This window comes from Rhinolophus sinicus, linkage group LG07 (genome assembly GCF_036562045.2).
Source record: "Rhinolophus sinicus isolate RSC01 linkage group LG07, ASM3656204v1, whole genome shotgun sequence".
Lineage (NCBI taxonomy): Eukaryota > Metazoa > Chordata > Mammalia > Chiroptera > Rhinolophidae > Rhinolophus > Rhinolophus sinicus.
The window spans coordinates 11233297-11355192 of record NC_133757.1 but is presented as its reverse complement, the minus strand read 5'-3'; the positions used below and the strand labels follow the sequence as shown (position 1 = coordinate 11355192).

The 121896-nt window shown below is 41.8% G+C and overlaps 2 protein-coding genes, 2 long non-coding RNA genes and 1 other non-coding gene across 5 annotated transcripts; 2 read left to right on the top strand and 3 right to left on the bottom strand.

Annotated features, from left to right (window-relative positions):
* Nucleotides 1-555: 555 nt before the first annotated feature.
* Nucleotides 556-10221, bottom strand: LOC141572889 (uncharacterized). The gene is made up of 3 exons (XR_012498394.1): nucleotides 10090-10221; nucleotides 8435-8527; nucleotides 556-690 (listed from the first exon to the last, which is right to left on the bottom strand). It is a non-coding gene; the product is annotated as an uncharacterized LOC141572889 (long non-coding RNA).
* On the top strand, nucleotides 10114-38262 carry SLC18A2 (solute carrier family 18 member A2). The gene is made up of 15 exons (XM_019725253.2): nucleotides 10114-10242; nucleotides 11696-12047; nucleotides 19476-19534; nucleotides 19819-19902; nucleotides 20166-20258; nucleotides 21007-21096; nucleotides 21183-21226; nucleotides 21296-21356; nucleotides 23961-24056; nucleotides 28978-29056; nucleotides 29233-29284; nucleotides 29952-30015; nucleotides 31702-31821; nucleotides 31965-32098; nucleotides 38077-38262. Exons 1-15 carry the CDS (start codon nucleotides 10122-10124, stop codon nucleotides 38176-38178), a joined length of 1551 nt encoding a protein of 516 aa, XP_019580812.2. The 5' UTR covers nucleotides 10114-10121; the 3' UTR covers nucleotides 38179-38262.
* Nucleotides 38263-41447: 3185 nt separating this feature from the next.
* PDZD8 (PDZ domain containing 8) lies at nucleotides 41448-105199 on the bottom strand. Its single transcript, XM_019725252.2, has 5 exons — nucleotides 104114-105199; nucleotides 84964-85089; nucleotides 76132-76234; nucleotides 50590-50752; nucleotides 41448-46136 (listed from the first exon to the last, which is right to left on the bottom strand). The coding sequence occupies exons 1-5, from the start codon at nucleotides 104983-104985 to the stop codon at nucleotides 43930-43932; spliced, it is 3471 nt and encodes a 1156-aa protein (XP_019580811.1). The 5' UTR covers nucleotides 104986-105199; the 3' UTR covers nucleotides 41448-43929.
* A 7-nt stretch (nucleotides 105200-105206) lies between these two features.
* On the top strand, nucleotides 105207-116494 carry LOC141572890 (uncharacterized). The gene is made up of 3 exons (XR_012498395.1): nucleotides 105207-105879; nucleotides 114017-114165; nucleotides 115476-116494. It is a non-coding gene; the product is annotated as an uncharacterized LOC141572890 (long non-coding RNA).
* On the bottom strand, nucleotides 114017-114173 carry LOC141572997 (U1 spliceosomal RNA). The gene has a single exon (XR_012498584.1). It is a non-coding gene; the product is annotated as a U1 spliceosomal RNA (small nuclear RNA).
* Nucleotides 116495-121896: the final 5402 nt, after the last annotated feature.

The window sequence follows — 121896 nt, the reverse complement described above, 5'->3', positions numbered from 1 at the left end:
ACTGAGCCATGAAAGCCCAGGAAGCAGAGTTCCAGTCCTCGTTGCCCTGCCTGTGTGACCTCAGGCAAGGCTCTGTCCCTCTCTGGGTCTGCTTTCTCCTGTGGAAAAGGCAGCCATTAAATAACCTACCTCCAAGGCCCATTCCAGCCTTGATGTTTTATCCCAGTGCTGGAATATCCCAGAAATGTAATGTGAGCCAGAAGTGCGGCCCACATAGGTAATTTTAAACTTTCTAGCAGCCGTATTTTTAGAAAAGTAAAAAGTAATGGGCATGATTAGTTGTAATAACATAGTTTATGTAGCCCAATGTATCTAAAATATTATCATTTCAGCATGCAAACAATGTGAAATTAATGAAATGTTTTTCCTTTGTTTTGTGCTAAGCCTTCAAAATTCAGTGTGCATTTCGTACATATAGCGCACCTCAATTCGGCCTACTTGCTTTTTAAGCTCTGCGTGGCCACATGTGGCCACTGGCTGCTGGATTGGACAGCGCAGCCCACCCGGCCCACCCACTGTCTGTACAGATGAGGAAACTGCGGCTCTGTGGCTGGGGCAGAATTGGCTGTGGGCCCAGGATCCTCACCGTGCATCTGAGGCTAGTCCGGTGAGAGAATTGTGCAGGATGCTCTTGGGGAGACAGGGGAGGAAGAAATCACTTCCTTTGCCATCAAGGAGTTGACGGTCCAGCTGGGAAAAAAAAAAAAGAATGAGTCCAGATGTACCTAGTGGGGAACAGTGCCAGCTGGCAAAGGCTTTGGTGGGGAGCAGGTTCTCGGGGCCTTCTGCGTTCTTGAAGGTAGAAACCCAGAAGGGTTGCCATGGTCATCCCAGGCTTGACGTCTGTGTGGAAAGAGTTGAGTTGGGCTCTGGAGCTAGGAATAGGATTTGGAAAGTTGGGGGGATGAGGAAAATATGAATAATGTCTGTTTCTGGGGCCTTAAGGGGGCCATCTGATTAGAGCAGGGATGGGAGCTGGGGGGCTGAGGTGGGGTGGAGTGTGGTGACCCTAAAAGCCAGGCAGAAGGGTTCGGACAGTAGCATTGGGAGCCACCTCAGGTCTTAAGCTGGGGAGGGGCTCCCTGAAAGCACTGGTTCGTGGAGACCCACTGAGCCACTGATGGATTGGAGGCAGCACCTGGAGCCAGGGAAGCGGGTTAGGAGACCGGTGGAGCAGGAGGGGGTGAGTGGACTTGGGGGCAGTGGATGAAGAGGGAAGAGGAGCCAATACTATGCTGTGCCTGGGCCTTCAGCTTTGATGATGTGAATGTGATGACATCCGGGCATTTTGCTTCAGGCTGGGCTCCCCTGCCCAAGGCCAGGAAGCACATTCTGGGTGGATGGATCTGCTAAGTAAAGACTTGGTGTCAGGAAGGCAAAGAGATTGGGCATGGGGTAGGAAATGGCTGTGGGTAACTGCTGTGAGGGAGGGGCCATGGGTGATTCCATTATTTGGGGCTTTAACAAGTGGAGACGGCAATCCCTTAAGGCATTATAAATCGAGTGGGGTTTTTGGTGAGTCAGTGGGATGGTGGGAAGAAGGTTTTCAAGCCAAACCAGGTGGGAGGAGGTGGGGGCTTGGATAGGTAGGAGAAAGAGGGTGGACACTGCAGGTGGAGGAAGTCACTTCTGCAAAGGCACGGAGGCTGGACTGGGCATAGCACACCACTGGACCCAGGAGGAGACAGCCTGGTGGGGCTGAAGCCAGTTCAGGGGGTTACCCTCAGATGACAGTCACTGCTTAACTGATCAGGGGTTGAGTCAACCACAGCATTTATTGAACACTTACTTTGTGCTGGGCAGCCTCAGGCTGGGGAGGATGGGGAGGATGTGGTGAGGGAGACACCAGAGGTCCTCCCCTGGCCTCAGATTTTGGGTGGGAGGGATTCAGGAGTCAGACATCAATCACAGTCCCATTAGTAAAATTGTGATTATACTGGGAAGCGCCAGGAAGGAAAGGTTTAGGGACATATGTATAGGGGTCAGGGAAGGCTTCCTTTCCATCCATTTACTTTCCAAAGCATTTCTTCCTTGAGAAGAAATACTTTTCCATTCATTTACTTGACCTGAGACCTGAAGGCTAAGGGGGGCCTAACTAGATGAAGGGGGGAAGAGGGAAGGACATTCTAGGCTTTTTTGTTTAGGTTTTTGGATCAGTTGTTGAGCAGGAATGGTCTGAGCTAAGGCCCTTCAGTGGGTTACCCTCAGGGTGTATGAACAGATGGAGGGCTCAGAATGAGAATGAGATAATCACACACAGAGGGAGAGGAAGAGCTTCCTTGGCAGAAGGAACAGAGAGTGCAAAGGACCTGAGGCAGAGAACCCGTGCTGAAAGGAACCCAGTGTGGCTGGAGGGGGAAGGCAGTGGCTGAGTGGTGTAAGAGGTGTGGAGGCTGCATGGTCCTCCCCCAACGGCACTGCTGAGACCCACGGGATACACAGAGGGTCTAAAGCCACGTGCGAGCCCCGATAATTATAAGGGAATCAGCTTTAAATCAGACTCAAAGGCGATGTGGCGAATGATGACGGAGACAGTGGTTGAGGCTGGACCAGGCATGTCCCACTGGGCCACTTTAAAGACATTTGCCATTATCCCAGTGCAAGCGCATTGAAGGGATTTAGACCGGGGAGTGGAATGAGCACACTGGTATGTTTTGGCTCTCTCCAGCTGGTGAGGAAGGTGGACTGTGGGGGCCTGAGTGGTCATCGGAGTAGCCACTGGGGACAATTGCAATGGTCCAGGTGAGAGTGGAGAATCAAGGCATAAAGCTAATGAAACACTGCTCTTCACAGCTGGCTGGCTCCTCTGCAGCCTTCAATTACAGCAAATGTCCTCAGACAGGTTAGTGATTCTATTAAAGTGGCCAAACCTGGAGACCTGCATTTTACAGATAATGCTGCATGAAGCCAGTTAATTCAGTGATTGAATTATTAAGTTAGAGCATCTATGACTTAATTTCATTGGCAGCCAGCAAGGCATCCTTCCAGGAAACTGACATTTGCTTTGACAGTCCCTCTGAAAACCAGTACAGTAGATTTGGTTCCATCTTGTACAGAAAATGTTCTTTTACAGTACGCAGGAGAACAAAGAAAAGAATGAAAATGAAATGCATATTTTTTTTAATTGCAGTTCATTATTTATATACTATATATGTTAAACTGATACGGCTGGCTTCAAGGAAAACAAAACCCTCTAACTGAATGAGACAGATCCTGGCTGAGACTTTCCATGAGTCCTTGAAAATAACGTGAAGTCTGTTCTTTTTCAGGGTAAATCAATATTAATGAGTCCAGCATGGTGGACGGTATTGTTTTGATCTTTTATGTCTGCTGATTTTTTATCGAGGTGTTTTGCCAGTTGTTGAGAAAGAGGTGTTAAATTCCCCAATTTGGATTGTGAAATTGTCTTTTTATACCTTTAATTCTTTCTGGTTCTGTTTCATATATTTGAAGCTCTTCTATTGGGTGCATATACATTATAGTTATTATGTCTTCCTATTGAATTGATCGCTCGGAACTTTGTTTTGAAATCTATTTTATCTGATATTAATATAGTCGTGTCCACCTTCTTATACTTACAGTCTGCATGTATGTTTTTTCCATCCATTTCCTTTCAACCTACTTGTGTCCTTACATTGAGAATGTCTCTTATTCAGACAGCATAGAGTTCAGACTATTTAGTAAAATTTATCCTGACAATCTCTTTGTAGTGCCCATTATGCTTAATGTATTTCATCTATCATTTTATTTTTTGTTTCCTACTTGATTCCTCTGATTTTTTTTATTTTTTGCTGATCTATTCCTCCTTTCCTGCTTTTTAAAATTGAATACTTTACAGAATTCCATTTAATTCTGATTTTCCTGTTAGCTGTTTAGCTATTTTTCCTTGTGTTATTTTCACAGTTGTTGACCGAGAGATTATAATATACATCCTTAACTTTTTACAGTCCATTCATAGTTAAAACTATACCACTTCACATAGAACATAGAAATCTGCCACTTCATAGTAACGTTGTTATAAGTATAATAATACATCTACACGTGTCACAAGTGCCTCAAGACTATACTTTTAAATAGTTAAAGCTTTATAAAGAAAATAAGGGGGGAAAGCCAAACAACAACAACAATATAAGATAAAGCAAGCCCTGAGTTTTTGCATTGAGCTAGATATTTACCTTTTCTGATGCTCCTCATTCTTTTCTGAGATTCTGGGTTTCCATCTGCTCTCATTTCCTTCATTCTGACTTAGACGGAGCACAGCCTGCCAGCCCCTGGGAGATGCGGGCCACGTGAGGCCTCTGTGCTCAGGACCAATTCTGTCCTGGAAGCCTTTGCTTGGGGCTGTGGGGGAGGCTTGTGTACGGAGGGCTGAACTGATCTTCTGCCTTGGTTCTGAGCATATTATGGTCGATGGTCCTGGCAAGGCCTGTTTCTTGGTTTATTTTCACTTTCTGGCCTTGTCCCACAGCCCCTTTCCTGGGTCCCAGCCCCCAAAAGGCATCCACTCAGTTGTGTGAATAGATACACTTGAATAAGAATGGAGCTCTGTGAGCTTCTAATGAATCGACGTGGAATCGTGGAATCGTGGAATCTTCAGCAGACCTGACTCTCCTCTCGCCTTTCCAACTCAAGACTTTGTCAAATCTATGCACAGACATGTGGGTAATCCAGTGTGTCCTTCTAATGGCTACGAGGTGCTCCTCCACATTTCACTTATTTATTCCCTAGTGATGGACACTGAGGTTGCCTGTAACACCCCTGTGATGCAGGCAACACCGTAATGAGTATCCTTAGCCTCGTCCCCTTAGGACCCGAGCAGGGATTTCCCTGAGACAGAGACAGGGGAGAGATTGCTGGATCAGAGGGTGCGGGCTGACATAATTCCACTGAGCACTCCTGATTGCGCTCCAGAAAGGCTGCACAGCCCCCACGCCACCCCCAAGGAAAGGGTCTCCATCGCCTCACATCTTCACCAACAAATGGCATTTACCCAACTGCCTAATGTTGCCGTAATGTAGTGCTGTATCTCACCAGTCATTTCAATTGCCTTCTCTGATTGCTAGCGAGTCTTTCTTCATAAGCTTGGTAGACATCTGGGCTTCCCCTTCTACAAACTGCACCCTGTGCCCAGCTCTCCACTGGGCATCCACCTTCTTTCCCTACCCATGTATTAACTAGTATATCCGGTTTTGCTAGCCTAGGAACCACTGTCTCTTCAAGATGCCTTTATTTTTGTTCATTTCTGCTCTGACCCATCATTTGCATTTCACAGTTTAATGCCCAGACACATTTATTTTCCTTATTTCCAAGTTCTCTGGTGGGCAGAGCACCCGAGGATTTTCCCCATGGATCACCTACACCTTCCATGTACTCAGCCCTTTCACTGTCCCAAAGCTAGGGGACACTAAATGAATATGAGCATCTGCTATGTGCCAGGCATTCTGCAAGTATCACCCCACCTCAATCCCCATTAAAAAACACTGTGAGGGGACCTCCTGCCATGCTTGAGTGACAGATGAGAAATCAAGGCATATAAAAGTTTAGTAACATGCCCAAAGTTACATACCTTGTAAAAGTGACCCAGCCACAATGCTACGTATCTATAGCTTAAATTCATGTTAGTTTATCTCAAATAATGTCTATTTCAAATAACTGCTATGTTCCGGGCATCTCCTTGCCTTATCATTCCTAAATATTGAAATTTAGTGAAAAAAGTCAACATTGGTGGTACTTTTGTACTTTCCCAGTACCTTGTGTTTGAAAAGGGCAGGAGCAGGTAGGGGCAGAGGGCAGGATGGCTGAGCTCAGCAGTCTGAGTTCCAGGCGAGAACAAATTAATGTGTTTACTAGGTTGCTTTCTCAAAGCCTTTTCTGGGAGGGGGGCTTCCAGTGGGGGGGGGAGAGAGAGAGAGAGAGAGAGAGAGAGAGAGAGAGAGAGAGAGAGAAACCTAACTTTCCTGTTTGAGCAAAGGTGCTTTTCTCTCTGGTTCCCACAGCTCTGCCTCAGAAGGAACCCCTACCTGCCCTGTGCACGTCCTCTTTGCAGGTGTTTAATGAAAACTGACTGTGTTCTGGAATCTCAGTGATGAGTGAAAAGAGTGTCTCCAGTCCTGATACCTTGGGAGACAGAGCTAACTGCTCACACTGAGTAGGGACTATGTTTCTCATGGACAGACATGTTCTGGAGGAAGTAACGGTTCCATGAGGATTTGTAAGAGAAGGGCCTGTCTGATACTGAGAGGAGGGGTCCATGAAAAGATGCTTTTCCCCAAGAAGTGACATTAATGCTAGTAATGAAGAATGAGAAGGAGATACCTAGGAGGAAAAGAGGAAGAACTTCCCAGGCAGAGGGAATAGAATGTGCAAAGACCCAGACGCAGAGAAACATTGAGAAGAACCCGTGTGGCTGGAGTAGGAAGGAGGGGTTGAGTGGGTTAAGAGGAAACTGTGGAGTCCCAAAGACTCAGACCAGCAGAGCCCCAGACTGGCGATTCAGCCTGGAACCCACTGGGTATATATGAAGACTTCCCACTGGGGACTCTCAACTTCCATATGTCCTCTCTTTTAAATGGGTCTGGCTGGGATGGACCTACGTACAGATATGAGGATGCTCCTTTATTACCTCCACTTTCAACAATCTCCTGTCTCCCACCGGAACAAAGGAAAGGTTCACCTCTCACCCGACCTGGCTTTTACCATCTTATCGTGTTACATTGTCCGGAGGCATAAAAGCATCCACAGACAATATTGGTGTCTCTTTTATCAAGGCTCTAAAAATCCTCTCCCCCCTCCCTCTCATTAACTAATATACTTCTAATTCAACTTTTCTTTTTGTATTAGATAATTATTTAACTATCTTTTGTATTTAACAATTATCAAAATTCATATTATATATATGATGCCTTTATCATTTATATACTACTAATAATTGTTATCACAACATAAACACAATCATAAAGGGAATTTTAAAACTTAGAGCCTTACGACCATGAGAAAAATTTTAAAAGCTGATGCATATTGATATATTTGTTGAAGTTCATACAAAAGACATGGTGATGAATAAAGAATTAAATGATGAAAACATTACAGTTGGATAAAGTTCTATTGGAAGTGGAATTCAAATATACTTTGAAGGCATAAAGGAAACTAATTTTTTTGACTGTTAAAGGGAAACTTGTTCACATTTTTAAGTACAATATAATGGTTTTGCATTTTTATCATATTGCTATTCTATCGGGTACTTTTAAAAGACAGTTATAATGGTTTTATATATGAAGGTCGATATATACAATATACCCCAAACTATTTAAATGTATGATTTAAAAAACCATTTTAGATGTCAACTTAAAAATGTGTGAGGCATACATATTCTTAAAAAATTCTTTTAGGAGATGTTTAAAGACGCTCTTGTAGACCATGGTGCTCACGGGGTCGTGACAGAATTCAGGAGGAGGGAGCACAGGAATTGGCATTTTCTCTGGCACCACCTCCCTCCTGCTGGCTGCGCTGGAGATAGTGTGGCTTTTGTGTTCACCATTATGGGGTCGCTATCAGAATGTGTAAGCACCTCAATGACAGGAATTTTGTCTGTTTGGGCCATGGCTGTCTCCCTAGAATCAACCGTAGTGCCTGGCACCCAGTAAGCACACAACAAATATTTGTTGGATGAATGAATGGCAGACATTGAGCTCTCTCTAAGGGATGCCTGTGCATTCCCACTTAATTCTTAAAACAACTCTGCAATAGATCCAATTATTAGACCCATTTCAGAGATGGGGAAACTAAGTCATGGAGAGGATACATAACCTGCTCAAGGTCACTGATCAAGGAAGTAGCAGACTGGGACCCAGGCATCCTGACCAGAGCCCTTAACCATGATGCCTCTCTGCACCAGGAAATGTGGGGCAGGGCCTGTGTGTTTGGGTTCTGAAACTCCAGGCACTTTGGGGCACTCCATAAACGTGATGCCCTTCACAGCCCCCTTAAACAGCTCCCACCATCCACTCTCTTCTAAGTGGTTTTTCTTCTTTCCTCCCTACTTAATATTTACGTTACATACATCCTGGGACATCCCGGAGTCCCCATGTTACTGACCTACTTACTTATCCAACCATCTTTCTCACACTTCAGGGCAGCAATGGGAAGCATGGTGGGGGGAGGGGCACTGGAAGGAAGTCAGGAGGTGGAAGAGTGTGGGAGAGGCACACACTAGGCAGTCTGCGGCTGACAAGAAGCCAACAGTAATAAAACAAGGCTAAACTCCACTGCTAAGAGACAGCAGTAGGATGACGTTTATTTTAAGTGGCTTTCCAAGAAAATAGCTCCTGTCCCTCCTACAAGGGCCTCCAGAGCTCCAGCTATGTCAGGGGGAGTCTGTCTGTTTCTCTCCTGTTTATAAAATGGAGGGACTTGGAAGTCAAAGGTGGACACTTACGTGTTCATAGTGCAGATTACAGCTCCAGCTCAGTCCCAAACAGGCACTCGGCCTGTCAGCCATCTTTCTCTCTTTCGCTCTTGCCCCTTTTTCCTTTTTCAAATTAAATTTATTGGGATAACATTGGTTAATAACATTATATAAGTTTCAGGTGTACAGCTTTATAACACATCATCTACATTTTCCATTATGTGCTCACCACCCAAAGTCTCGTCTCCTTCCCTCACCACATGTTTGACCCCCTTTGCCCTCCTTCTTCTCCTTCCACCCCTTCCCCTCTGTATCTATGAGTGTGTGTTTCTTCTCTGACTGCAGTCTGTTTTATAGCCCGCATATGAGTGAAATCATAGGGTTCTTGTCCTTTTCCATCTGACTGATTTCACCTTCAGGATACTCTCAAGACCCATCCACGTCGCAGAGGGCAGTATTTCACCTTATTTTGTAGCTGAGCAGTACTCCATGGTACATATACGCGCCACATCTTCTTTATCCAATCATCCAGTCCCCTTTTCCCTATGTTTCCACATCACTAGCTCAAGGGTAGCCAAGAACCTGAGGCTCAAACACTGCCAGTGGCACCTGCCTCAGGCTCCAGGAATGGGAAAAGGGACGGGTGGTGGGGTGCCGAGTGGCTTCCCCAGGAAAGATCACCTGCCCCTGGCTCCCAACAGCCTATGACCCCTTTCCTGGCAGTTACCCAGTAGCCTTCATGCCGTCAAGGCCAATTTCAGGGACCGTGAGGATCAAAGAGCAGCTCTAGAACCTTCTTGGGGCCAGATGCAAGCTCTAATCCCGGATCCTCACCTCGGCTCCGGAGCCTTCACGCAGGGACCCTTGACCCCTCTCCCCGGGGCTCCTGATTTCTTCCCTCTGCGCCCCAGCCGCTCCACCCGGGCCCAGGTTCTCGGAGCACTCGGCCACGTACAGGGGCAGACGAGGGTCTGGTGCTCCGGGCGGCTCAGGACCGGGAAAACTCGGGGTGGGGGCACAGAGCCGGAAAGGGCAGCGCGGGTCTGGGCGGAGGCGGAGGCGAGGCAGCGGTCCCTCCCGCCCCCCGCCCTCGCTCCGCGCCGGCCGTGACGTCAGAGCCGGACCCACTAAACCGAGCCGCGGCGGCGGCGGCGGCAGGTTGCTGGGCGGAGGTTGCGACGCTGAGCCGCCTGGACGGACGGAGCCCACAGCGGCCAGGACAGGCAGCCGCCTCCACCCCGAGGTAACGCCGATCCCGCTGGCTGCCCGCAGAGCTCGGCGCTGGGGCAGAGCACCGCCGGGACGAGGGGGAGGGCGGGGAAGAGCGGGCCGGACCCAGGGCAGGGGAAGCCCCCAGAGCGCCGCGCGCGGGGTTCGGGGCGGCGGGAGAGCCGGGGCGCAGGACGCAAAGTGCGCGGGGTCCCGCGGCGCTTTTCTGAGAGCGCAGTGGTAGAAGCGGGACCTTTGGGGGCAGCCGAGAGCGCGACAGCACCCCACGAGCCCCAGGTGTGGGCCGCGACGGCGCTCGCGGGCGTTATTGATGAGTACAGGTGCGGGTGAGAACGCGCTCGCTGCAGGTGAGACGAAGGTGGGACGCTGGGGACCCTCCCACACCGCCTCCTCTGCGGCCCGGGAAGTCTGAGCATTGGGGGTGGGGGAGCCCCGGATCCGCGACGGCCCCTCACCTCCCGCCGCGCCCGCAGCGGAGCCCCAAGCCATGGCCCTGCGCGAGTTGCCGCCGTTCCGCTGGCTGCTGGAGAGCCGTCACTCCCGGAAACTAATCCTGTTCATCGTGTTCCTTGCGCTGCTGCTGGACAACATGCTGCTCACCGTCGTGGGTACGTAAAGACTGTCTCTCCTCGGGGCACCGCTTCCCTGGGCGCCCCACGTACGCGAACGCGGTCCTGGAGCTCTGCGCGGCCTGGGGAAGTTGGAGAACGCGCTTTGCAAAAATATATCCCCGCTAAGACTGCCGCGCCGCGTCTGGGCTGGTAGGAGCGGCGTTTGTGGCTTCGTTTTCCTGGTGGTCAGGTCAAAAATGTGACATCCGATAAAACCCAGAACTTGTGTTTCCTCCTGATAATGTCCTGCTCTCCCCCACCCCCTACTTTCACCGCAATGAAAAAGATTTCTAGTCAGGACTAGCAATTCCCAGAATTCAAAGTAATGTTATAATAATTAGGCTACCTAAAAAGGAGGGTTAATAATTTGATGTAACATCTAAAGAAACAAGTTAACATCCCTCCCTCCAAAAAAGGAAGTGACATTTCAATATATTGTATCAGTGAATAACTCGAGATGGAAACATTTCAGGACCATTTCAAGAGCAGTTTGAACAGTGTTGGTCTTAGCCTTTTTCCTATAAAGGATATTTGAAAAGCTAAATACTTGAAACACAGGTCTCTTAATTAGTCCCATTAACAGCAAAGTATTTGGCATAATTTCCCTTAAAAATATCCAAATTTTTAAAGAATACAGAAGAAATTTTTTTATTTGGACTCTTAAGTGTTGGTTATTTCCCATCTCCATTTGTAGGTTCTCTGGAGACAGTTTTCAGAGCATCAGATAGTCCGGTTTTCACCTCGAGGATTATCAGAGTTTAGGCTCATCTGAGTTCAGTAACAGGGCCCTCACTTCTCATTTGTATTGAATGCTCTATTGTTACACATATGCCCAAAGCTTCTGTCACGTCAAACAGGTTTTCTTTTCCTTTATGAAAGTCTCAGACATTTTTGTATCTTCAGGCAGCATAAAGAATTGCAGATTCCCACTCAAGAAATAGATGAAGTGGGCCTGTTGCAGAATTTCCAGATTATTATTTCCTGCAGGTTTATTTATTTTTTCTAAGACACATAATGAACTTTAGGTTTGTATTTTCTTTTCAGGTTTCTATTTTCTTGACTCATTCATTTAAAGGTCTTTTGAGCCTCTTTCTAAGAAACCCTGGTTGACCCTAAGACGGCCCTGACTTAACTTCAGACCACTTTTCGCTTTCCTAAAAATAGTCCTGTGAAGGAACCCTGTCATGAGAGACCCCCCAAAGGACAGGATTCTCTGGGGCTAGTCAGCTCTGTGCATTAACTGGCCCTGAGAGCAGACAGACTCTCTCAGCCTCCTGGCCTGCGGCTTTGTTCTCTCTAGGGAGCTAAATAATGTGAAATTGTTCCAGTGTTGGTGCGGGGGTCCCATTCCTGAGGTAGACATGCCACCTCTCTCTGTGTCTCATTTGGCATTTGTCCCAGGGAGGGTTTCTGTGCAATCACCACTTTCCTGTTCTGCTCTTGGCCCCAGTCCCCATTATCCCAAGTTACTTGTACAGCATTGAGCATGAGAAAAATGCCACAGAAATCCCGACTGCCAAGCCAGCGCTCACAGTGTCCACCTCAGGCAGCTTCCAGAGCATCTTCTCCTATTATGATAACTCCACCATGGTCACCGGGAATGACACCAGAGACCTTCACGGGGGGCTGCTGCCGAAGGCCACCACACAGCATATGGTGACGAACACGTCCAGTGTCACTCCCAACTGTCCCAGTGAAGACAGAGACCTCCTGAATGAAAACGTGCAGGTTGGCCTGTTGTTTGCCTCCAAAGCCACCGTCCAGCTCCTCACCAACCCCTTCATAGGATTGTTGACCAACAGGTAGGCTATATTATTTTGTCCAGAGAATTTTATGTTATTCCAAACTCATTTCCCCCCTCATTCGGTTTCTCATTCATTCATCAGAATCCGGGAACCAGCGGGGGGTGAGCTGTGGAAATATCCGATCCCTTCCCCTTGTGTTTCTGTCCATAGTTAATCACGATTTCCCATCTGTTCCACCTTTTCATTGCTACCTCTGCTGCTTAAAAAGTAAGACACTATTAAAACAGAATAAAGAGGTCCTCCCTGAGTGGGAGAACTTTGATTCTGACTAATGCCCCCAAATAATGTCCAAATTAGCTTCATGTTAACCTGGATGTGCTGGATATTTTTGGGCCCACATTATTTTGAATAATTGTTCCATTGTTGCTGCCTTCTAGCAACTATTTGTCTTTCTACAGCTGAGGGAGTGCAGCTCTGCCTGGTACATGGGGGCTCAAAGCATAAGATGGGCCTTGCAGTAAGGGGAGGGGATGTTACCTGCAAGGAGGGGGAACAGGTATAATGTGAGTGATGGTGGTGGGCTGCCTTATAAACAGTGTAGCCCCAAAGGCAGAAATGCAAAAAACGGCAGAGAGGAGTGCCCAGAGACCTACCTGAGAAGCAGACCTAGAAACCTGAACACAGAGACTAGAGGTGGAAAAGCAAACACAGGAGAGGGGTGGGGTGAATGAAGGAGGGTAGGGCCGGGGGTGTGGATGGGCTAGTCTATAAAAGACCCCACATGCTAGGCTGAGAAAGGAGTGGGGTTTTGTTGGGAGGCTATTTGGCCTAAGGAAGTGAGGGCAGGACCAGCAGCGCCCTTTATTCAAATATTAAGCATTTCAGGGTGGCAACAGCAGCATTAAACCCAGCCTGGGGCCCTTCTAAGAGGGAGGCTAGCCCTGGGGAATGGGGTGATGGCAGGGGCTCAGAGGGTACGCAGATCTGCCTTTCCACAGCATGAACTGCCCTGGGACACACGGAGGTTGCTAGTAATGTGTCAATGGTGAGCCAGGCGGAAGTACATTGAAACTTTTGTCATTTGGTTTTCTGGACTGAGTAGTGCCACTGCGTCCATTTGAAATACCCTAATCCACGTCCAACTGTCCACTCTGTGTAGAGCAATGTTATGAAACTGCCACCTAAAATATGCTAAGCAAATTAACCCAGCGATGCCTCACTGTGAGCCCCCAAGATGTACCGTTTGTGAGGTGACATTCAGGGGCTCTGTTCTTGAGGAGGAAAACCAAACAGTCCTCAGTAGTTGCAGGGTGCTTTTATTACTTTTTTCAAGACAAAAAGTACTTCTTAAAATGCGTCTGGTATAATTGCAGAAAACGGCTCAACTGCTATGTGGGAAAATTGAGGACGTGATTATAATAACGCCTTGTCATGTTACTAGCTGTAGAGTGTAATACTTAGAGACTCAGCTGAAGTGCTGTGCGTATTCCAATCTTCCAAAGACAAATGGAAAATGAAAAGCTCTTTAAAAATCCATTCTTGTTTTTAATGCTCTGTTTATTCCTCTTGAAAGACGCGTGCTTACTACGAGTGAGACCTTTCCCCTGTAAAATACTCCTAATGCTTTCTGACATTGCAGGCACCCAAGGCTCCTGTTTGGGGCTTTGAAAAAAAAAATTGTCTTCCAAGAGAAACCTAGTTTTGTGACCTGTGAAATTTAGTCTATTCTGATGGTGAACTTATCTAGAGAAAAATGGTAAACTCTAACTGGTTCCCCCAGCTACCGAGCAAATTTCCAAATCATCATCTTTCAGCACTGCTTTGTAATGTGGAAATGCAAACAAATTTTAATATTGATATAGGCAGAACTATTGAGTGAACTCTGTTGTCTCTCGCAAAATAGTCATGATGTGTAATTTTTCTGGTATTTTCCAAGCCTGGTAGACATGAACCTGGGGACTTGCAGAATTTCTGGACACTCCATGGCACCGCTCAGGGAAGTGATAAATACATTACAGTTTCCTTTACAGAGTCTGCCCTTGTAAGCCATTGCAAATAGCCTTTGATGTAATTTGTGTCAATCACATCCTCAATTACCAACAAGATGTGTGATTCACTTTGTCAGTGTTGTAAACAAGTGTGTTTACAACAGCATTTTACAGCTGGTTAATATGTTTCTGATTAAAGAGTAGTTAAAAGCACGGAGCATCAGAGATGGGAGAGATTTTATTTAGCAACGGCCTTTGGGCCAGTCTTAGGATTTTATAGGCAAAAGAGTTTACCTTCATGGGGAGACAATATTTGCCCATGGCAGTGGTAGGACTCTGTCCTGGTGTCTTCCTCCCTGACCGTTCTTTCTGCCTGCTTATTGTTGTATATACAGTTTGTATGTTTGGCTTTTAAAAATCAATACTGCAGGTCAAAATCTGTCTTTCTTGCATCTACTAGGGCTCTCTCTGGTTGTACCAGGCGGAACTAGTAAAGGCCCAGACAGTGAGTTGTCGATTGCTATTTTTAATCAATGGGCAGGGAGTTTAGAAAAAAATCAGCCCCACCCTCCCCCCTTTTTTTTGGACATGGACCTTCCCTCAACTCCTTGGGCCTTAAAAAATATCTGTTTCCAGCCCCTGATGTGAGCTGGTCCAGCTTCCCAGTATCTCTGCAGCGCTTCTGACAGGGGGGAAAGGAAGGCTTCCTGCATCCCCAAAGACAAGCTACTTAGAGCCACTCCTTTCCAAAGCCTCTTGATGTAAGCGGGACCCACTCTGAAATGAGACACCCCGTGTCACGCGTGTTACAACCTGATCTCCCATAGTACAAGCTGGACCCCTAGATTCATTCATGGTCATGATGGTGCCGTGTGAGTAGCTTTTGTGGGTGGGTGATACAGGAGGCAGGCTCCCTGTCTGTTGTTTTAAATATTTGAGAAGATCGCATGCCAAACCCTGACAGTAAAAAAATTACAGTTCTTGGGAAGCATGTAAGTGTTCAGTTGGCCACTAATAGGATGCAAGTAATTTCTCTTTCACTTACCCTTCTGGTACTATATTTTTACTGAAATATATATGACCAGGTAGGGAGCAAAGGACCTTTGATTTTGGCAAGTGTAGTGATCACATATCCACTAACCCACTTTCCAATATGTGTGGGTGCCTTGGTTAACTTGGTTTCTGTCTTTGAGGCTCATGTGACTTATTTTATAATTCCAGTTTAACTGTTCATTTCTTGATTGCATTGTGGGTAAGAGGGTGTAGAAGGAATTATACTAGCAACACCTGTTACCATTTGGCTCAGCGAAATGAATTTTAGACATGCACACACATGAAAGGAATGTTCCAGGCAGGTACACAGTGTGAAGACACTTTTAGATGTCTCTGTCCACAAGTCGGGTTAAGGTGTGGTATTGTAGTTCTTCACTTGCTTAGCATAAAGCTTATGTTGTTGCATCTTTAAAACCAAATGATAATCCAGATGAACTGGGTGGCGAGGGAAAGGGTTAACTCTGGGTGCTGGAGCAGCTTCCTGGCCTTCCTCCTTAGCTTGTCATTGTCTCAGGGGTCTGCATTTTATCAAGCTAGCGACAGTGCCTTCATTTATTTCCATAGTTACCTAGTATATTTGAAAGCCAGTTATTTTTTCTCACAAATCGTAGCTAACATCCGAACGACAAAGAGGAAACCACACGGCATGAAATCTCTACGAAATCTACTGTGGTTATTTGTTTTTCCTCTGACTTCAGCCAGCTGGTCTGAAGTGGGCTTTGTAGGAATAAGCAGTGACCTTTTCAGCTTCCCTGTGGACAGGGAAACCAGCTGTTTGGGAAAGGGAGCCCCGTCTTAGATGTTGTTGGGATGGTGTGACGGAGCCTTCGTTTCTGAAATCAGAAGAAATTGGTAGTGGAATTGGGCATTTCTCTTGGGAGCAAAGCCCCCGCTTGAGCTGTGGAATGGGAAGCACCCAGAGGAGAGTAAGAAATCCATGACTCACGTAACTCCGTGCACACATCTAGTAGCTGAAAAAGACAGCTTCATGAGCTAAACCTGGTTTTATTGACAATAAACGTCCCAGTATACCCTACAAATTTAAAATACCATTCCAATTGACAGGTTTGCTTACTGTACCACTTTTTAGGAGTGTGTTGGAATAATTGAAAAGGGATCATTGAAAAAGATGTCACCTCTTGTCTCTTCTGGTGACAGTTCATATCCTTCTCTGTGTCTTTGCTATTGTCACTTATCCCAGCAGAGGGAACCGAGGTCTTAGCAAGCCTCACAATGGAGCGTGCATATTCTTCATGGCAAAGATAAACAGTTAGTAGCATTAGCGAAAAAGTATTATCAATGATGAGTTAGGGACATACGGGGTTTCTCCACTGATCTGTAGGTGTATATATGATGACCGTAACTTTCACTACTTTGCACTTTTTTTGTAGGGAGTCAGTATATGGCTTTAGTGTTATTCCAATTGGATTAACTGCTCCCTGATGCTCTGTGAAAGATGACTGTGGGCTGGGATGACTCAGCAGGGGATGATAAAGGGATATTTGGTTAAAGGTTTGCCGCATCAGGCCTAGCTCTACTTAGCAATACTTTAATTGAGATGGCATTGAATTGAGATGAGAGGCCGACTGAGACATTTATGACTAATGGCCGTGGAGGTTCTGTCCATTGAGGAGACATGGAAGGGAAGGAGAAAGGGCCCTGGAGATCTGCCCATCTCTCAGTGAGCAGCCCTGGGGCCTTGGATGACCCTCCTTCTGTGGTGTGTGCTCAGGGGGCCAGCAGAGGTTGAGTGTGGAGATCCAGGAGCTGTTGCCTTTGCATTTGGGCCGAGCTCTGGGGAAAGGTGCTGCCAGCACTTTCCACGGGGCAGGCCTGTCAGCGGCTCGGGCAGGGTTGAAAGTGTAGGGCACGTGTGTCCGGTAATGAGAAGGAAGCGGCGTGAGCCCAGGGGGTATCGGGGCGATTGGCTTGCTCTGCGACTGGGTGAGCCTCCGTCTCTGAACCGCGCTTTCTCAGCTAAGATGAGGGTGTGCACTGGCCGGCGTTTGAGCATCCTTCCAAATTTGCCATTCGGTTGTCCCATATGTGCTTTATTAAAATCCCAAAGGAATTTTAAAAAACAGTAGCTGTGGTGTTTTTAAAGAAACCCCAGCACCTGGGCTTGGTATAAAGAATCCTCTGTCAGTACCGAGTCCTGTGGGTACAGAGCCACCTGGTTTTAAATGAAACTGGGGACCTTCCATTCGCCCCATGTGAACCTGTGTTCCTGTGACCGGCATCCCACCAAAGTGTACGCTGGAAGCACCTAGCACACCTGAGACGCTGGGGACATGCTTGTTGCCCTGAATTTGGGGCATGTGACTTACTTTCCCTCAGCATCAATATGGCTATCTGAACATGGGAATGGAGCCAGCTACCTCACAGAATGGCCACAAGAATCACAGAGGATGGCAGGTGACACTGCCCGCTGGCTCCCAGTTGATGGTCTTGAGGAATGCTGGGGCCTCCGGGTAAGAAGGAGCCCATCCCAGCTGTGTCCTGCCAGGTGACCTGGTCCAGTGGCCAGGCTGCAGACTGGCCATAAGGGTCACTGGTATTCCAACAGCTTTGATACATGTATGGTTTTCTGAGTTGTTTTTTGGAAGGGGTGAAGAGTGTGAGTTTATTCCAGGGTAGTTACAAGTATTGTCATATGTCTGTTATTCCCCTAGATGTGCAATTGTTGTTCAGAAAAAAAAACCCCACAAAACTGTCTGTGCGTTGGACTCTCTGAGCCTCTAGAAGTTTTCTTATTTAGTATCCAACAGTGCCATGTAGGACCTGGCTTTGTAAATGAGTTTATTTTGCCTGCATGAATAAAGAGTACGGAGCAATCGGCTCCGGGCTAGTTGACACAAGAGAAGCTGCCATATGATGGCTGCCTGAATGACAGGTCAGAGCCCTGGTATCTCTCCTGCCTCACCTGGTTGGCCTTGACCCCTGCTTTGTGAATTACAAGCTCATCTCAGGTCACAGTAGGGGCATCTGCGTGGGTGTGTGGGAGGGGGACTACCGGGGAGTCTGTCATGATTTTGAGATGTTATTTGGCTTCCAGATGCACATGAAGCAGTAAAAAAAAAAAAAAAAGTATGACGAGGAGAACTGTTGAAAGGTTGTATTTAAAGCCACACGTGCCTTTTGGCTACCTGGGGAGGTGGTAGAGTTTGCAAGGAAAAGTCCTGGACTGGATGGAATGGCTCTTAGTGAAATTAGCTGTAGGATGTTTGACAAGGCACTTTTTCATGCCTCAGTTTCCTCATCTGTGAAATGGGGAGGTGCTCGTCTGCCTTTATCAAATTATTGAGCTGATGGGTGTAAGTGCTTAGAAAATTGAGTGTAACCATTAAATGAAGGTAGGTATTGTTATGATTTTTTATTCAAGCCTGGAATAGAAGAGCCTTTTCAGGCTGAGTGACTGGGATTCAGGACTTTTTGGTCCTCATTTTGGTTCCTCTCCAGGATCCAGAGAATCTAGGGCTAGAAGGAGATGAGGCCTAGAGATGCTCAGGGCTGGGCAGGGTTGACACAAACCTCCCAGAGAGCGATGGCTCAGCCACTGTTGGTCCCCCTTTCACGACAGGGAGCCCATCTATATGGCAGGCACCAAGTGGGCTGCTTAATCGGCAGAAACAGAGGAAAGAAGGAAGGGAATGAGGGAGGATACGACATTTCTGAAGCACCTGCTATGTTCCAGGTGCCCTGGTAGCAGGGTGACATCCACCTCTCGTTTATACTCACCCCACTTCTGGGAGAGGCAGCGGTGGGCTCTCTGAGGGGCAGTGGGGAGACTTGCTTGGGTTAAGTGGCAGTGCTGGGTGTCCAGCCAGGGGTGAGATACAGAAAGGCCAAGGTCTTCCCACCATCCTTGTCCCCTGGTCGCAGAGCCCTGTACGGACAGTGGTCTTCCAGAGCAATTAGGATATTGAATTTTTGCACAGAAATCAAGGCCTGTCTTTCTAGGCTGGCCCATTGGGGTCAACATGAAGACAGATTTGAAAACATTATTGCTTCTTAATGCCTCTTAGATTTAGTGCAATTGTCTCTGCTGCCAGGCAAATCATTTGGTGACCTTTTACTAGAATCATTTGATTGCAATTGTCCCTTTGGCAAAGCTTTAGCAAAGACTGTAATTAAAGAAATAACCATAAAATGACAGAAACAGGGGCCATATATTTTGGGTGTGTTCTGGGTTACTTGCCAATATTGTTTTAACATTTCTCCCAGAGAAATTTCTGTTCACAGAGGCAATCCATAAATATATTCACAGTCGAAGACCGTCAAACACAAAAAGGTCACGTAGGAAGAACCGACTATATGAATTTTTAACACAGTTGACCAGACACTTATCTGCCTGATCCCAAAGGGTAAGCAGGAGAGACTCAATATAAAACCTTAAAAAAATACAAAGCAGTCACCAGATTTTCCTCGTGGTTTTGTTTTGCAGAATCGGCTATCCAATTCCAATGTTTGCGGGATTCTGCATCATGTTTATCTCAACGATTAGTAAGTACCTGACGTTTGCCTTTTGAGTGTGGGTCATGGGGTGGGCTCTGATGGCCATGAACCTGGAATTGAGAACACACTGGGTGCGTAGGGGTGGGGCAGTGGCAAAAAACGGCAGAAAGGAGTCACTAGGGTTCTTCATGGGGACAGAAGCACAGTGTGGTTAATATGGAAATATACCATCAGGTTAAGGGAGGGCTGCAGAAATACCGCTGTTTGAGGTGGTTTGGTACCAGTGTCAGCCGCCCACACTGATGTGTGGGCCTGGCCCGTTCTCTCGGCAGTGTTCGCCTTTTCCAGCAGTTATGCCTTCCTGCTGATCGCCAGGTCGCTGCAGGGCATCGGGTCTTCCTGCTCCTCTGTAGCTGGTAGGTGTGGAAATTGCCCCTGCTGGCAGGCCCCTCACATAATTAGCTGGATAATTTAGGGAATCAAAGTATTGGTGGTGGTGGTGGCGGTGGGTTCTCGGAGAAGGTACTTGTCTCCTTCCTGGTTGGATTTTGTTTGGTCTTCTATTTTTGTTAATCTGACGGGTTAGGGAAGATTCCAGGCTGGGGAGGGAAGGCAAGTCACGGATTATTCTTTCGGTGCTCCCAGAGCTTGGCTGTTGACCATTTCTTTTCCTGTTTAGGGATGGGCATGCTTGCCAGTGTGTACACAGATGATGAAGAGAGAGGCAACGCCCTGGGGATTGCCCTGGGAGGCCTGGCCATGGGGGTCTTAGGTGGGTAAAGTCCACCAAGGAGGAGAACTGGGAGCCTGTCTGGCATTGGACAGTGACAGTCTTCTCTGAGTCCACATTCGTGCGGACAGACTCCCCAGCTGTCCCCTTTTTTATTCCCTACTTTCATGGAGCCTTTGAAAAATGGTGGGACCTCCCTGACCTGGGAGAACCTGGGTTTTCCCTGCCTCTACCCGCTAACTCGATGGGGGACCTCAGGCAAACCAACTCCAGGCCTCTCGGGCCCAGATGTAAAACAAAGGCCTGCCAAGATCCTTCCTCTAACACATCAGAGAGGACCTTCCCACCTTCTGAGTCTGCCTTCGCACCTGTCTGGCTGACCTCCCAGCACAGGAAGCGGTCCGAGTCTGTCCCTTTTCTGTTCCATTCCTGGCTTTCCTTTGGGAGCCTGCAGTCCCTGAGTGAGCTGGTTTTCTAAGGGGTGAAGTCCTCACTGACACGTTTTTCCTGTGCTCCTTCAGTAGGGCAGTTCTGCGGCCTGGATCTTGTTTCTCTCAGATCTTTACTTTGGGGTGACCCTTAGAGTCTCCTGCCCATGTGTCGGGTGTAAAACTGCTTGGAGGAAGCTGCTGGGGCAACCTAACACTGCCAAACAGACCGTAGGGTGGCCACCTCAAGTAGTTTTTACAACAAAGCAGAGAGAGACACGCAAGAAACAAGGGGATGGGCCTGGTGGGGTGGGGGCCATTGGTCCCAGGGCCTGGCATGACCCTCCTTCTCTTCCTTGCAGTGGGTCCCCCCTTTGGGAGTGTGTTCTACGAGTTTGTGGGGAAGACGGCTCCATTCCTGGTACTGGCCGCCCTGGTGCTCTTGGATGGAGGTGAGTCCACGTGGGTATCTTGGCCGTGACCTTGGCATCTGTGGTGGCAGGTGCTCGGGGCCATGCCTTTTGTTTTTCTCTCATAGCTATTCAGCTCCTTGTGCTCCAGCCATCCCGGGTGCAGCCAGAGGTAAGCAGCAGGGAGAGGAAGGCGCTGCAGTGGCCATGTCAACTCTTCTAACCCGTTTTCTCTCGACAGAGCCAGAAAGGGACGCCGCTAACCACCCTGCTGAAGGACCCCTACATCCTCATTGCTGCAGGTGGGGCTCCCCCCAGTCCTCCTGGTTCTTCTCAGCCCAGGGGTGCGTGGTGGGTGGCGAGGACGAGTATCCCTTTTGCTGCTGGAAACATTGGGTTGTAGAAAAGCATAAAAGGCACAAAGAGGTTTTACGTCACAAAAAATGGTTTTCTTCTGTCCTTAATTTCTGACACTCAGTCAAGTTCTGTGTTGTTTTTCATTCGGGGCAAAGATGTGTGGGTCACGGAGATGCCTGCCACAGAGGTTTGCTTTGGGCCAAGCTTGCCTTCTGTGTTTGTGTCAAAGGCCATCACTGTTTGGCCTTGAACTTCCAGAGGAGTCGTGGTCTCACTGCAGGCATCTCAGGTGAGGGTCTGATTCACCTTGGCATGTATAAATAGACATGGACAGCAGAGCCTGCAGGGCCGAGAGGGCTCTGCCTTCCTCCAGAGAGGCCTTCCTCTGCAGTAGCAGAGGCCAGGCTGGAAAACACCCGTGGGCTAAAGGTCATGCCTTTGGATTCTTGGCCTGGATGGGTCCAAAGGAAGCCCCGGGTTTTTTGGTGGCTGTGGTAATGGCTGCATTCATCCAAGGGACTGTCCCCCCAAGACCATGCCCGTGGCACAGGCCTGGGGCTGCCTAATGAGGGACCAGCCTTAGGCTGCCTGGGCCTGGATACTGTGACCCACAGAGACCATCAGGGTCAGGCCAGGGGAGGCCACCCAGAGGTGTGGCATCAGACCCAGCCAGGGTTCTCTCCAAGTAGGGTTAGGTTTGCCTAAGCAGGGGTCATAAACACTAGGGGAGCTGGGGGAGCTGCGTGAACTGGGCACATGCGCTTCCTGAGGACAAATTCAGCTTTTTGCAAAATCCCATGCGAGTTTTGTTTAAGTTTTCTGCTGCTGGGTTTGGTCAGGGTGGCACCTATGTAACCCTGGTCTGGGCCCTGTCTGTCATGCCTGCCGGCCACAGGGTTGTAATCCTGGTGTGGGACCTCTTCACGCAGGGGAACCTCCCTGTGCCCCTGGCGAGATGCAGGGAGCATTCCAGAGCCCAGATGCCCCTGGAGCTCTGGCCGTTCCAGGTGGGGGTGAGGAGATGTGTGGTGAGAGATGGGGGCCCAGAGGTGGGACTCCCCGCATGTTGGGGCAGATATAGGCATAGGCTGTGCAGCCGGGGCCCCTCCTGCCTCTACCTTTCTTTGACCCTCACTGTCTCACCCCAACTGATGGAGGGAGATCGCGATCCACCCAGCGCTGAATGTCAGGCTATCAGCAGGCCCAGGCAGCCCTCAGTGGGAAATTGGGGGCCAGGTCGTGTCTCATTTGTTCCGGTAGGATTTTAATTTATGGTGGTGACTCCATGATGACATGGAAAGGTCAATACCATTGAAAGAAGATTTCATTACTTGCGTTTCCCAAGTCAAGGGGGGCACTCCGTGTCAGTCAGGGCCATGTGGGGAAGCCCTGGGTTTGGTCAGGCGGCAGAAAGGGGCAGGGCAGAGGCCTAGGCCAGAGCCCTTACTGGAGTTTCCATGGGAAATGCAAGGCAGGGCAGGTTAAACATCTTAGTATTGGCTAGTTTAAATAATCCCAGCAGCCTTGGGGGCCGCGGGGCTGTCCTGGTTGCCTGTACTTGCCCTGAGCGGATTTAGGGCAGGGGAATATTGGTTTGGTGTGTCAGAGCTAGCTAAGGAGGGGTTCACACTGTGGGCTCTGGGTTGCAGGGGAGATGCAGGTAATGCTGGTAGTTTGGCCCCATGATTAATATCTGTGAAACAGACAAATACAGAATCTAAGAAGACACAGAATAGGTGAGCGAGGAGAGTCCAGTCATTTCGGCATCATTTCTGTGTGCTGCCTTTAAATGTCACCGAGAATTAAAAGATCTTTCTTCAATATGTGAACACCTTAATCATGATTGCACAATGTTCTTTGAATCGAAATTTTAGCAAATTAGAGCTTCCACAGGGCACAGCGCAGGAAAGCTGCCAGAAGGATGGGAACAGTTTTGTGTCTCTTTTTCCAGCTTATTCTACATTTACAAAGGGCTCTGGTTAACAGCGATAATGGATATTTGCAGAGATACCCTATATGCATAGCCGATTTAAATAAATAAATAAAAATCCCGCCACAGCACATCTGTACTGAATGCAATGGGAGCATCGATAGAAACATGTGTGTTCATTGCGCAGTAAAACTTAGATGACGGAGCCTCCGGTTGTTCCAGTCTGTGTGTCTGGATGTGGCCTGTGCTGCTGCTGGGTGGCCTCAAGCAAGTTACTTCATTAATAAATTGGAACTCCCTTTCTTCGTTCATAAATCAGGAAGGGTAAACCAAATGATCTCTAAGGCTCCCTCCAGTTCCAAACTTCATGACTCTGGGATTCTAGTTGTTTAAAATAACGATGATGATGATAATAACTCAACCAGCCAACCAACCAACGCTCCTCACTATCTCCTTGATCCGTTCCTTATGTTTTGCTTATAAAAGCAGGAGAAGTTTTGGGTTTCCAAACGGATTGCTTTGGCTCTGGGCATGTAGGGTTTTCCTGTATTTGGAAACAGTAGGGTGTCGACACTCGAGACCCCAGTAGAAGCACACTAACCCTCTTGCTCCCTTAAAGGGTCCATCTGCTTTGCAAACATGGGGATTGCCATGCTGGAGCCGGCCCTGCCCATCTGGATGATGGAGACCATGTGTTCCCGCAAATGGCAGCTGGGTAAGGACTGGCGTGGGCTCTTCTGATTCTAGAACTTTTGTCCCTAGGGCGGGTCTCGTCATTGTAGCCCAGCCGAGCTGCAGGTACCAGGATGATAAAGTGATTGTTTCTGTTTGACACTTAATGGGGTCGATGCTTAGGGCAGTAGTGAGCCTTGCGGTCGGTGTCAGCTCCAGTTTCTGTATCATCCTTGATGAATGTGGAATTTATATAGAGGCATCAGACCCGGGCAGAAAAGAGGAAGGAAAAATGCGTTCAGCATGTCCCCATGTCTCTGAACTGGACTAGTTATAGTAAATACCTTTTATCCTTTTAATTTCTTATCTTGCCTTTTCTTATTTCCGTTGTTTTCTTCATTTTCTACACTGTTAAATTTTTATAATTGGTGTCAACATATCTTAAATTTGAAGAGCCCTTTTATATTTCCTCTGAGTGGTTTTGTGCGTGTGTGTGTGTGTGTGTGTGTGTGTGTGTGTGTGTGTGTGTGGCTGGGGCGTGGGGGTTGTTGAAATAACATTCTCTTACCATTTAGTAGGATGACTTCCGTTCACTTTCCATTTCAGCCTCTTGTATTCTCCCTGGTCTCCGTGCTGCCTAGGGGCCCTGCGCCTTTTCAGTTCAGTTTTTCTAAAGGAACTGTCTCCTGCCTGGGGGAGCAATTGAGGGCTGGGGCACAGGGGCAACTGCTCTTAAAAGGGTCTTTCTACCTGCTTTCCTGTTGACAGCCTCAGCCTTCAGCCGTACACAGGACCTGGAGCCTTTAGTCCCTGAACTTTCTGTGTTCAGAGCACAAAAGGTCTTGCGTTTTGTTGGCTGTTCTGTGTGCAGGTGGAAGGTTCCAGTGTCCGTCACTGCACTACCGCTGCTAGCCCCTCCCTCTTACTGCTTTTTCTCGTCTCATTTTGTCTGTCCTTGGGCATAGAGAGTGGTGTCTATAGTTTTCTTTCATTCCTTGAATAACATTTGAATGGAATTTGGAGTGGGAATGGAGAAAAACCTGTAGACTTAATGTGCCCTGTTTAACTGGAAGCCCAGCGTTCATTTCAATGATAACATATGTTCTATTTTAAGATTATACCAAATTTTCAACCAGTCCCTATTGTTGGACATTTGGGTGAGTTCCAGCTTTTGTCCTTAGAAACCATACTGCAGTGAAATAGCCTTTACATGTATTCCTGTTCATGTTTGGAAGTATATCTGTAGGGAAAATGCCTAAAAGTTAAATGGGCATTTTGGTATTTGGTAGCATTGTGCCAACGTAGGTATGAGCCATCTTTCCCAATGGAGTGTGTGATTTAGTGTGTTGATTTATTTTTACAAGTTCTTTATGAGTGAAATTGAACATCTTTTCATGTTTATTAGCCGTATCTCTTTGCTGTGAATTTCTTCTTAATATACTTCGCCCATTTCTTTCCTATGGAGCTGTTTGTCCTTTTTTCTTTTTTTTTTTTATTGCTTTTAGGTGTTCTTTGTATATTAAGATATTAATCCTTTATCAGATGTTTCACTCCTGTTGACCTTGCTTTGTTGTATGTCTTTTGACTTTATAGGTGTTTTGTGTGTTTTTTTTTGCCGCTCAGAACATTTAAAAAACCACTAGTGAGATTTAGCAGTCTTCCTGTTTATGTCATTGTCATTTCAAGTGAAGCGCAGAAGGGCCGTTCTTGTTCCCACGCCACAGTTGTTTTTTCATCCAGGCTTTCCTCTAATAAATTTACGACGTGTTTTTTAAATCTTGGATTTACATGGATTAATTTTAATTATAAGGTGTGTGATGGGGCTCTGGTGTGGCTGTTTTCCCGATGTCCAGTCAGTTGTCCCAGGACCAGTACTGCTAATACTCCGTCTGATTTCTCCCACCTCTGTCATGCTCGAAATGACTGTGTGTTCTTGGGTCTCCTCCTGATTGTCTCTTCGAGTCCATTTATCGGCTTGTATTCCTGTGTCAATCACTTTCTGTAGCTTTAGAATATTGTTTACTGTCTGGAAGTCTCGTCTCTGCACACACACTCTTTTCTTTAAGAATTTATCAGTGATCTTTCCTAGAGATTTGTTTATTGTTTCGTAGTTCTTTCGACTTACTGATATCTTCAGATGGAGAGTCTTAGTTCTGAATTCAGTCGATACTTTTTTTAGTGCCCCCAACCTTCCTCCGGGGACCTTAATATTCGCTCAGGCATTTGGCCCTTTTGTGGGGGTGTCTTGCCGGATGCTGCTGGCTCCTGGTTCACGTTTGTCTCTGTCCTTCCTGTCCTTCCTGCCTCACTGCCGTTGGCTGGCCTGGGCACCAGTCCTCTGGGGTTGTACATTGAATTTCTGGGGTTCTTTCATGAAATAATCCTTCATTAAAACGCTCCCAATGGCTGGAATGGTGTGTGTGTGTGTGTGTGGGGGGGTGGATGGCGAATGGGGAGGAACTGCTAATGGGTGTGAGGTTTCTTTTTGGGGCGATGAAAGTATTTTGGAATTAAGTAGTGGTGATGGTTGCACAACCCGGTGAATACACTGAAAACCACTGAACTGTATGTACACGTTAAAAGGGTGAATTTTAGGTGGCGCCAATTATGTCACAAAACAGAAGCAAACACAAGCCCCAAATGACAGGAATCATTCAGTGGAGGAGGAAAAATTCTTGGAGCTAAATTAAGGCTGGTTCTTAGAAAATTTAGCTCTGAACTTCCTGCCAGTGAAGGCAACAGAGGAAACACAGACTCTCAAAGCTCCTAAGGAGAGGGCACCACTTGGCGGGTGGATGGACCTTTTCTTACCCTGAATTAGCAAATAGAGCTTTTGCCAAAAGTGAGGAGACACTCCTCACGTCTCGTTGCTAGTGATGTGAAAGCTGTTTTCCCAGACTTTCTTTCTCTCTCGTCCCTGTGGTGGTGTGGGCCTCCGGGTGTTTTCAGGAGATGCCCTGTATTTGCCGGCCTGGGGCTGGGAGTGGTTCTCCTGCTTGGCTTTGCAGCACTCTGGGGCTGAGATGCTTTGGTGACATTTCTGAAGGTTTCACTTAACTGACTTATTACGCTAATCCAATGTGTCCTGGCAGGGCACTTAAGCTGCTTTGTCCTCTTCCTCCCCAGACACAGCCTGAGGCTTCCTTTATAAATTTTGTGAAGTAAGTGAGAGGCCCGGGGCCACCTCAACCAGATGGCAGGCCACAGGCCACCTGGGTTTCTCCAGGAGAGCCTCTGGTGGGGCTTATCACACAAGCCAGATGTTCACTTTTCCAACAGGGAGACCATCCCTCCCCTGCCTCAGAAAAAGATGTACTTAGTTTCTTCAAGAGAACCCCTTTTCTGTCCCTGTTTGCAGTGTCTTTTCCAGTGTGAGAAGAAACACCTTCCCTCACATGGTCTCTCTACCTCTGACAAAGCCTCCCAGTCCCCTCTGAGCCTCAGTGAGAAGGGCACCCTGGGTGACACTTTGTGAGGACCATTCCCCTGAGGGAGGACCCAGTGCCTAGAGGGGACACAGCCCCGCCCCCATGGCCCTGGCAGCTCAGCCTCTTCCCGTCCAGCATCTTGTGCGAGCTCTTTCTAGTCCATTGTGAAAAGGGAAGCCAGTCTGCCCTGATGCTTCCCCGACCATTTCTGGAGAAAGACCGTCAATTAGATTTGAAGTCAAAGGGGAACAATCTCACGAGGTGACACCTGATTGCTCCTGCTGGATGCTCCGAGAACCAATCACTGTGCTGGAAGGCTCCACCTTCCTGGAGGTTTGATGGCTTGCATTAGCTTCCAGAGGCGCAGTGAGAGGCTACTGTATCCTGGAAGATGCAAGATGACACGCGTCCGTGTCTGTGAGTGCGCTGGTGAGCTGCCTGGACAAGAGTCCCTGGGACCTGTGCATTTTGAGTGCTGGGGACACCTGCTGACCATCCAGTATCTCCCATGCGTGTCTGATATCCAGTCATGTGGTTAACAAAGCAACTTTCACCATGTGTGGGCAAGACTAGAATCAAATATGTATTTCTGAATTCAAGAAAAAAACACTAGCGTTTTGAACACTACGAGTTTGAAAAGCCATCTTTTGGAAAGAGATTGTCCTATTGTCCTAATAATGGATGGGGACCAGAGAGAGCTGCTGGGGACGAATCCCCGGCATCCACGCCTGGTCTGACTTGAGGAGGTCTTTTGTCCACAGCAGAGGGTACAGTTAAGGGCAACCACTGCCACCACCGAGAGACCTGGGCTTGCATGTTCCCTCTCCTGGGAGAGCATTAAACCCTGGAGAGGAACATTTTAGTTGCGTTACGACTTGGCCACAGAAAATGATTACGGAGGCATTTATTTTTTTGACATGGAAAGATGTCAGTAAAGCTAATTGGCTAAAGCAGGATGTAAACAGCAGATATAATCCCATTTTTAAGGAAAAACAAAATCCTGTACACACCCATTTATTGCTGTACCTATAAACTTACAACGGAGGGTAACTTGGGTGGTCATCTGAGTGATGGGGCTTGGGATGATTTTAACTGTTTGCTTTGTCCTTATCTTAATGTTCCTTAATTTAGTCCATGTCTGTTGTCTTACTTCTGTCGTACAACTATAACCAAGGGGAGAGGCCAGGCGCCGATGCCACCCCCACTCACGGACGTGTGGGAGGGCAGGTGCCCTGCTCCAGCAGGCCGGAGCTGCCGGTGTTGGTCAGCGTGTAAAGCTCACCGCCAGGCAGAGATGAAACAGCTGATAGAGAAATGAATTTCATTTCTGGAGTGTCTCCCCAGCTTTGTGCGGACGGATAAGCCATGTGGGGTCCAGTCTGGATCCGGCAGGTGCCGGATATTAGCTGCTTGGGTGCAGGCCACAGGGCTTCATTTCATCTACTCTAATCACCATTGTGGTGTCTACAATTATTAGTTTCTCTAACATTTGACTGATAAGAGTGCTGATACGGTGTCCATTTCATAAATTTACAGGCATTGCTTTCTTGCCAGCCAGTATCTCTTATCTCATTGGAACCAATATTTTTGGGATCCTCGCACACAAAATGGGGAGGTAAGAGGAAATGAAAACAACACTCACTGTGTTATAATAATGCCATTCTTTAAAAAAAGTCTCTGTGTTTCTCCCTTAGCCATTACAAGTAATGGTTTTGATTTCCATTGAAAATTTGGACTGGGGAAGAAAAAGGAACAGTCATTCATCGATGGTGCTTTTTTGTTTTTTGATAGGTGGCTCTGTGCTCTTCTAGGAATGATAATTGTTGGAATCAGCATTTTATGTGTGAGTAAAAGACGGCATTTAACAAGTAGAGACAGTCTGCAAATGAAACTTTTGCTTTGGGCAAGAATCACCAAGAAATATTTTATAGCAGTTTGAAGTTTGTTGATACTGAATTCTATTATATCTTCCAGTGTCCTCTAATTTTTTATCATCGTAAAAATTATGGACAAGACTCTCCAAGGGAAATCTTCTCAGATTTTCGTCTTATGTCAGTTGGAAGTTATTTAGAATGTTTTATTACATAGTTTATATTTCACTCTTTACTCCCCCTCTTGTCATCTGAAACATTATAATGTCTTCAACACTTTAGGGTGACTACCTGAAACAATAGCAAGATCATTTTCTAGAATAGAACATCTTCTTCCAATGGCCAATATTTACTCCAAACAAGGCCCTTGGGTCCTTTCAGAAATGGAGTGTGCACTAGGCTGATTTTTCACATCTGGCAGTTGACCAGGTTTTCGTGGGGGTCCCAAAATCCATTTCAGCTTCAACTTTTAAAGATTTCGTGGGTCCAGTCCTCCCCAAACCCCATCTTCCTTCCTCCTGTTTCCTTCAGAAGGGAACATGCACACCCGGTTGGAGAAAACCTATTTTTAAGACTTCCCAAGATGATTTAGAGTTGGATATCATGTTATTATAGTATAATGTTTATTTCCTTTTACAGATTCCTTTTGCAAAAAACATTTATGGACTCATAGCTCCCAACTTCGGAGTTGGTTTTGCAATTGGTAAGTCATAGGAGCCTTGTGCCTAAATTTAAAACTTTGTTTTCCCCACTGCTGAGAGAGAATTCCTGTGACTTGGGAAGACCGTAGTTACTCAACCTAAAATTTCTAGAAGCTGGAGAGGAGGCTGTGGGCAGCCAAGCTCTATCCAGTAGATCGTCCACAGAAAAATACCTGCTTCCGTGTACTAGTCATTTGTTTCCTGAAAACCAGTATTTTTAAAAGCCTGATATTTACAGAAGCAAGCTGGTACCCCATTGCTGTGCTTGGGCAAACAAGAGAATCCCTCCCTCAGAGCACTTTGTTTGAGCTCAGATCTGTGAACAGACCTTCTCAGATGAGGCTGGAGGACAAAGGCTTCACGTGTATTTTCTATAAGAAAGTTTGGTACAGAGAAGGTGGGCTGAGGTCTTGGTGACCACCTGTGCTGCAGGAATTTTCACGGGCAAAGGAACATGTCTTTGTAATGTAAGGACCTATTGCAAATATGTTAGGAAAAGTCTTGTTAATATTTTGGATAAATAGTATACGTTTGTTTTTCATGTATAACATACAGATGGATCATGATAAAAGTAAATGCTGAGTCTAGCCAAGGGTAAAGGCAGGAATTTAATCTTTGCATGGTTCAATAAGAAGGAAAAAAAGAAGGGAGGGAGGGAGGGAGGGAAGATGGGAGGAAGGAAGGCAGGGCCTTTGCTGACCCCTGGGACCAGGGTACGTTCCCCTGGTGTGTACACATGACCTCTCACCGTACCTTCGTAGCATCAATCACAATTGTAATTCATTTTTCAACTCTTTGCTTAATGTCCAACTCCTGTGTTCATTGTGTTTCACCCTGTGTCATATTAGGTGATCAACAAATACTAGTAGAATGAAAGAAATGTCCCTCTTCCTCCTGCCCCTGGTGCTGGTAGATGTGAGGGAATGACCATTTGAGTGCTCACAGATGCTCTCATTGTAGCTGGTCACCACCATCCCTGTTGGACAGACAGGAAACCAGCGTTAGAGAGATAAGGCATGACCGTGCTCACCCAGCCGGGGATCTGAACCCAGAACTCGCAACATGTGTTCTTTCTTTACGCTTCCTGTCCCCAACTAGCCAAGAGACCAGAGATTCTAATATTGGTCCTGGGGGTGGTAGGGTTTTGTTTTGTTTTGCTTTTCCCCACAATGAGCAAACCCCTTTCGATTTCGGGTTCCTGAGTAGGGCCAGATGGTCCGTCAGTCTCCTTCATGTTCTGGTTCTTTCTGATCCTCCCTACTAGTGGGAAGCCCAGGGTGCATAGGAGACTGGGTGAGGCATGTGGGTGTGCCCACATGAAGGCAAGGGGCGAATGCCCCAAAAAGAGTGAGTCAGGAACGCACCAACAGGAAACAGGCGAGGGGGCCATGAAGCCAATAACCGGCTGGATCTAAAGAATGCAGGTGAGTGGCTGCCCTCCACCAGTGGCCAAAGTGAGGCAAGGCAGAGAAGAGGCCGATGGTGGCCTGGGCTCCGGTCCCAGCCTCAGCTACCTTCAGTCGATCCTGAGCGAACGGCATGCTGGAGAGGGTTGGCCTCAAGAATTGCAGGTGGTGAAGATGAAAGGGCACCAGGGCTGTGAGGTTAGGACATGCTCCTGCCATGCAGCCTCTTTTTGGTTTCCGTCAGTGTTCTATAGTCTGTGTGTGTTCCCTGACTGTCCACAGGCATGGTGGATTCATCAATGATGCCCGTCATGGGCTACCTTGTCGACCTGCGGCACGTGTCCGTCTATGGGAGTGTGTACGCCATCGCAGACGTGGCATTTTGTATGGGATATGCTATAGGTAAGGTCCCTGGCTTTTCCAAACCACCTTTGATTTCAGGGCACAATAGATAATGCCTACTGAAAACGATTTAAACCTTTGCACCGTTCTGTGTGCAAGACATTTTTACAGAGAACTTGATCTAATTCTCTGTTTCCTGCAAGGTCCTTCCGCTGGTGGGGCTATCGCAAAGGCAATTGGATTTCCGTGGCTCATGACAATTATTGGAATAATTGATATTCTTTTTGCTCCTCTCTGCTTTTTCCTTCGAAGTCCACCTGCCAAGGAAGAAAAAATGGTAAGAAAATTTGAAGATGCATGGAAGTGTTTCTTGATCCTTTAGCGTGGTCTACTGGATAGTTTCTTTATGACTTGTTCTAAAATACATTTCTACTCCTTTTGGGTAGAACTCGCCAAACAAAGTGGTAAGAGTTCCTTTTCAGTTTATGCCCCACAGGGCAGCAGTTTCTTTTACTGTATCAAGATTATGTTTATAAATTTGAAGAATGAAATTGCTTCTGGACATAGATTAGCAGCCAGTAAGCTCTTTTGTCAACCACATAGAAACATGGGATAGTTCAATGTGTTTTTCTATGGTTCTTGATATTCTTGAACATAATTTTTTGTGCCTCCTATGCTTACTCCTAAGATTAGCCATTTTTGGTGCTGTTTGCTTTTCTCCTAAACCCACAGCTTTCAGTAATAGTGTCCCAGTCCTTACTGTGGAAGGTTCTGGAGGTGGTTTCAGTGTAGGTTACAGACCCTTATGAAAAAATACCATATATGTACCTTTGGGCACACGTGAGCACGTTTAACCTTGAAATTCATAATTTCATTACCAAAGTCATAGCTACAGACAAGATACAGGGTTCCTCTTCTGAACAAGTTCAAGCCTATCAATTCTGAATTTGAATTTTGAAATGCATCAGTCACTTTAACCTTTCTGATAAGTGTTCATACCTGGTGGTGGTGATGGTGGTGTCGCTGATTTTGTAAACTTCAAATGGTGATAGGTACTCGTCCAACTAAAAGAAGAGTGTCTTCAATTACGAAAGAATGAGAGAAACAAGGCGAGAGGAGATGGCATTTTTGGTTTATGAATGGATATGAGGTTCACTTGTGGTGTTTTCCTGGGAGCACAGCAGTTCTTTCTGATGGTTAAACTGAAATTGGTCTTAATGCTTTCGCATTTCTTGAACTGCCCTTTTATGATTTCCCCCAAATAGTGGATTTAAAGACAGAACAGACCCTAAACTTAGGTTATACGCAGCCTTTAATTTGAGGGGCATTTGTTGCATTCATTAATTCATTCAGTATATTTAAAAATATATCCTGCACTGTGCCCTTTGTTATATAGGATTTAACTAGATGATTTTGAATTACTCATGACCCACTTCACTCAAAGAAGAGGCGTGGAAGGTGCTGTGGAAATATTCTGATAGCAGCCACCCCTTTCTTCCTGCCTCTTGCTTAGGTGCTTCTCCAGCTCTGAACATCTGTAACACTTTATTGTACATCTCTTAAGGGACTTATCTGTTTTCCAGCCTGGTTGTTTAAGTTTCCTTTCCATCTTTGACCCCAGCAGAGCCTTGCCCAAATCAGGGGCAGAAAAGTCTCAGTGCAACAACTGAAAACTGTCATTCTGTTGCGATCGTATCAATGTGATTAAGGCTAATCACTTACAAATGCTTCTGTCACCCAGGAGACTAAGACTCTGCGGAGACAGCAAAAGGCTAGCACGGGCTCTGGAGCAGGACTGACCCATGGGGAAATGATAGCAGCTACCTCATAGGGTTGTTGTGGGGATTACATGAATGAACCCCAACAGAGTGCTTAGCCCATGTCTGGCACACAGTAAATGCTCAGTAAATGTGTTACACTCTTCTTCCTTGCTCTTACTTAACTCTAACTCTGACTTTCTCTGTCAGCCTAGCAGTCCCCCAGAACCCTCCCTTTCTTCCCTCTGTGAGGTGAAAGCTTCCTTCTGCTTTTGCGAGTCAGTTCCCAGACCAACTGAATGGGTTTCCCTCGCCATGGCAGCAGACGTTAGTGGCTGTTGTGTTATCCGTTTGTCCGCAGCAGCACGATTACTTATCTGAGTTATTGGAGGAAATGAGTGAGATCAGAGGACAGGCGGGGGTGGGGTGAGGGGTTCGCTGCCCAGCTAGCTGCTGTTCTGTGATCCGCAAAGTGACGGCAGAGGCTGGGAGACTGGCCTCAGTACTGCTTCTCTTTCTACCTTTAAACCAAGTTTTGGTTCATCTAAAAAGAAAAATGCTGAAGGAAGTGGAAGAGACAATCCTGAAAGGCAAAGCAACAACAATTACAGGCTTCTAGAAAGCCACTTTCACTGTAAACTGTCAGAATCCTTTATACGTGCCGAGCAAGATAAATCATTAAAAACTGGAGAAAACATGCCATCTCACTGCTCGTGACTGATGCCCGCCGCCCGCCGTTACAGGCGACATTTGAGGGTGGTGGCCAATAGCTGCAGCCTACCCATTGTGCAAGCAGAGCAGGAAGAAACTGATGGCAGCCGATAGCACCTAATGATAAGGGGGATTGAGGGCAAGACACTGGTGTGCCATGGAGGGGAGAGAATTGATTACGGCCCATTTGAGGAAATCCAATACAGACGAGTGTCAGCGTTTGGGACCAGGGTTATCAAATGCAAGGGGATGTGAGAGCTGGAATAAGGCAGACAGACCTGAGCAAATAATTCTGTCATTAGGCGGCATCCAGATCATGTGGTGTGTGCACTTAAACTATATTGAAAGGTCTATTGCTATTTTCACCGATCCCAAGTCATAAACTAGATTGTGAGCTCTTGGAATTTTCTTGCATTTGGTTTACTGGATTTATGGTTTATTTATTTTTTATAATTAGTGTTGAATTATCAGTACAAGTGGAGAAAAAAACCCTTAAGTGTTACTCAAGTGTCTCAGCAAGTATAAGAAATAGCAACACTGTCATTTGAGGAAAACTGTGCTCCAGTTGTAAGAGAATTAACATGCGGCTTGGGGTGCTCAGAACACCCAGTTGAGGATAGCTGTGTTCTGCTATGGATTTTCTTTTCAGGGTGAAGAATTATTTTTAAAGATAGGGCATATTTCTTACCTCTTACCCTCGAAGTTTCTAATTGTTGCCCAGACAGGAGAGTAAGTGGTTTGAGGACTGCAGCTTGGTTGTCTTGGGTGGCTCCGAGCTCTGTGAGGGGCCTTCCAGCTCCGTTTCCTCCAGGCAAGCATGGGGTGGCCAGAAGCTAAGGAGACTGCATATTATAACCTAGTTAAGAAAGGTGTCCTTTAGCAGGGCACTTCCATGGTGGCTGCAAAACCATCACTATTTTCATTTTTTTTAGATTTGGTAGGTAAAACTTTTCCAGGATGCAGGCCGGGTATTTTTCCAAGTCTTGAGGAACTCTTACACTTAATGCTTTTCCCGTTTCACTATCCCAGCTTCGTATTTGTGTTACTTTTACACTGCGTTTGGTTGAACAAGTTTTTACCACTCTGCAGATCCTGACTGATAGGAAAGCAGGCATTTGGCAGGGACTGGGGTTCAACTCTCCGTAACTGGGCTTGTCTCTGAATCCCAACAAACTCCTCCATTTCATTTTCTCTTCAGGTGAGAGTCAGATACATCTTTCTCCCCACGGCAGTGCACAGAGTGCTGGCTGAAATGACCAGGCTGCTCACAGCCACTCTGGGGTGCCCCTCACGCACTTGACTTACCCCCTTGACCGTGTCCAGGCCCCTCTTTTCATGGCACTTTTGGAATATTACATGCCATCTGGTTTATTTAATCACGTATAACTATCTTAAAAAGTAAAACTGTTGCACAATACATCTTTCAAAACAGGTTCAGAAGCCAGTAAGCTAGACTGTAACAGCCAGAGACAACATTTCAAGGAAGACTTCTTTACCTGAAACAGGCTGTGTAACAAGTGTAGTTTGGCTGAATTGATACATTCTGACCATTTCAATCTGTATGATGTCAAATGATCGGCCTGACTGAACTTCTTCCGTTGTAGTGCAGTTTTGTATGCCCAGTGCCAGGTCCTGGGGGTCCTTAAGAAGTCCGTGTATGTGTGCAGTCAGGTCTCATGGTAGATGAACTGAGAGTGAAGGCACTTAGGAGTAAGGGAGGCTGACGGCCATCCTTTCCAAGGCCACTTCGCTGCCTGTGGGCCGAGGGTCACGGCCCCAGGCCTGACAGCCAAGGCCCTGCAGTCCGGCCCCGATCAGGTTTTCCAGTTAATGTCCCTCTGTTCCTCCTCCTAAGATCTCTGTAGTGACAGGTGGTTTATTTAGTGTTCCTGTTTTACTTAATGTCCCGTTTGGTAAATAATCCATGCTGTACCCATTCCCTCACCGTGCAAATCCTTTCCATCAGTCAAGGTTCAACTTGAACCCCATCTCTTCCGGACAGCTTCCCCTGAGCACTTAACCACAGTGAGCCCCGTGGGGCCTGTCATTCCTCATGCAGGGAGGTGACCAAGTCGCTGGCATGGGACCTCAGGCGCACTGACACACGTTCCTAGTAGGTGCCCACTAAGCTGACGTCAGTCAGCCGTGACTCTGCTATAGTCCCAGATACTGCCATAACTAGGGCAGCATTTCTCGCAGCATGTTGACCACCCCTCTCGTGTGAGGGTAGGGATCTGGAATTTTATCTTTAACCTGCTCTCCCTCAAGTGATTCTTGGGCACATTTCTTTGAGGATCATTAATCTAGGGAGATGAGACCCTGAGCTCTTTGGGGGTGAAGCCTTTTGTGTACCAAGGACACATCCACACGGGGACAGTGGTCCTTGTATACAATGTCTGTTGCATCAATTACTTATTTTTAGAAATTGAGCTGTTTTTTCAATATATGTATCAATTCACTGGGAAAGAAGCCTAATAAAAAAAGGAGTTAGATTTGCAGCTGACAGCCTGACTGACAGGGCCAAGGAGTCCGTATCTTAATGCGTCACACAGGCAGATCATGACAGAATTTCTTGGGAAATGGTAAGTAGGTTAAACACGGAGTGAAGTCCTCGCAGCTTATCAAATCGGTGGGGTAAGAACTGGGAGGAGTAGCCAGCAAACACCCGGAGAGGCTGCATTAGGCCAGGGCAAGTTCAATTTTAACCCACATAAATGTTTCCATTTAGATTTTCAGGTTGCACAAACAGGTACTGGGGGAATAGTTCATGTGTCAGAAAACTCCAGAAGACATCACCTGATGAGAGAATTCCTTTTAGTTGTACCCGGTGTCCCATGTCGTCCTTGGCAGACTGTGCCATGGGGTGCTGCCCAGAGCTGACTGCCGGCCGGCCGCCTGGCCTCACCTGTGCCCTATTCTAGCCGCACAGCCCCTGGGCAAGTTCTTCAACCTCTGTGCCTACACGGAGGGTTATCAGCTGACTCCATACAGTGACTGTTGAGGTATCGCACGAAATGCTTAGCATGAGCGACATCAGCTGCCATCTGGCTTCGTGCTTGGTGTGCACACTTACAGGAAGAGTCAGGACTCAAGGCTGATGCACTGACTGTTGTTTAATTTTCAGTAACACTATGGGAGTGCACAAAACGTGCATGTCCACCAGAGGAATATACTGTTTTATTTTTTAAATCGTATGTTTGAGTAAGAGGAGGGATGCCGGGAATTGGGGAAAGATGCTCTGGAAGGGCCATTTATGAAGGGCCCTGTGATGTGAGTTCAGAGAAATTTACGGGGTTATGGCAATGGCCTCAAAATATTGGAAGGGCAGTTTGTAAAGTGGCTGGAGTCAGAACCGGACCCACAAACGGAAACAATGGAGAAAGGTTCTAGTCCAGCCTCAGGTACGTCTCGAACATGAGAGCTCGCCTCATGAAGGAGAGCACGTCCTTACTAAGATGGCGCCACAGGGAAGTTGGATTGGGTGACCTCCAACAACCACTCTCCTCAACTCCAAGATTCTAAGTATAGCTCTTCGTAAACCTAACCCGTATGCCCCTTTCTTCATAGCTTACGGGCTCCCCGGAATCAGCTTATGGCCCCTGGCCATGTGTAATGAAAATACTGTGCAGACTGCTTCTGCCATGTTCTACTGCCTGAAATTTTCGCTGAACGTAGAACTCCAGGTTTTCTGGGCCAGGCACCTGGCAATTGCACCATATGACTGGTGAATAGTGGGCAGTACTATACACATAGCTTTCCAACTAGTAATCCTTAAAAACAGTAGGTTAAAACCATCTTATCTTTATGAAACAGGAAGGTAATATATCTGTACTTTGCTCTTTTTTAGGCTATTCTCATGGATCACAACTGCCCTATTAAAACAAAAATGTACACTCAGAATAATGTCCAGTCATATCCACTAGGTGATGAAGAATCTGAAAGTGACTGAGACCCTCAAAAGTCATCCAAGCATTTAATTGTATAAAGGTGTTTCCAGTGAAATGACTCATCCAGAACTGTCTTAGTCATCCCGTTCATCCCTGATGAAAGAGTAAAACAACCAAAGGTTATTATTTCTTTTCCATGGTTAATGATAGATTGCCAACAGCCTTATAAAGAAAAAGCAGCTTTTCTAGGGGTTTGTATAAAGTGTTGAAAACTTTATTTTATGTATTTGATTTTATTAAATATACAATATATTTTGACGAAACAGATATAGTGTAAATCTATAAATATTTGAATCCAAATCAAATAATTTTTTAACTTACATTCACGAACACTTGGGCAAAAAAAATCTTATATTTTTTCTGAATATTGGTAATGAGTGTTAACTAAAGCACACATTATCTCTGAGACACTTCCAACAATACGTTAACTAGAAGGAAGTCTGAAAAACAGAATCAAATAAGACAGCATGTGTTATGTCGTGACACTGAGTGTTGAGTTATTCAGCTTGTAATTATTATCAGTATATTTGAGTTAAAAGCTAGCTATCTCAAATGCAGAGGACAAGAACTTGGGTCAGTTCCCTTTTGGATTCATCCAGAACTCTTAGCTGGCATTCATTATCTGTATGTAATCACCTATCTGGAAACAGATGGTTGTAAATTATTTACATGTCATGTGGTTGGCAGCAAACATTAAAGCCAATAAGGGGAAAATAGTAATATGTTCTGAAAGCCAAGAATAACACCCAGGTGTATAGTTATGAACAAGTAGAAATTTTCCCTTTAAGATGTATACTTGTCTTACTGGATGAAAGAAAATTGAGGGTAGATGTACCTTAAACTATCAAGGCTGTTTAAGTATGGTAGGATGTATCAAAATCTAATTCAAGTTTTAGAATTTAGAAGGCTAATAACTGCGATAACATGAAAAAAAATCAGACTATAATATCTTTGACCTGTTTGGAGGTCATCCACGTGTTTTCTAGGGATTTTGAGTTGTCTGAAACTATTATTTTCTAGACTTCTGAAAGTTGTTCACATCAATGTGAAAATAAATTTTAAATGAAGATGAAGAATGAAATTGCCTTGAATCATGTTAGGAAAACAGGTTAAAATAATAAGGTAGTCAGGACACGCCCCCTTTCACAGGCAGAAAAACCCAAACATCTAAAAATGTGTTTCATTGTATCATTTTGTGCTGTGTAATAGTTTTTCTAAGCATGACGTTGATGTGCCTTTTCAATGTAACAGCAGCAAATAGTGCATTAGTGAACACTGTCAGTTTACATCAGGTTTTGTGTGAGATACGATTGAAGTGTAAAGATAGCCAGAAATGTCTTAAATAATACTTGTTAATTCTGTAGTTCTGTAATTGTACACAAAAAAAACGACCTAATGTCAGTTCTTTAAGCTAAAATTGTGTTTCTGTTAACTTGGACAACAAAAAAGCAAATTTCAAAAAAGCAAAGAACTTTAGAATGAGGATTCTTCAACCATTTATTTAAATTCTCTAGGAAAGTTAGCTAATACTTCATTTCCATTTGCTTTATGAAGCCTTTCTGTGGGGCTCTGAATGACTTGAAGTCTGGTTGTCAAGTGAGTGTTGGAACAAGTTTCCTACTCACGTATTTGCATTCGGCAACTTACCCAAGTCTGCTGCTACCGTGGAAGAGGGCCCTGGAGGCGCTTTGCTAGGGCTGGAAGGCAGCTGGTCCACACGGGAGGGCTTAGAAAAGAATGTGCTACAAATCTACTCTCTTAGAGCGTCTGTGGTTCTTCCTGCCCCAATACCACACAATTTATCCCCATTTTATTTTTGCCTTGAAGGCTTCCGTCAAGAATGACAGGCAAAGAGGCATGCCTGCTACTGATTCCTAGAGAAAATAAAAGATATGTTGAGTGTTTCAGACTGCTTTGGGAGCAAAAGATATCAGTTGTATCTGAACGGAAAAAAAAATTGTAAGGTCTTCTATATGACTAACTATTCTGGGGTTAGCAAGACTGAAGAGAGCTATTATTTTTAATGTATGTCAGAACAAAGAATATATCTCTCTCTCTGAACATTTCTCTTTTGAGCAGAGGTGGTTTTGATGTTTATACCTGGCATACAGATACAGAAACCTTAATGAGGTAGCAATGACTACTCACTTCCTCCTTTTGACTGCTAAGTGGATCTGTGTAAATCGTTTTAGCTAGTTTACTTAATAAATCTTCTGAACATTACTCTGCCTGTTTGTATTCCTTTATGAACTAGACATTATCGTTGGAATCAAATACATAAGAAGGTATTGTTTTGATTGTGGATATTTAATTAAAAACTATTCTTCTCTGCTTGCAGGCATCAGGTAAAATCCACTCCAGGTTAGTTAAAACCATACATTTTGGCTTTGAAAAGTGTTTTACATTGAACTATGTAACTATGTCATCAATTTGGGAACACTCAGTAAGTTATTCTTGCATCTCTAAAGTCGTATTATTTTTCCTGATTGCTGTGAATAAATAGATCTGATGAAAATAACTATGCAGCCATTTGACACAGTGCGCCCCTGGAAGTTCATAAAACTTACAGTGTGCATGTGTGCACCTTGTAAGGAGGAGAGTCCGGTTTTTAATCAGATCTTAAAGGGGATCCAGGGCTTAAAAAAGATTAGGGGAACCTCTCCTCCTCCTTTTTAAAAAGAAAACTATTATCTCAATTCAGAAATAAAGACAATACATTTTTACATTAACATGAATTTATTTACTTTTACGGGTCTTAAGATTTTATCTTAATATTAGTAAGAGCCAAATATTTTCAAATTGCCTTTAAAAAATTCAGATATACTTAAATTTAGAACTTGATAGTAGTACCCTCACATTTTTAGCTTGTGTTTTCTTTTTTCAAAATCACAAATGGCCACACAGTATTCAACTAGTCCTGATATTGAGTATAAGGCTTGACATTAAAAAATGTAGCATATTAATTCTGATTCCAAAAACAGTGCTAAAATGTTGCTCAGCTTGACTGTCTAACCCAACCATTAAATACCAACCAATGTAAAAATACACTTTAAATAGTCTGTTTAGTAATAGCAGCAGCAAATCCATAGATCTGGCATTTCAAAGCTTAAACAACAGTAAAATCAAAATTGAACGCTTTTAGGAAATTTTCAAAATAGCAATTTGTTTAGCAAAAATGGACTTTAACTGCATGGCCAATTATACGAGGCAATAATCCCATAGATATGCAGCAATCACCTTTTTCGGATGTTATCAAATGAAGATATTCTTGTTTTCTGTGGTAGTTTTTATTTATTCTTTTTTAGCTATTGATAACAGAGCATGGCAGCAAGATTACATCAGGAATGTAATATAATACAACTGTTTTCATTGAAGCCTTAGACCTTACTATCCCCCCCTAGGCTATTTGGACTGTTTCCCCCACTGCACTAAAGTACAACTGCAATGCCTCTACTGCTTCTCCCAATATATATAAAAATATTGCACTACATTAAAGGTACATTTTACAAATATAATTAGCAGCATTACTGAGCTTCCCGTAACTGTGGTTCTACAGAGTTAAATACTTTTAAAACATGAGTAGATTTTTATGAAACCAAAGTTTTGCATTATTTCTACAGCTCTTTCCAAAGCATGTTTCAGCTGCATGCCTGGATGTCACTAACACTCCCGTGCTGTGGTCCGTAACCACCAGCCACTTAGACACTCCACCTTCCAGGTTATCAATGGTAAGTTCCTTTTTATAATAAGATGAAAGTTGGTTATTACATTGGGCAGATTGTTTCAAGCATACGTTACAGAACATTTTAGCTTTCAGAGAATTTTGTGTATAGAGATTTCTACAGCAGTATTCTCTTAAAATGCAAGCATGCTTAAATAAACGAAAAAGGGGGCATACCCAGATATATTTTTGTTGTAAACTTGGCCAAGAAAGTATTCAGTTTCCTAATATTTCACTTAATAAAATAGTAGAAATGAAAATTAGCTATTGATTTTAAAAGTGGAATAACTTTTCTACACTCGAAAATGTTATCACCCATGTAAGTCATAGCTTTTATTTGAATGGCTTTTTACTGTTCAGAGAACTTTTGCGGTTATGCTATTGTTTCCCTCACAACAATCCTGTGAGGCAGTTAGAGTAAATCTTGTTTATTCCTACTTTAGAGCTGGGGAGACGGTGGCACGGAGCCCTTTTGTGGCTGGCCTATGGTTATCCAGTTCATTCATGGCCAATGGAAGAGCTTGAACTTGAGACTCTTGCATGGCATCCAGGGCTACAGACGTGGGCCCAGACCCTTACTGTTACACTGTCTTTTCCTACCAGCCACACAAGCTGTCCCATCTAGTTTTAAATTCATGTCAGTTTCACTGTACATCAATTATAGTGGTTACCTACAAAAGGGAAAAGCATATACATATCTCTTTTATAGGCATACGAAAGGCCAAAACTTTTACGGTACACCAACAGAGGTCAAGCTCACACAGTGTCCCTCAGTCACACGTTACTGGGGTCCACGTGACGGGCCAAGTATCAAAGTAGATCTTCATTTTCAGAGAACTGGTCCCAATTCCTATGTATCTATACTGTCTACTTTTACTATTTGATTTTCTTTTGTTTTTAATGAATTAAGATAGTCTGAACTACAGAAGCATCACCATTCCTTTAAGCCTGTAGGATGTCAGACAAAGCGATTCATCTATTTTGCATGATTCCTCTTCTTCCTAACATTCTCCTGCATGAAAATGTTTCTAAAACAAAACAGCCAAAACCACTTATCAACACAGTCATTTTAAGCACAGTCCTCTGAAACTTTAAATATCCGTGTACACGCTTTATTTCCTATGGGAAAACTGCAGCTGAAAAATAATCATAAATGTTTAGAATTTCCATTTGAAAGGAAAGCAACATTTTGAAAGATTATACACCTACTGGTTTCTGTTTTTTAGTAATCTCATTATCCTCTGTACAAAATTCTTTACCAACTGCATTCTATATTTATTCCTTACTACATTTTGTTTTTCAATGCAAGCTCTTCAGATTAATCACTATATTCTCCCTATACTTCAACTGCATAAAAACTTTAGAAAAAAAAATTCACAGAAGCTTAGAAAGCAAGCAATATATATAAAATTATTTTTTTTTACTAAATCAGCATAACTGACTAAAGCCGTAGTATCTGCTGTCATGTTACATTTGGCAAAAACAAAACAAAAAAGCACCCCCGAGAATCCCCAAATCATAAAAATCTCAAGTAAATAGAGACGACAAACTTCATAACTCAAAGTAAGATTCAAAACCTGTTCCCTCAGTGATTGCTGCTGTCAATTCAATTCAGGCATGCAGCAAATTTGTTATAACCGTGATAAAAACAAAAATATTACAAGAATCTGGAGAATATCCTGTTTAACACACTAATTCAAAAACTCAGAGGAAGGAAAACAGCACAAGACATCACATACATAAACATGAAAAGTTAGCTTACATAATTCTGTAATTAGAAAACATTAAAAATAAATTAGTAAAAATAAATTCCCAGTATAAACCCAAAAAGCATAGCTATAAATGCAATCTGAACCAATTTAGTGAGCTGGTCATGTTTTTCTGGAAAACCACCTTTTCATTCTTGCTCTTACACAAGCCAATAACTGTGGAGAAGCAGGCCAACGTGCGTTATAAGAGGGTTTAAACGTGGTTGTATCTGTGGTACTTTAGGTGCAGCTTTTCCCCAACACTTGAAAGTTTAAATAGACTGTTACACAGACTCAGATGGGCCAAATAAATCATCTGATATGCTGCTGAATGGCTGAGAATCTATCAGTTGTGTTATTTCATTATCAAGGTCTTCTTCTGTATCATCTGTGTACTTGCTTATTTTTTTGGAGTGCTGGTCTAAAGACAGACTTTCTAAAGATTCCATGTCTTCAATGCCTGCTCTGTAGTGGATCATAAGAAGTGTTAGAGCTTGTAGTCTTTCACCTGATTTAGCCAAAGCTGCAGAAAGGAGTGATTTTTTCCTTGTATCAGTTGTCTCTTTTTCTTCTCTAACAAGGGTATTGTTATGTTCCAACTCCTGATCAATTTCATTCTGTAGTTTATCCAGCATGAACTCTAGTTTCTGGATCCTTTCCTCCGTGGGCAAACCCCTGTACAGGTCACGACCAATTTCTTTAACTGCAATGAAGACGCTGTCATCCAGACCACCCTCCTTTCTCACTAGCTTTATTCCTGCGTTGTTTCCCCGTTTCGAAGGGCTGTTTGGACCACAGACCTCGGTGTCACTGCCTTCGTTGTCTGACGTGTTGGGTGTGTGTTTTGGCGAGGGTTCTACTAGATCAGTTCCTGGTTCAGAAAGACGAGTTTTAGAGACTTGACGCAAATTTAACAAACGAGAGCTAGTATTGATAATATGTCGTGTCAAGCCTGTTGTTTTATTCACGGACTTGCTAGCTTCCACATCAGCACGAGGAGGCAGGCCTAAAAGGGTGTCTTGGCCTTCCAGCCTGAGGTTTTTCAGGGTCCGGTCCATCCGCCTCTCAGTTGCTCCACAAAGAGGAGTCTCGGCTAGACACTTTTCCTGACATTTTTTATGGCAAACATAAGCACAGAACATACACTGGGAGGCGGCCTTAGTCCAGACTTTTTTCTTGCAGTAATCACACCAAGTTGGGTTCTGGAACTGAGTATCCTGGAAACTGTGTTTATTTTCGGTCAAACCCATCTGTCCAACGCAGTGCTCTTCTTTCGCTAAGGCAGAAACCTCCTCAACCAAATGAAGTTCTTTTTCTTTCTCCAAGTTAGGAACTACATGGTGGTCCGATTCTCCTTCTTTCAAATATTTGAAGTGAATAGTAATGTCCCCAAAGCAGAATTTGTCATTGAACCCCTTTTGCATACTCAGGTTGCGCAGTGCGGTTCTCGTGACCATGGCTTTAGGTGTCGGGGCTTCCAGCCTGAACTTGGAGAGGTACTCCATGTTTGATGTAGCCAGGCATCCTAAAGCCACCTCTTCGAGTTTTAAGCTCACATGCCCCAAACAGATGAGCCCCCCTAACTTGAAAGGATCCCTGCACCACAATGCAATGTTTAAGTATCTGTGGCAGGCTTCTATGTCAAAGAAACAGGTCGCTCGGGTTCTTGTCCATTTTCCAAGCTTATTACGGTACAGGATTTCCGACGATTCCCATGTCTGAGGGTCATCCGAACTGTCCTTAGAGGGGCAGGAACTTTCGGAAGTCAAGTCTTTCGCCACCTCTTGCTTTGCTAAAAGCTGCTTAGAGGCGGCTACATCTTCTACGTGATCCACACTTTTCGCCTGCTTTTCAGCAGGTTTATCTGCAGGGGGAGCAGGCAGCACCTTTTCTGGCTTTTCAACAAGAACATCTGGTTCTGCCTGATTTGGGGCGTCAGCAGAAGGCAAAGGAACTTTCACTTGCGGTCGTGGTGGCACAGGTGGTTTGAAAGTGGGTCCTTGGGTGGGTTTTGACACTTGTGCTGGGTCTGTTATCTCAGGCTTTTGGGCTAAGGGTTTAGTTCCTTCTTTGGATGGAAGTTTTGGGGGTGGTGGGTGACTTCCTGCAACGAGTTTCCGGTTTAAAACTGGTGATACCGTTCCAAGGGGCCTCCCAGAAAGCGCTTGGGACTGTGGGGTGCGCTTGGGACTGTGACTGGCTGACTGCGCCTCGTCTCGGCACTCAGGCTGTGCTCGGACATCGCTGGCCAGGTCTTCAAACTCCGAATCCAGGTCTCTGTTCTCGGCATCTGCTGCCAAGCTAGCTGTTTCCTCCTCATAACTTGGTTGGCAGGAGCCCGACAGGAAGTGTTCCTCCAGCTGCCCCAGGTTATCCTGCAGCACTGCACCCTGGTTACCCTGGCCGACCGGCCTTTCGTAATACACCAGGACGCGGTCGCCAGCCTGCTTGATCAGCTTCAACACCTGCAGCGTAGATGTGATTTTCACACCTGATTTAAGATTTTTAAAAGGGAAAACATGAATTACTGCAATAAAAATTACCTCAATTGCTAACTATAATTGCCATTAATAAATGATAATTTAACGCATGAAAATGTAATAGGGAAATCTCCAAAATATATTATTGGCTTTTGGATACATCTGTGTACTGATTTTCAAACCTGGAATGTGGTGTCCTGGAAATGTTTACCTTTTAAACCAAATGTGACATGAAAATTCTTAGATGCGGACCATGCTGCTAACTCCTAATGGCTTCCCGTTCCTTTCTAGGTTTAAATGACATTATTTCTCAGTTTAGTGAGCAGAGTGAGACCTATTGAGGAGGATTAATGGTTAAAACAACTTAGAATGATGGGAAACTGATTCTACTGAAGGAAATCCCAAAATATTCCAGGGATTGCAAGCTCTGTGGTCAGTGATTCAAGTCAAGAGACTGACGCTTGAAAGAAACTTCTTTTTATTAGCTGTAGCTATCAAACTAATCCTTTTCTGGGCCAGACAGAACAAGGAAGGTATAAGTTGCTTTAAAGTTAAACAAGTTAGTTACTATCTGCATCTATATTGACAATATCTTAAGCTTTCATTTTATATTTTCTGATAGGCACTACATTAACATAGTTCAAAATTCGAAAGGTACAGAAAGATGTACACTGAAAATATCTCCCTTCCACCTCCATCTCCTAGCCATATTGTCCCTTCCCTGAGGAAATCAAAGCTAGTAGCTTCTGGTACATTCTTCTACAGACCTTCTAGGTGTACCATTTAGAGGCTCTAATTGTTTCCTGCCCTCTCCGAACTCTCTCCAAAACAGTACTTACCCAAGCTATCCCTTTCTGTAGGACTTAAGGGAAAAGTGAGAAGGGGGTCTTTGCTTTCCTAAGGTCTTAGGGCCATCCTAAATAAATCAAAGTAACATCAGCCCCATCTAATAACCCGACTTCAGAGTTCTTCAACCTGTATCCTCTCCCACTTCGGCTGCCCAGGTAAGACCAGGCTTTAGACCTGGCTCATCACTTGGAACTGTCCACAGCAAAAATCTCTCACTTGGAAATTAATCTCTGATCACAGTCTCCTATTTTCTACCTCTTACAATCCTGTCTGCTAACTGAATCTGTTTTGAGGAAATGTCCGTATCTAATCATTCCTTCTTGGCTCTCATGATCCAGCCGGTTTCCTGATACCATTTGCTTTTCTCCCTGACATCAGTGTCAAGATTTCAGTGATATCTACACCAAGATTTTCAGGTCTTCTGCCCTAACCCTTTCCTCTTCTGTCTACCTGTCTTTCTGATCCCCAGTTGGCTAGCCCCTCCGTCTCCCTTCTCCTGAGCTTAACTCCTGACCCAGTACAAGTCATGCTCGTCATCTTCAGCAAGGCACTCAGGGCTGCGTTAGCCTTCTTTTGATTGGTCTCTAAACTAAGTCTCTGAAACACCAGCTTCAAACCTTTCCTATTCCCCTGAAGCCCACCCTTCCCATGCTTTTCTAGTCGTAGATAGCATCAACTTATTTACTGAAAAGATCTATAAGAAGCCACCTTTTCTCCCTGCCAATCACTTTTGGTATTAACCTATCTCAGAGGAGGAAGTATCCCCTTGCTTGTATACTTGGCTCGCCCCTCTCCCTATCTCCTTCAGTACTTTGCTCTGTCATTTATCCTTACTCTTATTTGTATTTACTTCCTCCTTCTGCTTTAAAACATTCCTTTTCCTTGGTTTTCATGACACTACTAATTTGGTTCTGATCATCTCCTCCACTTTCTTTTTCTCCACCTCTACCTGCCCCTTGTATGCAAACGTTCCCATGGTTTTCTGTCGTTCGTTTTCTCTGCCTTTTTGCTCCCCTGGATTTCATCCATTTCAGTAGTTTCAACTATCAACTTTTCCTTTGGTGTCCCCTCTGTCCTACATCCCCAACTCCTCCTGGGCATCGCCACCTGGGTATTTCCGTGTAGTTAAGACCCCTCTGACCCTCTCATTCTCCTGTCCTCACTACGATGTCAGTCAGCTTGCCACCCTCCCAGTTAACCTGATTGAAACCCTGAGATAGCCGACTCCGAGACCCAGTCAGCTGTCAGTTCTGTCGAGGTTCCAGTCCACTGTCATCTCCTGTTCCCATCCTTCTGATCATGGGCTTCAGCTCTTCACTGTGATCCCTCATCACTCCTTCCCTATTGTAATCACCGAACATACTGCTCCCCAATTTTCCTAAAGCTTCAGCTCAAAAACCTTTAGCCAATATACTTATCACACAGAAATCCAGCGCTTTCTAATATGGCTCTAAACCATTCACCCAGCCTTAATTTATACTGCTTCCCTCTAACCACATTATGTTCTAGCAAAATTATAGTTTCACACATGCGTAAATAATAAAGAAGTCCACCTAATGACCTGTAGTAGGCAAAAACTGCAACTCAGTCTAAACCCGTTCTTTGTGACTCAGCACGACACTTGCCCTCATCGCATCCTTCCCCAACCACCAGGAGCTTTGGGGAGATGGCCACTGTGCCTCTTGGGACACATCGACCAAAGTGGGATTCCTTTTCTTTTGGAATATTTAAAATATTTGCAAAAGTTGAGGAAATGGCAAAATGAACATCATCGAGTTTCAAATATAACAAACATTTTGTCAATCTTATTTCTAAATATACCAATCCCATGACTAAATATTTAAAGAATTGAATATCCATACAAACAAATTACAGCTACAGAAAAAGAATGTGTATCACACCTGCCCCTTATATCAATAAATATTATTTTTTTACAAATGTTAGAAATGAAGGGATGACTTTTGCTTTTTCACTCTGCATACATTTATATTGTTTGGATGTACTTATTCTGATAACAGATATTTACTTCTTGTGTAATTAAAAACAAAACCCTTTTAAAAAAAGGACATAAAAAAGAAAAAAAATTAACTTTATCATGTAGGTAAAAAAGGGTATGTGTGGATATAAAAAATTTATGCTGAATTGTGGTTTTTAGCTGAGGGAGAGTCATTGTTATGTTTATAGTAAACAAGTATGTAGCAGATGAGGTTTAGCTTATGGCTTTGCTATCTTAAGTGTCTATGGACCAGAGCACCATCTGGGAGCCTGGTGGAAACAGACTATTGGGCCTCACGCCAGGCCTACTGAATCAGAACTCACATTTTAACACCATGTCGGGTGATTGGAATACACAATAAAGTTTGAGAAGTGCTATTTAAGACATGATCAGAGGGACTTCTGGGTGTGAACTACATAATTTTCATTTTATTGTCATGATGGATTTGAAACCAACGCAGAGTTTCTTTGACGTGTAACCAAGGATAACTGCTTCTTGATTTAGGAGCTGGTTTATCTTGTTATTGTCTTAGCTGTGACAGAATATACCACTTTGCCTTTAAAAGCTCAACTATGACCAAGCATGTATTCAAGAAATCCCTTAAGTCTAGAATGGGTGGGACAGGTACTACCAAGGTCTGAAAAGGTTTGGACTTTTTCGCACAGTGAGTCCTACTGCTTATTCATAAACATCCAAGCAAATAATCTGCCTATCAACAGAGTTTTTGTTATCAGTCAATTGATGGGAAGAGACACAGGTGACATATTTTTCTGCCAGCAATAGTGACTGGGGCTGCATTCTGAATGACACCATATTAACAAATGGCTGGCCAATTAAGGCCAATATGGGGCCACCAATATGGGACCACAGGGCAGTTCAGATGTGCCCTTTTGGATAAGGAATATTAGTCTCTCTCCTATTTGTTACCATGTTTTCCCAAAAACAAGACCTGGCCGGACCATCAGCTCTAATGCATCTTTTGGAGCAAAAATTAATATAAGACCCGGTCTTATTTTACTATAAGATCGGGTCTTATAATGAACATCATAAGTAAAATTAGACCGGGTAGTGTACTGTAGCGTAGAGTAGCGTAGCGTAACGTAACGTAACGTAACGTAATATAATATAATATAATACCGGGTCTTAAATTAACTTTTGTTCCAAAAGACGCATTAGAGCTGAAGGTCCGGCTAGGTCTGTTTTTTGAGGAAACACAGTATCTTGTCCTAAGTGATGGGAGTAGGTGTGTTAATACTATCAATTTTAGGCACAGAGTGGAAATGATGGTGAGCATACAGAAAAACAACTGCTGACTTTCCCTTTTTTCACATTCAATAAAAAACAGAGGATCAGAAGGTGGAAGAAAGGGAAAATCAGACAGCTTATAGAAAAGTGGTCTAAAATTTTCAAAGATTTACACATTTGGACTAAAATGGCATATGTATTTTAAATTAATTTTTAAGGCTTCCTTCAGATTTTTATTTATAATAAAGTTATTTATTTCCATTGTAAAAGTAACATGTGCTTATAAAAATAAAGAAGAGAGGAAAACTCCCACATCTACTATAAATGTAACGTATATTACCACATTAGCATAATTAACATATTAGCATAATTACCTCCAATCGCAATCAGTCGGTCTCCCCGCTGAAGATCCGCAAGTGCAGCAGGTGAGTTGGGGGCCACGGTCTCAATGATGACGTGACCAGCATAACCATCAGCTGACTGGACGAGACGAAGTGTAAGCCCGACACTTTGTAAATTTCCCTTTATTAATTCAACCTTTGATAAAGGGAAAAGAGGGAAAACAGATTCAGCGGGTTCACAGTATTGGAGTGAGAAAACCTTGATGCTCAGTGAGAACACTACCGTTGATGCTGGCTTTTGTACGGTGTTGACTATTATTACAGACAAAGGAGGGAGGAAACGTTTGTGACAATATAAATTGACATGTCCTGATTGCACATTTGGGCCATCAAAAAATTTAAACACTTTCTTATCTTCAGTGTGTTGTGTCTTATTAAATACATATACAAACACTGTGGAAAATTTGGAAATAAACAGAAAGGCAAAATGCAAACTCCTAATTATACCATCTACAACTACACTGTCAGTATTTTGTACTTTCTAATATATATAAATAAATAAATATATATATATATATTTATTTATTTATTTATATGTTAACACAAAATTGAGATTCCATTATGAATATAATTCTGAATCTTGCTTTTTGGAAATATAATGGGAATAATTTATGTCATTAGATGTACTTTGGAACCTCTGTTTTTTATGGTCTGTTAAATTTTCTTTTTGGGGGGAAGGGAGGAAAAGAGTTTATATTTTATTAAGAGTTATCTTGTTAATGAGATATCCTGTTTTAACTCATCAAAATCATTCTGTTTTCTAAACGAATGTCATCCAATTTATCAGGAGTATGTATTCCAGATTCGTATCATCTGTGATTTAAAAAAAAGAACACATGCTATCTGTCTGCATTCGAATCACTGATTTAAGAAACATGATAGAACGCCACGTCCCTCTAGATGACAAGAATTCAATCTGTGTTTATTGAGCTAAATTACAAATCAGTCGAATTTTATTATTCAGCCCACGTTTCTCAGTTCGGTTCAAAATATCTCATGAGGAACTTTGCCAAATAGCTTGCTAATATCCAAATATACCATTATCTATATTGTTTTAACATGTAAATCCCACTTAAAGGTAGAAATTTAGTTCTCCTGGCAAGTAAAAAATGCCCTTATCGGAAGTTGTTCTTTAATATGGGTATTAATAAATTTTGTAAAGTTGCTTTATGATACAGTAAATAATCACCTTATAATGTTTACAAAGATACTTAAGAACACAATCTCTCAATTCCACAAACATAAATATACTAAAATTATAAATTATGAATTTACTAAAATTATACTAAATTATAAAATTACTAAACAGAGTGCCAAAGCTAAAATTTTAAATGCAAATTTTTCTAAAATCAGAAAGCTAACGGTAGCGCATGGATAAAAAACTAAATTGTATGAGTCTGAGCACTGTACATTTTAAAACTAACGCTCGGAATGCGTTTTTTGTAATTTACTCTGTTCTCAAAGTGGAATGGAGGCTGGGGGGGATAGAGTCAAGATGGGAACTGAGGCTAGTATAGGTTTTTGTGTGATTCAGTTTATTTTCTGCCTACCAGTCATATAATTTCCCTTGCTTTTCTTACAACAAAACACTATATGAAGATTTACTTGAACAGGAAAATGGGCCTAAAAAGTTAAGGGCCAAAACTACTAAACGTATAGAATAAAATGCAGGAGAAACTCTTACTGGATTAGGCAAAGATTTTTTAAAACAGGACACAAACAGTACAATCTATATAAGAAAAAAATATAAAATAATAAAATTAAAAACTTTTGCCCTTCGACAGACACAGTTAAGAAAATGAAAAGACAAGCCACAGACTAGGAGAAAATATCTGCAAAACATTTATCTGAAAAAGGGCTTGTAGCCATGAATATATAAATAACTCATACAACTAAACAACAGTGACAAGAAAATGTGCAAACTATCTGAACAGACAGCTCACAAAAGAAGATATATATACAAATGGCCTATAAGCACATTAAAAGATGTTTAATTCGGCATTAGGAAACACATTAAAACTACAATGAGATACATTGTACTGGACAGTACATAAGAGCTAGAAATGGCTAAAATTAAAGACTGATGCTATCAAGTATCATGATGACGATGTGAAGCAACTGAAACTTATACGTTACTGATGAGAATATAAAACGGTACAACTACATTGGAAAAATCTGACAATTTCTTATTAAGTTAAACATACATTTACCATATCACCTGATAATCCCATTTTTAGGTATTTTAGCAAAGAGAAATGAAAACATGTTCACGCAAAGACTTATATGCAAATATTCACAAAACATCATCATAAATGAATTGGTCAATCAAGAATTGGTCAACTGGTAAACCGACAAACTGTTGTATATTCACACAATGGAATACTACTCAGCAACAAAAATAAAACACCAATACACACGACAGATAAATCTCAAGGACATACATGCTGAGTGAAAGTCACATACAAAAGACTATATACATGCTGTATGATTCAATTTGTATGAAATTCTAGCAAAGGCAAAAATCATAGTGACAGAAAGATCAGTACTTGCCATCAATGGGGGGTCGAGGGCTGGAAATTGAGGGCAAGTAGCAAAAGTGAAGTTTTCAAGGTGATGGAAATATTCTGTATCTTGATGGGAGTGAAGTTTATGTGACTACACAATTATCAAAATTCCCCAACTGTACACTTAGTGAATTTACTGCATTTAAATTATACCTTAAATAAAGCAAAAACCCCCAATTGTGCCATTTTTGTCTTAAGACACTTAAATATACAGATCACTGTTAATTCATTCAGATAGCCCTTAGTTTTCCAATAGACTTAATTTAATAAAACAGCTTGGGATGAATTTAGATGGTCCTTATGTCAATCAGGAAGGAGAGCAACAATTAGACAGTTTTCCCATTTAACTTATGTCAAGCAAATGCATATTGTCTCTACACTACAGATAACTGGCATTACTAGACTGTAAATACAGGATGAAACCAGACATAATTATAAGAAGTATGTAGAACAGGGTGTTTGAAAGACAAGAAAAAAAACCTCACTTGAAAATGTAAACCCAAGTTTTTATTTTATTTACTTTTTTAAAAGAACAAAGATAAGCCTTTAAAGTTTTATCAAATACTTGCATGTAGTTAAAAAACAAAATACACAAAAGCACTTAGAAGGGCAAGTCTTCCGTCTCCCCAAGCCACACACTCCCATCCACAGCAACCACCTTTAAACTCTGCTTCTGGTTTCAATTGTTGTAGGGATTACCTATTTTTTTCTCTAGCTCATGCATCATTTCTTAATATATCAAATTTTAGGCAATCTGTTGACTTCCTACTGTAACAGACAAGGATATTAGCCCATTCTCCTTCCCCCAAATTACAGTAGTTACATCACTACTTTTAGTTCCTCTACATAACCTCTTTATAACTTTAATTATTACTAATACCCTTACCTCCTTATTTCTCATTTCCTAAACCAGACAATCCTTGATATTAGCACTTCTGTCCTTCCCTTCCCTTTCCTCTTTACACCTTCCACCTTCTGAACTCTCCCATCAAAGTTGGTAACTATTATAGTCATGTTCTAACTATAATTAAGCTGTCAAGGTTGATGATTGAATCTAAAGGCTAAAAATGAGCAGTGTTTACAATATTATTACATAAATATCATTTATTGCAAAGCTGGGCATCATTACCTTTTCTGTCTTGTACAGCCTTTTGTTTTTCTTGGAGGTTTTATTTTCTTTCAACAACGTAGCTTTCACTTTAGATGCAGGATTTATGTAAGTACTGCTTCTGTGATTAACTCTTAAATCCATCTAGCCATTAGTTTACATATTAAATTATTTAGCACTTAGTTGAAAGGAAGTTTTTCTTTAACTCCCCACTCCTACTCCTTCCAAAATGAAGCTAGTTAATAAATGTAGAAGGAATGATCAGATTAGAAAGCTCGCCCATTTATAATCCCTCAGAAAGGTAGAGGGACAGTTTTAGATTAAAAAAAAAAAAAAGACAGTCAACCCAGTGTAATGCATGAATCTAGATGAGATCCTACTTTAGGGGGAAAAAAGCTACAAAAAAATATTTATGGGACATTGGGAGCATTTTAATACAGACTGAAAATTAGGTGAAATTAGGGAAATATTAATTTTCTATGTGTGATAATGGTTATGTAAAAGTCCTATTTTTAGGAGGTTCATACTGAAATATTTACAGGTGAAGTATCATGGTTTCTACAATAATCCTTGCCTATGACTTTAGGCAAATTACTTCTCTGAACGTCATTGGTAAAATGAGATATCTATCTCAGACGTGGAGCTATGAAAAGGTTCAGTATTTAGTATTGTTTCAGTAAGACACAGTGCTATTACTTAAAAACGGGGATGCAAAAGGAAAACCAGTCTACTGTGAATGAACTCAATCTACAGTTAAAGAAATAGGCAAACGTTATGAAACAAACATCAATTCAGGACAATAGAATAATAAACTATCTTGTATAATTCAAATATTGATTTATAGGATCCAGACTGAGAAGCTAAAATAATTTTATGATTAAAAACCCACCATATTAGAAAAGATAAAGATGGTGACTAATGTCAACATTTAGTAAGACAACAGCCAGTTCAAACCCACTAGAAGTATGAGTCTTAACTTCCAAAAAGTAGAAATTATACTGATGGTGGTAAATATCTACTTTTGCACACAATTGTAAGTTTTCGTCCTTTTAGAAAGTTTCCTCTATGCAGCAGACTACAGACATCAAATCAAATGATAAAGGGCCAAAAAATGAACAGCTTTTAGAAAGTTTCCTCTACGTAGCAGACCAAAGACATCAAATCAAATGAAAGAGGGCCAAAAAAAAAATGAATCGCAGGGAGAGAAAAATTATATTTCTTAGGGACAAATAAAAGCATAATAAAACCTCCCCTATTCCAAGAGATGAGCTACGAGTAAGGAAAAGTTAACATCTATAGAACTTTTTACTCAAAATCTTTGTAGATGGCCAGTTTGCTTTCTACATTTCTTTTAGAGAATAAGGAAAACTTGGTCCCTCAGTGTCCCAAGTGAGGAATCAAGTTTTCTGCTGCAGGGGAGGTAACAAATGGGGTCACAACACCTCTCCTCCCCTTTGAAACAGTCATCCGGTTACATCCATGGAATTTGCCTGCAAGTTTTAGTCCAAATCCTTCAAGTCTAAGCCTGTGGCTACAAGCCATATACATTCCACGGTCCTGAGACTGCTCAGACCACAAGGACCCCACCTTCATCGGAGGGTTGGAAGCATTGTGGCCAGTTTCTGAATGTGAGTTAGCAGTTTTAGGGAGCATTAAACTCTATTCTAAGGCTGAAGCATGATGTGCGACAAGACACGAATGGATACAATGTGATGGGACTTCGGGGGTGGGGGGTGAAGACAGCCTCTGAGTGAGGGGTCTGGGGAAGGCTTCCTGCAAGGGGATAAAATTTAGGTTACATCTTAAAGCATGAAAAGAATGTGAACAAACAATCTTGGAGTTGGAGTGTGGGTGTGGGAAGGAGTAGCAGAGGCTATCGTTCTAGGCCATGGTAACATTGTTAGAACAAAGAGATGGAGACAAGAGTTCAGGGCACATCAAACAATTCAGACCATCATGATGTTATCAGCTGAGATTTAACGAAAGAGAAAATTCCTACCCTGATTATGACAAAACACATTTTATGAGGGGAAGGCAGCAGTATTTCATAGAGTGTATCACAATCGTACAATATTCTGGTTATCTAATAGAGAAAAAGTCCTACAATATGTTATCTTGCAATAAAAGTACATAGAGTTTGCAAACATCTATTAATATCTGTTTGCTATAAATGTGTTTCTTAAGCCTGTACTTTGTGACATGACTGGTATTTTATAAAAGAAATGAAATTGGTAATCCTAAACCCTTACTGTATATGCAGAAGCACACCAACGTTTGCCACGTTCTCCCCCCCTCTGGGCCGATGCCTGCAGCCCTCTAATCCTTGGTATGGTTATAGTAGGAACAGCCTTGCTTAGATAGCATGATTCCACTGCGCTGCCTCATTACATGTTCCAGGGGCATACACCTGACTCTGGCTGGACCAATCAGAGTTCCCTCCTACACGGTGGACATTCGGATTCAAAGATTCCCTGAATGGAATAAAGATAAATGTAGCTGTAGGCATCTGTGTATCTCCTTACAGGCTGGGATGTGGAGACAGCCAGTCTGCAGAGGGAAGAAGAAAGTGTATGAACAGCCAGGAGCAGAGAGGAAAGACAGAGGCCTGACAGTGGTTTTGTGTCTGGTTCCAGTGTGTTTCTAAGGCCGGGCTGCACTCCTGCTAATAGCTATGCAGAGTCTAATCCACACAACCACAACCAGTGGCTCTGACACCTGCCCGTGGGGTCCTTGAAACACCATGGTACCCTACCCCTTTTTTTGCTTAAGCTAGTTTCAGTGGGTAACTGTTTCAATCAGGTTCTAGCTTCTTAGCAGGCATGGTGTTAGAGACCTGTCACATAGTATCTCATTAAACTCAAAGTCTGTATTTATTAAACTAGAAAGCTACAAACGTATTTTAAATGTAGGATGTATTTTCTGTCAACTGACTTGAATTTTGTTGAAACCACAAGATAGCTTTCTGTTGGAGTAGAAATACTATTTCTAGTATTTTTTTTGTATGACATAATAAAGTTTATGAATTGTCAAGAATTTCTGACATATACTAACTAAACAGCAATTATAAGAGCTGAACCATGAGTCAATACATACAAGATTGCAGACAGCCTGCACTCAACTCCACCAATAATGTCAGACACAGGTTAAAAAATCCTAGCTGTATGTGCATCTGTCTTGTGGAGAACAATTTAGTGAAAACACCAAGCCAGCCTTTAAGAGCTCTCACACCCCTTTTAGCCTTCTTGGACCCAGCTGAGATGCCTTATTTTCACCGGGGAGAAAAACAGAGTATTGATTTTTTGATCCCTTCCTAACATGAACATAATTTTATACAATGGACAAAAAGAGGATATATTTTAATAACATCAATATAACTCTTTTACAAACTGTTCTCTCCTACACAAGCTTGGAACATTGAGCAAAAAAACAAAAATGCAACAAAGAGTTAAAGAATCACTAAGTAAAAGACCTGAAATTACTGTAACCAGGTGTACTTCTGAGTGCTCTTTCATTAAATAAGTTCCTGAAAAAGACATCATGAGAACTATTTCCCAGTGTTTTTTGGTTGAATAGTGGGGCAGGGAAGGGAGAAATAACAATAATCTGTACACATATGTACTCGATGCCAGTGTAGTAACTGAACTTTTAAGAGCAGGCTTTTATGCAGTTAACCATTCCCAGTCTTCCTGGCTCACAATGTAAATCAATACCTATTCTACCAGAATTCTCATGTTACAGTAACAAAAGATGACCACGACCTTCAGACACATCGGTGTATTCTGTAACTCCTCTCCCCAAAATAAAACGGTGGTAACATGTTCAGAAAAATCAATGTTGAGCTAAGAAACATACTTGAACGTAACCGATAGCAAAGCTACTAAGAAAAGTCATGTATAGAAATGCACTAACTGATTCACTCACACATTGAAATGCGGAGGCACTGAGTACTGGGTCTGGGAGGTAGAGTTGTGAGCATCACAGACGAGCTTCCTTGGGCTCAGGTAAGCAAGAAAGGGAGGAGTGAACAAATAATTACAGCAATACTTATGTGATTTAACAGGAGTCACCTAACATTTAGGGAGCAGAGAAGACATTCCTGAAAAACAAATTTGACACTTGAAGGATGAGTAGGAGTTTGCCAGGCCAGGTGAAGAAGTGAAGGCAACACATCTAAACCAAGAGAGCAGCTGGTCTGAGGGGAGGAGACGAGAGCTAGCATGATGTATCTGGGGAGCTGAAGAAAGTTCAGGATTGCAGCACTTTGACAAATTCAGTCTATGCGAACAGGGAGAGAATCCTGGTTTATTAAACTTAAAAGAGCTTTCAAAAGAAAGAAGCATAATATTAATTCCACCACCAATTTCATGCCCAAGATGGTCAACGTTAACAAATGGTAGCTGGTATAAGATGCATTTGAATGTGCTAATTAATGCTATCATGTGACTGGAAACTTGAATGCAAATATTTAATCCACGCCAATCCTTAAAAAAAAAAAGAAATCACAATTTCATGAATATTAGCTCAAGAGGAACATTTTTTTCTTTGGGGTGGGGGGAACCCCTAAAAAGTCAAATGTTTAAAAATGTGTTTCAAATTGCTTCAAAGTTTGATTGTTTGCTGTAAAACATATCATTTATAATACAAAAAACTTTCCTAAAGATACTTGTAAACCACTGAGTGCTGCTCCTTTCATAGGCCACTTCTGCATTATTCATAATCCCAAAGCTCAAGTACTCTAACCCTAAAACCCACGTCCATAAAGCACAAACCCATGGAGTCTGCAAACAGACTTCTCCCATGGCCACATTTATTTGCTCAGATTGACCCAAGTGGGTATGAGTTCTATAAGCTATGACGCCCACGCTCTGAATGCCTAAACGTAATGCACGAAGTGGTGAGCAGCCCAGAGCCACGCCTGACTGGGGCAGCGCCGGCGTTAGCTCCAAGTTCCTGGCAGGCTCAGCCCGGCCTCACTGCCTGTCTGGCCCCGGGGCCAGGATCCAAGGCGAACGGTCTCTGGACTACTTCTGTCCCACCAGGCTGGGCAGACGGAAACCTGGTTCCCCTTTCTCCCTTCCTTCCTCCCTTCCCTTTCCTAGGCAGTGGATCAGGGCCCGGAGCCAGGCACCGAAGACCCAGGACAATAAGATTAAACAGAGGAGAACCTACACGTAACACAGCTCTCTCAGGTGGCCCAGGACTGGGTGACAACAGAAGAGCTTCCATAGGAGCTTTCTTTTTTGAGAAGCATGGTGACATGAGACAGCTAAGTGACAAACAGCATCTGACTCCAGGAGAGGGGAACCTTGAAGTTCAAGCCCCGTCATTAACCATTTTTTTGGAAGGGCATTTTCTACCCACTGCAATATTCATTAACTACTGCACTGACTCTAGGGGTTATGTTGCCTCCATTTTTTAAAAATGGAAAACATGACTGTTTCAGCTGTAACACAGGTTTTTGTAGACTGGCTGAAGAACCTCTACAGGCACCGTTTATGTCGGACACTCCATGCTTCTGTCAAGTCAACACCTCTAGCCTCACTGCCTCCTCCAGGGTCTTTTCAGTACCAGGCCCGTGCCCTCGCTTCACTTACTTGCTCACAGGTTACAGGGAGTTGGCCTGCTTTCCCCTCTTTGCTAAAAACGGCCAGCACCTACGGTTTGCCCTGGCTTCCTTATTCTTATTAGCCCAGAAAAGCACCCTATTCTTACTGAAGGACCCTCTGGCTAGGCAAACATCCTATGCAGGGGGCAGAATTAGAGATTGTAAAAACAATTGTAACAAGTACATAGATCATAAAAGCAATTAGTTTATAAACTGAAGTTTTCAAAAATACATGCCTGAAAGTAGAACTATTTGTTTATGCTAATCAAATACCCCGGATATTCTGGGATTATTCAAATTTTAAAAATGGTCTTCAAAAACCATTCTATTAATGCACATCCAAACATTTCTGTCAGAAAGCCACTTGGGTGGACTAAAAGCTTGGTTGCTGTGTGCCTAAGAATATAATACAGCTCCTTTGGTCAAAGTAACCAAAACTCTACGTGCCGAGTATTTCCAGAAGCTGACTAAAAATCATTGTTTTTGATGGGCCATTGTACATATCACTTTTACTTGGCTTGCTATGGGACTTGGCAATTAAATTCTAAATATCAGGGACCCAGGCAATTCTGACTAGCATTAAAGATTTATCCCCAAACTCTGAACTACAATTGAGAGGTTAAGGTTTCTAAAACTAGATCGACTCTCATATTAAATAAGTTATTGAGCTGTTACAAGGGGAACTTCTACGTACAACATGCTTGGCACGGAATGTGTCAGAGGTATAACTTTCTGGTCATTTCAGTGAACTCCAAATGTCGGATCAATCTGCTTATGGTTACAGGGCACAAATTACAGCCAGGCTAGGGACCAACAGCGTACTGTCCACCTCCGTTAGAAGCAGCAACAAGGCTGTTGAAGATCTGGGGCCATATTTCTCATGTTACCACCCATGTCCCCTAAAACCACAACCATCATTGATGACCCCACTAACTCCCTTAGTGCCACGCTCAACACCGACAAGGAGAAGGGTATGTCCTTGTTCGTATTCATTCTCCCCGCTGCTCGCCCTCGCTTCCTCTCTCGCTCTCTCCCACATACATACAAACACACGAGTGTGAAGTAACATTTAGCTCAATTCCGAAGTAAATGAGAATGAGAGTACTATTACTCAATTTCTGCTTATAGAGCACATTTCAATAAATTATAATTCTGAAAAGTTAATAAAACAATTTCTAGGTTCTACAATGAAAAAGGAAACACATACAAAAGGCAATACTGAGTCTCTGAAGGGTCATTCTGTACCATACTTTCAAGCGCAGGCGGTTTTAACAGCACAGAAGATGCAAACTGAAATACTTCATGACATTCTCAACTACCGGGTAACTATGTGTTGTTGCTTCCAAGGACACAACTAAATTCTCAGTCATCTTCCATTCAGGTGTGTCATGCTAACAGAAAAAAAAGGTGGTACGATGTTATTAGCTATCTTCTTTGAAACTGTCTTGTCAGCAAAGAGGATTCACAATTTGGATGCACACAATCATACCGCCTTTTTCACAGAAAGTGTAACTCTCGAAACAGCTACATGGCAAAGGACTCGTTTTTATTTCTTGGTATAAAAATTACTATCAATCCCACAGGACTTTCCAAAGATCTGTCATTAAAGTTTAACCAGTTGATAAAGGTTTAAATCAGAACAGTTCTTAAACCCAACTCGTAAGCCAGATAAATGAAAAACAATGTCAGGTAAAGAGAAGTGCTACTGCGGAAATAAATTTTCATGCCCACCATCCCAAATGATGACAAAAATTATACTTCTTAAAAAAAAAAGTTCTTAAAGGGGCATGTTGAATAAATCTTAAACTCTTTCCCATGGATTTTACATGTAAACATTTTGTCAGCAGAATGCCTAAAATTTCAGTAATCACCTCTTAATGGATAAAAACCACAAACCACTGAGATCAGCCCCTCCCCAGCACTGGGCAGATTCTTTTCTGGGAAACACTGCAGTGTCTGGGACGGCTTGTACTCAGTGTTGGGCTTGAATTCTGGCTCTAACATTTACTAGTTTTGTAGCCTCTGTCTTATTTGTAAAAAGGGGATACTAATATCTACCACACTGGGTTGTCAGATTAAACCAAACTATGGACTAAGTCTAGCACAATCCAGGCACTTCCATGATTTCTCCTCAGGTGGGTTAGGAAGACTTCTTCCTGGGGTGAGAACACAGGAGGCCCCTCAATCTTCAAACCAGAACGCCAGCATGGCCATGTGATAACCTGGTCGCTAAAGCAACTGGATGGTCAATTAGGGCTGCGTCCTTTGGTTGCATCATCCGACAGACAACAAAGATATAGAAATATGCCGAAAAAGTGAAGTCCATCCTACAAACACAACTGACCTAAGAGATCTAAAGAATAAAAATGATCCTTTGCCCAGGTTCAAAGAATGCTAGGAAAGTAATCACATCCAAATGATTACCTTGCAATACACTTAGGTGTCTTCTTTTTCTCCCTTTTTAAATCTGATGGAAGTCTCCACTAGTATTTTGATTTGAAACTAATTTAAAATTTACACAACCATTCCAGTGAAATAAAGAGCTCTGAAAAGTACACAAAGTCTGAAGTTGTTATGGAAACAACAGAATGGAAAACTCGTGCTCTTAATTCCTTTGTCAGATAGAAACAATTCTCATTCTGAATCACCAAATCAACCCTCAACTTCATATATTCTTCTGCAGGGTGATTTACATCTTACTAAGGGAGTGTGAAAGTCTTAGGGACTGATTGTCTTTTTTATAACTTTTTATCCTGAAATAATTTCAAACTTACAGAAAAGTTGCAAAAATAAGACAAAGAATTTCCATTTATTCTGAATCCAGAGTTCCCAACTGTCAATATTTTGCTACATTTGTTTCTCTCTCTGCATTTTTTCTGAACCATTTGAAAATAAGTTGCAGACATGATGCCCCTTACCCTAAATATTTAAGTGTGTATTTTCTAACAAGGACATTTGCTTATATAACCACAGTACAATTACCAGTCAGAAAATTAACATTGATACAATACTATAATCTACAGACTCTATCTAGCTGGAATACAATTTAAAAATACTTATTATTTTTGCATCTTTGACCAAAGAATCACTTAGATGAGGGGTCAGCAAACTACAGCCTGTGGACTATTTTTAACGAAATTTTACTGCAAAACAGCCACACTCATTTGTTGATCTACTGTCACTGGCTGCTTTAGATGTTAAAGCAGCCAAGTTGAGAAATTGTGACAGTGATTGGTCTGCAAAGCCTATTTACTATTAAAAGTGTGCCAGCCCATAACTTTCAGAATAAGTGTGCATGAATACACACACTGACATTATGGATTTCTTTACAATACAAAAAAATTGCAAGATGTCTAAATGCTCATCAGTGATTGTTTAAATTATGGTACACAGAGGAATATCATGCCGACATAAAAACAGCGACACGTGTATATGGAGTTAAAAATATGCCCTCAGTATATTTATTATTAAGTAGGAAAAAAGTCAGGTTATTAGACACATGATGTCATTTTATTCTTTAAAGAAACAAACACACCCTGTGAATAGTGTGTATATGTTTGTGTTTATCAAGTTCTTCTATAAAGTTAACGATGGTCTCTCTGAGTAGTGAGAGTATGGCTGGCTTTTGCAATTTTATCTATAGCTTTCTGAATGTGTTTTTCAATTTGGCAAAAAAATATATAGTTCATACCAATTTCTAAACATATATACTTCCATAGAAATTGCTGATTATATTGTCAAAATATGCAAGTTTCCTCAAATTTCACAAATGAAATATCATCACAAAAATTCAAACTCTGCTTCATGTTATCTACGTCCTTGTGCTCACTCCATGTTTCCTACTTAGACTTCGAACATCGTCAGTGTTGATTAATTTACAAAAGAGAATTCACACATCATGTAGAAAATAAGCCATCTGTCCATACTCTTAAGAATCACTTGATAACCTTTAAAGAAATATAATGAATTACCCGGAAGTAGTCTTATTTACAATAATTGATAAAACCTTCTTATCTCTTCCAGTATAGAGCACACTGTTTATATAAAACAGTCTTCAAATACAACCACCTATTTGTCCAGTACAATCCAATATCAATGTAAATCAACACGCTTACAAATGGGAAACACAGCTGTCCCCGAACCCACTTTAAACTCTACTTACATTCAATATTTGTGTGGAGAAATATTCAATACCTTACGGAAAGAGACTGGTTTAATAGGACATATGAATTAAGTGTTATCGCTGTCCTTTCCATTTCCCTGATTGAAGGTAACAAAAATTTCAATCTAGTTTTATTTTAGCTTATTCATTTTAAAGTACCTTCAATTAGTAAATAGTAGAACTTCACACTTACAGTAAAATGCAAAGATGAACGCTGGAGATCTCAGTTGAGTACCATGAACTACCCCTTCCTAAATACTGGAAAACTATGTTATTAATTATAGACATCTAGACTTCTTTTCTATGTTATGACATTAACACTCTTTATTCCTAAGAAGTTCTTAATTTATCTTAAACCTCCCTAAACTTCAATGTTTGCTCATTCTTTGTCCTCAGTTGAGATGGGCAGTACCTCGTTGACCTCATCCTTTTTAGAAAAGCCTTTAGTAAACTTGCTGATGTTCTTAAAGGTCAATATTTGGCCTTCCTGTCTTAAAAAAACCACTGTCCCATGACTGAGGAAGCTATTCCCCTGTCCTCCTCACCTTGTTACAGGAAGGATCTAAAAGGGAGTGGGGGCAGGGGATTTATAAGAATATGCAAAATATCAGATAGCACTAAAAACACGGAGCAAAAGAGATGGCATTTTGGTTACGTTCAACAGTAATAGTTACTATTATAGTTACTATGTGCCAGACGCTGTGCCAAGCGTTTTACAGACACTGAACCCTTATACTATTACTATTATCTCTGTTTTGGAGATTCTGAAATAACTTGTTCACAGGCATAGAACTAGAGTGGAAGAGCCCTTATTTGAACCCACCACTGGTAGAGATGATACAGTAACTAAGAACCCCAGCGGGAGCCATACCGCCCGCCCGGGTTTGCAGACTGTCTTTACCCCCAGCTAGCTGGTGATTTGGGAAGTTCCTTTCTCCCTTTGTTGTCTCCGTTTCCTCATATGCAGGACGGAGATGATAACGGGGGTTGTATGCCTCTTCTCATGGGGCTGTTAGGAGAATTAAATGGTTCACGCATAGAAAGTCTCACACTCATGACTGGCACAGAGGAAGTGCGTGTATCTTGTTACCGCTCCTCACTCCCACTGGGCTGGCCCAGGAGGTGTAACTACTTACTGCAAGAGCTCTGCTCACGCCTCTCTCCTAAGCTGTGTCTTTCCTAGCTCTGCGTCCTGCCTCTCAGTGTATGACTCAGAAGATGAGCTATTTGGCCAAGTGGGTTTCTACGGGACGGTGTACTGTGCCTTGAAAAGGATGTTTCAGTTCATGACAAAGTATAGACTGACTGAATCAGTTTTCCTCGGATGAGAGAAAACTGGAGGGTCCGGAGAAATGTAATCCAAAAACAATGCTTAAGTTTTATTAACAGTATTTCCTTAACTTGTTCTCAAAAGCTCTTTTAAAAGAATATTTAGATTCTTATTACTCTGTTGTGAAACCGTTGTTTCTCTTTATTCTATCTCAAAAAAGAGGTCTAAAAACAGAGCATATACCCCAAATAATGTTCAACTTATTAAATGTTAAAACTTTATGTAACAGCACCAAAAATATAAAAACAAAAACAAAAAACAGTCGATCACAGCAGCACATGAAAAATATTCCACCTCTGGACTGACCTGTGACAGTCACTGTACCTCAAACCCCACGTTAGAATGAGACCTTCCTTCTCCCTCCTCCTGGCTCCAGCCGTTCTGGCTTCCTCTCTCACTCTTCAAAAACACCCCAATTTCCAGTTGTACCCAAGCCACATTGATGCTATTTTCTATTTTCGTTGCCATCCTTTTGGTGTGGACTTTCATTACCCCTCACCTGTACTATTTCAAGTCTTTCCCGCATCAAATCATCCCTGACTTGACCCGTCTGCTGCTAGATTTGGTAAATATATTATTTACTACCTGCTATATGCCAGGTACTGTGCAAGACATTTCAATGCACAGAATCTCATTTTTTCCTCATACAACCCTGTGAAGCATTATTGGTCCTATTTTATAGAGAAAGTAAAGTACTGTGCTTGTGGATGAGAGGGTTTGGGGACTTTAAGATCATGCTGCCAACAAGTGACTTAGCTAAGACTCAAACTCAGAGCCAAGCCTGTCTAAAGCAAGATTCTGACGAGATCACTTTTATTCTAAAAGCCTCCATAACTCCTACTGTTCGGGAGAGGAAGGGCCAACCTGCTTAACCTGGTATTTAAAGCACTCTATAATACGGTCCCACTGTTTTAATCTGGTTATGCATAATCTTCCCTCACTACCATCTTCTTTAGCCAACCTGCACAATCCACTGTACCCTAAACATACTCAAGTAGTCTCCCCCTCTTTATTTGGGTTAGCCCATGCCCCCCACCTTGAAATGTTCTCCCTACCATCTCAAAATCCTACATACACTGTGAGGCTTAGCTCCTTACCATATTCCTCCCTGGTTTTCCTGCAAGAAGGCTACCTCCCCTTCCCAGGAACCCCACAGCACTTTATCCTGAGACTCTCGCAGGGCATTCACATGCTGGTCGTAATACTGATGCTCTCGGTACTGCTTGTGGCCTTTCCTCACCGCCTAGCCTCCTTGCAGGACCACATTCACTTGCCTTCACGTCACACTGTCTCTTCTTTCTCATACAGTGACTTTCACTGATGTTTTAGTTCATGATTTGATTGGGAGAGTTAATGCTTCTGTATTTTAACCTAACTTCCTACTCTTTTCACAGTATTTCACAATCATATTAAACACACTTAGAAAATGAGACAAGAGAACTGCATCCCTCATTTTTAACCAAGATGAACTTTATGAGTGGAAATACTGCATAGGATTTACTACTAAAGCTCAAAGGCATTTAGTTTACTTAAGAAGCCAAATTATAGAACATTATATGTGGTTAAAATTTCACTGAATCCCTACCGTATTCACAAATATTATCAAAGTGAACTAAACCAGAGTTTTCATAAAAACTGACATTTTCAAAAAAGCTTTATTTGCTTTAATCTTTCTCTTCCTTTGGTAAGATTAAGACTGTAAATGGCAAATGTTCAACAGGAACCGAAACGCTATCTGCAAGGCATGTGGTCTTAAACAAACACGCCAAAATGCCAACTCGGAACTATCGCGCCTAATGTATTTATAAATTTGTCTCTTACTTGAAATCAGTTCCTTAGGGAGCTCTTTTAGACTCTGTGTGTACATTCAACAGTGTGTGGTTAGATTTGAATATATGTTATTCAGCAAAACTTCTAAAACTCTCCAAAACTAAAAGGGAAGGAAGTGAACTACACACGGAGTAAAAAGTTTTGATGGTTTTTTAATGATGCTGTACCGTATGTACCATATTTGTAAACTGAAATCCTTACTCTAAAAATCGCATTTTTTACAGAAGGCATATTGAGCACTAAATCTCATTCTGTGGACTGAACCCAAACACTTTTATTTGGTTAAGACATACATCAGTGATAGCTTGAGGGGAGAAGAGCCACAGAAATGTGACTGAGTCATGCTGAAACCTGAAAGTCTGGAAGAAAAAGGGCTGAAGGTAAATGGAGGCTCATGGCCAGACAGCCAGCTTCAGTCTCCCCGTAAGAATTTATTGAATACCCACGAAATGCCAGTGCTGGGAGCCAAAACAATCATGGTATATGCTATACAAGAAGATACTGGTGGAAATAACACTGATCAAATTTTCATACAACTATAAATGTGAATTCCCAACTGTGGCAAGTATTCCCAAAGAGTTCTTGCTCATTAGGGAAGGTTTCCCAGAGGAATGATGATTCGTTGGTGAATCAGTCAGGATCGGATAAGGAAACAGAAAACAGCTAAGTATTTGAAACTGAGGGACCCGAAAACAGGGAAACGGCTACTCAGCAATGGAAGAATTGAAGCCGAACAGGGGATAGTGAGGCAACTCAGATATTAGCAACACTCAGAAGTCACTTCAAGCTTAGGTGGAAGGACACGGGAGGAAATGGCATTTAGAGGCCAGGGGCTGGAGCACGAGGCAGAAGCTGGAAGCATGGTGGACCTGTCCTGGAGAAGCACAGAGCCAAGGAAGAGAAATACTGGCTGCCACACACGTTGCCCAAGGCGGAGAAGAGGAAGAACACCTGGCGTCCCTAGTCCACGTGTTTCCCACCAGAGCTTCACACTGGCCAAACCCAGCTGCCAGTCACCTGACACTGACGCCGTGGAAATACCACCCGCATCGGTCAGCCCTGTAATGACGCAGCGCTAGGGAAGGGCCCAGGAATACACCTGAGGCGAACAAGCTGAGGTCTGGCCCAGGCAGAGATCTGGACTAGGGGTAGGTATAGGCATCCACGTGGAGAAACGTGCTGGGGAAGGGTGTACACGCACAAAGGTTGTGTAGTGCACAGAGTATGGCGAGTATGAGGACAGAGAGACGGCCAGCACAGCCAAAGCAGAATGCGAGGGGAGAAGGTAAGTCTGGAGAAAGAGAGACCAGGCCAGAGAAGGCTCCAGGGTCACATCCAGGAATCTGTCCTTATTCTAGGAGCTGTAAAAACCGCTGAAAGACTTAAGGAAGCTCACACTTGTATTTCCAAACAATCTCTCATCCTCTCCTCCCCCTCCTAGGGCATTCAAGGAACACCTGCAACATGCTAGGAATTCTACTAGGTACAAGACACACAGGATAAAAAAATGTAGCATATTTGTGCCCCGGTGAAGTGTACCAGCAAGTATGTAGCATGCAGTATTATCAAAGACCTCCTAAGTATCCTTCTTTCAGCATTTATCATCTGATTACCATCAGGGACGTGAGATTTATCTTCACAGCCCCATACACTTAGTTCCTTGCTCAGTAAATTTGTTGATTACCCTATTTATTTTTTGTATTTATAGGCTTCCATTAATCACTCACCCACCTTTGTCTTTTCAGCTGAAGATCACTAATTTTTTCCCATCCATTTATCTTTATATGGCTATCTCACTTCCATGTTAATTTTAGTTCTTTCTCTCCACCTGATCCAGCTGTTATAAATTTCCTATATCACAGAAATGCACATATAATTCTGTGGGAAGAATTTCATGGTTTTTAAATACGCATGTTCATTTTGTGACACCTACTCTCATGAAAAGTTGAATTTCTTGTTTTGGAGGCACAACGACGTATTGTTTACTTCTTTAAGGATCCTAGATCTCATATAACTAAGAACAGCTTGGAATTCTTTCTTACACACTTGTCCTAAGAGCTCTTTTCTCATTTTGTACCTCTTAACTTGGCATGCCCTAGAAAAGTTTAGTGCCACATGCAAGTCTCAGTGTTACACTGCACGTTCCTTCTCCTAGGTCTGTGCTGCCCAGTACAGCAGCCACGAGGACACGTGGCCACTGAGCACCTGAAATGTGGCCAGGATGAACTGTGATGTACTGTTGAGTGTAGAATATGCACCCGATTTCAAAGACTTTGTACAGAAAAAAATATCTCCTTAATTTTTATGTTAATTACATGTTGAAATGACAATGTTTTGGGTATATGGGTCAAATGAAACATTACTAAAATTAAGTTCACCTGTTTACTTTTACTTTCTAAAACGGGGCTATAATGAAATGTGGCTATAAGTGGCATATTTTATTTCTATTGGACAGTGCTCTTGCAGATCATTTGTGAAAACTGACCAAAGTTGTGGACTCATTCAAGATCTCACACCTGGTCACCTTTACCCTGTTTCCCATATCCTTAAGACAGATCTATCTGTGACAAAATGTTATCCTAGCAATTAGATGATTTGGTATGGATTTTCATCAAAAGCTTTCTGAAAACTGAAAATGCATTTACTGTTTCCATTTCTTCTACTATATGCTTGTTTAGCATCTTCGTATTAGAAAGGAATCATTTCCCTATATATTGTTATTTTCCCCCAACTGATTACCCGTTCTCTACTAATTTTTCCTCTATTTGGTTGCCCTACCCGTTACGCTGGATAAAGGGAGACTCACTAGGCTCTCTAAGGCAGATTGCCTCACATCAGATTTAATCTCGGGCAACTGAACATGGCTGGTCTTATTATGAAGGCCCTTCCATTCAAATCCCAGCTCCCCATTCTCAGAGTCATCCTTGCCTCTACTCTGAACTGCTTCCACACTCACCATTCCCAAACTATCTCCTAATGATTAGAATGCCATTCACAGTCCAGTTTTTGTGAGAGGTAGTGGGATTTGACGGAAGAAGTATAGAACCTCTTTGTGCATCGGGAAAAAATTCCATTGACTCTGAAGCAGTACGTGTTACATATTTGGTTCCCATGTCTCTCTTCATACACTGAGAGTAGTTCTTAGAAAGTAGGCATCATCTCCTCAAATGTCTCTTCAGTTAAAATGGGTGTGCCTAAAAAAACAACTTAAGTTTTTATAGGGAAACAGCAGTGGAGAGAAAGATAAGTGTGACTCAAATCAAACAGAAAGATATAGTGCAGAATTAGGAGAAGTCCTCTGACCTCATAATTTGGGGCACGGCTTGACCCTATCTGAAGTCCTTCTTATAGCAGTTGCCAAGTGATACCATGTGATACTCTGAAAGGAATATACTCATTCTGATTAAGAGTCCCAAATTATCATTTATGGCTTCTCCCCAATTGTTAACTGAATGCTCTTCAGGGGTCTATTGCTTCTTATTTTTTGGCAGATCTGAAATATCATGATTATCTCCTAATGCATTTCCTCACAGTTCCCTTGGGCACCTGCATATTGGGCTACACGAGACATGAAGTGTTTCTGCTTCTGTTTATACTGAACACTTGACGTTCCAGTATCTCTCTTCTGCCCATCGACTGTAAATTCAAGGGACACAAAATATTCCTCTTTAATTCCTTCTCCATTTCAAGACAGGAAGAAATTCATACTCTTCCTTTCTCTTTGACAGTGACCTATTTATGCCAATGTACTGGCCTCATAGTTACTTAGATTTTAAACCTTCTATCTTTAATTATAGAAGGAAAAACTTGGTCTCTTATGAAGGACAATTGCTATCAAGTGTCCAAGTGCTAGAAGGAGAGGGAGTAGGGCTCAGCATCAGAAAGTGTATATTAAAAGGCTTGTTTTAAAAATGAAAACGCCTTTCATCCTTTTACTTGGAATGGAGAATAAGGGACAGAGCTAGACAGAACCGCCGAGTGCCAACTGGCCCCACCCCCGTGCCGCTACCCCGGACTCCCAGGTTCAGAGGTTCCACAGCTTATTTTCATAGGGCCTTCTCCTCTCCCCAGATAGATCAAGCATTCCAGTTGCCCAAAGAATACAGCAACCTATTTGAAGGATGGAGTGACAGTGTGGATAAATGGTAAAACAGATGGCCTGGACAGCACAGGCAGGACAGCTGAAATGGACAGAGAGAGGGTGAGAGAAAAGAACATTCACTCATAACCTATTTTATGTCTGGAACTAAGGGTAAAGCAAGCGGGTGGTCAACGGTGAGGGAATTCCAATTCTGGAAGAGTAACACGCAGGATCTCGCTCTTTAAAACTGTGTGTGTTCACGTGACATGTATGTGATCTGTTTGATTTACCATGCACACAAGAATGATTATGTATGCTTTAACATGTTTAACACGTCCGATTAATTTTATGAATGTTATTTGATAAGCACTATAAATTCTAGAGATATATAGTTGTTTTTACAGTTTCTTACTGAAATATCATGTTTCCTATGGAAATATCATGGAAACTTTTGTAAAATCTGAAAATTCCTTAAATCTGTTCATTAGTGAAAGGGAAGCAAATTATCATCACCAAACTTGCCGATTACAGTGGACTGAAAATAAACTGGCTTGTCTTTTGGTGCAGGTGAATGTATTCGTAGTACTGAGTTCGTTATTTCTTGCAAGATGATCGTGTAATTTTTGTTTAAGCCTAATATCTAATTTATTTGTACCTCAGCTGTCACATTTCATTTGATTTTCATGATAAATCTTTCCTTATTTATTATTTTTACCATTACAAAATACCTCATTTACCCTATGAGCTCTTTGATTTCGCAAGTGAGCTAACAAGCAGGGCACTGACCTGAGTGTCAGATTTTGCTCCAAACTTACTTTGGATTTCTAATAAGGTAGAAAGCGGACTTTATGCAGGTTATTTGTTAACTTATCCTTGTCAATTATTCCCTAATATCCCAATTTAAGGAAAAGTTCCTTAAAAATAAAAAGTCATCAGGTAGATTTAAATTTTTTTCTTGTGGCAAGACTGTGGACTGGCCACCTAAAAGGCATTTATAATGCTTTTCCCTCACCTTCTACTTCTACAAAGGCTGAAAAACTGAAATGATTCCCCATACCTCCTTGCTGCTAGGGGAGTTCATGTGTCTCAGTTCTAGCCAGTGAGATGTAAGTGGAAATCCCTGGCAGGAGCTTCCAGGAAAGTATTTAAAAAGGATAAAACCTGGCTGACATGTGCCTTTGGCACACTTTAGACCTCATCCTTTTTCCTGAAAGGTGGATACTTACGGGTGCATTAGACATCTTGCAACCAAAACCCCACACTAAGGATGATGGAAGAAGCCAACAAAAGCCAGGCTCTTTGGCTGTTGAACTGCCATGTTAACCAAGGGCTTTTCACACAAGACAAACAAGTCTCTTTTTGGCTTAAGCTACATTCATTAGATTTCGCTAATACCTTCTGCAAGAATTGTAAAACTGTTCCCTCTCTACCCTCAACATTTGTGCAATTACTACAAATCTAAAGTTTTCCATCTGTTATTGATCTTCCCCTATTAACAGCACAAGGTACATTATAATACTGTAAAAACTCAAAGGCACGTTTAAAATACGGAAGAAATTAAGTTTCTTTCATTCTGCACATTCACTGAAATTAGTGACTAACTGAATAAATTTCAACATTTAAAAACCGAATTTAAACCTGAAGATTGTATTTATACAAAGACAGCCTCTATACTCATTAAATACTTTAGCGTATTTATTTCCAATGATGCACTTTTCTTTCCTATCCAAATTTACAATATATTCCAAATTTTCAAGTTCTATTCGGCAATGTTTTATGTATTCTTGAAGAACATTCTAATTTTCCATCCCAGAGTTATTAAATTCAGACATATGTAATTTAATTCCTGAAGACACTTAACTGCTGCTGACATTTTCGACACCTGATGTAATTAGTAACCTAGAATTATTTCTCCAAAACTACTTATGACATCTGCTAAGATCTAAAATTATGACTCAAGATTAAAGTCTTACTAACCTTTGCTATAAAATATTAAAGCTGTCTAATCTCATGTAATAAAGGAAACTGAAAATGCCAACAGCAATGGCAAGTTATGACTATTTCATACCCATAAATACATGAGAAACCAATAATGCTTTCTCATGTATTTATGCATTTCAGAACAATCTGTGAAGCTGGTTATTCTAGTCCTCTGAGGAGTTGCTCTACATTGGATGAGATGTAACTTAAAAGAAGGTTAAGGCATGAACAACCACCAAAAAGGGGAGAGACTTTCCTAAAAACCACTATTTTGACCATGTCATTCCCATGCTCAAAATCTTCAATAGCTCCCAACTGCTTTCATAACTTCAAACTCTGTGGGTCAGCCCATCCTCCTTTTCCACTTTACTTCTCAGCCTCCTTCCCCACCCCCATCAAAATAACTCTATTCCAAAAGAATTTCATATTGCTTATTTTTATATAAGGATGTTCACAATAGTTATTACATAAAGAAACTGAAAACAATTTAATAGTCAAAGGAACATCTATGAAAATACCACATAGCCATTAAAAGTCATGGTCTTCAAGAATATGGTAATATGCTTACAGGCCTATTTAAAAAGTTAAGAATTGTGAGAGAAAAAAGAAAAAAATACAAATACAAATAAAAACAAACAAAAGAAATGTGACTATTTAAAAAAATGCTACAAAGAATAGACTATTCTAGAATAGCAAAAAGCACATTACTACTACTATAAAACAGCTAGGTAAGTATAGTTCAAAAGTACCTATTCACCTGCATAATGAGGACATAATAGAGAAATAGTTTTCCTAAATATTGGCTACTAATAATAATCATAGAATTGATTATACTGCCATGAAGAGCTAAATGAGATAGAAACAGCTAAATACCTAAGTTGTTAAATATACCTTTAAAGAGTATAATTATAATTTATTCATACAAAAAATAGGTTTGGGGGTTCCAAGAAGCACCCTTGAAATTTTATTATTCCCAGACCTATAATATTTCAATATATGCTTAGTAAATGAAACAAATTTTCTTTAAAAAAAGAAAAAAAGGCTGTAGGTTCCTTTAAGGCAGGGGTGTCCAAACTGCGGGCCAACTGCAGCCCCGCAATCCATTTTTTACTGGCCTGCAGCAAATTAAAAAAATATATTTAGTTTACTTAAATAAATCAGGTGAGGCAATACGTACTTCACCTCGAGTGAGTGGCCCGACTGTTTGTGTATTTTACAGCATATGGCCCTTGGTAAAAAATGTTGAAAAAAGTTTGGACACCCCTGCTTTAAGGCATAGATTTTTTTTTTTCTATTTCAGACATAAACTTCTGGGATTCTATTTCCAATGTGAAGCTTCATGGGCTTATTTAATAAAGAAATTCTGTAGACAACATTTGGATAAATGTTCTAAATCTTTAATACACTATTAGATTTATGCACATGCCAAGAAACATGTCACAATTGCTATTAAAACTGCTATGCAGAATATTCAGAAAATACCAACTCAACTTTGGAAACAAATTAATAACTAGTGCCAATTTTTATTCATTTAAGAACCCACAGAACCCAACAAGCCCAACTAAAACATGTTGATAGTCAAGCACTGCTTTAATTATAGCACTTAAAATGTTTTAAAAGCCTTTACATTTTTTTCAAAGTCTTGCAGTTTAGGTGACAGTCTCTTTTGAGAGATATCAAAAAAGGAACTAGGACTCTAAGTCCTTCACACACCAAAAGTGTATCCCAAATCCATTCTCTTCTTTCCATTTCCTAGGCTACCACCTAGTAAAAGTAACCAACACCTCCCCTGAATGCCTCCTAACTGCTCTCCCTTTAGGTTTACCCCCGTCCTCCTACAATCCTTTCTCTACACAGGCAGAACACTTTTTACAAAACAGTCAGAAGATCGATCACGTCACTCATCTTAAAACTCTCCCCCCACAAACAGTAAAATTCCAACTCCACGCCCTGCATGGTCAAGGGTGCCTCTACCTCACGTGTCACACTCTCGCTACACCAGCCTTCTTTCTGGTCCTCTACCACGCCTTCCTGCACACATCTGCTGCCCCCCTTGCTCGAAACGCCTTCCAGGCCCTCTCTCCCCTGAACTCTCCATACGGCTTGTTCCTCCTCATGATTCAAGCGTCCGCTCCAGCGTGAGGTTTCAGATTTAGCGAATAAAAATAGGGGATATGCTTCTACCAAAACATTATTTACTGTTTATCTGAAATTCCAATTTAACCGGGCATCCTGCTCCAGAGTCAGGGGCTCGCAAGCCTGCTCCGGTGTCTTCTCTTTAGAGGTTTTCCCTATCTATAGAGTCTCTTTTGTCGTAACTCATTACTCCTTTGTCACAACCGTATCTTGTTCACAGTCCTTGTCAATCTCTAGGAATTACATTGCTCACTTCTTTGGTTTCCTCCGTGACTGCTATGTTCTACCTCCACTTACAGAGTGTAGTTCACCTTCCCGCTCTTCTAACCCTCACACCAAGCCTCTACCCCATGTCAGCACCACAAACACAGGGCCTTTTCTTTCTTGAACTGTTTCCCCAACATGTAACAGTTCCTAGTACAAAGTAAGCACTCATAAAATACTTGCTGAACAAATGAATGCTCTAAATTTACATGCTTTCTGAGGTGTTTATAATTTCCTGCTAATTCCATAACTGTGAAACAATTTTAAAGTCTGACTTGGTTTCTTACATAAGCAAGCAATCTGAATACTAGTTTTATGTGATTCATTTCATTACTGATGTAACAAGACAAATAATTATTTGCACATGACCAAAAAGAATTATAGAAATATTAATAAAAGCATGCTTATAGAATACAAATTTTATACAGATGTAAAAGTATGCAAACCAATTTTACCGTCTTAATGGAACTCCTTTGTTTTTCTTCCCAAACACTACTGCTCAACTCAAGTGTGCAATGAACATTTGCTTCTCTGTCATAGGATCCAAAAATGAGTAACCTGCAGTATAAAAATAAAAAAAGGAGACTATTACACCAGTTACACGCATTAAAATTCTTCTTTCTGATCATTATACCAAGAACTAATAAACTATTCCATTACTATAAAAATCTTAACAGAAAAATAATGAAATCAAACACTTGGTACACCCTCTAGTGGAAAAGTGAAGTAAAGCTAAAATTAGGTGAATTTCCAGGACAAGCCTCTAAATCAAACAAACACAGAAAGTAGTATGTATTCATGAGGTAAACAAATTGACCAGATAATCTATACATAGCTACAAATCATTAAAATCAGAATTTAAAAAATACATTGTAGAATGATGCATATAGCATAACACCACCTCTATAAAAGTTAAACAGATACAAAATAGTATAATATTATTGACCAAAACAGTTGCTTATGAACACACACAACATACACACACTTCTCCATCTACTAATGTGACCTTAGGCAAATTGTTTAATTTCTCTAAGCCCATCTCTTCCTGTGAAAAATTCAGGGCAAAAATAGTACTTAACCTCTTAAGAGCTGTAGTGAGAAGAAAGAAGACAATGCATGCAAGGCATGTAGCATAGTAGGCAGCAAAAAGTAAGTGCTAAATAAATGTTTGTTTCTATTATCTTGAAAACAGCTGTCAAGGAATAGTTGCGTCACTTAATTTTACTGCTTAATATTCAGATCTAAAAAGGAAATCTCAGGTCCAATCTTGACATGATATATAAAGCACTTTTTATTACTGGAGGAAAAAATGTTACCCACATGTCCAACTTCTATATTATCTACCTTCTAAATCAGAACATAAGTCTGCCAATATGTTTTAGGAGTAAGCTTGAGAATCACTTTAGCATTAATCAACATCATTACTTATGCTTTTTCCTCTACATGAAGATCATGTCGATAGGATAGGAGTGAGATAACGAAAGAAAGTGGATGAACACATACAGTTAGAGAACGCAAGCAAATCATGTCCATACTTCACAAACTGACTTTCATAAACAGAAAAGCATCAATAAAGTGATGGCAAAAAAAAATCCCTAACTTTAAATCTTAAAAATTATTTTTAAACAGTGCTTATCAACCTATTGCCAAAAACATTAAGAAGAGTCGCAATTATAAAATACTAAGTTTAGAAAAATAAGAATTTTCATTTATCAAAGCTTTGCTGCCACCATCTGTTCAAAAAGCAAACTACCTAAGGGCCTTTACCATGCAGAGAAAGCTGTGCATCTGCTAGGGCACTCAGTCCCAACAGGTATTAATTAATCCTTTGGATTCTGGATCAAAAAGCACAATTCTTGGAATCCTCCCTTGAAATCATAAGTTATTCTATATTGTTCATATCACCATTTTTATGTTTTTTAAAAAAATAATGCAAAATTTAACAAAAATTAACTCATTAAAATGAGTCACAGACCTAAATGTAAGAGTAGAAAATATAAAAGGAAATCTTTGCGACTTTGCATTAGGCAATGGTTTAAGGTAAAACACCAAAAGCACAGTACCAAAAGAAAAAATAGATAAATGGAACTTCACTGAAACTAAAATTTTGTGCTTCAAAGGACACCACCATGTAAGTCACAATCCTCAGAATGGAAGGAAATATTTGCAAATCATGTACCTCATAAGGGTCTATCTAGTATAACCCAATTTAAAAAACGGACAAAAGATATGAATAGACAGTTCTCCAAAGAAGATACGCAAATAGCCAATAAGCACATGAAAATATGAGCAACATCATTAGACATCAGGGAGAAGCAAATCAAAACCACAGTAAGATAGCATTTCACATTCGCCAGATGAGCAACAAAAAAAGAGACAATAACAAGTATTGGCGAAGATCTGGAGAAACTGCAACCCTCATACGTTGCTGAAGGGAATGTAAAACGGTGCAGCCACTTTGGAAAAAGTGAAATGAGAGCATACATTCACACCAAAATTTCACGTGAATGTCCACGGCAGCATTATTCCTAACAGCCCAAACGTGGAAACAACCCACACGAGCATGTCCAACCACTGATGAATGGATAAATAAAACAGGTACACCTCTCACCCATGACGTGTTCCACAGCAGCTTCAATTCCAAAATAGTTTTTCCTTGCACTACCTTTCTATAGTACTTATTATTTAAGCCTCAATTCCAATCAGACTGCCTATGTGGTCAGCTTACTTACGTATTTGTTTTGTGTTAGCCCTAAATTCCATTTTACGTTTCTAGAGTGCAGGTGTTAGACTGGACAATTTTCTGTGTTTACCATAGTACTTAGACAAAATGCCTTCACTACTGATAGTGCCAGTGGCAGAAGAACTGGTAGCAGAGGTGGTAGAAATAGCAGCAGTGGTGGTAGGAGCTAACATTGCCTGCAGGACAGTTTTAAGAGCTTTTACATGTATTATCGCACTCAATTTTCACGACTATTCTAACAGATTATTCTACCAATATTTTTACCTTAATTTACAGATTAGAAAATTGTGACCTAGAGAGATTGGGTAATTTGCTCAAGATCACACAGCTAGTGAAGAGTCTGGACTACATAAATTGAGATGAATGAGTTTAAAAATTTTTGACAGAAAAAGAAAAAGAGGCAGTTATCTTTTGGACAAAATCATAAATCCTACCTGTAAATAAAATATATTAGAAGCACTGACTGACAGTTATGGTTTAATGGCACAAAGAGAGGAAAAATTCAGACTATTTTAAATACTCATTTGAATTCTTATTTTCTGACCATAGTTCATTTCAGTTCACTTCTGTTGAAGATATTATATATAAGTATATAGCATGCCAATATCACGTTTAAAACATCTTGGAGTTTGGCATTTTGCTCTGGTTTTATGTCAGTTGGGTTCCTAGTTAATTTTAAATTCTTTTTACAATTCAGACATCAGAAGAATTAAAACAGCTACATTTTGCTATGTGAAATAGCAATGAAGGTATTCAACTATAATACAAAAGAAACAATATTGTTTTCTAACACAATACCCTTAGGGAAGAGAAGGTGGGGGAATAAAAGACAAGCTACACAGACCCAGGACAGATGAATTCCAAATTTGGAATCTCTGAAAAGTCTGCTTCATAATGATAAAAGGGTCAATGTATCAAGAAGAAATATGCACCAAACTACAAAACCAAACTACAAAAAAGAGATAAATTCAGAGTCATGGCTGAAGACGTGAACACCACACTTCATCCAGTAATTGACAAAACTAGACCAAAAAATTAGTCAAGACACAGAAGATCCAAATGACAGTTCTCACTCTGTATTAACTGCGTATCAGAATTGTGTCCCCACTTTGCATAGTTCTGACGCGCAAGGTTTGGGTTAACACAGTGCCATGCTGAATAAGAACTGTGTATATATATTTTTGTACAGTTGTGGCTTTTGGAAGCATGTTAATGCTCTCTATATAGACATAAATAAGAATCATGGATGGAAAGGTAGGGGTTGGGGTACATTGAAACTGAAAGTGAACTGAAACAAATAAACCCAACTATACTTCAAATGAATAAGATAGTCACACTGAAGGGGAATTAGTCTAATTTATGAATACAGTCATGTATCACTTAATAACAGGGATATATTCTGAGAAAAGCATCGTTAAGCAATTTCATCGTTGTGCGACCATCACTGAGTGCACTTACACAAACCTACATGGTGGAGCCTACCACACACCAGGGCTGTATGGTACAGCCTCGGGCTCCCAGGCTACAAACCTGTACAGCACGTTGCCAGGGCACATGCACAGGCTGGCTCTACACCATCACGGAAAGCTTTTCCTGAAGTGGCAGTGGCACCTGAAACTTGCTAAGGTTGCAGTTCTGGTGGACCTGTGTCCTGTATAGGATCTGGGGTCTTCAACAAAGAATTTACAGCAATGTCCTCTGAAGACCATCAGGCTAGATCTGGGAGGGATGCAGTGCCCTCTGAACATGTAGTGCAGAGGGGACAGTCTCCTCTGTGTGAAATAGGTCAGTGGCTCACTGACTGAGATGGAATCTGTGCACCCAAAATTAGGGTGTTCTGAGTGCAAGGGAATCTATTGCCAAGTCTCACAGATACTGCTCCCATGAGAGAGAGAAAAAATTTTCCTCCTGAACCATCCTTCCATTGGAAATATCCTTCCATTTCTTATAGGAAATTGAGCTCCATTATAATCTTATGGGACCATCGTCATATATGTGGTCTGTTGATGACTGAAACGTCATTATGTAGCACGTAACTGTGCAGTACTTGACCATACACCCTCATCTTGGGTAGTGTAGGGGAGAATTGCAAATACATCCTGAATCCTTTTAGTAAGTATGTTTTCTATATTTATATGGACAAAGCAATTCTGAAACTATCTGAGATGTATTATAGGACTGAGCGAATGAGTAGAACTGCTGACATTATTGGAGCCAGGGTTCAAGGGAACGAGCAAAGAACCAAGGCAAGAAACAACCCTATGAGGACGAATTGGAATTGGAAGTATTGGGTGAACACGATTTCTAAATTATATGTGTGTGTGCGTGCATGTGTGTGTATGCATATATGTATAAATGTCTATACATATAGGTATTTCGCACCTCTTTCCACTGAAAGGGCCTAGCTATGAATATATGAAGTAATATATGAAGTAGCAATGAACACACCCAACACCCAGGTTTGATTTCTAATATCATTCTCTACTAAAAGGAACCCTGCTTTTTGGCAAAATAGCTGATTCTAGAAGTGTGGCAGAGAAGATGAAAAATGAACCTGAAACAGCTTGTTAAACGAGAAAGTAATGAAGACCTCAGAAAAAGGGGGACAGGGGTCATGTCACAAGAATACGGAGCCAGTTTGAAGGGGTTCCTAGTGGCCAAATCAGGGACAACTGAGGCACAAAATAATTAAGAACAGCAAAGAGTTATACTGAAAAATATAAAAATCCATGAATCTGTGCTGGTAATAGATAACTAGGGAATAAGGTAGGACTCTTGGGAATAGAGTAGAAGAATGTCAACTGCTGTGATTTTCTTTTCTGTATTTGTGTTAACATTAAATAAAATTTTAAACAATGTATTTTTGGAACCCAGTAAAACAAAACAACATGTTAAAAGCTGCTGAGAAAACACAGGCTTTAGAACAGTATACTCATAAGTGTGACTGACTCAAGTGAAGAACTGACCTTAATTAGAATCTTCTATCTATAATTAGGACAGGCTGTACCCTAAATGTACCACTTTAGAGTACAGAACTCTCACAGCAAAACTTCACAGGCTTTGCCTTCACTGACAATAATCTTATTTTGTTTTTTAAAATACAACTGGTTGATAAAAGCAGCCAAAGAGAAGAAAATGCATCCATTACTTCATTCAATGTCTTTTACATAAAGATGTGACAAATCTCTCCTAGGATTTGGTGCCAGAAATTTATCAGAAACTGAGAGCTAAGTAATCCGTTAAGCTCCCTCTGCTGCCAGAAAATTGATATCTTCTCTATATGGTTGTTTTTAATCTAATTCATATTCTATTTAACTGCACACGGGCATACGTTTTCTTTGCAAAATCCTTTAAGATAGACTATACTTCAAATGCACTTTAAGATAGACTATAAGATATACGTCAAATCCTTAAGACAGACTATAAATGATGAATCAAAAATAATAATCTTAACAATACGACTAACACTGATGTGCAATTATTTAGTCTTCTAATAGCAGTACTACAAACACAGCACTTGGGTTCATCTGTCATTTACAAAATCAACTTTAGCCAACGCAAAAAAACACAACTGTTCAGAATGACTGTGTTTTTAAAAAATTTGACAGACACCAAGTGTTAGAAGCAATTTTTAAAACAAAATTGTTTCCACCCCCAAGCTTTTAATTGGGAAATTCAAAACTCTATTTCAGATAATTAGAAAAGATCCTCCCTTTACAGCATGAGACCCTTTTAAGAAAATTCAAATTCCAGTTGTCACGATCAAACATGCAAAAAAGTTTTGTTTAAAGATTTTTCTTCTTGCTAAACACTATAACGATTATACTAAGGTGTAATAACAGAAGCTATGTCTACTGAAGGTTTACCACGTGGGAGGCACCGTGGTTTATGTACCTTCTCTGATCACAATCACCGACAAGGTGACAGACACCCTTGCCCATTTTACAGATGTGCAACTTGCCTAAGAACATATAACTAGGATGTAAAGACAGCACTTTCTAACTCAAAAACCAGTATTACTTCCACTTTGTATTGGCTCCTGAAGCATAAAGCTTCCAGTTGTATAAGAACTCCAATATTTTCAATAAACAGTTTGTTTTCTATGAATACTTCTATTTCTTTCCTCCTTGGCAAAATTACCCTCAAAGCTTTACAACATGTAAATCTGATGAATGAATGAATGAATAAATAAATAAATAACTAAATCTCCTTCAAGGCTATCTTTGCAGGTTGGGGGAATGGGTGGATGAGTAGTTAGCTAGGAATTCAGAACAGAAGAGTCAAGAAATTTTGTGAAAAAACTGTCCTTCAAATATCTAGACGTTGCTATGATTATTTTGGGAAAGGTAATCCAATAGAATGATTCTGAGGCCTGTGGATCTACATGCCATTCACTGAAAGAAAAAAAAAAAAGCATGGGTTCAAAATTTCCTTTGCCACAGGCCACTTGAAAAATATCCTTCTAAATGTTAATATGACAAAACCAAATTCTAATTATATATTCAATGCTCATGCTGTCCATGGCATATTAGCTTGGCTACTTCAAATTCAGACTTGTACAGAGCTAAGTTTTTATTGTATATGTTATTTTACTGTACACTGAAGTTCATTTTACAAAATTTACAGCATACTTTATCTTTCTTTGAGAAATGAATTCCTCTTCAGACTTTCTGATATAATGGGGCACAATAATTAGTCATTCCAAGACTTAAAAAAATATTTAGCATATCAATGATATACTCAAAATTAACCTAATTATTAGCAAGGGCACAAATATATTAGGTATAAAAATATAACCTCTGTACTTCAGCACTTGTTTTTGAGTTGGAAATAAAAATAGACGTGATAAGTACCAAATAAGTGGTACAAACAAGTGTAATAGAAATGCGGTGTAAGGACGACAGAATATTTGTACTTGGAATGGTCAGCACACACACTAAGGAGGTAGATTTTGAGGTGAACCAAGAAAGGCTGGTTTCAAGGAGCAGAAAATGGGGTAGGACCTTCAGCCTGTAAAAACAGTGGGGGGCCCACACAAGGAGATCGGCACTTCAAATTATCTAAAGCAGGGGATGATGAACTATGGTTGTCCATAGGCCAACTCCAGCCCCCTGCTCGTTTTTGTGGGGCTTGTGGGCTATCAGTGGTTTTTACATTTTTAAATGGTTGGGGGAAAAAAGAATATTTCATGACCCACGAAAATTACAAAATTCATGTGTAGAAAGTTACGGGCACACAGCCACACCACACCCATTTGTTTACCTCCTGCCTATCTATGACTGCTTTCACACTACATGGCACATTTGAGTAGTTGCAACAGAAGCCATGTGAATCATAAAACCTGAAATATTTATAATCGGGTCATTCCGAGAAAGAGCTTTGCTAACACCTTCCCTTAGGAAGACCTATGTGGCTGAGGGGATTGGGCAGAGAAAGATACTAGAGAGGTAAAATGAGCATGTAGGCAATGGCAATGATTTGGGTCTATATTCCACGAGTAATGAAGAAACCATTAAAGACTATTAAAGAGAGTGACAATTAGATTTGCATTTAGAAAAGCTCATTCTGATTGTTATATTCCTAACCAGTGTTAGGAGGTAAGTGTGGACAAAAAAAGAGCTCAGGAAAAAAATCTTACCAAAAGTCACCTCCCAGGGTGATCTGATCATAAATTCCTAACTGGGCAGGTCATGGTGGGTAGCCCATAAAAAGATTTATCTTTGTCTTAAGCAAGCCTTGTCCATTGTTCTTGTGTATCGCACCTTTGAAATGCCAGAGGAATCCTCTTTTTTCAGATCTCTTGGAAGCGTAACCACCCTCAAGGGAGCACATGATCTCAACTATCCTGCACCTTGTCTTCTCCCACCTTCATGTATCTTCCTCACATTTCCCTCCTTAATTCCGAATGTATAAAAAGACACTGCAAAACTGTCATTCTCCAGCGCATCTGAGATCTTGCTTTCCGGCATGTTGTTAGTTGGCTCAAATAAACTCTTTTAAAAATTCTCTGCAGGTTTGAATGTTCTCACATTGACATAAGTAAGGCGGCTAGTGCACTACGTAGCTCAAGACAGATATGAACACAGCTTAGACTATGGGGCTCGTAAAGTAAAACAAGGAGTCTGAGCAAGATTATTTCAGAGATTCCCTTCCAGCTCTAACATTTTAAGAATCACAGGGGTTTCCAAGTCTGGTTTTGCAACTTTCTGGGTATTTCCAATTATCACGAACAATTCTCAAAACGGTTACGCTATGAACAGCTCTCCAATAGGTAGTAAGTCAGACATATGCCAACAGAGTATCATGCATCCAAAACTGGGAATCAAAGATGAATAAATGACCCTCCATTGGAATGCTTTCTAAAATACCGTTTATAATTTCTGCAATCCGAAAAGAACTACTTTTATGAAATTTATGGTTAAAGAACTTACAGATAATACAATGTAAATGAACACAAAGGGGGAATAAACACAAATACTGCTTCAGTACATTTTCACTGCACTTTCTTTCCCCTCGTGTAATAAGGACAAAACGCAGAACGTACCTGCTACATTCTAGCAGTGTGACTTTCAGCCGGCCTTCAATAAGCGCCCATTGTTGTATATGGATATGCTCGTCTTCATCTTCTTCAAATCCTTGCAAGGTTTGGAATGGAAAAAACGGCTTAAACCTGACAAAAGGAAAGGAGAGTCTAAATTCTGAAAAATAAACAGTTTAAATTTCTGAATAATAAACAGCACAGTGTAAAACAGTAGCAAAGCCCTAAGACTGCATGTGCCCAACAAACCCGCGCTTACCACACTCCCCATACCCGGCAGCAAGTGCTGCCTTCTCTGGGGCGCCCACACCTCCTGGTTTATTGGCATGCTCTAAATGACAAGGTGGGACACTCAGAACAAAGAAAAAGAAAATCTAGAGCTCACCAGGCGGCCCTGTAACGTGGGTGAGGCAGGTGAGAAACTCTTTCTGGACCAGATGGGAAGTGTTCCTACAGAACAAGACCAAAAGCCAGAACGCACTGTTCCGTGGAAACCACTCTGGTTTCACATGTATTATTGTGCCGACCCTCATGGTAACATGGTGAGGCATGGTTGCAAATCATTTCCTCATTTCAAACAGATAAGGAAACAGATTCAGAGAGAAAGAGCCTGCTGGAGATTGCATTCGTTATTAAAAAGTTACAAGATATATGCCAGCAAAATGAGGGCATAACGCAAGAAAGAAGAAAGTGATCCAGAAAACAGTGGGTCCAAGTCAAGAGAGCAATGATTTCCTAAACCAAGATGACAGGTGTGTGACAAACCAAGAGAGAAGCCCAGTTTGGGGCAGGTGATGAAAATTCCAGGAAGGAGAGCTCCAGGAAATAAGGGGAATAAATAGGATAGGCAGAAGAAATGAGAAGAAGAGGTTAATTTTCCAATTAAACCTTGAAAATTTAGTTAAGGCAATTAGGTAAGAGAATAAAAACAAATTCAAACTTGACTTTAGGAACATACTGCTTTGAATGGCACACAGATTTTGAAATTGAAATCTAGAGAAGGAAACATAAATCTACATATTGGGCAGCTCTGCAATAAGAAAATTACCCAAATATCATAATTATGTAAACACACACACCAATCAAGAAGAATTGAACTGTTACCAATTATACACAAGGATGCAGTTCAATGACTGAAGAGTGATACAGCTAGAATGGGAAAAGGCAGAGGGAAGGTAAGAAAGGGAAACCCTTAGCTAAATCCTTATCTGTCTTAGTAGGAAGTCCATCAATAGACAACGTCTAAAGTTGTTGCATCAAGAACAGCTGTATGACATTGTCTAGCAACAGAGTAGTAACGCCATAATTCTCACAATTCTATGAGGTGGGTACTATAATTAATACCTATATTGTAGATGAAGAAACTGAGACACAGAGAGGTCACATAGCTAGTTCAAGGTTGCACAGTGAGTATGTTGGGGAGCCAAGATAAGAATGGCAGCCTGGCTCCGAAATCCGTGTTCCTGATCACTGCCTCTTAAAAGTTGTTAAAAACAGAAATAGTTACAACTGTTAGCTTCTGAAAAGTCTGACTTAGGGAAGGAAAGTAGAGGGTTTACAAGTAATTGCTGATTTTCATTTTAAGCCCTTCTGTTACATTTGATTTTTTAAATTTGATGTTTAAGTTATGTATAATACGTCAACTACAATGAAAAGCCAGGCTATCCACTATTGAACAGGACAGCACAGACAGTACAAACGTGAAACTATTACAAGTGTGACTATTGCAACTCCTTGGAAACTGGACGTCAATAGCTACTAAAACTGAGTAGATGGGTAACCAATGGCCCGACAATCCCACTCCTAGATACATCTAGTAGCAATGTGCAAAATGTTCACCAAGAGATGTGTATAAGAATATTCATAACAGCACTAAATTCAACTGTCCATCAACAATAGAAAGGATAAACTGAGGTACATTCACTCACACGGCGGACTACTCCACAGCAAACATAATGAACAAACTACATCTATACACAATAATAACATGGATTAATCTCACAAACATACTATTAAGCCAAAGGAGCTAGAAAACCAATGAGTGCGTATAGTATGACTCAACTAATATGAAGTTCAAAAACAGGCCAAACCCCCACAACAACCCAGAAAGCAATGGTGGTAGAAGTCAGGACAGTAGTTACTCTTAGGCAGAGCAGTGACTAGTGATTGGGTGGCATTCGAGGGACTTCTGGTTGCTGGTAACACCCTATTGCTTGTTCTGAGTGCTGTTCTGTTCACTTTGTACAAATTCACTGAACTGAATTTTTGTGATTAGTGCACTTTTTAAGTGGTGAGTTATACTTTAGTAAAAGTTTAAAATAAAAAAAAACCACTTAATTTAAAAATGCAGATTACTTTGGTAACATTTTAAAAATATGTAATTAAAAGTTACACCTACAAGAGAAGCTAAGCTTTCCTGACAGAATCTTTTTTAACGTCTAAAATATGTTTTTGCGCTTTATGTTTCTCCCAGACTGCTCTTACAAAAGCACCCTGAAGCCAGCTGGTGACAACTCCATCATATGGCAGCAGAAAAATTGTTTGCAACCCCTATGATCTTCAGAGAAAAACGGTTTACTACAAATCCAATATAAAAATATTCTGAGGTCTAAATCTACTCTTGACTTCAGCATGCGCTTGTGTATCCTTGCCAGAGTAATAAATCTGCTAGTTTTCAGCTCAATGAAAGGGAAAACTTTCTCACAATGAGGGCTAGTCAAAAAAAGGACACAGCTACCTCAATGCATTGCATCTGTCTCTACAAATATTCAGGCAGAGCTTGGATGAGGCTTTGTCAAGGAGGGAAGATGTGAAAAGAACACAAAATTCAGAATTATACTAATTATAGTCCCAACTCCTAGAGATTTGTTTCAAAATAATTAGGGGAGCAGAGTGTGGGAGATAGAGGTGATTATCTGGCTACGGATAATGGGGATTCACTGAACTATTAACTTCTGAGCGCATGTGAAATTTTCCACAGTGAAGAATTAGAAGAGGTTTGTTCTGTGCACTAAAACAACCTGGGTTCTCTCTTCCTGTTTTCCTTTCTCTTCTACGCATTCCTTAGCAACATCATTTCCTCTCACTGCTTTCTGTAAGTTCCACATATGAAAAGTAAATTAGACACCTTGTCTTCAAACTGTTTCCTCCTCTCCTGTTTTCTCTTATTGGCACCACCAATTTCACAGGCACTTGGAAACCTGAAGTTACCTGTTAACCCTCCCCTTCTCACAGGCAATCAGGTCCACCTCCATTGCCCTCCATCAGATTGCTAAAATGTCTCTTCTGTTCTTCTGTGTTTTCCATTGGCCTCCTTCAGGTTTTCACTGATTAATTAGAATGTTGTGATTTCTGAAATTATGTTCCCTCTTAGTAAAAAGAGTATTTTGTAAACTCAATACTTGAATAAAAAGCTACCTCATAGGGCTATTCCAAAGATTTAGAGTTCACAGATCTGAAACACCTAGTAGAGTTCCCTGGCGTGTCATGGGTACACAAATCCTGGGGTTCTTCCTTCTCTCTGCTCAACTTTGATCAAACTGGCCTCCTCACTGAATCTCCAAAGACATCACACAATGTCCTGATTCTGTCCCTTTGCTAATACTTCTTCCTACACTGGACTTCCATTCCATCTCCCTGTATCCAAAGCAGAACTGTCCTTTAATAGTCAGCTCAAATGTCAAGTCATCTCTTCAACAACAAACTATGTTTACTTGGGAATAGAGAGACCAAAGTTAGACACTCAGAGATTGCAGTCTTATTTCAGACTCAGGAATACAAACAACACTACATCCTGCCTAAGGAAGAAAGTAGAACCAGCAGCTATAAACAGGCAACTGGGAGTTCTATGTGGTTTTCACCTTTTAGTCTGACAGTCTTGGCTCTCTCACATAACTGTGCTCCAAATTCTCCCAAACCAAATATTAGGTTGGTGCAAAAGTAACTGTTTAAAGGGTTAAAAATTGCAAAAACCACAATTACTTTTGCACCATCCTAATATATAAACTAGATAAATCAGGGTGATGATATTCAAAATGTTTCTTCATTTATTGTTCTTTAAAGGCATCTCAGTATCCCTTTAAATAATGAGTTCCCCTGCTGTATTCAAAGATCATTACAAAACCTCAGCCACAATTTTATGGTGCACATTATTCTGTACAGTATGCACACTAATACAAAACTAGATATAAGCTAGAAAGAAAACAAAGTACAAGTGGTTCAAAACACTCTTAATTTTCTATACGTGTTGATAAACCATGAACCCAAATGTCAAATTTTCAATTTACAACTCAACTGGTATTACATAAAAAGACAATTCATGCACCAAGCTTACTAATGTTAGTACTGCCATATTATTTCTCCTGAGAGACTGCCTGCAAAGGACTCTGGTCTTTATTGTTAATTTGTTAACAATAACAAATTATTGTTATATTATCCTTTTCACCATTCAAGTTCTATTTCAAATCACAGAGGGGAACTGTGTAACCTGTCTCCGCTCCTCTACCATCTGCTAACTGCTTCCTCCTCTGTGTTCTAAAAGCACTTTATACACACTTTTATTATGCCACTAATCGCCTTGTTTACATGTTCCCCCCCCCACCGCGCACCAACTAAATTGTGAGTTAAATGTGGGAAAGAAACATACATGAGAGGCAGTACAGAACAGTGGTTAAGAACAGACTCTGGAACCAGACAGCTGGGCTTGGAATCCAGTTCTACCACTTCTCAGCAATATGACGTTGAGCAAACTGACCTTAAGCCTCAGTTTCCTCATATGCAAAAGGAAGATAATTATACCTACCTCACAGTGCTGTTATAAGTATTACATGAAATAATGAAAAGCATTGAGCATCCTTCACTTCTCAGCTTCTTTCTGACAAGGCAGCTGAAAACAGCATTAGGCACACAAGTTTTAGAGTCAGTACTTGGTTTTGATTTTTGGTGCTAACACGAGCTGTGAGACGTGGGGCAAGCTATTTCAACTTTGAGAGTTTCAGTTTCTTCATCTATAAAAGCAAGATAGCAATCAGCACCTATCTTATAGGTTTATCATAAGGATTAGATGAGAATGTTCACAAAAAGCCTTTGGCACAGTGAGTACTCTAGAAATATTTCCTATCTCACTTTCTATTTATCTATTTTAAGGTTGGTCTCCTAGAGACATGTTAGACAGCAAATGCCTTCCCCTCCACAAGGAATCATTTCAGGACTCAGCATACACCGCGTATGATGTTCAAGGTCATAGCTGTTTGTCTTCCTCAGACTTCAGACATGGCCATGATTTCAGTCACCGGTTGATTTTTTAAAAATTGTGTTCTTGTGAGGATATCAATTTGCAAGTGCAAGGAAACAAATTAACAATAAGCGGTTATGCCTTCCTACCCTAGTTATCACTTTTCTATCTCTGAGTCATTAAGCTTTGCGACCAAGGCTTATATTAAATTGAATATATTAAGAAATTAACTTATGGAAACCCATGGAGAATTGTTCTATTTATGGAATTCCTTGGTGTGCATTATGCTGACAAAGTCCATATGTGGGAAAATTATTTTAATTTCTGTACTCCTAAGGAGAAAAAAGTACTCCAGAATAGTTATAAAACTAGTAAGAACAAGGATTACAAATACTGTTACAAAAAAAATCCCACCCACGCTTCCATATACCCTCTACCTAAATAGGAAATGTTCACTTCTATCCAAATTCCTAATTCTGCAGAATAATTCCTAGAATAATCAGTATCTATAATGCTTCACAATTTTGTGAAGTGGTTTTATATATATGCTAAACAAAAGAGTGATAATAGAGGCTGCAGGTCCCTCGTAACAGAACTCAATAACTAGTGACTCAACTGTGAGTCAATGTTTAACTGATATCCTGTGCACGGGAGATAAAGTATCAAATGAGGTGAATTGCTCAGGGAACCAAAGTAGTTCTCTTGACCATGTCTGAGAAATCTCATGTCTTTTTATGTTTATCACTACCCGTAACATGAGGGTCCCTTACCATAGCCTATGATCAATTAAATTAAAATTCTCAGCTTTCACAGAGCTTTAAAAAAAAGGGGGTGAGGGTGGGGGTGGACAGAACCATGAGAACTGTCCTCAAATCCAAACTCCTTCTATTACTCTTAACCAGCTTCCCCAAAACACACCTTTAAGTAAGAGAATATAAAAATTACCCCTTTATGTTTCTAGCATGTCTGTAAATTACAAAATATTTTCATATACATCCTTGATTGTCATGATTCATAACAGTGTGTAGCCTTATAAGTCTTATTTTACATCTGAAGAAACTAAGCATGAGGAAGTCCAAGTGGCTTTCCGTGATCACATAGTAAACGGTACAGTCAACACTGCAACAGACCCACTCAACCCTGTGCTCCTTACAATACCAAAGTGTTACAACTGAAAATCATGTCTGTATCTAACATCTATTAAAGCTGATTCAGAAAGTGAGGCAATAGGGGCACTTCCTTTACACATGGTAAAAATAAGAAAACTCTAGGTTAGAGCAGTTCTCAAATATTTTGTTCAGAAGATCCCTATCCATTTTTAGAAATTATTAAGGACTCCAAGAAGCCATTGTTTATGTGGGTTATATCTATTGATATTTACCACATTATTAATTAAAAATAACTTAGACACATAAGAATGCACGAGCTCACATCCCATTAGCCGTCAGTGTGATAATGTCATTATCACACATCATGTAATTCCTGGAAAACTCCACTGGACACTTGTGAGAGATTGAGAGTGAGAAAGGCAAATAACATTTCTGCATTATTATGAGAAGTTTCGACTCGGTAGACACCCCTCCCACTCCACCCCCTGTACAGGTCTCAGAGCGCCAACAGGGTCTCCAAACCACTTTGAAAACCACGAGGTAGATAGTGGTTTTCACAACTCTCAGTTATGGCAATTCTTCTTAAATTCTAAGTTGTAACCCATTATCTTTAAGTATACTGTTTCTCACTACTAGATTAAAAAAAAAATTCTGGAAGGAAGGGCTGTTTTATTTATTCCCTTTTGGCGCTAATTCTCTTTGCAGTGCATAGAGCCCTGGACAAAGATGGTTACGGGGTCAATTGAATCTCTTCTGGAAGTTTAGTGGATGGGAGAAGAGAAAACATCTTAAGATAAAATCATTACCTCCCTACTATGGTAAAGGCATAAACAATAAAGTACATAATACAGAGGTCTGTTCTTCTTAAGCCAGTTAGATGTATCAAACAGACAAAAGCTCCATTCCAGCTGTGAAGGAACAGCAAAAGATCTGAACAAGAGAAATGAGAAGAAAGTTAATACTTTAAATGTCCAGCTTTCTCCTCCTTTTTCTCCAGCCAAATAAAAGCAGCAAAGCTTCTTCTGAAATGTAAATGACTTTAATATTATGTGTATCACTGCTTCTCTTAGTTCATAATTACCTAACTAAAGCCAGAACTTACTAAGTGAAAATATTAAGATGATTTGTACCTGCACATGAGAAAAATCTCTGTATTAGACCCATACAAAAATAACACAGAAGTGAATAATAATGCCACCTTACATTTACATAATTCTCGTCTCTAAGAACTTCAACTTTAGAGTTTTATATCATTCAGTCTCAAAAATAGTAAGTTGCACAATTTGTCCAAAAGTACACTAAATAACAAATCAATAGTAATTCCAGAAATAAAAAAGAAATTTCTCATCATGTAATGCTATCGTTTCAGAGCAAGATGCTAAGCTATTTTCAAGAGAAATCTTAAGAGCACAAAGTAGTACCCCCAAGGCTCTAACTATTATTACCACAGAGTCTGATCTAACAAATGCTTGTTGGCTGAAATGAATCTCAGAGGAACTGAGTCCAAATTCTAACTCTATAGTACTAAAAAAATTCAAATATTTTGAGTAATTTATTCAAATATTTTAAGCAATTTACTAAAAATGGCCTATAATTTAGATAAATTGTATTTGTGGGCATAATTAGACTAAAACTTCCACAAATTTTCTCCTTATACTTCATTAATCTCAAAATATCGGAACTAAATAAATTTAATCTGTATTATCTATCACCACTCCAGCATTAGTAAAAAAAAAGACACATATTTTGCTACAAATATGTTTAAAATTTTTCCATGTCAAGAGTTCACAATTCTAGTCCTGATTAAAATCTAAAGTTAAATACTGAGAACTAATGACCTTTCCAAATATTAATAAAATAGACCAGACATCACCTGTCCTAAATTTTACAGAAAATAACATTATACTTAATAATGGTGAGAACGAATAATATTTTCAGTGCATTAGAAAAATAATTATCATACAATGAAATTACCTAGAATAGAATGAATGGCTCTTACTTCAGCCACAGCAAGTTTCACAGAACTGAAGGCTTTGAATTATTTACTTGCTTGACCAAATGAGGAGGGTAGTGAGCAGCCAGTCTTCCTTAGTAAATGACTATAACCTAGTATTCATGGGGGACTCCTGTGTGCAAGCAGGACCAGACGCCAGGTGCCCTGTTTACCAGATACTTGTATCTGCATGAAATAGTTGTTTCTAAGAACAGAATACAGTCGTTTTTCAAAATATAGACTCTTGTAGTCAGCTACTAAACAGAAATTATATCTTCCCCTTATTACCAAAGATTTTACAGCAAAAAAATGGTAGTCACTTATAATTGCAGATTACACAGGTAGGACATGGTGTTGATCCTGGGAGAAATACCATCTGTAAACATACTTAGGCCACAAATACCTTTTTGAATGGCATGTACTTACCAACAAACCAAGTACACATGACAGGTACTTAATACAAAAGAATAAATCCAACTAAAACATTTTTACTGTGCTAATCACAGCGTTTTTAAGTACATACCGTCAAGAAGCAATGATGCTGGGAAGTAGGAAACGTCTAGCTTTTTCACCAGTGTAATGCAAATCAAAGCAGACATTTCAGCACTCCACCCACCATATCATGGGCTCCATTCTCCCCACAATACATGAAGAATTCATGGGCTTAAATACCCAGTGTGCTGATTAGAGAAGAAAGAAATACATGTTCTAGAGCAGTCTGCTGATTTCATAGACACTGGTAATTATGCACCAGACCAGTGAAAATAAGTTTTCTTGTTATTCTGTATCAATTCAAGGGAAGTATAATCTATAGTTTACGGATATTGACCTTCCCTAAGAATGTGGGATTGAAAACCAAGGCTTCTGGGGTGTCAGAGAAGGTTGCAAACACATTTGTATTTTGTTCTTGCTTGTGTGTGGACATGAGAGGAGAGACGGTGTTCATAAGATGCCCCACAGACCGTGATGTCAGCGCTGTGAACTGCTAGAGATCTGTCAGCATTGTGCGCTCATGTGCGCGCCTGCGTGTGTGCCTGTGTGTGTGTGTGTGCCTGCGTGCGTGTGCAGGGGTAGGAACACTCCCCTTCAATACTGATTTTACAATGAAAATTGGATTAAATATCATCAGCCTGCGTTTATGGCAACCTTTAGTCATTAAAAATTAAGCTTATGTTCCATACATTTTGTTTAAGAAATTCAAAGAACACAGGTATTCTTCAGATAGACTGAATTCAAAATCCCAGCATTTGTTACATGGCTGAGTTCACGCTGTGAAAATGTATCAAGCGTACACTTAGCATTTGGGCAATTTCTGTATACATACACACAAACACACATGCACACGCATATACATGTATTACGCATCAATAAAAAGTCTGTGCAGAAAAAATACCGGTATTTAAAGAACTGATGTGTGTGTTTTTTTATATTGGACAGTTGAGCGGTGATATTTAAGCAGGGACCTGAAAAGTGACAGGGTGAAATCCTTGGCTATCTGTGGGAAAAACAGTCCTAAAGAAGACTAGCAAAGGCCTTGTGATGGGGGCATGCCTTGGAGTGTGAGAACAGCCAGCAGGGCAGAAGGGAACAAGTGAGAGGAAGAGTTCTAGAAGACAACTTCAGAGCTACAGAGAACGGCCAGGAGTGCAGCAAAGCAGTGAATGAGTTAAACCCAGACATACTGCCTGAGGGATGTCCATATCACACTTACAAACCAATCTGCAAGGTCACATTTATATTACACTCCCACATTTTATTATTAAGGAGAAATGGAGGAGGAGAGGGGCAGGGAGAGGCAGGCACCTCCTCAGTACACAAGAGGCTTGTATATGTGTGTTTCAGCAGAGTTAAGTGCACACCTCTAACTTGACATTTCTAGGAGGACAAATTTAAATGGGAGACGAATACATTTTTAATTTCTTTATGATCCCAAATACTATTTGAACATTTGCAAAAACCTAGCCAAAAAAACCCCAAAACAAAACAAACAAAAAAAAAACAAACACTAAAAAATTTCAAAAGAAAAAACCTAGTATCTACACAAAGATGTAGGTAGAAAAATGTGTATGGTACAATTATTTATATTAATGAAAAACTGGAAAAAAAATCAACAAGGAATTGGTTAACTTATGGTACTGCTGATCAATGCAATTCAAATCATTTGTTAAAATAAATGAAGTAGGTATATTTAGAAAACCCAAGATATAGCAAGCAAGCAAGCAAAAACAAAAAGGCAAGATATTAATAGTAAGGTACCAACTATGATCCTGTTTTTATAAATTAATAAATTAGAATGCATTTAGAAAAAAATATGGAAGAATAGTCTCCAAATTTAATAGTTTCTTTAAAGATATTACAAGAGATTTCCATTTGATGTTTCATATTTTCTAACTGGATTTTTACAATGAGCTTATCACTCATTTGAAAGGGGAGAAATATTTAATATGTCACCTAGCAGATGTCTGACATACATTTAGCAAAATGTCTGAAATAGCTTTAGCAAAGTGTCTGACAAACGTAGGATAACCAATAAATGTGTGTATCAATTAGTTATTAAGGAAAAGATACATTTATTCAGAAGGTATCATATATGTGACATTACATCCAATTAGATATTATTCCCATTTCCACTTTACAGATACAGCTACTGAGCCTAAGGGAACATAATTTTGTCCAGGGTCTCTCGCTCAGAGTAGTGCTGAAGTCAGGGACACATTACTCCAAAGCTTTGTCTACTATGCAACAGACAACCTAAGTACTTCTCTATAGCCTCAAGTCAAAAGAATGAAATCGTTGCCTAGTACTGGCAGTCTCTACTTAGCACCTGCCTTTCTACTCATCTGTAGGTAAATAATTAACATTTAGACCTCATTCTTCCCTAGTACAAATACAGTAAGTATACAGTTTTATGCCAGTCTTAGCAATGTGGCAAGAGGGATTTTGAAACTACTCTGTAAAACTTCTGCTAATGACCAGGTAGCTGCTTTATGAGTTTCCAATGAAGTGTGTGATGTGCTCTGATGCCAGGCCCGAAGTGCTGCTAGGTCCTATGACTCTCGGAAGGAACAAAGGGATTTAATACCACTTGTTTCTTGGTGACATTGTTCTGAGAAAATGGGAGAATGTGATGGGAAGAAACATTGGGTCAGTATTTAACTTCTACACAAGGTATTCAGGAGTAGAAACTTTAACTTGAAATGTCAGATATTCTTACTGAACAACTGATTCCAAATGTCTCCGCCTGTTATAGGGAATCTTAGTAAGGGGGGGTGGTGGGAGGGAATGGGGAGACAGGTTGCACTTTCGTGGACACAGAGAGGTTTCTTCACAGAAATGCCTGAGCCACACATATCCTGTATACATTCTAAGTAGGCCAGAAAAATTATGAAGTGCTTAATGTTTATTTTAGCATTTAGTTTTGGTTATATTAATATTTATGGCAACAAAGTTGTATCCTTCTGCCTGTGTTTACTAGTCAACCTAGAGGTCTAAGGACCCTAGACAGACCTTGAGGGGGCTATAAATTTCATGAAATTAAATAAAAATTTGTTTATGCATTTTTCAGCAGAGTATCCAGTTTTTACTAGCTTTCCAAAAAGACAGGACCCTCAAATAAAGGTTTAAAAGTACCTTTCAACATATATGCATATGTGCTCCTTTTTTGGTAGGCATTTGAGCATAGTTTTTTGTTTTTTAGGGTTTTTTATTTAAGTAAGAGTTTAGAACAGGGGTTAGCAAACCGTTTTTATAAAGAGCCAGATAGTAAATATTTTAGAATCTGTAGGTTCATCTGTGGGTATGTTGCATATTCTTTTGTGAACAACTTTAAATGTAAAGTTGAAAAATGTAAAAGCAATTCTTAACTCCTGGGCCTAACACCAGCTGCTCACAAACCCCTGGCTTAGAGTAATAGTTGGTTTATCTCTGCAGAAATAGCACAGCATGGGCTTTGGGAGTCCAGGACATTTTTTTTTTTTTTTTTAAAGTCTTTGAGAAAGTCACTAACATCCCTAAGTCTCAAGTTTCCATATCTATAAAAATGAGATACCAACCTCTCCCACACAGTAGTTTTACCTACTAAGTAGGATGGCAAGTGTACAGAATTGCCACACAGTACCTGGCAGATAGTTAGCAAACTGACTTTATTATCCTGCCTCTACCTCATCTGACAGATCATTAGTACTATTTGTAAATCAATATTAAGTATTTGATCAGGCATGCTCCTCCGATACAACTGACTTTATAACGATCTGCTTTGGCTATTTCCAGGAACAAGCTTTCCCGGAAAGCCAACAGACCTGTACATTACTGAGTAGAATCTAACAATCTCCTCATAATTACTCTTCTCCCTTCAATGTACAAATCAAACTTCTACAGCAAAGATTTAATTTATCAATTCGTCATTTTGCATCAAAAGATTTTTAAATGCCTAAATCACAATAATTCAAAGCAGCTTTAAGAAAACCCATCCTGTATGAAGTAAAACTAGCACTAAATTGGAGTATAGTTAGGTGTACCAAAGAACTTAAGGTCACAAAATGTTATACAACATGCAGTAACCAGGCATTTGTCTTAGCAGAGACACTGACCTCTCCTCTTCCTGTTTCTCACAAAACTAAAGGTCTTAAATATAGCCAAATGCCATTATAACGAGCTTTAATTGTTTTCCCCAGAAAGACTAACCAGCTAGAGAGCACTAACTGTTATAACCAGTTTAACACTATCACCATACCCACCCACCACAATGCTAGGTATTGGTAGTCTTCAGGAAGTAGTTACTGAAAATACATGGCTTTTAATAACAACTTAATTATTTACCTCTAAAACAATCTTTCAATTCCATTTATATAGAGATTTCTCTCACCAGTAGTACAAGAAAAAGCAGAACAGATGAAAAATTAGCTACTACATTATATCATTACTGCAGAATAACTAGAGTGATACACTACCATCCTTGTGTCTATCTACTTTCCCAAAGTATCAAAGGTTAGTTATATTTCCTAACACTAGTGAGTAAACCTATGATTCCTACAATCACTAAGAAAGTGTAGTAGCTATTTTAAAGTATATTTGAGCCTAAGTAGACACCTTTTAAAAGTTATCCATACATAGAAATAAAAGTATGGGGGCCGGCCCGGTAGCTCAGGTGGTTGGAGCACCATACTCCTAATGCAGAGGTCGATGGTTCGATTCCCACATGGGCCAGTGAGCTGCACCCTCTACAGCTAAGACTGTGAACAACAGCTCTCTCTGGAACTGGGCTGCCGTGAGCAGCCAGAGGTTGGCGTGAGCTGCCAGGGGCTACTGTGGGCTGCCATGAGCGCAGCCAGCAGCCAGTAAGAGCCACTGTGAGCGGCTGACTACTGGCGACCGATGGCCTGGCCTGAGCCGGGGGGAGCACAAGGCTCATAATACCAGCATGGGCCAGGGAGCTGTGTCCTACACAAGTAGACTGAGAAACACCGGCTTGAACCGGAGTGGCAGGGGAAGCAGAAAGGGGGGGAAAAAGTATGAAAAAGTGAATAAAGACAGTGCATTACACTTAACTTTACAAATAATTTTATCAGCTTCCAGCCAATTTACTTTGAAAGTTTTAAGACATGGATTACTCAAAACAACTTTACCTCAAATAATTAGGAAAATAAAAAAGTGATAAGAATAAATGTTTTTCTTCCTCCTCTCACAAGACCAAGGAAGAAATAACTCAATTGCAAACCACATTACAGAACATGAGGATTTCCAGACCAAATCTAATTTAGTTCTCTGAAATTAATGGTATATTTAGAGAAAAAACAGAAAAATATAAAGATGAAAAAAGCTCTAACTAAAGGTAGCCCTGTCCTTGACTTTAGGGAGACAGGGGTTTTCCTTGATCTCCAGTCACTAACAATATTTGAAAATTTCCACAAATATATATCAGAAAGTTTCTCAGGAGTTAAAAAAAACAGTTATGACAAAAACAGTCCTATTCAGAAGACATTTCATGAACCTGAAAAGTGACACTTTCCCCAAATATTTGTTCCTTATTCATTAAATTCAAATAGCGTCAGTAAGTAGATGTCCCAGCTCCTTGTTTGTAGATCAGAGAAGTGAAAAGCAGCCATTATCTACTCATGTCACTATACTGTAGAGAAATGGAAAATGATTCAAGGGATTTAAAAAAAAAATTCTGGCAGAATGATTTTTTAAAATTCGACATTATGCCTTTTATAAAATAAAATCACTCAATTTAAGTCCCTTCAAACATATAATTTTTAAAGAGGGGTGAAAATGATCACCCTCTACTATCTAGCTATTAGCTCATGCTGTTTTCACTGATGAGCCAACAGTAACGCTCCCCATTTAGTAAGGGTCTCAAACTCACATGAAGACAGTCCAGGCAAGTCCCATTAGTTAAGTGCAGCAAGTAGGTGAGAACTGTGAACTACACATAAGAGCTTCCTGCAGCTGCTACTAGACTAGACTCCATCTCTCCATCCTACTATTGCTATATGAGGAATGCAGCCCTGGTGATACAAAATCTTCCAATTTTTCTTAAGAGAAGCCAGAAATCCAAATCATACAAAATCTCTTTTTTTTCCCAAAGAGTTTATTAGAATCCAAGAGTCAGAAAGTAATCAAAGATGGAGTAGCATATCAGTCTTGCTTCTCTTGTAATAAATAAGTAATGATGATTGTACTGTGGGGGTCCATGTAGGTAAGGGACCCAGGCCTATCTGGCAATTTTATGCAGGAGCAAATAAGGGGATAAAAAGAAGTTATTAGGAAAATTAAGTTTACCAAAACAAGCAAGGCAAATTGAAATATGGGACCTAAAATTCTAGACCTTGGCAACCCACACCCAAGACTGAGTGCTATATAGAAAAAGGAAACCAGTGGAAACCCCCTGGCAGGGTCAGTCAAGGCAGGTAATTTCAATTACTGTCTTTCCAGTAGGCTGGAGTTGCAAGAGGGAAGAAGTGGGGATTTGGATGAGGAACTACGTACTTTGCACATAAATATTTTACTGTGAGAACTCAAGGACATCCTTAGGATATATTTTAGAGATAGTGTGGGATTTACATGAATGATTAAAATTCATATTTCTAAAATTGAGAGAAAATAGGTTATAGATGATCCCTTAACTTTTTTTCCTGTAGGCGGAAAGTAATATAGGCAGAAGAGAAGCTGCATTGGGAGGTCACATGGGTGCAGGAGAGGTTTGAAAGGCTGCAAGTCCTGGATTAGAACCCCCACCCCACCCCCAGGACATGGACAACATCTTGGAGTCCTTTTCTGTCCTTTCAAACCCACTCTCCAGTAGCCAGTTCGGTAGTTACTATGCGTGTAAGAGGTGCCTGAGTGAGTCTTTTTGTTAGATGAATGGAAAGCAAATTAATGTAGTTTTCAGAGCTCTCTTGAGACCTGAGCCTGAGTGAGGACTATTATCAAAAGGATAGAATATTTGCTAATGTATTCAAGTCTTCTAATGCTGTTTGTCAGTTTTTAACCCTTTTTCATCTTCCTGGCTACCCTAACCCCACCCTTGACGTCAGGAGAACAGAGCACTATAGATGGCTCCAGGCAAGCTGTGAAGTGTGTGGCTTAGCACCTAGAGGAGGGATCCCAAAATCTCATTTGTAAGTTGGCAATTAAGAAAAACAAACAAAAAAACACAGGGCTTGCAAACTGAATTTGGCCTTGTCGTATGCTACCAGTGCTAGCTACACAGCAACAACACTCAGTAACAGAAGCCTTAATAAGAATCTCAAATATTCAACTCTCAGTCCCCAAACTCCCCAGGACTATTATACTCAGATTTCATATTGAAGATGGATTCTCCACGTAGTCAAGAACATTAGTGGTAATCTTTCTCTCTTGAAGACTAATTTTTTTTTAACTACTACTACTTTAATTTACTATTTTAAAGTATATATTTTAAGAAAAAAATCAAAATGATATGGAGTGGTTGAATTTAGAATTATATTAGTAAAATTAGAATTATAGGATGTATAAAATGTATACATATTAAAACTCATTTTAAAAAATATTACAATGTTTCACACACTATGCTAGTTGGGTAAAATGAAGTGTCAATCCACTGGGTCCTTAGAAAGCAACCAGTTGAGCTCTTTCGCATCTCTAGATGAGACAAGAGGAACTAGCAGGCCTTTATGGGTCACCTTCACTTTAGCAACATAAAAATGGCAAAATAAATTCAAGGGAAAGTGACAATGTTAATTGGCAAGATATTTCTATTATATGAGTGCCAAAGGATCGTAAGACTCAATACAATTTTCTTTACTGCTTTAGCTCTACTAAGTAGATTAGATGGCTAAAAAGGATAAACAAAACCTTCTATTTGGAAACAAAATTTGCCGGATGAAAAAGAAATGCAATGTGGAGTAGCACCCAAAGATTGAAACTCTTATGAACAAGGCCATTTGAGAAAAAGGCAGCCTGACTTTGTCAGAGCTGGATTTCACCACTTGACAGCTATGTAACTTGAAGCTACTTAACCACTCTTAGCACTATTTCCTCATCTATAAAAAAGGATAAACACTAGCTAATTTAACTCTTATTATGAGAATTGTAATACATCTTAAATGTGTTTTAAGTCACGCTCTTAGCTGAAACTTGAATCCGCTCCACAATATCAGTAGTTTAGGATACTTCCGGTAGAAGAGCTTCCTAAAGCAGTCTTTTCCATCCTCTCACTTCTATTATTTTCTTTTAGTAAACTGAAATCAACTTCTTAGTCACTTCAACCCATCAATCACATTCTAGTTTAATTATTATTAAGTATAGCTAACTCAAGTCTCACTAAACTCTAAGCTCCACAAGGGTTGAGGCTCTTCAGTATTGAAGCCCTAGCACCTAGGACAATAAGTACAATGAGTATAATAAACATCTGCAGATTGAGTGATAGGTTCTGTGCAGTATTTACTGACTGACAGTTGAAATGCCTTCTAATACAAAGAGCATAAATGTGTCCATTTCTGGAGGAATCATTCAAGGTTTAAAAGTTGAAATATCATACATAACCAAACACATGCTATGTTCTTTTTTAAATCCCTTTGGACATAGTATATGAAAGCAATTTTGCTGTTATTTAAAATGGTGATGCTAGTCAATGATACAGATGATAAACTTCCTTCAAAGCTATCAACCTATTAATGGCTCCCTAATTTCCTTCAGATTCACCTGAATTCCAAGTCTACATTAAAAAATGAAAACCACCTCAAAATGATATGCAACCTCACTGCCACTGACTATTCTGCAAATAACCCCCAAATAATAACTCAAATTTTATTATCTTAAAGTTACCCAGAAAATATCAGAATCAAAATTGTGATAGAATATCCAAATCCGTAACACCTTTTCTTCTGACTTCCTTAGCAACATGCTGCTATAAACCTCTCACTGCTTAAACACTAGAACTCATTTATAATTTAGTCACTGGTATTTCAGAGCTTAAAGAGCAGGTTTCATAAATTAAATTCTACTTCACAGAACAGGAAATCAAACACAGAGAACAATCAGTTCACTATCCTCTGCAAATCTATGAAAGTATAAATTTCTCTGCCATCTGAGTTTTGACTGTCACTCTGGGATACTAGCCTAAACAAAATATAATTAGTAAGGTAAATCTGCCACATACAGAATTCAATAATCCAAACATGAAATATTTCTGGATTATCTGGGTCACTGATGCTTGAGACTATGACAGGAAATTAGTTATCTAGAAATAGGCAACTGCACTAAAGGGCAGTCGGTAAGGCAAATACCAGATTGACATAACTTTATAATTAAGGACAAAATCCAAGAGGGTCAAACATTTCAATGAACACAGATTAAAGGAAGACAGAAGGTGAAATTTAAAATCCATCTGTTTTAGAAGAAATACCTACGTATGACCCTTTTCACTCCACTAACAAGTCCTCCCAGACCCAAGTCTGGCTCTACAAAACTTACTTTCCTCTTCTGTTTCTTCTACATGAAGACAAAACCAAACAAACAAACAAACAAAAATGTATGTGAATCAAAACAGAATAGTACATAAAATTAAGCCACCAAATACAGGAAGGCTTTAAAAAGTTAAAATCACTACCTATCATTAAAATTGTTATCTGCAGGGTGATTTCAGGTACTGTGTGAGGAACTTACCGCCAGAGAGTTGACGTGAAGGGCAGGGTGTGGGTCTGTGCTACAGAACCTCTCCCCAAAGAGCAGATGACATTAATATGAAATGTACCGAGTACTATAGCATGTATAAGCTCCCAACTCGTTTCCAATTTGCCATGGAAAAGTATTCCTTTACAATAGATGCTACCTCTGCCGAAAAGTTGTCACAGCAAAAGTGGTCTGCAGTTGCAAAACCTAACGGCTCTGGGCGACCAGCACGTTCTTCCTGCCGGTACTTGGCGTCCCAGAACAGTATCTCAATGTGGCCAAGGTGATGCTGCAAAGTGCCCTCAATGCAGCAACCACACACAGGAAGTTTCTCAACAGCCCCAGAGCTGATTCCTGGGCATTAGGGCGGACTTCCCTTCCCTTTTCAATATGTTGCTCCTATCGGTGCTGACAGCACCCTGTGTGCCCAAGAACACGCAAAAAGGTTTCCAGCTCATCTTAACGCCCTTTGAAAGCAAAGCAGCAGTGCACGACTGGCCCTTACCTAGGGCCCTGTCCAGGGTTGTGAAGATCCCTGGAAAGGCAGGCGCTGCGGAGAAGCCTTTGCCCTTCCCGCTCCACCAGGCAGCAGCCTCCCGCCCACGCCCAGAATCCCAGCAGCCAGGCCCCCGCACCTGTGGGATACCTTCCCCCGCGCCTGCCTCTCACCTGATCTTGTAACTCGGGAGCGTGTGCTTGCGCTTGATGATTTTCTTGAGCTGGTTGACGATGATGGACGTGAGCTGGGGCATGGGCCGCCCTTCAAACTGGGACCGCACCTCGAAGTCGATCAGCGGGTCCTCCACGAAGGAGAAGAACCAGTGGGTGAAGGGCACGCGAGTGAGGACGAAGCGCAGCCTCCCCACCACTCGGGACAGCTTGACGAACAGGTAGGCGGACTTGCCAAAGACTAAGTCCACGTCGATGGCCAAGTGGAAGCCCCCGTTGTACTCCACCTCCGCCTCGAAGGCCAGCTCCTCGGGGGAGGTGGCGGGCAGCGCCTCCCCCTCGGGGCCATCGGACTCTCCGGTGGCCGAGGGCACCACGGGCCGGAGGAGCCGGATGGTCTTGATGAAGGGCACGGCCTCGCCCAGGAACACGTCCCGCAGGCTCAGCCCCTCTAGCAGGCGCCCGGCCGTCTTGGTCTGGAGCAGCTCCTCGAACTCCACCTTGATCTTCTTGGTGACCCAGCGGCGGGCCAGCGCGGTGTCCCGAAGCTCCCGGAACAGGAACAGGATGGTGGCGTTGAGGAAGTAGCAGGTCTCCCGCGTCGGCGGGTAGGGGGTGTCAGGGGCCGGGGTCGGGGTCGCGCCGCCCTCGGGGGGCCCGCCGGAGTGCTCCTCAGCCCCGCCGCCGCCATAAAGGTACTCCCTCAGGGTCAGGCCCGGCACCGGCTTGATGTAGCGGAAGCCGTCGCCCGCGCGGGCGGCCTCGTCCGCCGGCGGCTCGGGCTGTTTGCGGTAAAGCAGTAGGAACTGGGTGAGGAGCGTGAGAAAGGAGCCCAGCACGGCCGATGCCAGGATCATGAGCAGCAACCCCATCCCGCCACCGCCTCCACCCGGGCCGCCCGCGCCGCTGCTCCCGCGCCCACAGCGCCGCTTTCTTCACGCCACCGCCCCCGCTGACTCCATCTTGAGGACATCGGACGGTGGGGTCGGGGCAAGCGGTTCCCAGGGCCTGGTCCGGGGGCTCCGCCGGCGCCGTACGACGCCCGAGCCTGCAGCAGCGCGGCTCAGACGCTCCGGGAGGCGGCTGCCGTGGTGGCGGGGGTGGGAGGGGGCGGAACGGCGGCTCCTCCGGCCTCCTCTCATTGGGCGAACGGCGCGTGACGTCAGGAGCGTACTCGCTCCCGGCGGCGTCGCCTGGCAGCCGGCGCCCGGGCGCGCGTACGCGGGTCCTTCCTTTCTCGGGCCTCCTTCCAGCCCCGCCCCCCCACGCCAACATTCCATTCCCCTGCGATCCACGTGGCTGTCACTTCTGGAGCCGCTGTCGAAATCGGAGAGGATAACAGGAGCCACCAGTTGGAGGATAAGAAGGCCAGGCGGAGATGGCGTGGCACGTTTTTGATCCTGGTTATTCCGTTATCTTCTAGTGCGCCCATCCCCCTTCATTGGCCGCGGTCCCTGTCGGTTACCTCTGCGGCAGTGTAGTTCTTACACTAGCGTCCCTGAGAGATGGGCTGGCGGCGGCTTTCCCTGCAGGGCAGCGCCGTAGAGGATGTGAACTGGCCGTTGGGAGACTTCCTAAGCCGTGGACAAAAGAGGACTGACTGCCTCAGAGACCGTCGTCGCTGACCATCAATCCGACCAGAGCGTCTGGGGAGGGTGGGCCCTGGAAAGGAAGGACAGAGAAAAAAGATGTGAGATTTAGCACCTGAGAGGATATTCGAGATTTAAATGAGAAGGGAGGAAGTAAAAAAGCTGGGATAGTGAAAGGTGAGTGACATGAATTTGCCAGATAATTGGAAGATGAATAGTGGCTCACTGTCAAGCTCTTGCAGTGGGTTAACCCCCGAGTGTATTACCACCTTTAGTCCATCTAGGAAGCCGTTATTGTTAGCCCCCACCCATTTTACAGATGCAAACACTGGAGCACAGAGGCAAACAAAGTTGCCTGGGGTGTCACAGTGAAGCCTAGTTTGTCTAATAGTAAACTCTAAGCCCTAAGCCCTAGGTTACTTCTCTGTACCATGACACCAAGATTGCTAGGGTTGGAAGGGGGCTTATCAGCTCCCTGATGCACAGGAAGGGGGAGTGGGGAGGGGTGCTCAGGAAAGACTTCCAGGAATTTTGCACAGGGTAGCACTTTGACCAAGCCATGGAGTCAATGAAGCCAGGTTGCCCAGCAACATTGTTATTCCTCATGCCCTCTGGCTCCTTGATGTTACATCATAAATGCTTATGTGGCTCCAATCACATGGACACCACAACAGTTCTACCTCTAGTCCTACAAGGGTTCAGGTATTCCACACCTAAAAGTGAAATCCAGTGCTGGTTTCAGGGAGCCAGGGCAGAGCTCCCTTCTAGCCCTGGAAGATCTTCCAGCCACTGTTTGTCTTGACTCTGGGTGATTCTCAGACAAAAACAGAGTTCTGCCCCATTCCCACCCAGCTAAAGAAGGTGTAGAACTTTGGAAACAGGCCCCTCTCATCTCTCTTACTCATGCCCAGGTGTAAGACCAGGTGGCTTCTTTCCTAGGAAAATGTAAGGCAGGTGCCTGTTGAGGAGTCAGACTCAAACTCCACATTCCACATCCGAAGGAAGTCCACGGCCCTGCTGGGATTTCTGGGAGCTCCAGACAACTTCTGCTTTGTGTTCACCTCTGGCCTCTGCTTCTGGGCTGCTGCCTCAGTGCTACACTGTTTCAACCCAGATGGGAAATGTAGACCCTTCCTCAATTTTCACCAAAAGCCTTGTTTATAGCCCTTAAGCACCATTGTAGAAAATGTCACAGAAGCTGGAGATGGGGTGGAGCAAAAAAATAGTTGCCCATATTACTGAGATTCAAAATCCTCAAACTGTGTACTGACCCATCCTGCATCTTAAAAGATCCTTCAACCACCACATCACCCACAAGGAAAGTTGCTGGTCTTCAAGGGAAAGAGTCCTCAGTTTCACACTCCATTTCACAGGCTCCTCTCTCCCCTCTTCTCCTCCCACCCCTTTCTTATTTCTTAGATTACCTCTGGGAATCCCAAATCTTTGAAACCCATTATAGAGTGTCGTGCAGGGTGCCAGGCGTCCTGTGCGGGGAGGCCTGCGGGGTCTCTGCTCCCGCTCCCCACATAAGAACGCAGGACATGATGAGGGCAAAAAGGAACACCCACGAAGCCATAGGTAGGGGAGTCATACTGCTATATTCTCGCTGGCGGCTGGGTTGGAGAAACAGGAGCCACACAATTCTCAACCCTCGTTGCTCCGCTTACAGGCTCAGCCACCATCTTCTTGCTAGCCCCCATTTTTTTTCGCTAGCCTAGCCACAGCAGTTATATTAGTGGCCAATGGCTCACTGGTTACAGCTGACGGCCAACTAGCCACAGCTGATAGCCATCCAATCACAGTTGATGGCCATTTACTACCTGAGCCAACACCTTTCTATGTGAGGCCCAGAGCCTGGAAACTGCTTTCTGGGGCTCTGTCCCCACATAGAGTCATTTGATTCCCCAGCAAAACTTGTCTCCTGAGGGATGCACTCCATATCTACAAATGAGCTCAGCACACCTTTTGGGGAGATAAAAGAAAAATATTTTTCTCTTGTGTTGAAAATGGCAACATGAATTGAACACTTATAATAATAATAGTGATAATTATAGAGAATTGACTGTGCTAGGCACAGTATTAAGCATTTTATCTGCCTCATCCCATTTAAAAATCAAAATGTCAAGAGTGTGGGCCCTGCCCCTCCACTCTGCCCAGGCCTGGTCCCCCCCTGAGCTGGCTGACCCCATCACAGCCCACCTGGCCCGTCCACTCTATGTCTGCCAGCTCAGAGGGCTTTGCTATTTTGCCTTTCACTAGGTCTTCTAGCTAACCCAGGGTTTCTTAACCTCTGCACGATTGCCATTTGGAGCTGGAAAATTCCTCATTGTTGGGTTTGTCCTGTGCATTGCAGGAGGTGAGACTGTATTAATAGAAGCTTCTTGTTTTTAATAATGTTCCCTGGAAGAATATAAATTCAGTAACGTTTTTACTTTAATATTAATGCTGGCTCATAGAAACTCAAGAGTCTGAGAACCTTTGGCCCCAGCTTGAAAATCTATGATTCTGGGTATTTGAAGGAAGAAGGTACTTAGCCTGCCTGCTGACCTTTTAATGAGCGTTAAATGACATCATTGAAATTGAGCTGCCCCAACAGCCTTCCTGGGAAGTATCCGTTTCAAGGGTAAAGGCTGTTGAATACAGGAAGATGTTAAGACAAGCGTTCTCACCAACGAGAGAGAGGCATGGATCACTTCTGCTGCTGAACTCTGAGTCCCTACTCGCGACTACCAAATAGGATGAGAAAACTCAAGCATGTGGATGTGGAGAGTTTGGAAGTAGCATGAAAACCACCTTGATAAAAATGATATAGTAATATAAAATAATGCAAATATAGCAAAATATGGAGAAAAGCATAGAGAAGATTTGAGCGATTGCCTAAAAATGATACAGTAAACCATTTTGTGAACTGTCAGAATTCAAATTTCACAACTATTTTGAGCATCCAGCATGTGCCAGACTCTGGGGAAACTGAATGAATTGGGGTTGCCAGGTCCAGGTGGAAGCAGATAGATACCTACCTAACTGATGTTAAGATTTAGTACTCAGTGTGCTGTAGGAACTGAGCCTTCTGGTTCAGGGGCAGGGAGAGTTGATTGCAAGGACTACAAATTGCCTCAAGCTAACTTAACTGAAATTGGATTTATGTGCAGAAGATGGGGGAATCTGCAGGAACTCAGCTGCAAGATGTTCAGCTCACCAGCTGAAACCTCTCTCAGAAACCTGGGAGTGAGAGGGCTGTTTCTCTCTCTCTCATTCCTTCTGGCCCCGCCCCTACCCAGTATCTTGTCTCTGCATCTTTCTACATGTCTGTGCCATTTTCCTCCGTTAGGCTCTTAGTTCCTGCTTCCGCATAGTCTCAGCATGCAGGCAGCTTTGGAAGGCACCAGCTCTGCACCCAAACTTCAGAAGTGCTTGCATTCTGACAATTGCCCTGTGGGGTAGGTGGTATCATCTCCATTTTATGGATGAGGAAACAGACACTTAATGCAGATAAATAACCTACAAAGGTCACTATTTAATAAGTAGAGGTGCGGAGATTTGAACAAGCTCCATCTAACTCCAAAGCCTCTCCTTTTAGGGGAATGTTCCTTTAGGATTTGATCCAAAGTCATTAGTGTGGCAACTTGTGACCTTTGTGAAATGGGCTTTGCTTACACTTCAGCCTCCTTTCTCACATGCATGGTCAACAAATCCTGTTGCTTCTACCTTCAAAATACATTTGGAATTGAACCACTTCTTACCCCATTCACCATCCTTATCCAAGCCTCACCTCGGGCCTGGATTATTGGAGTTGTCTCTTAACTGGCCTTTCTACTTCTGCCCCTGCCACCTCGATGTCTTTTCAAACATAGAAGCCAAAGTGACCATGCTAAAGCACAAGTTACTCACCTGCTCAAAAACACCAGTGATTCCTGTGGTGGGCAGACTAATACGCCCCCCCCCCGCCCCCCCGCCAAGACGTCCATGCCCTAATCTCCAGAACCCATGAGTATATTACTTGACGAAGGGGAATTAAGGTTGCAGAGGGAATTAAGGTTGCTAATCAGCGGGCCGTAAAATAGGGACATTGTGTTGGATTTTCCAGTTGTGCCCAATGTAATCACTAGTCCTTAAAAGTAGAAGAGGGAGGCAGGAGGGAAGATCAAAATGATGTGATGTGAGAGTCAACCTACAATTGCTGGCTTTGAAGATGGAAGGGGGCAAGGAGCAGAGAACGCAGGCAGCCTCAAGAAGCTGGAGAAGGCAAAGATGGATTCCTCCCTAGAGCCTGCAGAAAGGAATGCAGCCTTGTCAACACCTTGATTTCAGTCCAATGAGATCTGCTGGAGGTTGGGCTTTTGACCTTCTGTGTTGTTTTAAGCCACTAAGTTTGTGGTGATTTGTTATATCAGCCACAAGAAATGAATACAATTTCCACTCTCGAGGGAGGGAAAAGCCAAATGACCTGGCTCCTGTTACCTCTAGGGCCTCACCTGCCACTTTCCACCTCACTCACTCTGCAGCCACACTGCCCTCTTACTCCAGCCACACAGCTTTGTAGAATGAATGCATGATTTTGAAACTTCAGTTTCCAGAACAAAGAAAGGACAAGTGCTTTGCCCGCGATTCCCAGCAAAGACTTGAAGCCAGGACTCTTGCCCAACTACCAGTAGATTATTATTTCTATATTACTTAGCTTTCACTTCAGCTTCCTCCCCCAGAAAGTCTTGAGATTAAATCTCCCTGGCCACCTGGCGAAGTGTTTAAGTTCCCTTCCAATGAGGGATCCTTTATGTTGGCCATAGTATTCTTGCTGAAAGAGTAGTTCCCTTCTTGCTGGGTGAAATTCAGTGACAGAAACAGTTCTTTAAAGGACAGGGGAAGAAATATACAGAGCATCAGATTGTACGGATCAAAAAAAAAAAAAGCAAATTCCTTAGGAGAAAAGATAGGCCTGGCTTTCCTTTAGCCAAGGAGGTTTACTGTGTGGATTTCTATTTATACCCTGAGAAGTAAAGTGAGCTACATGGAAACCTGGACACGTTTCTAAGTATTGTTGGCGATACCAATCTGAGTGCAAACAGCACTCCCTTTTTGCTGACCTGGCATTTCTATTTCCAAATGAGAAAGTTTGATTTGTAAGGTTGCAGCCACTCAGTGGAGGACTCCCGCTGGATATTTATGCCAAGTCACTTTGGAGCTGATCAGCGTCCCTGTGTCCAGCTGACAGGTGTTACAGGCTGTTCTGGGGCTGATCCCTGGCTCAGTCAGATCTGGTCGTGAGAGCAGGGGTGGCTTCTCCTACAAAGCTTGTGGGTACCAGCCCGGTAGATAGAGCAGATCTATTCTGTTGTTTGGATTTTTTTTCTTTTTTCTTTTTCTTTTTTGGTCTGTCTAGCATTCCTTTCTTTGAGAACTTCCTCTTCTAGGTTGTACGCTCAGGGTTCTCATTTCCAGGCCCCACCCCCCTGACCTCAAGAATAGGCACACAATTCATGTCTGGCCAATTTATAGTAGCCATTCCCTTTCAACAATGATTGTTCTAGAGAGGGTAGACGTGGGACTCAAGCAGGGCTCATCAGAATCCTACCCCAAGAAGAACATACAGTCTTTTGGAAGTAGACGCTCTCCTTCTGCTGGGATGGCTAACCTTGGGAGAATGTGCATTTGGATGTGCCCGTGGAGACAGCTTGTTTGTACAGGAAGCTAAGCAGAGTCCAACGAAGTTGAGAAGTGAATGGAGAGATGGTGCCGAAATGTGAGTCCCTGGTTCAAATGCTGTAGGCTCTGTTTTCTGGTGCTCTTTCTGGCATTCTCTGAGCCTCCCCACTGCTCTTCCCAGCTGTGTGAACCAATCCATTCCCTTCCTGCTGTAGAGAAGGCTTATGCTGTGTTTCTGTCACTTGTTCCCAAAGGAGTCTGGCTGATACAAGGGGCTTAGGTAGGAAGAAACTGATGAGGCCCCCTCCTACAGGTAAGAAAGGACTTAGAACCCATTCCTGCAGAGATTAATGCCACAGTTCCCTCAAGGAGATCTTTGGAGGGCCTGGCCTGGGATATCCTAAAATATAAGTATATATTTGGCTCCTGAATGTTCCTCATGAAAGTCAGATCCTATTATTCCCTCTCCTCTTCCTTCTGGAAACACTTTGATGGCTTCCTATGGCTGTGAGGATAAAGGGCACGAACCTCAACAGGCCTACAAAGATCCATGGTCTGGATCAGAGGTCTGCAATTTTTTTTCTGTAGTGGGCCGACAATAAATATTCTGGGCTTTGTGGGTCATAAGGTCTCACAACTACTCAACTCTGTCATTATAGCTGAAAGCAGCCATAGGCAACAAGTAAACAAATGAGTACGGCTGCACTCCAATAGAACTTTATTTATGAAAATAGGCAATGGGCCATAATTGGCCCACTTCCTAGTCTGGAAGGTCTGGAACCTTGCCCTCTGTACATATATCCAGTCTCACTGGCCTCCAATCAGAATCTTCGTGCTCCAGCTCACAGGCTCCAGCCCCGCACAGGGCTCTCAGCCTGGAATATTCTCCTGAACCTTTGGTTAACCCCGACTACCCCCCAGATCACTGCTCAGATGTCGCTTCCTCGGGGAAGTCTTCGCTGATGCCCTGAGACCAGGCCAGAATCCTCTAGCACATGCTTTCCTAGTGCACCATGGCTTTTTTATTGTCGTTGTAGTTTTCGGTATTTCATGTTGATTTGCTGTCTGTCTCCCCACTAGATGGCCATTTCCATATGGACAAAGCCCTGTCTATTTTGTTCAATACCTAGCATAATGCTTAGTGCATTGTACTAGCACAATACATATTTGCTAGAAGAAAAGGAGATGGGGAGAGGGGAGGGAGGGAGAGGAGGAGAGAGAAAGAAAAGATGGAGGGAGCAAAGAAGAAAAGAAGGAATCAATCGTCTGAATTTGCCTATTAAAGAACTGAGCGTTCAAGGGCAACAAAAATAAACGGGTGTTTTTCTTGTCTGCCCGTTGAAACCAGTACTCTGAAGACTCAGTGACACTGGCACTCCGTATCCATTCAGACATTCGGTAGTTTTTGGTGCTTGGGATGCTCCCTGAAGGTGACATCCAATCTTTGGCTTGCCTGTGGAGTGGGTGGGGGTGTTTTTCTTGCAGCCCTTTCTCCCAGCGTCCTGACCCTCCCACATTGTCTTCCACGTGTCCAAGTCCTCTGTACTGGATGCCAATCAAGGTCAGCGCTCCCAAAGTGCCCTTCCCCAAACTTACTCAGGCCTCCTGGGGTCAGATCCCAGCTCCAGGACTTAATGGTTCTGACCTGGAGCAAGGCACTTACACTTGCCAAGACTCAGTTTCTTTTCTCTAATGTGAGGATAATCAAATTACCCATGACACAGGGTTATTGAGAGAATTTAATGAGATAATATGTAGAAATTACTTAATATAAAGTCTGACCTACTTAGTCAATAAGTTAACTATATTAATAGCTAAATTTTAGAAAAAGAACAGTCTGATTATCTAATTGAAGCAATCAGACCCACCCTGACAATATGTGGGGCCAAGGCTAGGGTACAAATGGTCTAAATGTTAAAAAATTATAAGTCAAGCTGTTAAATGGAATTTGTCCTCTCTCTGTACATTGACAAATATGGCTTTATTATTATAACGGCAAAATTATTTTAAAATTGAAAAACTATAGTTTTTATGTGACTGAAGTTTGGCAAAATATCATACAACTGAATTTAATCATTATTGTGCATGTGCTATTGATGGCCCAGAAATATTTGGATGAGTGATCAAATAAAGGCATATTTTATGAATTATCATATATTACATGCAACTCATTTTTTTGTTTTCATGCCAAAAAAATACCACTAGTTATGTAATTATAATAAAAATATACACATAATTTATATGCCACTGGCAATAAGGATCTAAAGGATTAAAATTAACATGTAATTATATTCAAAGAGTATCAAATTTGAATATATTTCCATCAAAAATGTAAATGAAAATAAATGTAAAAAATAAGAATCGAATATTTTAGAAAATGATTCATTTTTTAAAGTATGAAAAATTTTAACATTAAAAGGCAAAGTAGATATAATAATGAATAAAAATTATAAATAAAGTTGTTTAAATAAAGCTGCAGTTTTTATTTGACATTTCAAAAATTGAATTAACTCTTAATAAATAATTTTACAAAAATAAAACTATTCACAATTCTAGCATTCATTCTCTTAACTTAGTTGCCAATATAAATAATGAGTGTCACATTTCACTCATGCATGCCTAAATTTACAAATATATTTAAGAATAATAGGAATTTTTTTTGTCTTTTTAGGGGAAAGCATGAACTCAGTCCACTACCATGAATTATGCAGTTGAGTTTCCCACATTTTGGGAAATCACAGGGGTCAGCATACCCAGAGTGCAGTGGGTGAGCCTCGCCCTGGAAAACCACCTTCGTGATCATGGTATCTCCTCCACCAGGTAAATATGAATTGTTTAATATTATACTAGTATGTTTCTCAGCCACTCACTTTGCTTTTGTGATTATGCTAATTCATTATTTAGGAACTACAAATGGAAGACAAATAAAAGGAAAAAATATGCTCAGCATTAGAAGGAATGATACTGTACTATCTAAACATCTATTTACTTCATGTTGTCTGAGTGGAAGGAATTGACAAGTTAATTAATTTGTCTTTTCTGTTACTAAAGGCTCCTAGCACCTCAATCCTCTCTGCCCTCTGAAGCAGGGTTGATCCTGATGTTGGCATCACAACCCACAGACCTTCATGGCATTCAGACTCAGTCGCCATGGGGTTGAGCACAAAATGCAAAAAGTGTGGAGAAGTTTTCTCTGGGGCCCGAGCAGTGTTGGTCACAAGAGTGGATGTTTAGGATTAGGGGTAGTGATGTGCCAGTGCTGAGTGCCAGATCCCGTTGGCAGACACATACACATGTTCGTGTGTGTGTGTGTGTGTGTGTGTGTGTGTGTGTGTGTGATAATGTCAGTCCTCTAGGGCAGAGTCCTCCATTGTCTTGCCCAGGTCTAAGAACAGTATGGAAAAGAATTGCCTGGGTGGTTGACTGACGTGTCGTTTGGGGTATTTGCAATGTAACAAAGACTTCTGCTTAACCCCAAAGAATTCCTGGGATGAATGGGGCCCTGGAAGGCGATTTTGGGCTGAGGACACGCACAGTGCCTCTTGCCCTCATTGTTCCTTATTGCCCACCACACCTCAGAAGAAGGGGTTCTTCAGCTAGGCACACTCGTTCCCACTCTGCATGCTTACGTGCTATTGCTAAACAGCAGTAGAGCCACAATTAAGTAACAAAGCCCTTTACAAGCAGATGTTTTAATTCTTTACTTCCTGACTGATAGAGTGTCAGGGAAGTACTTTAACAAGTAGCTTCATCATAAACACATCCAAATAAACCAGCACTAATGAAAGAAGTATAAGATACTGATCTGTGGAAAACACCGACACTATTTTTTTAAAGTCAGGAAAAACATCATCAAGATGTATTGCTCACAAGTGCCTACTAAAAGCCTTTTTAAAATGAAGGTACCGTTAATGGCCCCCCTACTACAGGATAAGCCCTGAAATAAAAGCTGAGGTAAGTAAAGAATGCCCGTGGTACGGAGAGGACATGGCAGACAGAGGCTAAGCAGCTTGCACAAGGTCATACCGCTAAGTGGCAGGGACAGTATGCCAAGCTAGGTTCTTCTGTGTCCAGGGTTTGACCTGCTGACCACCATGACACACCAGCTCTTTGCTCCTTCTACCCCACAGCCAGAGGAACTGAAGGATCAACATGAGAAAAATTCAGTAGGACCCCTGGCTGAACATCTTTCTTCTGCTTAATCTTCAGTTTCCCCCTCCTCCCCCCCAGGAGACAGGTAAATCTCATTAACACCCTGCAAACAGTTAATAAGCATGTGTGAAGGTGTTAGCTTATAAGACGTTGGAAAGCAACACTTAGGGACCTCGCCTTTCCTATTGGGTAAAAATCGGACCCCTGAACTTTGAAGTACCCCTTACCTCTAATTACAAAACGTTTGAGTTGCTTCATCTTATTTCCAAAGACCAACGAACTTTACAAGGTTACTATTAGGTTGGTGCAAAAGTAATTGCGGTTTTTGCAATTATTTTTAACCTTTTAAATCAAAATTACTTTTGCGCCAACCTAATACCAGTTGAAACAGTACCAGCAGGGCTTTGAGTATGGTTGATCCTTAAATAACATGGGTTTGAACTACATATGCTGCTCTTCTTTCAATAAATACAGATAGTACTGTAAATGCATTTTCTCTTATGGTTTTCTTAATAGCATTTTCTTTTTTCTAGCTTACTTTATTGTAAGAATACAATATATGATACATATAACATATTTAAAAAGTGTTAATCAGCTCTGTATTATTGGTAAGACTTCAGTCAATAGTTGGCTATTAGTAGTTAAGTTTTTGGGGAGTCAAAAGTTATACATGGACTTTCGACTGCATAGCAGGGTTGGCACCCCAACCCTCTCGCTCATTGTTGAAGAGTCAACTGTAGTAAGATGGGGAAACCTGTTGGAGTGCTATATAGACATGGACAGTATCTTTGTTTTATCAGTACCTTTATGATTAAGGAGATTTTAAACAGCTTTATTGAGATGTTTTTCACATAACATAAAATTCGCCCATTTAAAGTGTACAGTTGGTTAGATTTTAATACAGTCATTATTGTGTCACCATCACCACGATCTAATTTTAGAACTTTTTCAATACCCTAAAAAGATACCCCATACCCATTTTCTCCCACCCAGCCCCAGGCAGCTACTAATCACTTTCTGTCTCTCTGTATTTGCTTAATCTAGATATTTCAAGTAAAGGGAATCATATAATGTGTGATTTTTTGTTGTTGATACTGGCTTCTTGCACTTAACATGATACTTTCAAGTCTCATCCACGTTATAGCATGTATCAGTATTTCATTCTTTTTTATGGCCAAATAAGATTCCTTTCTATGCATACACAATTTGTTTATGCCTCTAGCAGTTGTTAGACATTTGGGTTTTCCCACTTTTGGAAATGCTGCTGTGAACGTTTGTGTACAGTTTTTGTGTGACGTATGTTTTCATTTCCCTGGGATATATACCTATGAGTACAATTTCTGGGTCATATGGTAGCTCATGTTTAACCTTTTAAGGAACCACCAAATTGTATTCCACAGCACATGCACCATTTTACATTCCCAGTAGCAGTGTATAAGGGTTCCAATTTCTCCATTTGGTCACCATCACTCTTCGTCTTGATTTCAGCAGTCCTAATGGGTGTCTGGAAGCATCTCACTGTGATTTTGTGTGCATTTCCCTAGTATCTAATGTTGATCGCCTTTGGAGAAATGTCTGTACAAATCCTTTGCCCATTTTTAAATTGGGCTATTTGTCTTTTGTTATTAAGTTTTAGGATTTTTTTATATATCCAAATACAAATCTCTTCACAGATATAGGATTTGCAAACATTTTTCCCCATTCTGTGAATTGTCTTTTTATTTTCTTGATAGTATCCCTTGAAGCACAAAGTTTTTACGAAGCCAAATTGATCTGTTTTTTTTTTTTCTTTGCTTGCTGTGCTTTTGGTGTGATATGTAAGAAACCATTGCCTAATCCAATGTCATGAAGATTTACTCCTGTTTTGGTCTAGGAACTTTATAATTTTAGCTCTTACATTTAGGTCTGTACTCAATTTTGAATTAATCTTTATACAAGATGTGAAATAGGGGTCCAACTTCATTCATTTTCATGTAGACATCCAGTTGTCCCAGATCATTTGTTAAAAAGACTGTTCTTGCCCTCATTGAATTTTCCCAGACCCTTTGCAAAAATCAATTGACCATAAATGTGAGAGTTTATTTCTGGACTCTCAGTTCAAGTCGTCAGGGCCTTTGCATGAGCAGTTCTTTCATAATGGGGTACCGTTGCTGTCCTGCCAGACTGCCCCTTTATTCTTGAAGACTATCCTCACCCCAGGCTTTCTGACACCCATTCCTTTGGACCTCATTATTCTCAATAGTAGCTCTACCCTTGAATCTGTCGTTCCACAGGGCACTTAAATTTGCTAATATACCTATCACTCCAGCTGGACTGTGCTTCTTGAAGGCGGGGACCACATGTTATCTGTGTTTATAGCTCTAGGCCCAGGAATTCAAAGTGTATTGAAGTGTTTTGGATACATTTAGTATATATAAACTGCTGTGGGTAGAAAAATAACTAAAATTTTACAACCATTAACCCTGGAAAGCACTTCTATGGGCATGTTTTTCTTATAAACTGAAGAGGAGTTTTAACAATTATTGGATTCATTGAAAGCTGTTGGCTTATTAAGAACCTTGTCAGGCTTTATACATACATATTTAAAAGAAATCCATTCGAGGATCTGAATGCACTGATGAAATGAGCCAATGGTTGTCAAAACTTCTCTCTTCCTGGAACTGTATAGAAATTGACCTACATGCTTATCCCCAGGAAATTCTGTACTCATTTGCATTAAAGCTACTTTCCTCAAACCACACATGGGCTCATTACATTCTCTGATACCTTTAGATCAATAGCTGGAAGATGCTCACATGTTTCAGATGTTTTCGCCCTCTGTCTCATTTCCTGGCTCAGACCAAAATATCGTTGGACTGAAGACAATTCAAGAGCTGGCTAAGAACATCGACCCTGCCCAGTTTAGACCACATGCCTTTTTATAGTCATTCCCATCAGAGCGAGCGTAATTAAACCTTCAGATGGATGAGTGTACGGTCCTTTCCACAAAATTGCTTAGCTGGCCAGACCTTTCTTCTTCTATGTTCTCCAGTTACCTCAAAGGTCTATGGGGGTGGGATCAGGGACAGATCCCTTTCTTAAAGAAGAGGAACCAAATTGTCTTTGACCAAGGACAATTTCCCACCCCAGCATTTATAATACTACTCCTTTCATGTATTCTAATGAATAAAACTAATACATATTTCCAATGTAATATGAAGGTTAGGAATTTTCTACACTGAAAGTGTTGCGCGTGTCTCTACTTTGCAAAGAATCCTTCCAAGAACTTCGTATCACTTTTAAGCACAAAGCCACTGCAAATGGCCTTGTACCCCCCCACACACACACACTTTGTTTCACAGTTCAGAGATCCTATGTAAAGCTTGAACGAATGGCACTTAGTTTGTGAAATCAATAATTCTCTTACCCTCTACTTTAGTCATAAACTCCTTTTTTTTATTAAAGCATTCCTAATGGCTCATTCTACTATCAAAACAGCAAAATTTCTGAAGAGACTTTAGAGCTACAATCTGTTAGAAGCAGCAAAAATGAATAACGTAGATCCATTAGGAAAACCCCAGTTGAAGAGAATGGAAAAAAAGACTTGAGCTGGACTCCCTCCCCTTCTCTTCTCCAGTCATATGGTCACCTCTTCCTCCTCCCTTGAGGGCAGAGAGAGGCCAGCAGCCTTACTCTGATATAATTTCTTTCACATGGAAATATAAAGAGACTCACCACGCCCGAAGATTTTTTTTTTAGTCAAATAATTTTGAGAAACAGTGGGTGCTCATATGCATTGTGATTCTCAAGGAAGCATGTGGTGCGTGGTGTGTAGTTTTCTCGAAAGGCATTTGACCATGGAATACTTTCTTCCCAGATCATCTCTTTTCAAGGTTAGTGTTCCATGGAGCACACTTTGGGAAATGCTGCCTGACAACTTTGAGTCTAACCCCTGGGATTGCACATTAATTCACATTCCTTTATCCATACGTGGAAACCCTCCTCTCAAATAACAATCACTTCTCAAGAAGGAGGCATGTTCAGGCATCTGTGGTATGTTGCCAGGCTGTTTGGCAGATCTAAGCCAGGTCTTCCAAGATAGCTTATCAGTCATAAAGGTGATATTTTCATTTCCATCTATTGGGATCCTGCGTCTCTCAATTTGTTCAAAACTCAGGCAGAATTTTTTTTTTTTATACTGAGCCCATTAAAACCCCAACAAGACCCATTAAGCTGGGGTTCCTCCAGACACATTTTAAAAACCACTGCTCTAAGTTAATGGGTGGTGGTGGGATGGTATCACAGAGTTGAAAGCAAAGGAACAACAAGATCAAATGAGTCAGGGAGACCTGACTGAGTCCAGGAGAAAGATGCTGGGACCTGCTCCAGGGCAATGATGGGTAGGGAGAGAGGAAGGCGTGGAGAGGACCGGTCAGTAGGCAGGACTTGATGACTGGTGGCTCTGGGGCAGACGGGAGCTGAGGATGATGTCCTGGCAGCTGACTCGCCCGACTGTGTAGATGGAGCTACATGAAGAGGAACCAAGGGCAAAGGTCTGCTGTGACCTTTATCTGACTCACGTGTCCTCAACGCCCAAGGGTACAGGAGGGAAAGATACCACTGGTGATCAGGAGGAAGAGGGAAGTGATAAGACTAGAGTTAGGCTGTTGAAAGGAAACCCTCTCCTCGGATTGGGGCGGAAAATCACACTAAGAATGAACACGTGCCAAGATAGGTCTTCGCTTTGGCGATTGCCCTTGGAGACGGCCTCACTGCAGTTCCCAGCCAGGCCCACGGTTTGGGAGGTGACATTAGTAGCTTCTCAACAGGAAGAGTATCCTAATTCAGGAAGTACTTTCCAATTTTGGTTTGCAGCTGCCCTTGTGGTGTCTACCGTGTAATGTTTCCTGAGTCACCATGAGCTGACCCCCGTTGGTCCCGATAAGCAGGTGCACCTGGGACTTTGTCCCACTGACTTCAGCAGGTTATATCCATGGGAAGCCCTGGCTAGTGGGATCAGCTTTCCACTAATTTCTGCACCATCTTTCTCACAGAGGAGGTCAAACAACATAACAAATGTGAAGCACCAAAAACAGTGCTTGGCACCTGGTAGGTACTGCTCATGTTAGGTCCTTCTATTCCTTCTGCTATCCACAGCCCTCAAATATACCAGATATTCAAAAAGGTCCTCCTAGTGGTGAACAGAACTGACTTAGTGCCAGACCAACTTGGGTGTGGCTCCTGGGGATAATTCTGCCCTCAAAAGATGGTTGTGAAGATTCGATGCGATATGCCTCATAAAGAGCTAAGTACTGTTCCTGGTACCTCGCAAGTGCTCCATACACCATGGTAGCCATTTAACCGTATTATCATTAATACAACTTCAAAAGAGATTAGAGAAGACAGTGACTTCAAATGTGACAGGCCAAGCTGGACTCCATCCTAGAATATTCAAAAACAAAATGCCACCAAACACTTTTCCCATAAGTCATGCAAATTGCTTTATTCATTCATCCATCCTTTCGAATCTATAAATAGTTTGTGTTGTGGACTGTACATAAGCTGGTCACCCACACTTTGCAAGGCTAATAAAAAATATTTGGTGAGCTTGTCCTAGAGCTTGCTGCAAGGTTTAGTGAGTTGCATGGTGGCCCCCAAAAGACATGTCTGAGTTCTAACCCCCAATATTCATAAATGGGACCAAAACCCCAATTTGGCAAAAGGGTCTTTGCAGAATTAAGTTAAGGATATTGACAAGAGATCATCCTGGATTAACCAGGTAGGGCCTAAATCAATGATAAGTATCCTTAGAAGAGACAGAAGAGGAGAAGACACAGGGAGAAGATAAAAGGCCATGTGAAGATGGAGATAGAGATTGGAGTGATGCAGCCACAAGCCAAGGAACGCCGGGAGCCACCAGAAGCTAGAAGAAGCAAAGAAGTATCCTACCCTGGAGGCTTGGCAGGGACATGGAGAATAGATGTCTGTTGTTCTAAGCCACTCAGTTTATGGTAATTCACTACAGCAGCCAGAGGAAACTAATATGTAAGGACAAGAAATGCGCTCAGACTGACTTTGGCAACAAGAGAAGTGGAAAAGGTATTTTCTAGGAGGACACAATGGGCCATCGTGGATTCCCATGGCAGGAAGTTTAGGCTGGCCTCATAAGGGGTAAGGCCAGGGCCTAGAAAGTTGGGACTAGGGGGGCTCTCTCATTTGTGGACGCTTGACCTCCCCCTGTCTTGTCAGTCTTCTCTCTCCATCTGCAGGCTGGCTCTCTGTGGTTCATGCATGTGGCCCACCTGACCTGCCTTTACACCGCATTTCAAGTGTATAGCAGACCAACAAATGGCTCTGCGGCCTGATTCCAAATTCCAGGGACAGAGAAACCCTCAGCCTTGGTCGAATCAACTCTTGCCC

Excerpts from the sequence above, each read along its gene's own strand:
- SLC18A2 (XM_019725253.2), top strand. The coding sequence starts at position 10,122 with ATGGCCCTGCGCGAGTTGCCGCCGTTCCGCTGGCTGCTGGAGAGCCGT. Across the intron at positions 10,243-11,695 it reads CATGCTGCTCACCGTCGTGG|TCCCCATTATCCCAAGTTAC; the intron begins GTACGTAAAGAC and ends TCTTGGCCCCAG. Across the intron at positions 21,227-21,295 it reads CATCCCGGGTGCAGCCAGAG|AGCCAGAAAGGGACGCCGCT; the intron begins GTAAGCAGCAGG and ends TTCTCTCGACAG.
- PDZD8 (XM_019725252.2), bottom strand. The coding sequence starts at position 104,985 with ATGGGGTTGCTGCTCATGATCCTGGCATCGGCCGTGCTGGGCTCCTTT. Across the intron at positions 85,090-104,113 it reads CTCCCGAGTTACAAGATCAG|GTTTAAGCCGTTTTTTCCAT; the intron begins GTGAGAGGCAGG and ends TCCTTTTGTCAG. Across the intron at positions 50,753-76,131 it reads AAAGGAGTTCCATTAAGACG|GTTGAATTAATAAAGGGAAA; the intron begins GTAAAATTGGTT and ends CCTTTATCAAAG.